At 41.3% G+C, this 144179-nt stretch overlaps 1 protein-coding gene across 6 annotated transcripts; it reads left to right on the forward strand.

Annotated features, from left to right (window-relative positions):
• The first annotated feature begins 4286 nt into the window (after nt 1–4286).
• On the forward strand, nt 4287–98750 carry LOC134529152 (uncharacterized). Of its 6 annotated transcripts, none has more exons than XM_063362931.1 (11): nt 4287–4445; nt 23739–24002; nt 25852–27482; nt 33423–33635; nt 35414–35577; nt 37480–37636; nt 41635–41755; nt 48110–48246; nt 50118–50183; nt 53876–54036; nt 79499–98750. In XM_063362931.1, the coding sequence occupies exons 3-11, from the start codon at nt 26178–26180 to the stop codon at nt 81144–81146; spliced, it is 3972 nt and encodes a 1323-aa protein (XP_063219001.1). In that variant the 5' UTR covers nt 4287–4445; nt 23739–24002; nt 25852–26177; the 3' UTR covers nt 81147–98750. The 6 variants fall into 6 exon arrangements, with proteins under 6 accessions (XP_063219001.1, XP_063218999.1, XP_063218998.1 ...); XM_063362929.1 differs by having other exon boundaries at nt 4288–4646; nt 24841–27482; XM_063362928.1 differs by having other exon boundaries at nt 4288–4445; nt 24841–27482.
• The last annotated feature ends 45429 nt before the right edge of the window (nt 98751–144179 follow it).

The raw sequence follows: 144179 nt of genomic DNA on the forward strand, positions 1-144179 counted from the left end.
GCAAACTCGTCTAATGTAATCGACTATTTATATTAACGTTCGAACATACACATGCATTAATGCATGTATCTGTCTTGAAGTAAAGGTACGTTTTACGTTGCATCTAAAGTGTGACTCACGCGCAGGTTAGAACTGAGCCGTCGACTTATATGCTTTTGCTACGTGAGTGTGACGCATTTCGGCGCAGCCAGCGAGAAGCACCGCTATCTCCCCTCTGCCCTGACATGAGTCGGGATGGAGCATGTACGTAATGCGTTGGTTGAGGAAACGGGACTACCCGGTTAGTAACAGAAGAGCCACCCTTATCGAGTGACCGTTGTACTATCGACTTGTTGGATAAGTTGAACACACTCGCTGACTGGTGTACGACTGGAATCTGAAGAGTAAGCTTTGCCTGGACCTGAATCAGAATGTGATGGCTTCGCGAGGGGAAAAAAAAGAGCGCCTGTTACTCAGTACACGTGATAAAAGTGAAATTTCTTTGGCAATTTAATCTTAGACTCGTAAGTGCTCTTTCTGTGTCTCTTTGGCGCCAGAAACGTTTCAAAACAATGTTTCACGAAAACGTTGCATTAAAATACGGCCTTGAAATTGTATCTGAAATTTTACTCTCATCTTGCCTAAGGAAGTTTCACTTCAATAAAAACAATAATATTCCACGCACGGGATTTGTTTAAACTTTTCTGAAGTGAAACTTCTTTGCTGAGTGGGTAGCCTAACAATTTCCGAGAGTTACGAATATTGCGATCGCATGAGGATAAATAGCTAGTAGAGCTGTAGCAAACCGTATGTATTCGTTACTGAGTAACGGGTGCGCCGTCTATATACGAGTAACGAAACGTTACACACGGCTGCATTTCGTTACTCGCATGTTTCGTATGTTTCACGCATGCGCGCGCATATTCGATGAGTTTACGTTACAAAGAACGATGTTTGTTTATTAAGTAAAGTATAATTTGGAAATTCGTCGTCCAAGTTTTTTTACTGTTTATTAAAGGTATTGTGTGTGTAGACAAAGTTCGAGATTGGAACAGAAACAACGTAAGAAAGTATTTTTTACAAATTAGAAATGTGTATGTTTTTGTTTTTTATCATCGCGAATTTTCACGTTTTTTTAATCTTAAAAGAGATAATATAATAAAGCCGCTCTAACGAGATTTAATTGTTTCTTGGTTAGCAAAAACTGTTAATTATCAAATATTGTTAATTGTTTATATTCTATTTATTATTATTTACGCGACGTCATACTGTACGCTTACGCAATACGACTCGATTCGTTCCTGCAACATAACATAGCATGTTATGCGGTATCAGAAGTAACGAGTAACGATACGATAGTAACGAGTACTAATTCTTATAGTAACGAATACATACGGGTACGCTTTTTTTTCGTTACTTTTACACCTCTAATAGCTAGGTATGTGGTGGGGGAATCGGGATTGGAGGGGAATAGTTAGGTACGTGGTGGGGGAACCGGGATAGGAGGGGAATAGTTAGGTACGTGGTGGGGGAACCGGGATAGGAGGGGAATAGTTAGGTACGTGGTGGGGGAACCGGGATAGGAGGGGATAGTTAGGTACATGGTGGGGGAACCGGGATAGGAGGGGAATAGTTAGGTACGTAGTGGGGGAACCGATAGAGGAGAAGGCAGGGAAAGGTAGAAATAAAGCAGCATACTTGCGCTTTTGCGCTCTTACTCTCTTGCTTTCTTGCACTCTTACTCTCTTGCGCTCTTGCTCTCTTGCGCTCTTTCGCTCTTACTCTCTTACTCTCATGCTCTCTTGCGCTCTTGCGCACTTAATGTGTGCGGTTGTTTCTTTTGGGTGGACGTCGCGCTATCCCCACTCCGGAGTCGTTGGCGCGGTTGGTGATCGCTGGAGCGTCAGGCGCAGGCGGGTCCCTACTATCCCTGCAGCATGGCGGGGCTTAACATGAGCCGCACGCCGCCACGTGGAGCCAGCTCAAGGCATGGGGACCCGACAAGTTCTCTGCACCGTCTGCAACCTCTTCTCCATCCTTTTCGCGTCAGAAACGTTTCACAACGATGGTTCACGAAAACGTTGCATTAAAATTCGGCATGAAAAATTCCTTTTACTTCGCTCCAAATAAGTTTCACTTCAGAAAACTTCCGTTCGGTTTACGATGCAAAAACCAAGGCCTCCGCAACACAAAGAAACGTGCTAAGTATGTGGGAGATGTTTGTTTGTCTCGTTATAGAATTAATTAGTCGTATTGTGTATACCAAGTTGTTTCTGAACACGTACATCTACATACAGAGTTGGAAGGGTAGTATTAGACGAAAAATGGCTTCCAATTTTCTCCATCAAATAAATTTGGAAAAATAACCTCATGTATGTCATGTCACGCTATCAAAATTTATTTTTGGTTTGAGCCATCACAAACATTTCAGTTTTAATAATTTTGAAATCAAATAATACAGTACAGTGCTGGATGGAATTCTTGAATTTTTTATGCTAATTGTGCATTAAAATTTTTTTTAAACAAGTATAAATTAAATTTACAAGAATATTCGTCACATAATAAAATTAATATTCAGTGATTTTTTTAAAGTAATAGAAACATAACTATGTACCTTTTACATATAAATTATTTCGCACTTAACATTCATATTAACATTATTTTAGTTATTTCCCTTTTTTAAACCTCATAACATTATAACCTTGGCCATTTTAAAGATTCGCTGTGATGGAAACAGATGTCATTTTCTTTTTTACTACGCGCGATTTTGTTTGACTGATTGCATATAAAATCTAAAATATTTTAAAACCTGTTCGTTATGCAAAATATTTGAATAAAACTCAAGTCATCCAACTTTTCAAACAAATATGACTACGCTAATGACGTTTACAGTGACGCCATAACCCTCCCACTTTATTTGACACAACTTACTGGAATGTGTTGGAAGCGAAATTTTGACACTGTGACAGGGACTTTAGCAAACGACCGTGATTTTCTTACATTATTTGCGTGTTGCGTCATTGCGTTCTTTGCATAGTTTATAAATTCGACCTATTAATTTAACATTATATAGTTTGCTACTAAGTCAGATCATTGTAAAATTATTCATGTTAAATGTGAATGACACTGTGATGTCGGTATGAGAGGAATCGTTAGTTTACAATAAGTGAAGCGTAGGCCCTTCTATTGCTCAATTCAAATCAATAAGGCACTTCTGAGCGGAGTTTACCGATATTTATCGAATTTTGCCGGAAATAAGTAATATTACAGATAGTTTTTAAAATTATTATTATGACTAATATTGAAATTTAAATTGACGTCACCTCTTGCTACAAAATGGACACAAACTGCATATTTTAATGCAAAATCATCGGCTACTTCATATTTTTATGGCTGCTTTGAAGGCCAACATAACTCCAGTAGAATAAATAAAAGTGAATCGTAAATTTATCGTGTTACCAACAAGACCAAAACAAATTCCAGAATTCATTGAGAATTTATAGAATAAAAAAAAAAAACTGAAACAAGAGGGATTTACGATTTTCGAACCTATTAATTTAAATTTACTTTTACTTAAAAGCACAATTGCTTTGGTATTGTTGTATTGTAAAACATTTAATCTAATGAATTCGAAAATATTTAAGTTCTTTAGACACCAAAATTATAAAACAATTGATAGCAAATTTTCTTAGCAGTAATTTCACATCCACGCATACAATTCGTACATACATAGCATAATATATCAAGTTTTGAACTATTACGCATAAGTGAAAGGATTCAGCTAATCATTACAGTAGATCGAACATAATTTTCAGGCTACCCCATATAATATAAAATAACATAATAAGTAAATATTGAAATACAATAAGTTAAGGAGATATTATGATGTAAGTGCGTCCTCCATTTTGATTACAAACGAAAGGATAGTAACCATGCAACGATTTAGCGCGTTTGCACGTTCGTGCCTTTGTGTAAATAACGGAACACGAATTTAAAAGTTTTAATTTATATATATTTAATTGCTCTAGTTTAACTGTCGATGGTTGACAGCCAAATTACATTTTAAATACTACCTCGAATCAGATGCGTTAAGGTAAAATAAAATAAATATACTTTGAAAACATAATATTTTGCCAAAAAGTTTTCTTTGCCAAGAATATAAGACAGCATTGATGAAAATTAATTTATTATGATAGTAAAATTTAAAAATAAAATTGTTTTTAACTATAAAGTAGATGAAACGTTAATTTCATCGAGCTTGTGATGCGTTTTGGTGGTAAACTGAGTAGTTCTTTCACTGTTATATCGATAAAGTGTTACCGCAGTAGAAGCAACTAAGTCTCAAATCTAGCTACATTTATCTTACAGAAAAATGGCTGCGAGATGGAAAGCTTTGTCAATGGAAGTGTACATGTGTGTGTTAGTTTACTTCATTTTGTGAAAGTGTTTACATACATTTATTTCCAGTGAGTAAAGTATATTACTCAGGCGATGTGTAACGTGTGAATATTTTAATTAAAAAATTTTCAGGTCAAGTTAACAATATTTTTTTTTGTTATTACGACTTTTTTCTCCTTTTTCGTTAAACCGTTGTTTTGAATGGAAGACCTAGGGCCTATAAATGTCGACAGCAAGGGCAATGATAAATATTATTGTACAAGCTACGTGTAAGTAAGGGTATTTGAAGGTTGTAGACCGGTAGTTGAATATTAGCAATAATTGTCGTGGTAAGTTAATGATCAGTTTTATACCTTACGAGCGAGGATTCTAACATTTTCTACAACACGGATATTAGTTGCAGTTGGTCACCTAATGGCTGCCAAGCCCAGGCGTTGAACCCAGTCCCGTGTATACTTTTAAAAAAAGTATTAATATATGAGAAACATGTTAATTAAGTGTTGTAATATTCCAGTGGAAGCGAATCACCGAAAATAATTTTTATAGCGTGGATGTAATTTTGTTCGCAACGGCCGTTGTGTTTTGAGTTCACCGATTTAAATACAAGGCGCAAGTTAGGCAATTTTTTATATTTTCCAATACATTCTAGAAGATGGTTTTTTCGTGCTTAATTACTGTTTTTTTTGCGCTAATGTGAATTTTTGCGCGGAGCGTTCCGAATGTTGTAATATTTGAGACCTTTGCACCCGATAATTTAGAAACATTTGCATGGTTTTGTTTTACCTTTAAATACATTTATAAATTCATGAATTATTATTTAAGAGAAACTTAAGCGATGTGAGACACGAGTGCAAGAAACAGTAAAGTCTGCAGTTGTATATTCATTATTGGAAATTTAATAACAGAGAATGAAGTTGATTGTTATGGGGCCAGATATGCAGGTGGGTAGGTATGATGTGAGTGCTTTGCATAATGATGGCCAGGGAATGTTAGGTGCTCCTTTGGTTAGTTGTATTTTTTTTGTTATCATTGAAACTTGAAACTATAACCAACATTGCACTTTGTTAGAATATTTGTTACTGCATATTATTAATTATAATTACTCCACTTCTCAATAATTTTGGTATTGATTTACCTATTTTTAAGCATTATTATACATATTAAAATAAAATTTTAATAACACTTATATGACACATTTAAATCATTTTTAATATTGTTGACCTTGGAGGCTTTATCAACTACATGAAATGCAGGCGATTGATATTGTATTGTTGAACCCTAAACATTGTTAACAATTGTCAAAGAAAAAGGAACTTAATATTGTTACTGCTGTTTACATAGTTTATACAAATTATACAGTAGGTGATAAAATCTTAAATAAAAAGTAGTTAAAGTTTATCCAAATTTTTATTTTTTGAAGAAATGAGGTGTACATGGGAAAAAGGGGACTGTCACATGTACCGCTTTCTGAGATTAATTTGAAGGTTTGGATGTTAAATAATGTTAGTAACAAATGTGGCTTGCATGGTGCTAAGCCTAATGTTTCGGCATCCTACTTATATAACAATGAAAATGTTTAAGCAATTTATCTGAAGTAATTAAATACAAATTTATTTAGCTGCACATATGTCATGAAATTAATGGGGAGTATTATTGGGCTTGTAATCTCAGAAATAGCTTTATTATACACTCAAAAATCACCAAGCTTCTTCTGGATATGTTCTGTCAATGTTTCTAATTGCAGTTAGGTAGACTATCAAGAATCAATCTTCATTCTGGTTCATAAAATACTCTAGGACTTGCAAATCAGCAATCTTTTTCATTAATATTGGGTACATTTGGGACAGTACAACAATTTATATACTAAATACTATAGGCATACTGTTTTCAGCTCAACACCTTTAGTACTTTTAATACTTGATACTTTGAGTAAAAACATACATTAAATGTTTTGAAATTCTCCCTACAATTTTTAGTTTCCCTGGGAAAAATTCAAGTATACTTAATTAAACATAAATTTAGTTAGGGCCAGCAGAATATTTACACAAATATGATGTGTATATTAAAAATAACACCGGAACAAAAATATTAAACTTATTCTTAGTTACACAAAGTTAATAAATTTTTAGGTAAATATGTAGTGTACGGATTAGCGCCAAAAAAATTGTACAAATCTGAAATAACTTTCATTATATGCCCTTTTACGTCCTCTTTTCATAACCGCCTGCGGAGATAAGAAATTCCAATTACTTTTGGAAATATCGCCGTTCTTATTTTGCAATACAAGACCTATGCAATCATTCGACCGTCGCAATTTTATGTTTTGCCGTGTGCGCGTGAATGCCTAAATAACAGAAATTTTCCATTAGGTAAGGTTAGTTACATTATAAATACTTCAAATTAAATGGAAATTAAAAATAATATCAATTTATTTAACTTGTATAGTTTTAAGTATTTATAATGTAACTGACCTGAACTAACAAAACGGGACAAAGGTAGATTAGGTCAGGTCAGCTACATTATAAATACTTTGAAACTGAACGGACATTAAAAATAATAAAATTAATTTTAATGGTTGTTTAGTTTTAAAGTATTTATAATGTAGCTGACCTGAACTAACAAAACGGGACAAAGGTAGATTAGGTCAGATCAGCTACATTATAAATACTTTGAAACTGAACGGACATTAAAAATAATAAAATTAATTTTAATGGTTGTTTAGTTTTAAAGTATTTATAATGTAGCTGACCTAACCTAACAAACCGGAACAAAGGATTAACAGTAGGAACGAACGTAATTTTTTAAAGCATAAAAATTTGAAATGTTAAAAACTCACCTAAGTTGGAGGCGGCCTATTGGTTCATTTGGATATTGGCCTATCACGAAATATCACGTGACAACATTATCCAAAAAAAAAAATTGATACTTGTAAACAAAAAACAATGTTGAACTCCGTGTGAATGTGCAGGTACAGTGATTAAAATTTAAAATTTCGATATCTCCAAAAGTAATTGGAATTTCTTATCTCTGCAGGCTGTAATGAAAAGAGGACGTAAAAGAGCATATAATAAAAGTTATTTCAGATTTTTATAAAAAAATTTAAAATTAAATTAAAATTTAAAATTTCGATATCTCCAAAAGTAATTATAATTTCTTATCTCCGCAGGCTGTAATGAAAAGAGGACGTAAAAGAGCATATAATGAAAGTTATTTCAGATTATTTTTTGGTGCTAATCCGTACACTACATATTTACCAATTTTTATTTTGGGGAATACGAGCATTCAAAATCTTTTGCGCACAAGTCTACTTTTTTGTCAACAAGAAGCCCAGTTTTATTCACCACTGTACAGGCACAACAGTAGCTAGTGGAATACTCGGATTCTTCTTTGCTAACTGGTGTAGGCTAGGAAACACACGTTGATTTTTGTAATATAACCTAAGTATCGGAGGTTTAGATAAATAATATTTAACAGTATTGATTTCATGCAGTCTCTATGGGTATTGAGGGATCAAAGTATTTAAAGTTGTACTAATATTCTGTGTTAACTTGAAACAAATTTGGATGTTGAGAAGAAAAAATCTTATTGCTTTAAATGAAAGAGGAATTTAATACGACTCTCCCGCTTACCTTTGCAAGAACTTACTCATTTATTGTCATGGGTGGAAGATTCAGAAATAGTGAAGAAGAACGGAAAGAGGAAGGGAAGTATTCTTGATGAGGACGGGGAGGGAGTGGTATAGGATTGAGGGAAAAATACTGGATGTGAGAGGAAAGGACTTGAGGAAGAGGCTTCAGGAATTGGGTGAGTAGGAGGGGGGGGTAGGGTTACTTGCCACTGGGTGTAACAATCAATCAATCAATCAAGCAAGCTTTACAACAGGTTTCTCCTAGTGATAACTATAAATGTCTCTCTTATATGAATCGTGGGTTCTCCATGGAGATGACTAATTCCCTAACAGATTGGCCCTGGCTTGTGGCTGTGGAACCAACCGCCATCATGAATTGTGATGTCACGATGGCCATCTTTGAGGACCTTGACCTTTGACTTTGACCATGACCTTCAAAATTTACCATAATTTGCCCAAAATATGCCAAAATTTACAGTTTTTGGAAAAATATTCTGCAACAAAAGCTACAAAAAAAAAGAAAACTGATTTTTTTTTCTATTTTGAAGCAAATATTCCAGTTCTATTCCTCAAAAATTCAGAATTCAAAAAACCTTTAAAGAATTTTGCCATACAAAGAACCAAAAAAATCCCAAATAGGTTTAAATTTTCCAACGACAAGCCACCCCTAAGCTTCTGGCGGTGATCTGGGATCCGCCATCTTGAAAATCTGTAATATTTATGCTAGAAAATTGAGAAAATTTTTTAAATTTATAAAAAAAATTTAATTAAAATTTAAATAAAAATTATTAAAAAACACAGTTGCACATATCATTATGGTTGCCATCTTGAATTCTAGAAACATTGCACTTTTAATTATGCCCGCCATCTTGGATGTGTATGACATCATCATTGCTCTTTTCATTATGACTGCCATCTTGGATCCTATGTCAATGTAATTTTGGTTATGGCCGCCATCTTAAAATTCCATAATTTTTGATAAAAAATCGTGACAAATTTAAATAAAAAACACTCCGCCATCTTGGATTATGTCAAGAGCACCATCTTGAAAAACCATAACTTTTATTAGAGTTTAATGGGAAAAGATTTAAAATTTATAAAACAATTAAATAAATAAAACTTTAATAAAATTGTAATGGTACATGCACTTATGTCCTATGTTCGAACCCAGCAAGGGCAAAAATAAAAAAGACGACATATCCTTCCTCCACGGAAGCCGCCAGCAGACTGATCTCCCACCACTTATGCCAAGGAGGCCTCAGTCTTATTTTCTTCTGCTAGAGTGCACTGCTGCCATTTTAGTTTATTTTTTACCTGATAGAGTGCAGTAATCATTTATTATTACTGTAGCACCTGCCATCTTAAAATATGGGTGCCATCTTGGAAATTCGTAAATATTTAGCTAGAAATTCGAGAAAAATTCCAAAATTCATTAAATAAATTTGTAATCATATTAATGATTTATTCCATTGATATCCATCCTTGGTTCGATACACGGTCAAAGCAAAAAAAATATTTTAGACAAAAATACTTATTTAGTAAATTGTGTTCAAAATCCCAAAAGCAGCTTTGTTTCCTAACCAACCAGCCTTCTATAAGCCGATATGTCCGCCATCTTGGAAATTTGTATTTATTGACCTAGAAATTTGGAAAAAATACAAAATTCATAAAAAAATAGCTTATTATTTTACTGATTTAATCGATGGATTTCTGTCCTTTGATCCTTGAATAATGCAAAAAAAATTAAATTTTATTAAATATCACATGAATGTAACATAAAAGTGACAGGTTCGAAGGAAAAAAAAACTTTTACAAATACAATTTATTACATAGATCCTATACTACTACAGGAACAATTGTTAAAGTTAGCATTTCAATAAACATTTAGTTCTGCATTGGCTTGATTTGACTAATTCTTAGCTCCAATCGATTTACTGAAGACAGAGACCAGCCAGATCCTTTGCCTACATAGTCTTTTTCTTCCCGACAGAGTTTCTCGATACTGTGTTTAACAGACTGCTTCACATCGTCGGAATTGTAAATGGGAGTATTCACTGTCTTGAATGCACACTTCTTCACTTTGTCCTCGAACAGATATGGTTTTCCATATACACAGTCCAACCAAAAGTTATATTTTAAAGGTCCTTATGTAGATACTTCTGCCTGATATCGTCAAGAAAAGTACAAATGTATTTTGGCTCATTAAATGTATTTAGATAATAATACTCTTTCAACATTTCATGAAAGGCAGATTTCGCCAAGTGGAATCTGTTATTTACCTGTAATGCACCGAACACAGTCATGTCCAGCCCTCATCACATTTGGTTGCTGAACATCTGTTTTTGTGCTTGTACACATACGAATCTCTAATCTAAAGCAAGGAGTCGAAATGTCTACAGGTAGTTCATCAGTAGGTACACGGACTTCACCTTTATATTTTATTGTATGCCGTCGCAAACTGTCAATACGTGTAAACCAAACATGGCACTTATCGCAGCGAAACTTCGTACGAGAAGGATTCTTTACACTTTTGCTCCTTTCATGTCTTCATGCATCATGGGAAAAGGCAAACGCCATATCACAGTAGCTGCAAGGATGTCTAGTTGATGAAGACGAACCTTTCAGACCAGAACGAGATGATGATGTTGCAGTTGTACCGATTCCCGGTGTACTCTTTAAGTAAATCAATCAATCACAGTTGTAGCAAAATCTTTACTTTCTGCTGCGCAGCAGCATGTCTTGCAGTGTCTTTTCAACTTATCATGCCTTGCGAATTGCTTGCGACATCATTACAGCTAAAATTTTAGGAGGCACATTCTCTCTTCTCGTGTGGTCGAGCATTACTGTTGTTTGAGAAAATCTTGTCACAGTAACAACATTGATGCTCGATAGTTGTTGATGATTCACCAGCCCTTGAAGACTCCATCGAGGGCGAAACGTCGTTCATCGTGGTTTCCACTGTAACTAGCACTGTAGTCATTAAGCACTCTTCTGCTGGTGGTACCATGCCAGTTACGTCACCTCTAGTTTTGCTGTCGACGTTGCCAACGGGATCTTCACCACCATCGTTGACGCTGATGCCAGGGTTACTGTAGACGATGGTACAACTTCCATCAAATTCGACGTTAAAGACTGTAAAAATGCCATCGAGTTTATAAGAACAGGAAATTCTGCGACTTATGCACCAAATGAGACAAACTAGGTGATCCTTACACCACCGCAGCCAGTTACAAACTGAAATTCCTGCCGTCTGGGGACTCGTTTATATACATGTAACCGCCGAAATATATGCCAGTTAAAACATAATTAATTTACATTATTACACCAGTCAAAACATTAAAAAAAGCATATTTGAAACCAAATTTGACAAAAGAAATGGGCACGCAATACATGCACTGGACACATGTAATGACCATGAATGACATGATCACACAATGTACATGCAATGAACATACTATGACCATGCAATGGCCACTCAATGTACACGCAGCGACCATGCAATGACCTTGCAATATACACACCAAACACGCAATGTATACACCAAACTAGTAATGAACACGCAATGTATACACAGAACACATAATGAACACGTAATTTACACACCAAACACATAATGTACACACAATATACACACCGAACACGCAAGGTGTACACTGGACACACATTTAACGAAAAGGACGCACATTTGGACAAAAATTCGACAAAAAGGAAGCACATTTAATGAAAAGGATGCGTTCTCAGCAGTTAGATACGTTATTAAGGCTTGACTATGCATATTTAACAAAGAGGATGTACATTTTCACAATCATTTAACTTAGTAGATACAACTGTTAATTTTACAATAGGATATAATACCTCCAACGCTCATTGGCTTAAATGGTCATTGGCTCCAATGGTCATTGGCTCCAACGGTCATTGGCTCCAACGGTCATTGGCTCCGACGTTCATTGGCTCCGACGTTCATTGGCTCCGACGGTCATGGGCTCCGACGGTCATGGGCTCCAACGGTCATCGGCTCCAACTGTCATCAGCACCAACTGTCATCGGCACCAAAAGGTCTTGTGCTCCAAAAAGGTCTTGTGCTCCAAAAAAGGTCTTGTGCTCCAAAAAGGTCTTGTGCTCCAAAAAGGTCTTGTGCTTCAAAAAGTCTTTGTCTCAAGCTGTCTTAGGCCTAGCTGCTATTTGGCTACAAGACTAGGAGGCTATGAAGCTACAAGACTACAAGGCTTTAAGTGGCTATGAGGCTACAAGGCTACTAAGCTACAAGTCTACGACACTACGAGGCTACAAATCTACGAGGTTTTAATTCTATTTGCCTACAAGTCTATGAGGCTACAAGACTACTAGGCTAAAAATTTACGAGGCTTCAATTCTACGAGGCTACGAGACTACCTGACTCTTTGACTCCATTCAGCTGTGAGAGATTATTTATCTCCTGCAATGGAACTTGTAAGTAGAACAGATTCTTGCCAACAGATGATGCCATGTTTTGTGTTGAAGTAAAAATTATGTATTTCTTTTAAGTGGGATGAGGAATGCTCACTAAAAGGAAGGCTTTGCTAGACATCAAGGAGAAGGAAGTTTGTCTTGCATGTTAGTGCTTCTCAGCTGTCTCAAGGCATATTATTTGACTGAATAATGGTTATTTTTCATTTGAATTCCACCTGATAAAAAGAATATTTTTAGTGATAATTTGGTAGCAGGAATTCACAAATTAAAATAAACTTGAATAAAATTGTGTGATTCATTAAGTAAAAAAAATTTTTGCAGAGATAGATTTCGCAGAAATAACCAGAAGCACTCTGAGAACATCAGCAGAAGTCTCTACATGAATAATGAGCACATGAAGAAAACCAACACTACATTGGCAGAAATCAGGAGCACACAGTGAGTGTAAATATTTACGAATTTCCAAGATGGCGCCCATATTTTAAGATGGCAGTTGCTACAGTAATAATAAATGATTACTGCACTCTATCAGGTAAAAAATAAACTAAAATGGCAGCAGTGCACTCTAGCAGAAGAAAATAAGAGTGAGGCCTCTCTAGCAGACAAAAACAAGATGGCGGGCATGACGACATACTAGCTGACAATATATTCCTTGGCATTAGTGGTGGGAGATCAGTCTGCTGGCGGCTTCCGTGGCGGAAGGATCTGTCGTCTTTTATTTTTGCCCTTGCTGGGTTCGAACCTAGGACATAAGTGCATGTATTATTACAATTTTATTAAAGTTTTATTTATTTAATTGTTTTATAAATTTTAAATCTTTTCCTATTAAACTCTAATAAAAATTATGGTTTTTCAAGATGGTGGTCTTGACATAACCAAAGATGGCGGAGTGTTTTTTATTTAAATTTTTATAATTTTATATAAATATTACAATTTTTCACGTTTTGTATAATAAATTATAGAATTTCAAATTGGCGACCATAACGAAAATTACAATGATCTAGGATCCAAGATTGCAGCCACAACTAAACGTGCAATTATGAAATCATACACATCCAAAATGGCAGGCATAATGAAAAATGCAATGTTTCTAGAATCCAATATGGTGACCTAACAATATGGGCAGTGGTGTTTTTTTTTAATTAATTATTTATTAAAACTTTGTTTAATTAATTATATCAATATATAAGGTTCACAAAAGTTATGATCTAGGTTTGTGCTGCTTGTAATCAGAAAGATTTCATTGTCAATTTTGTAATTCTCATGCATTTCACTCAAAATTCTGTACTAATGGTTTAATTTTTTATTTTTTCACTGAATTTTGATCAGCTTATGTGTAATTTTAGATTAATAATGGTTAATTTAATTGACTATATTTTGGCTCCCTACCAATGACTTATGAAGCAGATATTTTGGCTCAGTACCAGTGACTTATACTAAGTACTTACTATATTTTTGCACTCTACAAATGACTTATCTAAGGACCAGTGACCTACCTCTACTAAGTACTAAGCTCTTATTTGCTGATGAGTGCATGTTCCTTTTTTTCCTGCATTCTCACATAATCTAATGGATTAATTTTTTCCTCCTGTCCTATATTTCATAAAAAAAGCTATGTTTTTCAGCACTAATCGCCCTTTCAAATTATTGCCAAAAATGTTAACAATGAATACTGTATTAGTTCTGGAGACTATCATGCATGATATGGATTTTCAATTTTATTTTCTCTTGGAAGTCAGAGGTGTTGTTAATAAAAGAAATTAGTTTCAATTTCAGTAAGATACTTCCTCCTAAGGTAAATCATCTTGTCATCTTTATAAGTCAGCTGAAGTTTCAGGCCCCTTTGGATGAAAAAATTGAACCCTCTACTCTTCTTTGATGTCATAAACTTGTATTTCTACAACTTCCCCTAACCACCAGTTTTTATCATACACACAACATACTTAATCATGCAATTTAGATGTTCTCTTATTGTATCATGCTCAATTTCACTGACTTTGACAAGCTGGACAGTACTTGCTTGTTCAGAAAATGTCTCCTTAATTTAAATAACAGAAGTACTGATAGAATGAAGCTATGGAGTGATATGGTATGTGGCACTGAGTTTTTTTTCATGAATATTTGTTGCATTCTTGGGTTCTACTTTTGGGAGAATTCCTAGTTTCTTTACCAAATCACGTGTTTTACGAGCTAAGTAAATACTTGCTCCAAAATCTTTCTGTATATTAGTTAGTGTATGAGTAAGTTGAAGGAAGCATATTCAAAATGTTTACCTTTTCTTGGACAGTGTCTGCAGTTTTCATTCTTTCAGATTTTCTATTAATTCTTCACAAAGTACACACAAGTTGTTTCATGTATTTGTGTGGTTTTCAGTATGTGGTGAAACCTCTAGGTCAAACAATTTATTTAGTTTACAAGTGACAGTTTCTAAAATTTTTGTCACTTTTTTTAATAGCAGATGATTTTGCACCAGTAGAAAATTTCTGAACTTTTAACAGGAGAGTCACAGACATGCTTCATTTACTGAATCCACTAACTCACCAACTGGCTCGTAAACATCTTGATTGGATGACTCGCTACAATGTTTTATTTCAGACAAACATGTGCAACACAGCAAATTACCAGGAATGAGTGTCAGTTTTGGATTTTTGACATATAAATCTAAACTTATAATTCGTTAATGCCTTTATGATTGGCTTCTTGAGTGCAGAAAATGGGTTACAGCTTGAATTTCCATATAAATGTGTGAATTTTTGTAAAAACATCTTCTCATGGGTGCTGGCAGTTTCAATTTCACAGCCAGTTCTTACACGAAGCAAGTTCTTGTCACTGTTACTTAGTTCAGAAAAATTGCCTATAGAAGTATATCTGCAATAACTTAAAACATCACAAGGAACATACATCCATCTTTTGCAAAATAAATATTACAATATGAATAATGAACCACTAATGAGCGTGTAAAGATGTCGCAACAACACTATCTTCTCTGTCAGCAGTCTATAGCAAACTAAACTAGCAGAGAGGAACAAGAGCAGGACTGTGTGTGTTCAAACAGGCAGTGTCCTGATGCTAGCTAATGCAACAATCAATTTTTTGAGCTGTGTGGACACAATAAAACTATACATTACAAAAAGAGGGTTAGGTATGATTTAAGGTGATATTTGTTCAGGATGTTATCTCTCCTGTAGCAGCTCGTCAAGAGATGCCAAAGGAGAAATAGGTTATGTTTACTTGCGATCAAACTTAATCAGTTCGGTGTAATACACTTTTTTATTAGAACAAGATTTACAGATGACACAAATGTAAACGTGGCACTTTAGGTAGCCGTCAACAGCCGTCGCGAAGTATCGCTTAACAGGATACGGCTTGCAAGACTCTATAAACAGAAGGAGTATTTATAAATACTAAACAAACTATAAATACACAAACCCTCTTCCTGATTATATTCTGAAGACTGACCTATAATGAATAAACACCTATTCTTACTCAAAAAACACAACATAAACACGCAGTTTAAATGAATTTCCTAGTGGCAAAACGCCTACAATCTACGAAGTGCGTCTTAACAACTCCGTTAAAAAGAACACGTACAACAGCCTTTGTTATTTGGAGTTACATCTCTATCTCCTACATACTCTAGGTTCTTAGTCTCGTCCGGTGTTGGTTGTTCTCGCTGCCACTATACCTATGTTACCTTCGTTGACAACGTTTCTCTACGGGCGCACCTTGCGCGCCGACTCGCTCACTTCTCACTCGCTGAGCGAGTGACCCAAAAACGAAAGTCTGCCCTCAGCCCTCCCGACCTCCAGGGGGTGTTTGCCTTCACCTGAGGACTCTAAATTTGAAGAGCAGCTTTCCACAATTTACTCACCGAGCGAGTCCCTACTCACTCACGACAAGTACTGTTAGCGAGTTTGTACGTCTCTTCCTTACCGTCGCCAGCGGCTAAGTTCCAAACCACAAAAATACGTTGAAGTTCGACTTACAGTGGTAGATATTTTCTTAGTTTTACCTCGACCTCGGGCGTCACGATAGTCTCGGGAGGTGTGGTTGAAGCACCCGCGAAGACGTCCGCGAGACGTCCCTGGTGTAGAGTTGTTGGATCTCGGCTCTTCCTCGTAGTTGGTCTTGTTTCACAACGGTCCCGGAATCTTCTAAGTCCCGGCTCGTCCTCGGGCGTCGTGGTGTTGTCATGTGACGTAGCAGATGGTGGCAGCGTGACGTGTTGGTATCTTCGGAGAGGTGGTATAAGCTTTCGCCTCTGGCCGTTCGCCAGGCACCTGCTGCTTGATTCTTATTAGGCGACCCCTATTTATACTGGGCGAAATGAAAATTACATCATTAGTATCTAATCGCGGGCCTCGGCGGATGACCGCATCAGCGCCAATAGCCGTTTGCTTAGCTGTTACTAAGCACGTGGCCACCAGCGATTCTCTTGTAGCTATAGAAGTTGTGAAGACCTGAGTGTTATACAACCCTCTTGACTTGAATGTTTCGCAGATGTCCTGCAGTTTAGGGGCAAAATCGTTAGGTAGGAGTACCTACCATAACAAGGACATTAAAAACCTTTTTAATTTCACTTTCTAAAGATCTATGGTGGAGGTTTGTATAATCAATAGGTAAAAGTTGCAACTTCTTGAAAAGATCCTGAAATCAAGTTTTTCTTCACAACTCTGAATTATATTGTCTTCATTTTTATAACAAAATTAGCATGATCTCAGATGATAAATTAGTTAACTGTAGCTCGAACTGATCCTGACCAATGTTTGTTGAATTCATTGTTACTAGACGGATCACATGCAACCAATTTCTCGGCTGGAGCGGCAGCTTGTGTGTTCAGAGTAGCATAGCCAGCTGAAAATGGTGCAGTGACGTCATACATTATTCTTATAACCACGTGTATCCTGGAAATCATTGAAGATAGGAGCCTCACATAAACATTGTTGCATTGAAAATTTTTTTATTTTATGCTTATAGCCATTATCTAAAATTTATTTGTATTGTTGTTCCCTTTTACACATTGAACGACATTAACATAGACATTTTTTAATCATCATTTAGACTAGTCTTATATATACAGCAAAATGGTGTGTAAATAAACAGATTATTTCCTCATGTCTTGCAAATTCTACATGCTGGTATGTGCTCATTTATGCTCTTTCACATATGCAGCCTAACATGCACAAGGTTCATCCATACTGACCGAAAAGTATTCACACAATGGTACTTGTGGAGGAAGTTTTTCAAAGAGATTTATTAGTGTAGCTATATTCACCAGTTATTTTTTAACCTGCCAGAAACCAGGCAAATTGTTTTCTTTCAAGAATATTGTGTCTGAACGTTACCTAACTATAAATCTTACCAAACTCTTATGGTTTTTTTAGCTTAACTATATGTTATAGCTATATGTTCCTGTTTTCCTTATAATATTTTGTGTGAATGTTATCCAAACAGTAATATAATACCAAGATGTTTTGATTAAAATATTTCTTGTGCTGCAGTAACAGTTTGTTCTATTAGGCATTGCAGATGTAGTTGTTGACTTCAAAAATGTAGTTACTAGCTATTAATTGATAATGTGTCAAAGTGTTCTCTAATAAACCGAAAATGTCAACCAAGAAAAAATTGTGTGAAAGTTCTTAGGATTATTTACATAAAGTTTAGAAACTATTAGTTTGGATAAAGCAAAAAAAGTATGGTTATGTTTGAATCTACTTGGGTGACACACCTGTTGTCAATAAATTTTGATAATGTATTCTAATTGTTTTATAATTTTTTAATTTTTTGTAACATTAGTAGAAATATTTTTTATTAATTTTCTGTTACATTGTTGATTGATTCATTATATTGCAATTACATTTAATTAGGATTACCAAAAGTTTGCAAATATAACTTTTGAAGTTGAAGCTTTGATAGATTCTGAAATAATTTGGCCAAAGCAACTTCTCACAATGGCTTGCAAACTAGGTAATTCTATTAGTCATGTTTTGTGTAAAGAATTTGTTGCAGATTTTTTCTTTTACTTCATAGCTGTGATTATTTAGGTTCATGATGTGATTAAGTAGCCATATAAATATCATGTGTGGTTTGAGATCAACCTACAAACATAAATCTAAATGTAGGCACTGATTCTTCGTTATCTTAATGGCCTAAAGAATACTTAAGGCTTCTAAAGAATACTATTTTTGCTAAACTTTACTTGTTCACAAGTGTAACGTGCAACTAAATGAAAATATATTTTGACAGCCAACAAGTTTTAGTTAGTTACTGTGTTACTTTTTTTTTGTTTAGTTATTTATCATCAGGATGCAAAATGAATGTACCGGGAAATAGTTTAATACTTGCTAATTTGTATACTTCCAACTTCTTAATGATCACACGTGATTCTTTGTTTGGAGATACACTTATGTAGGTGAAACCTAATTGATGGATCAAGTAAGACATTTTTTTTTCCAGAAGCTAAATTTAAAACTGGCAATGGCGGAGTTAGAAACTTGTAAGTCAGAGGGAACTTGGGAGTCCAGCAACTAATTTTTTTTCCAGATATGCCATTTTAGTCAGTGTAAGTTTGCAAGTAGAAAATGTGAGAAGAGTCCCTTCAGCCCTTCTGTCACTGATAACTAACTTTAGTTAAAATTGTATTTAATTTTTCAATATTACTCAGTAAGTAGGTTTAAGGGGCACAGTCTGATAAGTACGGAGGATTGGATTGGAACGTCACTGCATCTAGTGAACCTTTGTGTAACAAGTCGCCCAATTGGTACAAATGGTTCATGGTATTGCCGATGAGCTGTGCTGAAGTCGCGCACCCTCATGAGGTCTCGCTGACAGATATACTCTCCCTAGAAATCTGAGAACTAGGCGACGGCATCCACATCAACTAGCTTTGGCGGTGGTTTCTATTACATAACTAGCTAAAGAGACGATTAGCTCCACTTGTTACTGGCAGCAGCGCGCACAGATATTTTTGTTTCCAAGGCAGGTTGCAGAGCTGCCTAGGGGCTTGCTATATGGCCCACTTACCTAACACACTATGCAAGTGGTGTATTTGAATAGAAAGTACACAATAGAGCACTGTTAAACTGGTTTAAAACTGTTTAACATTTTTAAGCATTTTATTTATTTATTTCTTGTCTATTTTCACCTCAGATTTCAGATTAGCGGTATTTAACCTTTTTTGAACTCACGGGCCAATTGTTTCTCAGCTTAAGTGTTGCGTGCCTCACCATATCATACACATGCCATAGCATTACAATGACTGTACTTAACGTCTGCCAACCAATATATTTGAAAGTTTGCTTCAAGAGTGTGTGTAAATCTAAAGTATGTAATTCAGGCCATGGCTTTGAGTGGTCCTCGAGCTACTTAGGGGCACGTGTAAAACTAAATGTGTGACTGTCAGGACCAATGTAAAAAAAAAAAAATTAAAAACAAAAAAATAGGTTTTTAAAAACAAAACAACCTTTTTTTGTTTAAACCAGTTTTTTTTATTACATTAGTTATTTTGCTTTTCAGCATGTTCAAATGAAAGCCATACAACATCCTGCTTTCTGCCACTCGTGTTGACCCAGAAAAGTTATAACATCAAAGAACTGAAGTTCAGCAAATCTGCACATCTGACTGGGACTTAACCACAGAGAGGGTATTTTTCCCCAGGAAGAATATTCTCCATAGAATGGAAGTTTCCCACAAAATAGGGGCTTACAGTACAGTCAGGGATTTCCCACAGAATAGGAATTTTTTTATAATAAATTTATTTATTTCTTTTTTGTACTCTTGTCTTCAATTCAATAATTAATTTAATTTTTCATTAGTATTTAGCTGGGTATAATTTACAATTTATTCAGATAATTTAAAAGAGAATGTCTTGATAAGTTTATAATTTTTTGTGCTTGGAAATCACGAGAAAGATAAATGAGCTAACAACTTTTGTTGTTATTAGAGTGAAATCAGACCTTTCATTGAAAAAATTAAGATACATTATTTAAAAAACAATTTTTTTATGAACACTTGGTTTAAACCCCGTTTTAAACCAAGTGTTTATATAAAAACCAGTCAACCTTGGTCAGGACCACAGACAGAGAGAGAGAGATTGGTGAAAAAGGGGGAGGGGGCTTACACACACCAACTCTCATGCTTACACACACCATCTCTCACTCTTACATTCAACAACTCTCACTCTTACATTCAATACACACTCTCAAACTTACACCAACTCTCACTCTTACATACTTACGCACACAGTTAATGAATTTATTGGGTAGTAGGAAATCCTAAAACAAGCAGTTTAATTTCTGTTGAGGGACCTATGTCTGGAATCGCAACCCTGAAAAGTTACAGGTATGAACAGTAGCTTGCAAAATTGAATTTCCCGTGCATGAAGCACAACATCAGTAGCTGAGAGGACACGCAATCATAACGCTGTAACGTTCAAATGCTCAGAGGGAAGCTGGCAACAAGCATGGTGTAGACTTTTAGAGTTAGCTGGACACTAGCAACCAGCAATCTGGTGGACAGCACAGTAGATGGATGGTTGGTTATGATACAATTACACATTTGGCCTTGGTGATTAGCGCAGTTGGACAGTTTAGTGAGTACGGTGCTGTGATTACAAAATTTATGAACAAAGCATGATAGACTTGCAGGACATGCCAAATTGCATCAGCGGAGGTGTGTGTGAAGGTGCAGTGCCGGCACAGGGCACTTGAGACGGTACATGCGGGTAGGCAGGGAAAATGTGAAGCTCTGCTAACTCAACATAGGATAAGGGATTGAGGGGCGAATGGCCGTTCATTGCTGAAAGCGGCGGTCGAGCCACCCGCAGAAAGTTATTCAGAGCTGGAAGGACCACACCAAATAAATAACAGTTTTATATTATGAACCCCTAAAAGCATAACCCAGATCTCTTTAAAATGTAGCCTACTGTACTAGCTAAAAAAAAACTTTTATATTGTGCCAAGAAAATTACTAATTTGCGGCACAGATGGAGAGATATAGTGCTACAGTTTTGGCAGCCACAGCTAATCAGCGCATACATGCCACTTGATCTGGCTAGGAGACAAGCTTATCACTGTACTTTTCCCATTCCTTTCTAGTCTGCTCACTCTGTTATACAGAATGTCCCAGAACTCAAACGTTGATTACGGTTCTGAATTTAAAAACATAAATTAATAGTATTATAGTTTTTTTAGTTTTTAGACATTTTTTCAATAGTTTTAATATCACCACCCTTTACCAAATTATTAGATAATGTGACTACACATTTTTGTGGTACATACGTTAGGGTGTGATAGAACACAACTAGACAAGCACAAGTCCAAGTCACCGTACAATATGTGAATGGAACTCAACCTGTGAATGGCTAGAGGATGCTTTCCAGCAAACTATATAAATGCTCTGTTCACAGCAACCATCATTTGTGCTGTGGATCCCCAACGAGATAGATGAGTATGCTAATCGAGAGAAGGCTGACATATATATATATATCTTGTCCGGGCTTGGGGATGGCAATGTGAGGGAAGCACTGAGATTGTACTGAGAATTTTTTCCAAAATGACATGTATGAAGCCTGTGCTTCTGGGTTGCCACAATTTTGATAAGTTGTTGTGATATGAGATTTGTTTGATTAGAAGTTGTTGAGTAAAACATTTCCTTATATTCATCATTTGCCTGTCATTCTGTCTCTTTCTGTCTTGTTTCTCATAATTTCATAACCCAAAACATATTTATATTGCCGTCTAGTGCTTCTCTGGTTGAGTTCCGAGCACATATTGTAAGGTAAATTGTTCTTATCTAGTTGTGTTTTATTATCCTCTAACGTATGTACTAGGAATTCTTAACATTGTACATACAGTAGACTCCCAATTATTCGGGTTTGAGTTTTCCGGTTTGCAGGTAACTGTGCCATATTTCACTTTCATAAACCATAAAAACAAAAATAGTTTTTGACTTTTTATATTCGTGCGCGCACAATGGCAACGGCACTTGTGTAACATTAAATACAATTCAAGGAATTAGTAATGAAACAAATAAATAATGTGATGACTGAATGAAAATATTGTGCTCTTTCCTCAATAGCTATTCGCTTCCTACGTTGCATAGTTCAGCAAACATTATTCCGCCATCCTGCTTGACAGCAGCAGCTCTGTAGAGAAAAGCCAGGTGCTTTCAGGGCTAGTTTACCTTGCGCCATTAGTATACCCTTGTGGCAAATCATGGCAGATATGCATTTAGTAGTAAAAAACTGTGTCGGAAATTACGTTAACAGGTTAAATAATCTTTCAAATATTATAAAAATTTTTTATGTTCTTTAATTCTGATTAGAACTGAAATATATTGCCTATATTAAAAAATAATATTTTGTAACTCATGAAATGTTGGTAGCTGGTAGCACATACATAGGAGAAAAAAAAATGTAATGCTCAAGACTTATTATTTAACAATGCGGTATGTGAATTTTAAAATTTAATTTTAGGTTTTTTAATTTCTAAATGTTATTCAACATTTATTGAAATTTACTTCAAATTTATATATATATATATATATATATATATATATATATATATATATATATATATATATATATATATATATATATATATATATATATATATATATATATATATATATACTAGCAAATATTGTAATATGACAATGGGAAACTAGCCAAATAGCATTGGTGAAGAGCGAGACACTTCACTGCATTGTTTTCTAGCTATTTTACACTGCATACTGCTAGATGCCACTACTTTACCTAGTTTTATGCACTTAAAAATGTAGGTACATTCCATGCCATCAGGTTCGCTGCAATCACTTGTCTCATGTATTTCTTACCAGTTTCCAATATTGTTCGTATTATGATATTTTATATTAGTAATGTAAATTAATTTTAATGAGAGTAGTGTCTTGATTAAAATGGTAGTCAGCATGCTTACTTAGCTGTTTCGAAAACAAATTATTTTGATTAAAATACTTTTGGAAAAAACGTTTGACTAGTGTTGTTTTGATTAGCTCTCTGTTTTACTGGATCAAATTAGGGCTACACTTTGAGGGGCGGGTGTTACAGTGTCTGTCTAGATAATCGGGATAAAAAATTATAATTAATTTTTTTTATTTGACCATGCTTTAATCGTGATTTACGGATATCCGTGGACCTCTTGCCAGTTATTACCCCGGATTATCCGGAGTCTACTGTATGTGCATTAAATATATGTATTAGTTTATAACATATGTGTTAAACAACTCTGTACAAATTTTAATATCTCTATTCTTTTTTTCATTGCAGTTTTGGAAACCACCAACCCAAGATGATCAGTTGAAACGAAAAGTCATTTACCTCATTTGGAGAGGAAATGTTCACAATGGAGAAATCAAAATGGCAACAAATATATTTCGATTTACATAGCAATTTCTCAGGGGCAAAAACCAATAAATATTTTTTCACTACTGTAAGAAAATATTTATTTTATACAACATGTAGACATTTTGGTCTACCATAGGAATGTATTAAACTATTTTTTCCCTGCAAGTTAGAACAACTGTAGTACAAGTAAGTAACGGGTTATGCCTTACATTTTTCATACTGTATCAAATTTATGTTGAAATAGGAACAGGAATACTTTATATTTATCTACAAATATATTTGTAAATACATAAATTTTCGTATATTCACAATTGCAGCACAACATATATTAATTTTTTCAAAATAGTATACTGTACAAAGACATTGTCATGTTTTAACAATAGTTTAGCTAGCTGGTTTTGTTGTGATCTATGTAACATACCAAAGAAATAAACCCCATTATATATATGAAACAAAAAGCATTAATCATGTGACTTGTTGAAGACATGCACTTTGAAAATTGATTCTAGCATGTAAAGGAAGAATTGAGTTGCATTACAAGAATAAATCAATCGTCCACTGATAGTTCGTCCAATCAAGTAAGGAAACAATATAGTTATTAAAGTCCATCTTTGATTAAGAATGAATCAGAATGAGGGAAACAACCCAAATCTGGAGAAAGCAAGTTTCCCCCTGTACCATTTGAAGAAAAGCAAAATGGTGCGTGTAGCTGGCAGACAGCCAGAACATGCCCAGGTAGCAAGTGAAGGGGCGGATCAGTTAGAGCTTGTGGGGAGTAGCAGTGAGTTAGTTAGTGATAGAGAGAGGGAGAGTAGTGCAAGGGATGTTGTTTCTGGCTTAGCATCAGCACCGTCAAGTGGAGATGCACTCATCAACCCTCTGCTCTCTATGGGCTTCCATTTGCCACAGTTGGCACGTATGATGAAACAGCAACAGCAGCAGAACCAATCCCTATCCTCCTCCAACCCATCATCTGTGATCAATACGGTCCTGTTTCCTCAATCGCTCTCCTCTGTTGCTTCAGACAAGTGGCCGACGGGGCGACCACCGGCTACCACTTCACAAGATGGTGTTCAAAAAGGAACGATAATGAGTGCATCTGGGGTGTATCGGTCTGCATCTGCAGTCATGGTTTCCGGGAAGGATGGCCAGGGGCCTACTTCATCGGCGGTTGGGAAAACCTTTGGTTGTCACTTGTGCAAAGACTGGTTTTTTTCTCGAGAGAAGTTCATCATGCATTTGGTGATGAACCACAAGATGCTGCAGTGTCGCTTTTGCTCGGATTTGTTTGAGACGTCTGACATGCGTGAAACTCACGAGGCCATGAATCATCTTCCTTTGGAATGTGATGCCTGCAAGTGTGTGTGTCCATCGCGGGAAGAGCTTGCAGAACATTATGAAGACAGGCATAACATGTGTACATGCCAGTTTTGTGGTGTTGTGTTGAATCCAAAGTCATATTACAATACTCACGCTCGTAAAAAACATTTTGTTACTTGTGATGATGCATTAAAAAATAATAAAGTACGGATTGTTAAAAAGTGGAGTAACGAGACTTCAGTATGGACATTTGTTTGCTATCTTTGTGATAAAGAAAGGAAGAAGGTGGAAACATTTGGGCATTTTTTTTCATACCACCGTTGTTCTTTGATTTGTCTCTTAGATTTGTTGGCCACAGAAAATATGGTGTTTTCCGTGCAAGGGACTCCAGCTTCATCATCGTTAAATTTACAGTCTTTACAGCTGGAGTCCCCTGTAGAAGACACTGCCAACACTAATGCCTCACATAACTCTGTGTCATCTACTAGTGGAAATGATTCTCACCCAGAGAGTTCATTATGCTCTATTTGTACAGTTCCCTTCTCAGCTCAAGTGCCAAAATCTGCTCATGACTTCTTTTGCCAAGGGTATATACTATGTAAATTTTGTAATGAAACATTTTCCAGTAAAGCAGTAAGAAGCAGTCACATTTCCAGCAATCATGCAAATTTTTCTTGCGTAGTTGGCTGTCCTGAAGAAATTGTTTTCCCAACAGAGGCTGACCTTGAAGAGCATTATCAGGATCAGCACGAAATCAAAGAATGCCCTTATTGCCAAGCTCTTGTATCAACAAGTGAGAACAAATTCCAAGATCACCTAAGGTCGGTACATGTTCTCACTGACAATAGTGTTTCATCTAATGGCTTTGTAAGCAATACTGATCATTTAAACTTTTTATTTAAAGTAGTCAGGAAAGGTAACTGTCTGGCAGTAGTGTGTTGCCTCTGCTACTCAGACTTGACTTCATTGGCAAAAAATATTATTAATTTGTTCAAACATTTTCACTATCACAAAATTATTGTTCAGTCAGCTGTGCATCTAATGGAAATTGACGCTCTAATGTATGTGAAGAATACCTCTGTCGATGATCAGGAAATTAATTTTGTGGGGGTAGATGAGCATGCAACAGCATGGGGAGAGTTGGTTAAATGTCTGGGGAGTCCTGAGCAAAGTACTAGTGCAAAAAATTCAAGGCCAGCAAATGAACCAGAAAGGGATGATGATAATAATGAAGAACAAAACAAGGTACCCTGTAGTTCTCAGCTTAAAGGAAAAGGCAAAAAAGGTAGTAAGTCATCAAAAGACTCTGAATTAGAGGAATCAAAACCAGACACATTAGATAGTAATCAAGGTCAGACAGACTCTCTTAGTGATGCAAGCTCAGATGACGATTCTCTGACTGGATCTGATGCAGAAAATGAGCAAGGGGAGTTCAGTGACTGTGGTATAGTTACAGACCTGGCAAACGAACCTATCGAGGCAGAAATTGACCCCTCAGAGGTGGAATGTGTGATAAATGAGACAAGTGATGAGGAGATGGGTGGTGATGATGAAACACAAGAGGGGAGTGGGTTCCTCTCAGAGCTGCAAGTAAAACAGGAAGGACTTGATGCTGTGTTAGACAGTTTGGTTAATGAAGCAAATTCTCAGTCTATGTCTCAGCCCTTGGAATTGGCATTGGAAGAACACATGAAGCAGATCTTCGACAACAGCAAAACAGATACTAGTGGTCCTCGTACACTCAATGGTGAAAGTTGGACAGGTCCCAGTGCTAACCTTCCTGGTGGAGAAGTTAAACAAGAACCCCAAGACGTGTTGGAAGATGCTCTAGTGCTATCTGGAAATGAAATTACAACATTAAACAAAAATGGGAAAATTCAGAGGAAGAAATTCACCTGTGATATTTGTTTGCGAAATTTTATGTTGGAAACAGACTTGTCTCAACATCTTGGCAGTGTTCATAACTTTTCCATCATGCCGTTTGCGGACAAAAACAAGTTCAAATGCATAGAAAGTTGCGGAAAAGTGTTCATTTCCAAAACGTCTTTGGATGTTCACAAAATGGAAGCGCACAATAATGCCAAAGTCTGTACTCTATCATTCCAATGCCCGTTTTGCAGCATTCGCTCACAAACCAAAGTGTCTATCAGGCAGCATGTGTTCAGTTGCCATGGCAGCATACTCGTGCAGAGTCCACCGTGCAAACCTCTGGCGTACCGCTGCCGCTGCTGCAGCGAGGAGTTTTGGAAAGTGGAGGACCGCAACAAGCACCAGTTGGCTGAGCATTCCGACACCATTGATAGTTTCTTCAAGTGCTACATTTGTTTCCAGTCCTTTACCAGCAAGGTAAGTGTTTTCTTTCACACTTATTTATAATTTACTAGCTCGCCATAAATGGCATGCAGGCTTGGTTATTTTCTAGATAATCACGGCTGACACTGTTTTCCATTAATTAAGTCAACCTACTCATAATCTGGCAAAAATGGCTGTCACATTAGATCAGGGTCTCCACTGCTAGTACTTTCATACTAGATCTGGTACGTTTTAGAGAGTTTTAGTATGTTCACCCACAGACCTAATACTTGTTTTTTAAATTAAAAATGCTGTAGGACTCCAAATGTTTCCTCTTTTAACAACATTACCAAAGTTGTTCTATGCCTCCTTTTTTCAACAGCAGCAACTGAAAAAAACATTTTCAGCTGTGTTATTAAACGAAAGTAAATTGAGAAACAGTTGATAAACTCTTTTGGTTAAATTGACTATTTTTTAACAAAAAAATGAATTATCAACTACAGATTTTACTGCTTCAGAAGATAACATTAATGCAGCAAGCTGGGATAAAAAAATTGATACTTTTTTATATTAAAGTATACATTTTATAATAATAATAATACAAAGTTTAAAGTGTGGTTATTTTAATTGTTATGAAAGTATTATTTTAAATACTAAACAATAAATCAGTAAACATGTCAAGTGTAATAATTACAATTCTGACATTTGTTGTCTTAGAGACTGCAAGTGGAGGCCTAAAATCATAGATGTTTACAGCCCCTAAATAGAGTTTTGACTTTTTGATTTTAATATTTGTGAGCTCATTGGGTTTAAATATTGATTTTGTTTATAAGAGCATATCAATTTCAAAAAATTGTCTAAATAGTATAGAACAATAGAAAATCTATTACTTTTTCTTCAGATCTAGTAACTTTTTCTGCCAAAGTTGGTGGAGACCCTGAATTTTATTGGTTTGGTTCGTTGTGTAGGCAGATATTAGCACAATTTGTTTTAAAATGCATTGGTGAAGTAACCACTTCTTTAAATAAAAAGTTTTGCATATTGATTACCTATGTTTTACATCCAGTGTGATGAGTACAAACACATACTTGGAAAACATTAAGTATTGTAGGCCCAGTAAACATAATATGAGAGAAAATTAGTAATAATGTATTTAAATATTTGGTTGGTAGTAAATTCATTCATTATTATTTACACAAGTCAAATTTCATGTACATTTTTTTCACAAACATGGTTTTCATTAACATATGTAGTTTTTTTTTGCAATAAATTTTGATCTTGCAGCAGATGGACACTGGACTCATATAATGGAGGGCCTTGGTTTGAATTGCATACCAGCATTTCTGATTTCAGTTTTCCACATTTTCCGGAAATAACTTCAGGAAAATGCTGGGATGTTTTCCAGATAGATGCTGTGGCCGATGTCTTTTTACTATCAAGCCCAATTTATGTTTTGTTTAATGGGCACATTCAGCAGGCAAAGTGTTGCAGTAGCGCTTAGTGTATTGTGTCATTCAGCCCCCCTGATGAATCAGAAAATACTTGCTGTCTCTCTTCTGCGAGCAGACAACTCACTTTAACCAAGTTGGTTTAGATACAAGCAAAGATTATTTGGCTTAGATACAAGCAAAGAGAATGTTGCTGATAAATTAACAAAATTACTTAAGAGATGAGAAATTTTACAGTAAACTGAGGAATTGTTAGGTTTGTTCAATTATTATGTCTTTGAACCTAATTTTTGCAGTATTAATGAGGATAGGTGTTTATCCAGTCAGTTGCTGTGTGTTATCTACACAAAAAAAAAGTATGTTTTTTGTTGCCAAATGTTTCGTGTCATATCGACACAAGTTTCCTTTTCTTAACCATGTTTTTATAGAAATTATTCACCAGATGGGTGCTGCTCACAAATGAGTTTGTTTGTGCAGTGATGCTACTTTGTAAATTGCAGAAGAAATCTAACAAGAGAAACTAAAGTTTTTTAACTAAAGATAGCACTAAAAATAAACTTCCGCAACTGCATTATGCCTTGATTTACAGACACAGAACAAAGCCATATCAGTGTCTCTCTCTATTAGGCCTCTGCAATCTTGCATTTTACTTTATTCTGATACACTTGAAAAAATATTTCAATAGAACAAACAGCATATATCGTTTTGAGAAGAATAAAAAAATTGTTAGAATGTAAAAGAAATCTTAGGAATAATGTGTAAAAGATAAAATGCTGTTTGCTGGTGGTTTTGTTCTTTGATCCATAAAACCTTGCCTACATATTGTCTTATCAATGTATGGTATGTAAGCCTGTAAGGGTATGAAAAATAGTTATTCGCTACAGTTTAAGTATTAAGTCTACCTTACTATTTTTTACAAGTTAAAAATACAACTAACAAATTGATGGCTTTATATTAAAATAAAACAAAAAATAAAATTACAATAGTATCAGAAATATTTTAAGTTTAGTATACAAATGCTAATTTGTTTTTTATAAACATCTTCAGTATGTAAGTATTTATAGACCTAGATTCTCAGAAATTAGAAGCATTTTATAACACACCTTTAAGAACTGCAAAAAAAATTAATACAGTAAACATTGTTAGGTTAATTTGTTTTAATGCGATTACCATCCGTCACTATTTTAGGGAGCTACTTTTAGTAATGCATTGAAGTACAGTAAGTCCTCTATTTACGTCGTACCGATTTACGTCGTTTCGGATTAACGTCGCTAATGTTTGAGTACTCATGTTTCAATTTAAGTTGTCGCCGATTCACAATAACGTCGTTTACAATGACCGTAAGTCTTTATTTTAACCAAAACACCGTATATAATTCGTTTATAATTCTTTGTTTCCTTCGGTAGTTAATTTATGCTATGTAGCGTAAGCTACACGTTCACCGCCTTATCTTATCATACATCATGAGGGACGCTTCCTGCTCTCCGCTGCTCTCCGCGCGGTGATGCAATACTACCAGCCCGCCCGCTCGGCCACCCACGTATCTCGCACGTAGGAGTGTTATGTACTTCCCGCAATGACACAGCATTTTCTCCTACCCCTTTTCGTCCAACTCCTTGGCACTTCAGTAGAGGTGTAAAAGTAACTAAAAAAAGTGTACCCGTATGTATTCGTTACTATAACAATTAGTACTCGTTACTTTCGTATCGTTACTCGTTACTTCTGATACAGCATAACATGCTATGTTATGTAACAGCAACGAATCGAGTCGTATTTCGTACGCGTACAGTATGACGTCGCGTAAATAATAATAAATCGAATATAAACAATTAAAAGTATTTGATAATTAACAGCTTTTGTTAACCAAGAAACAATAAAATCTCATTAGAGCAGCATTATTATAATATCTCTTTTAAGATAAGAACAAAAAACGTGAAAATACGCGATAATAAAAAACAAAAACATACATATTTATAATTTGTAAAAAATACTTTCTTACGTTGTTTCTATTCCAATCTCAAACTTTGTCTACACACACAATACCTTTAATAAACAGTAAAAAACTTGGACGACGAATTTCCAAATTATACTTTTCTTAATAAACAAACATCGTTCTTTGTAACGAATAAGCGCGCGCATGCGTAAAACATACGAAAAATGCGAGTAACGAAATGCATTCGTGTGTAACGTTTCGTTACTCGTTACTAGATGCCGCACCCGTTACTCAGTAACGAATACATACGGTTTGCTACAACTCTACACTTCAGTCGCTATTATATCGAGTTGGCCGGAGTTTTAAACGTGCCGTTGTTAACTTTATCGTGATCAAATGCGTTTGTAGTAGGCCTACAGTATCAGCTCACTGCAATTTATGATTTTTTCTTCATAAGATGTCTTCCAAACGACTATATATCTGTTTTTATATTTCAATCAATAAAGGTAATTAAGCAGCTGGTTAAATAACCATTCTATAAAGCTGAGAAGTACTAGTTGGACTTGTTTCCCACGCTGTCGGTTGTCATTTGCTGATAAAATTGCCCGACCGGTGGCATGAAACATGGCTCATTTTGCGTCGTTTCTATTTACGTCGCGGTTTTCAGGAACGTAACCCCGACGTAAACCGAGGACTTACTGTATTGTAAATTGTTTTCTTGCAATTATTGCAGTTGTGTGCTTATGTCCTGTTTTTTGTAAATCCATATTTTTTGTATGGTTAGGTCTGTTCTTTTTAGTCTTGTCATATATCTCCATTAAATTTTGATAGTTCCATATGAAAGACGTGCCTAATGATGAATCTTTCCATCAGATGGTTATTTAATGAAAAGCATGTTTTATGTGTGTCTGGTTTCCAAACAGTCTGTGTGGATCTGATGTGTTCATGTTACTTTAACTATAAATTCTTGTTTTTATATTTTTTTCAAAATGTTTGAGAAAGTAGTACTCTTTGCTGACAAGGAAAAATAAGACGATCTTGGCTAGCAAAGTAATATTCTATCCAGAATGTGGGAATTCCATGTTGTAGTAATGGTTTAGCCATTAGTCAGTGCCAAAAAATTACATTTCACATAAGGCCAATGTCTGTTTCTCTAGATGTTTTATTATTTTTTTTAGGTGGCCACAGCCATAAGGCCATATGGGTAAGATTCCAAGCAGGGTTAGTGTCACTTGGTTTTCTTAGGGTAATCCCATTTTCCCCCTCCCATTTATTATTCTGTTATCTGTGTTCAATTCTCATCTTATCACCTTTCATCTCTAATTACCGCTGTGTATAAGAGACCACGATGGATTCATTCACACTTAATTGTCTCGTGGCCCCAATGTTGATGAGATGGTAAACCCTCACTTATAGGTTCTTATTTTGTCAACAAAACATTTTATGCATAGTAAGATCTGTAATATAAGAGTGTTGTAAAGATAGTTTATTCTTTAAAACATTATAGGTTTTTTTAATATAGTTTAATTTCTGTGGTTCTTATTAGTTAAACAATACTGTTCTATATTTAGTTTCCGATTTATTGTGGCTTGTACACATCATACACAATACAACAACCCCTGTCCATCTTGACTTGACAGTGGTACCAACAGAGGCTATGCACATTTACCGTTCCAGGCAATTATCCCTACTACCATACATAACAAATACAATTAGAAGTAAAAAGATACTGTGAAAATTAAAAGTTAATGTAATATGTATTTTTACTCAGATGTAATATTTAAAGTAATAATTGAAGTACGTTGGAAGAGGCACAAGGTAATCATTCCGGCTTTTTGCAGTGCCATGGAAGTACAAAATTAATGTTAATTGTCATTGTAAAGTGGTCCTGTGGCAAGAAACAAAATGTTTCCTCTTGAAGGCTAGGCGGTCATTGTGCAGTGCTAGAGGTGTAGCCAAGTAACTCCATTGTTAGGATGTCCTGTGGTGAGGAACAACTGTTTCTTCTTCCAAAGCTGGGTTTTGGAGGACCAGAATTGAGACTGCCTTGGCGTGTTAAGTAGTTGCAATAATTTCAGCTACTCTAGTGGTGATTTTATCCATTTTATAATGTTATATTAAGTCTGTATTTAGCATAGTATTTAGTTTTAATACTGTTCATGTCTTCATTGCTACATTCGTGGAAAAGTAGGATTTTTAACAGTCAAAGAAAACTGGATAATGTCAGGGAATTTCACTGATAGGTCAAGGAATTTTCTCTACTATTATTACTGAAAGTGTTTTTATATTTTTTAATGAAAATCTGTTTGCTTTAAGTGACACTGAAACAGTGTCACTTAAATAAATTTTAATTCGATTTTAATATGAAATATATTGCTGTTTGCATAATTAGAAGTTAACATATATGAATCTTTATATTGTTATAAAATTTTATAATAATGGCAAATCTTTTCTAGTCAGCAATTATTTAATTCTTATGTGTTTTCTAAGCTACTTTGACACTTAGAAGTGTTTGCTATGCTTAAAAGTGTTTAAATTTCTACTTTAGCAATTACTGATAAATTCTCTTATCTACTGTGTGGAAAACTATATTTTTTGTGATTTGTTTATCAGGTATGCTTGAACAGACACATGCGTTCATCTCACGAAGGTCAGCTTGTTTACCCATATGTGTCGTATAAGTGCAAATTGTGCCTTGTTATGTACCCTGCGATTCCTCGTCTAAGAAAGCATTTTCAGGACTCGCATCCTGCAGCACTTATTTACTTATGTAGACATTGCAATCTCACGCTGAAGACCAAGAAAACACTTAAAACGCACATTAAGGTGAGTTCTAAATTCTAAATATTATTAATTGCAATAATTTTTTAAGTTTTTGAAACTTTACATTTAAACTTATTTTGTCTGAATGTAGCTGAGATTTATTCAGCTGTGTTGTTGATGGTAAAATGATAACTATAAAGGCATTAGATATTTTTAACTAATATGACTTGTTTGGTCTTTTTGGTGTAAAATTAGTACAGTATAGCCATATAATATTTGAGAAAAAATTATAGTAATTATATGTGTTCCCTGTATCACACTGTAAGAGTGCTCCACATGCTACCAGTTCCAACAAGAGTGACACAAAACAATTACTGTACCAAAACAAAACCTTTAGTATTTTATGTATAAAATGCATATGTACAAAACCTATCTCTCAAAACCCTTTACAAAAATTCTCCCTGGCATAAATGTTGGAAAATTTAGAGATCAGTGTGTGTAAGAATCAATTGTGAATTTTTGTCATGGTCAGGATATTAGTGCTGCAAAAAAATAGTTATAAGATCTCATTATCACACAAGTTTGCTTTTATGTACATATATGATGGCTTAAAAAGTGAAGACAGTTAAGTCGTCATAAGTTGGTCCAGGGCTGTGAAGAAATCTAGATACTAGACATAGGTGTAGCTAATTTAGTTTTTAAAAAAAAAGAATGTTTTGATAGTGTTTTCTGGAGTTTGGCCTAAATAGTTTTGATTATAAAATGTGACTACCCATATAACTTTAAATTTCTTTGTCCCCGCTTAGTTTTTTGTAATCGTGTGCCATTTTTCGGCCAGTGAAGTGTCGCAATGTTGACACAGGTCGTTATGAGCTTTGCAGCAGGGGGTGTTCACAGAATGGGAGAAATCAAACTCTTAAAAAACAAAAACATTATATTTACTATACATAATGTGCACTTTAACAAGACATTTTCATGCAATATCTAGATAATAACTTAGAGATTAGGTTGAAAATTCCCATATGATGAGAACCACATATGAAACTTCAAAATTAATTCTAGAATACCATATATAGGCCAGTAATTTTAAAGAATGGTTAGGTAATGAAAGTATTTTCAATTAAAAAGCTTTTAATGTCATAAGTTTAAGTATGGTTTTATGGTTCTCTCCAGGTTGAAAATGTATTCACTGTTGACATGACTCGGGGTGATGATGTAGCTAGGCAGTCTTTGGCATCCATGCTTACACTGTTATTTAAAGCAAGTGGAAAGTTCTTGAGTGGCTTACATCCAACATCAGGTTTAAAAGATATTGTTTCATTGCACAGTTGATAAAAAAAAATAAAAAAAGCTAAGGAATGCACATTTGCATTTGCACAAACATACATACATGTAATGTAACAATTCTAGTGCTTGGGAACACTATTGTTTTAATACAGTTACAATAATATCATTATTGCAAGTTGTCAGTTATTAAAAAAGTGACAGGCCAGACTCTTATCCCTTCTGGTCTTCACAATATGTGATGATTGATTACATGGGTGTCTATGCAGTTTGTTTTGTAACTTGTTGATATGTAATTATTTACATGATTGTAATATAAATTATGTAAATGCAAACTTTAACAACTAACCTCATAAAATGCTTTAGAAAATTTTAAACTCCATTAGGTTTGTATTTTTTCTCAGGTGATTTTTTTATATTTTGATTAAATTTCTTTGGAGAATGATACAAAATATTTTATTCAGAAATAATTTGTTTTATGTATCATGAATATTTAATCTACTTGTGTTATTTTTTATTTTTCATTTCCTTCTTGTGTGTAATGTTTTGTGATTTAGAATGTCCACTCGGAGTCTCGTCGTCGGGAATGTAGCCTTTGTGGAAAAGTTCTCTGGAGCAAACGAGCATATGCTATTCACTTCAGAATGAAGCATAGTGCTGTATCAAAAGTGGGTTTTCGCTGTCGTCTATGCCAGAGCAAGTTTGATTCCAAAGATGAAAGGTAAGAAGTAAATGAGGATAAAATAACAATGCACTTTGTAATTCTTTTTATTAGTAAATTTACATAACATTTTCTTTCCTGGATATTGTTACTGCAATGCAGTTTTTATTCATTTGTTTATTTATTGTTAAGTAAATCTGCTGCCTCAAAAGCAATTATGTATTTTAAAATTTGTCAAAAACTAAATTAGAATACAATGACATTTAATCTTAAAGTACAGGAATTTTAGTTGGTTTATTTTGACAGTGTCAAAATATTGTAGTTAAAATAATTAAATTGCTTTTTTAATACCAAAGCTTGCAAATTATTACTACTGATAATCAATTTAATTTATTTTAATTTTTTTTGAATAGCTATTTAAAAACTGGCAAATGAGTTCATTATGTTGTAAATATATTTTACAATAAACACCCACAATTAGAAATAAAAATTAAATATATGTGTGTGTGAATGTAGTTATGGTTATTTTTTTTACACACAATTGGTTTATAATTGGGTATTGCACATTTTATTTTGGTGAATGGATTAGCTAGCACAAACTGACCTCTGGGCTACAATGGCTGAAGCTATGTTTTTTGGTTCCTCTTGGAGGTTGAAGTAAGGCAATCACCCACTTAATATGACTGGGAAGAATAGTAGTAGTAGTAGCACACAACACAAGAAATCATTCGGAATTATTGCAAAATCTTCTGCTAGTATTACTGAATTGCAACGTCAATTCATACAGTACAAATTAGTATTCACTTAAGACATAGTTTGTAATTTATAGAAATACCTTATTAACATTATACTTTCTTTAATGGGCATCAACAGAATCAAGTAATCCTAAATTGCATAATATTTATATTACATTTTTTTCAGTAAATAAAACTTTTTATGCATGGTGATCTGTTACTGCTAGTCTCGTTACAAAGGCTACTCTGTATTAAATTTCGTCATTTCACTTTTTCTTGTTATGTGAAAATGTAGACACAGGATATTTCATCACATGGTAAAGCATAGTGGCTTCAGACAATAGGTTCTCAAAGACATTAGCTGTATGGGAAACGATTTGGGTACCAATATGGTGCTCGCTCATAAATATGAGTCATGCCGGGATGTTGCAGATGAGTTTTCATTATTCACTGATGGATTTGAAGGGGTGGCTTTTGGGTTGAGGCACTTCACAAAATTACATTGGAAACACAGGTTCCTAAAGTGATAAAAATAAAGAATGTAAAATTAAGACAATGGTTTCATCTTTTTTTATTAAACATAGAATTACCAGCTTGGCATGCAATTTACTGTTTTACACATTTTGTGTGATGCCTGACCTTCAGTACTTAACTTTGATTTTCCAAATTTGGCTGTAAACTGCTCTGGTTTTAGCCCGTTTCTCTCTCTTTTCGAAAGAAAAGAAGACTTTGGGATTTGTTACTGGCTATGGTATTAGTTAATATCCTTGTGTTTTAGAATTTAGTTTTTGCCATGGTTTAATACCAATTAAAGTTTAATTACAGATATGGCTGCATTACTTAGTAATAAACAATTGCAGCAAAAATTATGCTACATAATCAGCAAGCTAGGTGAGTACTGTGTATTTCTAATTTTTTTTTAAATTTTTTTATGTTAGAATATTTTTTCAGTAAATAATAAAAGTATTTGTTCATCTTGGGTTGATTTTTTTTATTGGTTTATAATTTTTGTGCCAAAAAGTATCACTTTGTTAAAGTAGCGACTGCATTTTTCTGTCTTTTATTGTCTTTTGATTGTTGTCTAAAAATTTAGCAAGACAAGATTTTACTTTGATTTAGTTCACGAGATACATGTAATGATAGTTAGGAAAATAATATAAAAAAGTTTAAGGTACCTTGGTTGAGTGTGTTGAAGTGAATGTGTGTTGTGAGTGAGCTTGTTTTGCAGGAAGTTACACTACCAGTTGGATCATGAAGGAGAAAGTCCATACCGCTGCTCTCAGTGTGGTAAAGGGTTTGCTTCCAAATCCGGGATGTACGGCCATAGACAGCTCCACACTGGTTCAGGAGAGAGCACTTGTGGCTACTGTGGCAAGGCCTTTAAAGTAAGATTAAGTAACATTTTTAACTTGTTGAAATTAATTTAGTGTCACAATTGTTAAAAACATTTATATTTTGAACTTTACAAATAACGGACACAACTGGTGATCCAAAAACTGTTCTTTATAGAGAAATAACAGCTCTTAATGAGTTTGTCAGAAAATTTATGAAAATCTCCCTATCCCCACACACATCTTTTTGTTCCAGAATTCTACTACATGTACATTATTAGAACAAAACTCAATAAACTTTACCTACTTTGAATCAATTTCGTTACATTTCATTCTTATTGATGACACTTTGTTTTACCTCAAAGAGCAAGTGGTGGTAGTTTCTCATCACAATATGAAATTTACATATTTTTAAAGATACCTTTACATTGTTGTTTCTTTTATTCTTTCCACTCAGCCACAACATTTTGATCTAAAATCCTGACTTGTCTAACCAGCTGACCATTCTACATTAACTTAACAGTTAAGGCATTGAGGCTTGCTTCTTATACTATTTAATAGTGTTTTAATGGAAACCAAGTTCATAGTAGCATTGTTATACAAACTCTACAAAAAAATTCATATGCATGTGTGTCTACAGTTAAGTTAGTCAATTGATTTTCTGAAACAACTTTATCGAATTTGATTCTTTTCAGTATAACTACTGAGTTTTCCCCCATCACTTTTAAGTGGCAAGTTTTTATCTCGTGAACTTAACATTTCACATCTGGGAAATGACCACTTCTTACACAAACTAATCACTGGCAATTGTCTGCCAATCTGTTAAATGAAAATTGGATGTGCCATTGAAACAAAATATTAATACCACACATATAATAAACACACACTTGTCACGTGCCAGGAAGGGTATGAGGGGTTAAATTGGCATGCGTGTTCGAGAAGAGATGTATTGTACAACCCCGTAATTCGCTGCTTCCTGCCAGGGATGTACAGGCTCTCCAGAACATATGCAACTCACGGTTTTAGCGATCATTCGTGTTTCATGAAGTTTTTCATATGGTTTCGGGCAAATGAGATGTCACAATCAAGCTACAAGAATTGATCCGTACCATCTTTATTATTTCCTTCAGCAAGAAATTAACACTCTAAAAATAACAAAAAAATTACAAATCAAATAAATTTAATGGAAAGGCTCCTTTATTGACAATTATCTATTTTCATTATAACAGATTGAACAACAAAAATAATGGTAAACCATTGGATTATTTAACTTAAGCCCCATTAAAAAAAGCAATGCCATTAATAAATGATGGATGGATAATACACCAATTCCTCACTTAGCACAACTAATGCATTCCTAAAATTGTTCGTGTTATCCAAAATTGCGTATTCTAAAGCATTGGTCTTCATAAATAGCAAGGCTAATTTACTTAATGTATTCCAAAATGTGTAGGAAAATCTTCTTTCTGTAATATAAATGTTTAGAATAACACTCAATGATAAATTTGTCACACCATTCATCTTTGTAAGCCTACCATCGAATACTTTGTTTGACAAATATGACACCGCCTAACGGGAGATAGTTATCGTCAGTTGACTGGTTTTCTTGCCCACCCGGTCATGAACTTCAATTCACGTCACGTACCTTTCCATGAACTTTCCAAACCATCCTTTACTGGCAGTGAAACCGATATTACTGTCCAGATATTTACAAATTAATTTTCCAAAAACTAAAGTGCTTATTTGTGTATCACCGCTTAGTTCACATAAATTCTGTCGGGCCCGTGATTTTTTTTTTTTCATTACACCATTCATTTAACAAACCTTTTCCATGTAAACATCTGTTCATTTCTGTTCCAGTATCTAATGTCAAATATATTCCCGCTAGTACATCCAACAGCATCAGACTTACATAAACGTTTGATAGAGTCCTTATTTCGTACAATTGTGCGCACAGTTGACTTGCTTAAAACTAAAATGTGACCAACATAAGTGTGGCCTTCATGGCATTCTGCACACTGTAATACTTCTATTTTGTCTCAAATACTTGAACATGATGCATTATGCTCTCACTTGGAAGCCATGATTCCACTATGATTCCAACTGCAAGTGCTTGCTCATGCACAGTTACTGGCAGACAAATGAGCAAATGTTGCTTGTGTTTGTGCATGCTGGCTAGACTGAAGTTCATCATTGCCCGATCTGTGGCCAGGTGACAATGGTATGGCACGGCGGCATAAGTGCAGACGTAAAAACATTTGGTCCTTTATACTCCATAGCCGCAACCTAACGTGCCATAGGTTATGTTTGTACAACAGCCGATAGCGTAGTCAGACCTGCACGCGCATCTCTTCCCCCCTTGTTTGGCTAACGGTATCCTACGGCACATCTGTTGTTTACAGAGTTAAAACAAACTTCATGGCATCATGCCCGACCTTTTTTTGCCTGTGGCGATATCATGCTAACTGAAATTTACAGGCTGCAATTCAAGACTGGGGCAGTAAAATTAATATCACGCTAAATTAATTTGCGCAATCTGAAAACCTGCTAAGTGAGAATATTTCACAAAAATCTCTAAATAGCAACAGACCTGGACACCCCTATAAAAAAATCAGCAAAAAAAAATTGTTAGAAAAATTATAACTCTCCAACAGGCATATACATCAAAAATTCAAAAACCACTAGGACAATATATACCACATATGCAAAAACATGGTGCATGTGCAGTATGATATATTCAAAACTCACTAGGGGATAATAAAAATGGCCTTGATTGATAGCCCAATTACCAAAATGCCAATAACTTTAATATTTAAACCCTTTCAGAATCATAACTCAGAACATTACAAGAAGCATAGAAAAATATTGTTAACATAGTAAATGATTATTCTGTTTTTTTTTTTTTTTCCACCTAGCCTATTTATGAATTATCTAATTGATATCTTCACCCTGAAATAGCCGAAGTTCTTTTCATTTTTATTTTCAAGGAAATAGTGCAGTTAAAAAAATGTGGTATCATGACAACCATGACAATAATTTCCAAAAGTCAAAAAGATGTCCACCAATCTTGTACACAGACACGTACGTTTTAGTTTTAAAGCAGTGCATGCGCGGATTGTTAATATGGACGGTTAAATGTGATGAACGGGCCTTCTTTTCTTACACTCCCACTTATGAATGTGGCAATTCAGTAGTGACATAGCCCACACCTCCAATTACTTTAATCTTCAAAAGTGAGAATGCATACCTGTCAATTACGTGAGCGGCTACTCGCAGGTAAAGTTACCTTCATAGTAAAGGATGGCCTGGTAACCAGATGTGCTGCAGACCTGCAGCTCAGCACACGACCCTAGCACATCGAACCACAGGCTAAGTCAGCATGTTAGGCAGCAGAGGGTAGGCAAGCAGGAAATAGGACATCACGCAGTCTCAACTTTATCCATGCAGCATCTATTCTCTCCTTTAGTAAGTGCACTCTGATGCATGTTGTCTTATCTCTCATAACTATTGACTGTCAGATGTTGTGTTGTGTACACCTTTATTGAGGAAAAATCAGATGGTTAAGTTAGTTTCATTAGGCAGTTTATTATTTTTGGCTGGCATTAAAGTTTCCACAACCCATACAGGCAGCATGTGTCGCTCTCTTGTAAACGACCACATGTGGTAGAAAGAACACAGTCAGTTCCCAAATTCTCATGCCTATGTTGAGAGAAGACCCTTCTTTCCATGGAATTTTATGGTGGGGCAGTCACATTGCCCCCTCACTCCACCTCACTCCACCTCACCCCATCCCACCCCACTTCATATCATCCCAGTTCCTATTGCCTCTGCGAGATGAGTGATTAGCTGCTTGCGTAATATACGTCCATGATCCAGTTGCCTATGACTGCATTGGTGTGCCAATTAAGCATTTACTTAATTATTCATTTATTTAAGTAGCCTGTTATGTATCTAGCATTTGTTTACATCCACTGTTTGTTTCATAAAACTGTGTGAAATACTTAATTTAGTTATGACCACCCTGATTAAGAATTTGTTTTTTTTTTTTCTAGCGCAAGGACAGTTACAATGAACACCTCTTGATCCACAATGGACCACGCCACAAGTGTCCTCATTGCCCTAAGGAGTTTGTGCAGCGATCTAATCTCGTACGACATATCCGAATCCATACAGGTGAGCGAATATTAAGCATATTTTAGTTCTAGGTAGCAGCCATTTTGAAGTTTATTTTCAGTGGCTTGTTGTAAAAAAACCAGTTTTATTGTCAAAATAGAAAATAATTTTGTTGTTCACGTGTGTCATAAACATTTTTTTACCATGGACGTACATCTAATTCTCACAGCAAGAAAGCATAAACCAAGAAATGTTTAATTTGTTTCTGTGTGTTTGTTGAAACAGTGTACTTTCATATGTGGTAATTAGGTTACGTCTTCGTAATAATAGTTGTATGAATCATAAATTATTTATTCACGGCAATAGGAAATATCGTGATGATTTTTCTTCTATCAAAGTACTGTGTTTTCTATACGTGCAAATTGAGGCTGACCTAAGCTCTTGTGTTGTTCTTGTGAATTGGCCTGTTTTCAGGTAAATATTTTTACAAAAGGCTAGTTTGGATAGTTTGGATACCCCCAAAGTTTTAAAATAAGGCAGGCTTTATCACTCAGTTATCACAGGTTTGGATGGTTCAAGTGGACTTCTTGGCTGTGTGCAGCTGGCAATGAGAACTGTTGTATGGAAGTCGGCATTTTGTTTTGCACGTGATAAGAGTAAAAGAGGAAGAGAGCAAGTGTTGTGCTGACTGCATGACAATGTGTTGGACGGGATGCCAAGGTGGTTGTGAATATGTGTGTAGATATTTGTAGTAGGTTAGTGGAGTGGCTTGGCTTTGGGGGCTGCTTAGGGCTCGTGGCGATTAGACTTTGAATGGAGGCTGAAGTGAGGGAAAAGCACTTGTCACAGTCGTTGACCTGCGAGAGAGCAGAGGACTGAATGAGAATTAGGCACATTTGATGTCACCAGATAAGTCATCAACTTAGAGTTAACTTAATAGGTGCCAAACTGATAACCAATCTTTATTTAGAAGTTTAATTAAAAATATGAGTTGTTAGTAAAAATTTGAGTTTAGAGGAACACTAACATTGTTCTATTAGTAACAGTGATTAAAGTTTATTCAAGGTTTTTTACAAGTTTAAAGATGTACTGTATTTATTTGAAAAAGTAGGTAGAGATGAAACACTAACCTTTTATTTGGTTGTTTTGAAACTTAATGGGGCAGACACTATTTCTGTTTTAACGATACAAGTTGTTTATTGACGTTGTGGAAGTTAAAGTCAAACATAAATAAATTATAAATTGTAATGTTAAATGTAAAATCCTGTATTAAATACTTTTCTTGCAATACAAAATTGGTTATGTAAATTTTGTGTAAAGTACTTAAGTTAAAGTTCCCCCACACATTCAGGGAACTGAAAAAATCTGGGAGTCACCTCTAGCTTTGCCAAGTGAGTTCAATCCCCCTTTGAAGTATTTTGATTTGTTAGCATCTGGTATCTGCCTAACCATTTTGACTTGTGCATCAGGAAACAATGGACTGGTGGAGGCATTTTAGTAAAGGTTTTGGCTCATGGTGGAAATTTAAGACACTGGTCACCAGTGCGGACTGGTTTTTACTTTTGATCAAATTTTAAAGAGCATATTTTTGACGTGACAACGTCTAATAAATCGATGAACGCCGGCTGCACGCACGAAAAAGTGTCCCGTTACGCTGTGTCCCGTTATGCTGTCAGCGAGTGCAGTAATAATAGGTTATGTTACAATTGACTAAAAAATTATGGTGATTCATATAATTGATAGATATTTGATTACAGTTTATTTATATGAAAACTTGTTAGTAATTATATTTAAACTTTATAGCTAAATGCCAGTTTTTAATATTAATTACAAGTCATCTACACGTGAACTGTTTTGTCGACTGTTTATAAAGTGAAGTGAAAAGTTAATGTGGTTTTCATTGCTTATTACAAAAACAATTTCGGCAATAAAGGTTAATTATTCTTGCATTTTAAAAATCTGATTACTAGTATAATTTGAAGTATTTATTCTTTTATTATTAAAATAAAAATGATTCAATTTTATTCATAAAAGTATGCAATCATTTCATCAATGTTTTGTTATGACGTCACGTTAAACTATCGTCCGTAAACCGACTTTACAGACAACCAATTTTTTACTTTTTCATTTTAATGTAATTACTTTTTTATTAAAGATTTCTTATAAGTTATGTAATATTTCTGTTATAATTTATTAGTTTAGTTTTTACTTGAAGTTTAAGTTGGACAGTTTCAGTAAAGTTTGTTAACTGTATGTTTTTGAAGTATGTGTGTGGTAGGTTTAGGTCTAAAGACAAAGGATTAAGGGGGTGTGTTGAAATGCAGTTGGCAACTCTGATTATGTAATCCTTCATGCGGTAGTGTTTTTTCAGTACAATATATTCCCACATTTTGCTGTAAATGCTGGTGTAGCTCTAAGATGTATTTACATCTGCTATAAAGTAAATTTAAATGACATACTTAACACTTACAAATTGACTTAAAGGTTTAAAGTAAAACTAAATAGCATGCTCAGTATGCATGGTGTTGACATCTGCCAGTTATTTTTTGCATCACTCTTTATTCTTGTCACAAGAGTAATGTTAAATATATGAATATTTATGTAAAAAAATATTTATGTAAATAAACGTACTTAAACTATATCAGTAAGTATTTCATTTATGGATTAACTGTGCATGATAACATGTTTACCGTGATGTGAGGAAAAAAAGCTTCATGAATATAAAATGGCTACCGCCCACAGCTGTTTTGTTCACTGATGTGAAGTGTCATTAACATTTTGACCATAAATGACCGAAATCAATGCTATGTTACAAAGTATATAAACAAAATAAGTTGGTAAATTGCTGAAGAAGTACACAACACATACTAACCTTTCAAATAAAACTTTTATTGCAATACCCCCCTCACTCAAAAAACAAATAAAATTTTTTTCGGTGACAACATACTTTCTTCCTGCAGCAAGATTTGAGGTTTCCTCAGAAATTTGTACAATTTTCAATTTTTTAGCAACCATAGATGCAACTACAAACACACTTCCAAACCACATGCAAGATGTCTGTCGTCCATTAAGCGATAGCAAGTTGGAGCTCGATGGAACTTATATGCAGCGTTGCTTTAAGGGATTGTCAAGTTTTGAATAAGCCACGCACCATCCTTTTTCAACACACATTTTACAAAAAATTATTTGCTGTTTATTCGGGTAGAAACTGTATTATTTAACTTATTAAAAATCTAAAAAAAATTATATAAAATAAAATTTTGAACAGTAAACGAAGTTTTCAATCATTTGAAGTTTGTTGGTCTTAGAGATCCCTTCATAAAATGCAATCTTGATTCTACTTTATTTTATGTCTATTTATGTAGTATTTATTTATTTATTTATTTATTATTATATCTTTTAGGTTTTTAGACACTACAGTAAATTATGTATTCAACATGCACAACTAAATTAATTAAGCACATTTATTTGTAAATTTTATATTTCATTTCTCTATGTCAGCTAGTTGTGGTGGTAATGTTTTTTTTTGTGGATTTGTAGTAATAATTTTTTTTTCAGTAGTTTTCCAATATTTCAATATAGTAGCTAGTTTTTTTTCTCTTGCGAACATGGGAAAAAAATACTTTCATATTAATTCTGAGTATAATTAAATCATCATTGCATCTAACTTCAGAATACAGGCTATTCATAAAAGAATGTCCCAACTTAAATGGTATATTATAACAGTTTAATTTAGACTATTTACAACAAATCATACATAAAATTAAAGGTAAACAAATGTAATTTTTTTTAAAATGTTCAATATGTGCACCTTTAGTTGTATGGCACACAGTCCAATTCTTCACACTGTTGCCCCCCGTGAGGGGAAACAAGGGATTGAGCTAGAGCGAACACAAAAAACTGTGTTGTGAGAGTTGCACATTTTATTATCAGCAAATAAATACTGAACAATTTCAAACATTTTAAACTCTAGCACTCATATGGTCTTATAAACATGGTCATTCTTTCTTGAATTGTTCAAGCTTTCATACAGCATGGGGCTGTCAACAAACAAATTTCAAAGATTGAACGAGTCATAGACAAACCTTAACATAGCACAAACAAGGCGATTGAAAAACATTCTTTTCATACGTGAACTAAAAAGGGATAATTAATATTTAAATAATTAATGTCTGCTAACTTCACAATGCATAAGCATCAACACTGAACTCACTTGAATATTAAAAAGAGCAAGGCAGAGCGGGATGAATTTATCGGCGAAAAAAAATATTAATATAACGTGCTTGCAAACAGATATTTAAAGCAACAAATTATTTACAATATTAAGATTGCCTCAAATATTTATGTGTGCAATATGTCTTGAGTGTGAACATGGTTTCATATGCCAACATCATCAACCCCCAACCAATTCCAAACAAACCCCTCGTGTCTGTGGGTCAAAGCCAGCCGAACACACTGCAGACCGTTCTGTCCCAGGCTCACTCCGCTAGTCGCCTCTTCATAACAGCACGCCTGCTGACTAGCGCTCTCCTGCCCCAACAGCACTTGAGCCGGACTTCATTGGTGCGCTCTAAAACAGGAACACCAAGATTCCGCGATGACAGCACTCTGCGATATAGACAGGTCTATCCCTGTCAGACTCATTCCGGTTCGTTTGAACAAGTGTTCTGTCATAGACCCATCACATTCGTACACAAATACCAGCGAAACACAATAGCTGCTCGAAAGTCTGAAATCAATTGTAGGGAAAAATGTCACAGTTGGTTGTACATATACACTGCCATAGCAAGCCTGCCTCAAACCAACCACCACTGATTGTTTCTCGTCATGCACAAACACACATAAGCCCGCGGCATTGCCCTCATATTTTCTGCTCGCTACTTCCTACTCATCCAGTGAGTAAAATTAGACACGTCGACGGCGAGCATTTTACTACCTCTGGTAGTATTGGCCACCTCTCACAGGGCCCAAAACTGCAGAGCGACTTTTCACCAACAAACTTGGCCAATGAGACCCCAACTCGCAGCGCGAGTTGACACTTCAAGTCGCTGATGATTACCTTCTTAACTCTGTCGCTGTCCACAGCAAAACACTCCGGGATCCCTCTTCAACGACTGGGTGAAGTCAGATTCCATAGTTAAAGTTCCTCTTACCAGTCACAGAAACTAAGTCCAATTCTGGCGATCGGTGCGCTGTCGGGCATAGTGATGTTCTTCAGGTGGTCTGGCAGGGCGGCAGCAGGATGACGTTCTTGGAGGCATGCCTCTCGTACTCCTTCACTCCCTCTCTCTGCTTGCTGTGCCCAGGTCGGGTCTATACATACCTCTCTGCTGCGCTGCTTCCCCTTTGTTCCGGAACGAACCAGAAGGTGCGAGTTTCTCCTACTTCAGCGGGGAAGAAAGTAGAGGCGGTAAAGTCACATGACCAGTCACTTGGTCACCCCCACCACTCCAATGCCTCGGCCAAGATAGGCAAAACATGATGAGAAAGAATCCTTGCTGGGTGGACAGGCCACCCGTAACAAGCAGATGTTCGACGGGAGTAAAACCATCCAGGGGTAAACGAAGTCCAGTCCAAGAAAAAAACTTACCTTGTGAACCACGAATAGCAACCACAACAACACATTTTGGTTAACACGTCCGGAGTAATCTTCAATTCTGTGTCTCAACTCTGGCAAATCATTAGGTGGCAGCAGAATGTAGACACAATCGTTTATAAAGCTTCTAAAGGAAAAAAAAAATGCATCATCTGTCTTTAAAGCATTTAGCAACTTTATCCGGTATAGACATGTTTAAAAAAGTTCTTAAATCCTTCCACATGATCGTCTTTGGCAAATGAAGTTCAAGATTTGCTTTCCGAACAGATTTCTTAGGACCGTGTAGGTAAGTGCTCTGACACGGTCAACATCCTGTACAGACACTTTTGGTCGTCCCGTGCTTTTCCCTTTACAAACGAGTCCATTCCTTTCGAATGTCCTATACTATCGGCGCAGGTTTTTGCCACATGGGGATCGCAATCAAACTTTAAACAAAATGGCAGTTGAACTGAAATCACAGATTTTCTTAGCAAATTGCAGAACACAAAACACATCATGTTCAGCAGTCGCCATTTTGTGTAGGTGATGTTGCAAGCGAGAAAACAACAAAGTAGTACTCGTGGTTGCGCTTATCAGAAACTGTTTAGTTACTCTTTGTGACCTTGAACCAACACACTATACTAGTAAAATTTATTACTGGGACATTCTCTTGTGGACATACTGTGCTGTGTGTGACCATTAGCTCGATACTTTGACATGTAAGTATATAAATTTGTAACCTTTAAGTATAATTGATGACATTTGTTCTCTTACCCACTCCAAATGATTTTCATAAATTGTATTTTTATTGATGATATTTTGTTAATTTTTCTGTGCAGGAGAAAAGCCTTACAAGTGCCTTTACTGTGACAAGTGTTTCTCCGACAAGGGAGCATGCAACTCTCATATACGTGTGCACACAGGGGAGGAGAATTGTGCCTGTCCTTTTTGTGGACAAAAATTCTCAAAGAAGCAGGTCAGTTATTACTAAAAAGCTATATCATGTCTAGTTGTATGAAAGATTAGCATGTTGTGGTTGGTGGGAAAGTAAATGTAACTGTGGTGTGCCTATTTGTTCTGCAAAAATAAAAATGGATAAATGGGAGTATCTGATTGAATTCTGTACTCATAATCAATTTGTGGCAACTGTAATGTTTGGTTTTACAAATATAATTACATAAGATAATGTTTAAGCATTGAACACTTTGATATTTATAATATAATTTAACTTAATAAGAAAAAAACATTGTATGATTTCAGTTGTTAGTGGTGAGATTTTTTGCTTATCCTGCTATTGATGATGCTCAAAATAATATGCATTTTAACATGTTCATAAGAAATTTTTCATCAGGAAAAAGGGTAGGATTTCATTGTGGTACGTAATATTTTTCTTTAATAACAAACAAAAAACTATAACTTAAGGGGGTGATGTATGGTATTGATATTGACACCAACTGAAATTATATGGTTCTTTTATTATTATAAGTTGTATTTTATCATTATTATTAGTATTATGTGTGGTTATTAATTCTTAAGCATTTTCGTATGTTATTATGTTTGCGAAAAGAAACATTGTAACAGAGTATATAAATCTGCAGTAGTTTCATAAGCATTATCTTGAAGATTATAAAATCAGAATTGCAAATCGAACCTTCAAAATTCATCACAATGAATGATTTTATTTGCAACACCTTTTATTTTTTTCTCATTTCTTATTATTTCTAATGTTATTTAGCTGTTTCATTAAGTTTCATCTTTTGAGACCTGATTTCATTTTTAATGTTTCTTTTTTTACTACAGACAATAATCAGAGATAAGAGAGAGACAGATGGAGCTACTAGTGTATGTGATGTCAGTATTTCAATTCACAGTTTAAAATCACCTTGTGTGAACACACATCCTTTAAAAATTATTATTTATCTAATTTACTACAGAGGTGTGAAAATTAATATACTCAAAAGCAAAAAAAATTATATTTTCAAGTTTACACAATTTGTAGAATCATTCAGCCATATAATATTGACAAATTAATCCAATGCACATAAAATACTAATGTACTATTTAATTAGTGAAAAATTGTTCTTAGACTATAAAATTTTTCTTTTGAAAAAATAATCATTTTGAGTTTAATAATTTTCACACATGTGTATAATGTAATGTTGTTAACAAGTTTATTTACTTTATTTTAATAAATATTCCATAAAAATCTATATTGGTGTGAAACAGCAAACTCGCGGATGATCTTGGAAGCTGAGAAGCATGTGGAAATGTGGAATTAGCTTTGCTATTTGTTAGACAGTACAGCTGTAGCTGAGGGAATAAACTGAAGGAAAACATAGGCCATTTGCACTACTTTCAAGAACTGTCAAAATTGAGACTATATATATGAAATGTAGTATGTTAAGATTGAATATAATGTTTACAGTTTCAAAAAAAATTCCATGGGTATATAGTAATAAGTTGGCCATTTTATGATGCATTAGTTGAATTTATTCTTCATGAAAATTATTTTTGCTATCCCGACTTAATTTCTGGCAACATGGTCCTGCTATATTAACTATGCAGATGAATAGTAGGGAGATATTTTTATATATACTGCGTCACATTTTCATGTGAGAAATTACTCATAATTTTTGTAAGTCCGTCCATTATCTTTTTTTGTAGTGCACTATGAAGTAGTTTAATATTAGTAACATGTTGTAGTTGCAATTCCTGTTGCAGTTCTGAAATTAAAAAAAAAAAATAGATATTGTATGTTTGGTTTATTATATTTTGTTTATCTTTGTTTAGCTTATTTTTTCTTACTGTATTTTAAGTTATAACCATTTTTGTTACTTTATTTTGCAGAAGCTGAAATATCATGTCAGAAAACATACTGGAGAAGGTTTGATAAACTGTGAGATATGTAGTAAGGTAATGTAACATGTTTATTTTATTTAAGTGAAAATGTGATTATGTTTTTAACTACAGAAGTCAAATTTATTTTCCAATTCCTTTGATCATTGAAGATACTGAAAAATGATAATGCATTTTTGTAAATCCTTGTTTTCTCTTATATGTTAAAAACCAATTACCAAGGATTATAGTACTTATTTATCCAAATTTAGAAATCCAATAAATTTAATTGTTAGTAATGTGCCTTTATTAAGTAAACTTATATCACTTTTATTATTTTTCATGAAATTTAACTTTATTTAATTTGTAATTTTTTTACTAGGAATCTTAATTGTTGGGTATTTTACTATTCTTATTTAAAGTCTTTCTTGCATTCTTCACAGGGGCACCCTTGCTAGACATCAGTAGCTTTTTCTTGTTTTGTCAGTGCGCTGCATTCGCACTCTCTGCCATTCTTCTGGCCCGGCATCACGCCACCATCCCACAAAAATATTGCCAATGCAGTTTGCACTCTGCCCACGTCAATCCTTCCCCTCGCTCCACTTGTCTAAGTCCTTTTTCACAATTCTGCAGCGTCTGTGCTGAGGCACAAGTATTGCTCCGCTTAAGTTTTCAATTTTTTCTTTCTACCGACTGTTTCCTCCCCCTCCACATCTCACCTTAAAACTGCAGATTTTTAACCGCACTACGTTTTGGACTACTTTCGCTCTTCAGTGGAAGGACTTGTCCGTTGTCAACGTCATCTGGCTCCCGCCAAGACGCAGAGAAAACTGTTTCTTACTCCGCCGCGGCCAGTCGACGTCTCTGCTCATCGGTGTTTCGTGTTTTTGGTGATTCATGGAATAATTTGCTTTGATACAATATAGTCACTTAGCTTCGGGAATCTTTCCAAAAAGACTTCATCCTTCAACTTAAATAGTTTTACTGGTTGGCTAGTTTATTTTCGTAGCCTTGTGTGTGTATGGATGTGTGCTGTGCTCCGACCAACATAGCCACTTTGTGTGTTCCTGTGCTGCATCTCCATCTGCTTCCTATGTCTTGAGGACATAATTAATAATTTGTAAGTGGAATCCTTAATTTTTTTTTAAAATTCGACCCCTTTAAAGTTCACAACCGTTACAAATTTTGTGTGTCTGTTTTATGTTGTGTGTAACCACAGTATTTCTTTTGTGATGCAATGGGTTCACGAGTATGAGTTCATGAATACCAGTTGGTGAAGTGTCATCTGTAATTTCCCTTGTACATCTCCGGCTTGTGTTCTAAATTCATTAACTTCTATCAAGCTCCGGGATAAGCTGCCACATCGTGTTCCTAGGTGCCATGATGATCTGCAGTGAAGGGAATATAATCTATTCTTTTGTGTTATAATAACTACAAGCACTGAAAAAATTATGGTTGGACTTGAATATTTTGAAGCAACTATATAAACTGTTAAAAGCTAATTAGATTAAAATTCATATTCACCTGTAAGGGACCCCATTGATTGATTTCATTTACACTATATATTTTCTGTAGCAATTTTAACTTCTTTGTAAATGTGTCTTGAATCTTAAAAAGTTGTACCAGTATAAGAAAAAAAAATTAACTTTATATAATTTCTTAAACCTTACAATATAATTTTAATCTTTCAACTAGTAGTTTCAAAAGGAAACTTATTAATTTTAAGCTAGGTTTGTAAATGCCATCTCAAACTCTGATTTTATGGTAATTGTAAGTGTTTTTCCAGTACACATCCAAGTTTTGTTTTAAATAATAAGTTAGTTAATTATAATAAAGAGGGATGTTACAGTAAGAAAGTTTTATTTTGAAAAATAATTTACTAACTTGCACTGTAAGTAACCAGACCCACAAGAATTACCCTGAAACCAAAATTAGATGAAAAGGAAATAATCCAATAAGGGTATTGTAAAATTAAATATTCAACTGAATTTGTGCTAATTGTGATTTTAGACTAAAATTCTTATCTAAATTTAACAATTTACCCATGATATCATTACAGAATTGGTCATTGTTTGGTATATATAAACTTTAAAATACATTGTGTTTGAGATGGTTTGGCCAATTTTAAGTGGGGTTTAGGCACATTGAAACAAGAATTTGTCAAGGAACGTGTCCGCAAATAGGCCCTGCATAGTTTAATGCAAAAATAAGAACAGTGTAATTTTGACTTTTGCTCATGGGCTGGTGAAGTTGATTGGCTTGGCTGTGTGGGCTCTTCACATGGACTTTTGACTAGGGGAGGGGGAAAGTACTAGTGTGGCACTGCTTAGTACAAATGGATTTTTGCATGAGTGAGAGTGCCTTTAAAGGCTCAAACTGCTACAGATTTTCATCAGGAATTTTTAGGTTTGTTTTGATTTTGAAAATTTGACTCTTCTTTATTGATGTTCAAAATGATGTCAACTGGTCTCGATGCAGGCTCAACACTGATGGGCAATGTTTTTGTCGTACCCTCTTAATCCTTCCCAAGGTTGACTTAAAAAAGGCCTTTTTAAGTAGTACCAGTAGTAAATGTTCTAGGCAGTAAGTCTGGTGACCAGACAACCTCGGCCCAGTTATTTCCAGGGAAATTGTTGTGAAGATATTTGTAATGCCATTGTTCAGTCTGCCGCTGGCACTGTCGTACAAAGACCACATTCTGTCATGGGATGTCTTCCAGTAATTCTAACAAGATTGTCACAAGAAGTGGGAAAGAAACCACTGACTTTATTCCACACATAAGGAAAAATCAGCAGAGCATGACAACTGCACTTTCTGAAGGTGATATGAGCTTAGATTTTCTTGTGAGTCACTGTGTCACACACTCCAACTGCTTATGCCCGTGTTGTATGCAATGGCGCGGGCGCTAGTTGTTAGCTCCTTAGCAACTTGATCTAGGACTTCCTTTTATAAACTAGTACTGGCACAGTCCTTCTGCCACTGCAGGGTTTTCTAACGCCTCTAACATCTCATATCATGTAGCCGCTGGTGCACGAACGTTAGAATTGTCCATGTGTGGCACGCCTGTTTGGAAACTGGTCTTGACAAACATGGACAGTAGCACAAACTTTACCTTTAGCCTCACCATACATCAAATGCATGTCAGCTAGTCTGTGCATGTAAGTTGTTCACTTTTGGTACTTAGGGCTCCCCGAAACCTAAGGACAGCACTGTTCGTCTGTAACATAAGCACAGAACTACCGCTCTCCTTGCTCTACAACGTGGCTGTAATGACTGTTCACTCATCCAAGGGGTAGGGGCGGTCTGCACCAGAAATTCAAATTTGTGCTCTTCTTTTGCGCCTGTAACTTTGCAAATACATGTTCTTCAAAAAATTTCTTGCCTCTGTGCCCCACAACAAATTTCAGTTTGGCCAAAACAGTTCCCAACAAGCCAGTTTATTTTTAGTATTTTATATTGAATGTTATAAAACCAACATTGTGAAGAGCATGCATGTATGTATGCATTTTTGTATGCATGCATGTATGCATGTGTGCATGTGAGTGGGTATGCATGAGTGTGTGTGTATGTATGTTTAGTGGGTATGCATGTGTGGGTAGGCATTTATGGATGCATGTGTGTGTACACACACATACATTTTAGTCTTTATTAATTTTTAGAGGTTTTTAAATGTTATTTTTAGTTAATATTTTGCTCATAGACTTTGAGTTTTAAGAACCAGCAAAAAGAAATTATAAATGCAATCATTGATTTGAATTTTTTCCTTACAGTCTTTCACCAACAGCTTTGCTTTGAAGGAACATCGTGTCATTCACAATCGTCAAACTCAGATCTTATGCAGGCGCTGTGGAAAAGGTTTTAATAGTGAAAAGTACCTTCAGCGTCACGTTGCCATAGTGCATGAGCCTACCCAGATCTTCAACTGCCCTTTGTAAGTGCCATTGAACTCCACATTGTTTTTCCAGAGATAAGATACTATCATTTTAATTTTACTCTCAGTGCTGTGAATATTTTACCATTAGGTTTGTATGTGCAGTGGGGAGCTGCAAGATGTATGATTTACAGTGAAGATTAATTTTCTGGTAATTTTCATCACCATTCAGTGTAAAATCACTAGAAATTTATAGTAGTTTTACGCACTAATTAAAATAATCTTGTGAAAATAGTTTACAGTTCACTCCCTCTTAACTGGCCACTTTTTAACTGGTTATCACCACAGTAAATGGGCAGGTAACTGAACTAAATAGGCTAGTGGTTAGAGCCACAACGCAACAAGCCAGTGAGTCATCATCTCAAACTCATGCAATGGTTAAAGCAAAGGCTGGTTAAAAGGTGTTGGTTAAGAGGGAATCATTATATTTAAGTTAAAAATTGAAGAAAAATAGAACGTGTTTTGGCTCAGTTTATTTGTGATTGTGAAACAGCACCGAAAGGCCAAGAAAAGGTGCTAAATGTTTTTCTGCAACGTGTTCATAGTTTCTGTGAATATTATTGTTACGTACTTGGGTGTGACAAAGGGTGTTTGTTTTGGTTGAGTGGAAGAGCACAATCTAATTTCTTTGTTTACACCACTACTGTTATAAATTAATCTACCACCAACACATTTATCTACCACCAACACATTTATCTACTATCACACCATATGATACTATAATCTATTTGGTTTCAATATCACAACCTGTAACTTGCTACATTGCACTTTTTTTTGGTCACTAACATTGAAGTATCGTGAAGGGGAAGGGGAAATCCACCTCACTTTACCTCAATGACGTTAACAATAAGAAACATAAAAAAAAAAAAACTATGGCCCTTGTAAAGGGACAGGCAGAGTGCCAGACGTGTTGTGTAACCCCTAAAGAAATAAGCGTAAATATCAGATATACAAAAATACACAATTTTATTATTCTTTAAATCAAGCCCCATATGAATATAGAGGGGCAACAAATAACAAGAATTACGAAAGAAAGAATTACGTAAACAGGTACTGATGAGCAATACAAATAGCCAATATACAAATGTTATGTGCTAACGTTATTTAAATCATGGTAATAGCAGGTAGAATGCTGTCTGTCCGGACGTAAGAGGTGCGGCGGAGAAAAACGACAAACGCCCCGACGGAAAATGGGTCGAAAGCAAGAAACAAATTCAAAGAAATGCACAAGGTGAAACACACTGGCAATGCAAACCAGGAATTACGAAACAAATTCGATGTCCAGCAAACATTACTTTATGAGGCCAAAAAGGAGGCAAGCCAAACATGACGCAGAAGGCAAATTACATAATTATCAAGAAAAAAAAAATGTAAGACACTGACCAGAGAACACCTCGTAGCCATGCGTAACACGGCGCGACGCCGAAGCACCCCTCACGGCGATCGCTCCCGGAACAGAACAGAACGAGCAAAATAATTACACCCCTATATATAAAAAATCCAGATGGCGCTAGTGTCGCATTCAGTAGGCCTGGAAGGAGGCGCCTACGTCACGCGGACGTCACAAGGGAGTGCGGGAGGGGGCTTTAAGGGGAACAAGGGAAGGGGAGGAGCCGGCGGGCCTCTGAATGCCGAAGCGCACGTTGCAAATTCCCGCCCCCTGGCGAAGCCTTCCGCAGGACGATGAAGCAGATGAATGCGACGATACGAGGAGCGACGAGTAAAGTATCTTGTATGTGGTTTCTTTGAAGTAGAGTGAAAACTCAGCGACGCCAGTAGGCAGCTGGAGTACAGATGGCTCGCACGCACCAAGTCCAGTCCGCAGACGGGGGAAGCTTCGAACAGGACTGCAGCGCCCGGAGCACCCCAGCAGCGCGGAACGGCGATAAGCAGGAAGAAGTATCTAAAGCACAATCCATGAAGAAGCCGCCACACGACACACAGCGCAAGCGCCCGCCCCCAAAACACGACAAGGGCTGGTGGCAGGCGAACTAGAAGAGGGGGCGGCGGTAACGGAGAATAAGAGCAGGTAGGTATCACAGCTTCCGATCCAGCCCGAAACTGCAAGTCTCACAGGGCACCACCGCCGGGCGCAGCAGTGCACGGAGGGGAGGCGGCTCGCAGCGGCGCTCGAAGAGGGGCGCCAGCATGCTGCCACATCACAAACACTCCGACGAAGCGCGCCACAGCAGGAATCACTGCTCGACGAATCTCTGGGCCAGGCAGGGGCTGCGTAAACAGTACACGGAAGTCTCTAACACTACGAGAGGGCCCACCTCGTAGGAGACAACCAGCAGGAGCGGCGGGCACACCGACGAGAAGTGATGGCGCAGTCACTGTCGAGGCTTATGTCCATAACACGTAGGAAGCAGGAGCCGCCCGAAGAGCGTGACACAGGCAGTGAAGAGTGGACGTCTCCTCTCTTCGCTGGGTGATGACTGAAGAAAGGCGGCGAAGACGGCTCGCCAGCAGCAGGATAATGGAGTGGCGGAGAGGAAATTACAAAGAAAAACATACAACACACTGCGCCACCCACAAATACTAAAAATATAGCTTCCCAATCACACAACTTACTTTCCAGTGCACTGGAAAGATTCACATAATTTAGTAGGAAAAAAAATATACAATAAAACATAAAATACATTGTAAAAAAAAATAGCACCCCACTCAGCCAACAACCCTTTTATAGAGCTGGGCTGCCATACTAGTTGCGTACTGTAAACACTTATTCAAAGATTATTAGGACATAAATAATAAATCATAATATGGCTATAACTGTTAAAATACAAGTCTTAAACTATCCCTAGAAAATAATTCTAAACTTCTATGGGAAGATTTTGACAATAAGGCTAGGCCAGAGCAAACAGCTCCAGATGATTATTCATAAATGACATGCAGGTAAAATCAATAAAAATACAACGGGAGAGAAAACCTGCTAATACTTACTAAAAAAACAACTTACACGTTAAGACACATAAACTTTCAGCTGGCTTACATGGCACTTTTTATACCTGGATTTTTTCTTACAATCCTGGAGAAGTACAGTATTACTGCCCAAAAAACGCACAATAGTGAACGGGCCCTCATATGGGGGAAGCAACTTAACATTGATCTGTGCCGCTAAAGAAGGGAGAACATATGAACGCACCAGTACAATATCGCCAACCTTAAAACCATGGGGCTGCCTAGTTTTGTTGTACTGCGTCTCGACAATGTGGCGGGCCTTCTGGAGATTACAAGGAACAAGATCAAGAATTTTCTCGAGGTCAGCCTCAGTTAGGGCGGAGCTTAGAGACGGCAGTCCCCAGAGATTCAGGAGAGGGTGAGTGAGCTCGCGGCCCAGAAAAGGAATGGAAGGAGGAAAACCGGTGGCGGAGTGCACAGCAGAGTTAAGACCCATGTTAATGTAGTCCAGATCGGAATCCCAAAGTGTCTGATCTGAACGATAAAAGGAAGTGAGAACCCCCTTGAGCACCTTGTTGACACGCTCTGATTGGTTGCCCTGAGGGAAATATGCCGAACTATAGATAGGTTTAATTGCCCATTCAAAGCACATATCCTTGTAGATGTTAGACTGGAAGTATCTGGCATTATCAGACACGAGCATGGCAGGGGCTCCAAAGAGCTTCCACACTTGTTCCCGAAGGGCTTTGACAATCGAAACTGCTTTCATGTTTTTTAGAGGTAGAAGTATGACAAATTTAGTGAAAATATCGACCAAGACAAGCAAGCATATATTACCCTTACGCGAGCGCGTCAATGGTCCAAAGATATCTAGATGGACAACATGCCAGGGTGCCACTGGTGGGTCTGCACAGTACAGGCCCACCCTAGTGTTTTGGGGTGGCTTCGAAATCTGGCAATCATGACAGGATCTGACAAAGGCACGAACGTCGTTGCGAAGATCCGGCCAGTATAAATGCGCAGAAATGCGGCGGAAGGTTTTATCCATACCAAGATGGCCTCCGATCAGGGACGAATGGTAGTATTTAAGTACCATAGGCCTTAATATTAATGGCACAACTGCCTTACGAGCTCGACCCGAGCTGCCAGTAAAATAAATCAGACCCTGTTCCTCCACAAATGGGACCACTTTCTTGTCTCGCAAGTCCTTACGGATTTTCTGACAAACGACGTCGTCAAGCTGACACTCACGAACATTAAGGTAGGACTCCGGGAAAACCTTGCACACACATAGGAGTTCATCGGGACTAGGTGACTCGTTCTCTTCAACCAAAAACTCCTCGGGACAAAACATTCGCGAAAGCGTGTCGGCCACTACATTGTCGGCTCCTCGAACATGATGGATATCAAAGTTAAAACGAGAAAGACGAAGTATCCAACGTCCCAGCTTGCCCAGTTGTTGAGGATGGTTACAGAGCCAGCTCAAAGCCTGATTATCTGTAAAAAGATCGAATTCCCTACAGTCGAGATAACATTCGAACTTTTCCAAGCCGAACAGGCAGGCAAGAGCCTCCTTCTCGTAAGTACCTAACTTTCGTTCAGACTCCAGTAACGAGCGGCTGGCGAAGGCTATTGGCCGGAGTTTGCCCTCTTCCAGGTGGCCGAGAACAGCTCCTAGAGCAATGGACGAGGCATCAACAAACAGGGCAAAACGCTTGCTGAAATCAGGCAGGACCAGAACGGGAGGAGAGCCCAATTGAGACTTCAGGGTAGTGAACGCCTTTTCCTGTTCCGGGCCCCAAACAAAGGGAACGTCCTTTTTACGAAGGGCATTTAAGGGGGCACAAAGGGCAGCAAAATTCTTGATGAAGCGGGAATAATACCCAAGCATGCCCAAAAAACGTTGCACGCCCTTGATATTCTTAGGTCTGGGGAAGGCGACAATGGGGGCAACCTTATCCGGGTCCATGAGCAAGGAGCCCTCGGAAATAACATAGCCCAGAAACTTCACGAACTTTCGGCCAAGGGAAATTTTCTTAGGATTGACCGTAAGTTTGGCAGCACGAAGGCGAAGGAAGACCTCCCTTAGGTGGTCAAGGTGCTCCTCAAAAGAATTGCTATATACAATAATGTCGTCGATGTAGTTGAAAACAAAACGAAATTTGAAATCACTTAACACGTGATCAAGCACGCGGCTCAAGGCCTGGCTGCCAAAACTGACGCCCATAGGAATTCTGTTAAACTGGTAATGACCGAAAGGGGTTGAAAAGGCAGTATATTTACGGCAACTTGGGTCCAACAGACATTGGTGGAAACTATGATTAAGGTCGATAACAGAAAATATACGAGCCTTGCCCAAGTGCTGTAGAGCACTCTCCATTGTAGGTAATGGCCATCTGTCATCAATAATCTTCTGATTCAATTCCTGGAAATTGTGAACTAATCGCCATTCCGTACTGTCCTTCTTGGGTACCAAGAAGGTTGGGGTACTGAAATCGGATGTAGATGGGGTAATAACATCGGCAGCCAACAATTTTTGAATAATTTCTCTCATGAACTGAAGTTTCGGGGGTGACACTTTTATATATCTGCTACGAACGGGTACCTCATCCCTCACATAGAATCGATAAGGCAGTACATCACACCTGCCAATCTTGCGGGTTATCACATCTGGAAACTCGCTTACTAAGTCAGCGATAGCCTGGTCGGATTCGTGACTCGTCAGTTCCTTACAGGACATGACAATGGGCACGCGTTTTTCGTGCCGCAGCTGAATTTTTATAGATGGCTCAAAACCAAAAGACAACTCGTGTCAATGCAAATCCAACACGCAACGCGTGTTACTAAGGAAATCGAGACCCAAAACAAAATTAGACGCAAGTCCAGAAACCACAATAAACTTCCAACTCCAAGAAAATCTGTGAACCTTAAAGTGTAAAATCACCGAGCGACGGGCGCGCACGATGTCGCCATTGGCCACGGAAATGATTACATCAGGCTCATTGACAACGAAACGCTTCAAATGACGATGCTGGCTAAGCAAACTGTCAAAACATGCCTCACTGATGCACGAACAAGTGGCTACTGTATCGATGAGAGCGGGGTAAAAATTACCCAGTACAAGTAAGGGAAGAAAATGTAAAAACGCTTGAGGAAAGGATTTGCGCATAACACGACGACTACGACCCTTCCTGCGTGTCGTCAATGCCGGTTTCCCGGACATTGGACTCGGTAATGGCCCGCCTGACCGCAGCGGAAACACCGCCTATCGCCAGCATTAACTCGAGAACTAGTGCACTCGGCCGTAACGTGTCCGAAAACACAACAATTAGCACATCGGCCACGGCCGCGAGTATCAATCCTAGCGGGGAGCGCGGCTGCGTTATTCACGGCCAAGTTCAAGGTCGCGGCAAGGGGCGGCTCGCTTACACGAGCAAGCGCCGCGCCGCTCGACACACCGCGGGGGCTAGCAAGCGCGCCAGGCGGCTCACTTACACAAGCATGGATACCGCCGGTCGGGCGGCCACGAGGACGGGCCGGCCCGCCGGGAGACTCGTTCACATGAGCGCGCACCCCGGCGCGCGTGGCGACATGCGGGAGCAACTCTTCGAACGAATGACGTAACACGTCACTCACTGGGGCGCGTCTCTCGAAAACAGGCGCGGCGTCGCCGTAACATGCACTTCCGTCAGGTGGTCGCGCATAAGTAGCAGGCCGACAGTCAGTCATGCCGACATGCCTGGGGGGAAAATATTCTCTACTGAAAGGTGACGACTTAGAGTCAGCGCCGCGCGTAGACACGGGAAATTCAGAGCGGTACTTGCTTGCCGCAGCGATACGGCTTTCTACCTCACCGCCCCACTCACGTAAGGCATTCAGGGTAGATGGAGGTGTCAACATAGCGCAGTTCTGAAGCACCACCGGCACAAGATTACCTAGGATCAACTGCACAAATTCCCCTTCAGGAATTCCCAAACTCAAAGCATCGGCATAATCACTAACAGAATTTACAAACTGAGTGACAGATTCATCGGGCTTTTGAAAGCGAAAAACCAGCTCTCGTTTACACACGTCGAGAACACGGGGCGGACAAACAGTGTGAACCAACTGTTTTTTAAACGCCGCGAAATCGTCTCCATGTGAAATAGCCTGCGTAAGAAGTTGCACATTAGTGCCAGTGCACTTACTCAGTAGGGCTTTCATGAAAGCCTCAGCAGGAACCAAATTCAATTTAAACAATCGCTCCACGGCGATCACAAAATCCAAAGCGGCACGCGGCTCACTTCCGCCCAACACGGGGAGCGGCTTTAAGGCTACAAAGAAGAGCTTCTGATTAAAGGAAGCGCCCGTGGGCGGACTCACGTCAGGAGGGGACTGCTGTGTCCGGGGCTCAGGAATGGCTGCACACGAGTCACGCACGAACTGAGCGAGGCGCGCGCGAAGCACCGCCACGGTGTCCGTCGCCGAAGCCTCTAATTGATTTTCTTCGCAATGTTGGATGAGTTCCTCCTTGTGCAGCTTATATAACCAGGCAACCCCCAGCGAAGACATGGCTCTGAAACAGTAAACACAACAGCAAAAACACTCCGCAAGCAGAGTTGCGCAGAATTTGAAGTATCGTGAAGAGGAAGGGGAAATCCACCTCACTTTACCTCAATGACGTTAACAATAAGAAACATAAAAAAAAAAAAAAACTATGGCCCTTGTAAAGGGACAGGCAGAGTGCCAGACGTGTTGTGTAACCCCTAAAGAAATAAGCGTAAATATCAGATATACAAAAATACACAATTTTATTATTCTTTAAATCAAGCCCCATATGAATATAGAGGGGCAACAAATAACAAGAATTACGAAAGAAAGAATTACGTAAACAGGTACTGATGAGCAATACAAATAGCCAATATACAAATGTTATGTGCTAACGTTATTTAAATCATGGTAATAGCAGGTAGAATGCTGTCTGTCCGGACGTGAGAGGTGCGGCGGAGAAAAACGACAAACGCCCCGACGGAAAATGGGTCGAAAGCAAGAAACAAATTCAAAGAAATGCACAAGGTGAAACACACTGGCAATGCAAACCAGGAATTACGAAACAAATTCGGTGTCCAGCAAACATTACTTTATGAGGCCAAAAAGTAGGCAAGCCAAACATGACGCAGAAGGCAAATTACATAATTATCAAGAAAAAAAAAATGTAAGACACCGACCAGAGAACACCTCGTAGTCATGCGTAACACGGCGCGACGCCGAAGCACCCCTCACGGCGATCGCTCCCGGAACAGAACAGAACGAGCAAAATAATTACACCCCTATATATAAAAAATCCAGATGGCGCTAGTGTCGCATTCAGTAGGCCTGGAAGGAGGCGCCTACGTCACGCGGACGTCACAAGGGAGTGCGGGAGGGGGCTTTAAGGGGAACAAGGGAAGGGGAGGAGCCGGCGGGCCTCTGAATGCCGAAGCGCACGTTGCAACATCATATTTTGCTTGACTTCTGAGCAAGATAGCATAGTAGTAAAACATTAGATTAGCATTCTGGAGGAGCTGGGTTTGAATCCTGGTCTGGTCATGCTGAATTCAATTAGTCATGTAACACCTTATTTCCAAAAATATTAACTCTCTGAAAACTTAAAAAAAAACTTCACTTTTACATAATTTCAAGTTGAATCCCTGTTTACATTTTTTAAGTATAAATGCTGAGTTCTGAAATTTTATTTGAGGTGAAAATATTTTTTCCCTCAGTTTTAAGTGTTAAAAAATTTTTTAAATGCCGTTGGAGATGAGTTGTGTTGGGTTGGAAATGACTGATGTAAGGTGCATACCTGCCAACTTGTACGATTTTCCCGGAAAATGTACGAAAAATAGCTTCGTTGTACGATTTTAGGGACAAGTGTTATTTTGTACGAATTTTCCACAACTTTGAATAAGTTCTGCGTAACAGAACGATTTATCTCGAGTATTGTAATCGATATATCGATGTGAACCTTAGGAAACGATATATTTACATTAGAGTATGTGTCGATACTGTTGTATCGTTTGTTTTATCCCGTTTGTTGATGCTGATGGTTTTCTGTTTTCATTAGTTGCAGTTGAGATGGCAGTGTTTTAGCGGAGTTAATTCATGCGTGATGTAATTTGATTTAAAGACTTTTTTAATGTAGCAGTATACCATTTGTGCAGTAATTTGGTATTGTTACGTTTAGTTTCTTTATTCATTATGGTTTCGGCCTTTGAGGCACAAGTTTTTTGTTAGGTAAGACGTTAATCTGTTTCTCAGGTTATTGTTTGATTTAAATTCGGTAAAAATGAGTACTACGAAAAAACAGAAAGTGTATAATCAAGTATTTAGAGAACAGTACAGTGTTGAATTCTCATTTATTAAGAAGTCTGTAAAGGGTGACATATTTGCTTACTGTACAGTTTGTCATTCCGACATAAATATTGCACATGGTGGGAAAACGGACATAACGGTTCATTGTCGAAGCGCCAAACATGCCGCAAATGTAAAATGACAGGTAGAAAGCCAGAAAATATCAACTTTTTTTGTCAAAACGGGAAATGCCGACTTAGACGTGATAAAAGCAGAGTGCCTGTTTACGGCCTTTTTGGTAGAGCATAATATACCTTTGACTGCTGCAGATCATGCAGGTGCATTGCTGCGGAAAATGTTTCCAAACTCAGAGATAGCCAAAAAGTACGGGTGTGCCAGAACTAAAACTGCAGCTATTGTAAGTGAAATGGCTTCTGATAAAACAGAAGACCTGGTCCATTGTTTACAAAATGGACCATTTGCTGTTGCTACTGATGGTAGTAACGACTCAAATACGAAACTTTACCCGATTGTTGTCACATTCTATGATGAAAAGCAGCAGAAAATTGTTAACACAGTTTTGTCCATTTCTGCATTGGAGGGTGATTCCACCGGACGTAATATAGGGAACTTAGTGCTTTCACAGTTTTAACTCAAGAAAGTACCTGTTAAGAATTGTATAGCATTGTGTTGTGATAATGCAGCTGTAAAGGTAGGTCGCAAGAACGGCGTTGCAGCTGTATTAAAAGAAAAGCAAAATGATCTCATAGTTGTAGGATGCATTTGCCATCTAATTAATCTGGCTGCCGAAAAAGCTGTAGGGGGTTTACCCATAAAAATAGATGAAATACTTGTGGATATATTCTATTACTTAGAAAAAAGTGCGAAGAGAATAGACAGATTCCACAAATTCCAAGAGCTTCATAATAAGGAAGCAAAAAATATTTTGAAACACGTTAGTACAAGGTGGCTCTCTCTTGGGCGTAGTTTGTGTAGGCTAGTTGAACAATGGGACCCATTGGTTAGTTTCTTCAGTGAAGAAGTTGCAAGTCAGAAATCGTCATCATCTGGTAGCCTTAGCTCGTACAGAATTCCTAAGATGAGCCCCTCACAGAAAAAACAACCCATTCCAAACCCTGTTGGAGTAGGCCTAAATGCCAAAAATTATAATGAACGCAAAAGGAAATCAGATTCCATTAGTGTCCCTAGTTCCAGTAGTAAGACAGTTGCTTTAGCAAGCTCTCGTGACAAACCTTGTTTGAAGAATCTAACTCCTGTCATTAATCGAGAAGAAAAGTTGTTTATGTTCCTGACATCTAAACTCAGCAAGGCTTTTTGTCTATTTCTTCTTAGTGTAATACCATCATTTGATAAGGTAAATACAACCCTCCAGTCGGCATCTCCACATATCCATGTCCTTAGGCAACTGTTGTTTGATTTTTTGAGAGACCTGTTATCAAACTTTGTCAAGCCGAAAGTAATTAAAGGCAGCTCCTTACTTGAACTCGACTACCACTCCATTGAGAATCAGAAAGAAGACGCTGATTTAGTTGTAGGGAATCAGGCTGTAAACATTGTGAAAACACTGGAAGACAAAGAAAAAATAGTTTTCTATTCTTCTGTTCGTAAGTACTTTGTCTTAGCTTGCGATTACATTGTCAACAAGTTTCCTTTAAAAGATGAGGTATTGAAACATGCAGAAGTTGCTAGACTCAGTAACATTGAGAATGCCAGCTTTTCTTCTGTCCATTATTTTGTGGAATTATTTCCTATTATGCTTGCTATAAAGGAAGGGGAAACACAAGATGCTGCTATAGACGAAATACAAAAGCAGTTCACAACTCTTCAGGTCAACGACATTTCAGATATTTGTGCAACAGAAGTAAGTGAAGATATAAAATGGTCTCAGTTAGCCAGTATTCGAGGAGTAGATGGAGTGGCAAAGTATAATCGGATAGCTAGAGTAATGTTATCAATCTTATCCATCCCACACAGTAACGCAGAGTGTGAGCGTACTTTCAGCTTAATTAAGAAGAATCGAACACAGTTCAGGTCATCAATGTCAAATGAAACTCTGGAAGCAATTTCTATCCTCAAGTCAAGACAAACTGGTGTATGTTATGAACAGAATTATAGTGCAGAATTTTTGAAGAAAGCGAAGAAGGCGACAGCCTCCTTTTTGAAATCGCAATGCTCAACCTCAAATTAAGTTAAAAGACAATGAAACAACTGTTTATATACTTTTCTGTTAATTTACATCATATTTATGTGATAAATGGTTGGTTTAGGCTATTTAGCATTGCTTCTAGAATTATTTTTAATCACAGTAATTTTTGTGGCATGGAGTAAAAATTGCCGCGTGTCCTTTACGCGAAAAATTAACATTTTGAAATGTCTTCCTAATTTTCATCTTGGAAAGTTGGCAGGTATGAAGGTGCAGTTATTAGGCATTATATAATGGTTAGAAATATTGATAACAAGTAAAAATATTTTATTTGAAGCATTATTTGGTTTGAATACTTTAAACATAATGTTATAACACTACTGACAATCTTGGAGATGTGTGTTTTCCAGATGAACCACCGTTTAACATATCATTTCCTTGTGCCTGTACATTATAGATGTGGGGTTTGTGGTGTTTTTTGCAGAGTGGATTTGGCTTGTCCTGAATAGTAAATTGACATGGCAAACTCATTTTATAAAAAAAAAAGAGGATATAGGTGTTTATCAACTGACATGATTCAGTTAGGTCCCATGCTTTCCCAGAAATCCTGAGGTATTTCTTTATTATAGGCCAAGGCAATTCTTTACATGATATCCCTGGTTTATGTTGTGTGTTTCTTTCTCCATTGATGTTACTATCAATAAATTCCTACATCTCTCACAGTTAGGTGCATGTTACACAGTTTATAAGAGTCAAATTTAATGGTTTTATATTTCGAGAGATTAAAAAAATTGGAGTTATTCTTTTTTACTTTTATGAAAGATGTACATGTATAAAGACATAAAATTACTGGAATTGTTTTATAGTTAGCTTTTTATACATCAACATAAACCATCTTAGTAACTATGTAATCAAAATGTTACTGGTAATAAAAAAAATTATATTTTGTGGAGTTTAAGGTTTCAGATATATTATGGAACTCAGATAGATTCTAATTTATATTTTACTTTTATCACTATCTAATAAGAAAATTACACATTGAAAGTAGAATTTTTTTTACATTTCCTTATGTATTTCTCTGTTGGCCTATTTCAGCTTAGCAACTTCTGTATGGTATCAAATGAGGTCTCTGGAGCATGGTGGTTAAGTCAACAATTTTTCAGATTTGAGTTTTCCGTACCAAATAATAATTTGAATGTTTCTCTCAAAGCTGCAAAATTTTTGATGTAACACTGCTATTTTCCGGAGACTCTCAAATATTGATTGCTTTTATTTACTTCACTATTGGATATGTTTTAACAAGTAATAGTACTAATATCTAAAAAAAAAAATGAAGCAGATATAAATTAATGGGAGCACTGCCAAATGTGATTTGAAGTTTGTGTTCTGTGCATCTGCTCTTCTCAACCCCTCCTGCTTTGCTTCCGGTCTTTTCCATCACCAGCCATGATAAGTAGGTTAGTGGCAAGCTGTGGCTGGTTGGGTCGTATTTTTGAGTGCCAGGAATTCTAACAACTGAGCTGTATCACTGCCAGAACCATGCTATTAGATGTAGATAGCATGTTTACTAATTATGTTTTTAATTAGTTACTGGCAACCTGCCATTGCTTTTTTTTCCCAGACATAACAGCATAGTACACATAAATTAAAATTTTAATATTATTTTAATTTTTACAGTATTTTTGAAACAACTTTGAATAAGAAAAAAGTAGATTCATTTTATTGGTTCTCAGTTTTGAAAAATTTATAAATGAGTAGAATATGTTACCTTGCAAAAAAAATTTGTTATTCAGGTACAGTAGAATCCGGATATAACGACCTTCAAGGGACCGGCGAAACTATGTCGTACTAACCGGATGACGTACAAAACGGTTTAGGTAAATAAAACATTTTGTAGGATATATAATCACATATACTTTATTTTAATGGTTCTTACACATTCCAATTATAAACATAGGTACATAATGTACTGTAATACAAAGAGATAAATTACATACACACGCACTACATGAAAAACTCTGTTACTAACGTAGAAAGTCTGTTATTTGAATTTGTTTTTGACAAGCTTTTGTTCGGTAGTAAGAACTTTGAACAGCATTGTGAATTAGTGACATCATTGTTTTCATTAGATCATTATCGAAGTTAGTCTGAACAAACACATTGAGCGTTTCCGCAGCCTTCAGAACATCAGACACACTCACGGTAGGGTGATTCTCTGCTGGTTCGTCATCATCACCATCACTATCTTTGCCATTCGCGTCGTTGGCGATGATATTTTCCACAATGTTTTCATCAGACGGTTCTTCACAAGTGGCGACAGCATCGTCGACACACGCGTATTGTTCAAAGTCCTCGTTTGTTATGGGTAACTGATGCTTATCAATAGCCCTCGCCCAAGTGCTCAGCGGTACGTCGTCTCCTTCGTTAAAATCATCTGCGTTCGAAGTTATGCTACATTCTACATTGCTTTGGATAAAACCAGCGTGTTTGTAACGGTTAAAAATTGTCCCTTGCTTGAGTTGGGGCCAGGCATCTTGAATCATTAGAATAGCATCAAGAACAGTGATCTTTGGGTCCTCAACACTACTGCTTCCGCGGCCGTCTAGTAACTGGATCATTTTCAGGACAAGGTTTTTACGAAAATGTGATTTCAAAGCTCGAATAATCCCTTGATCCATGGGTTGCAACACTGATGTCGTGTTTGGAGGCAGAAACACCAGGGTTATGTTTTTCAAGTTTTCAATATGGGGATGTGCAGGACAGTTGTCAACTAACAGCAGGATTTTCTTGTTCTTTTTTGTAAGTTCACGATCCCATGCGCATACCCATTTGTTAAAAATGTCAGCAGTCATCCAGGCTCTTCGGTTGCTCTCATAATCCACTGGCAAATGCTGTACATTTTTAAAACATCTGGGACGTTGAGATTTTCCGATTACTAGAAGTTTTTTTTAACAGTGCCACTCATGTTGGCTGCCACCATTACAGTAATTCTCTCCTTTGATAATTTTCCTCCTGTACATTTATCACCTTAAAATTTCAAAGTCTTGTCGGGTTAATTTATAAAACAGCCCGGTCTTATCCGCATTAAACATTTCATCATCTCTAAATTGCGCACGTAGAGTAGGCCAAACCTTTTCTAACCAATTGACTACATCACCTTGTTGAACTGATAAAGACTCACCAGCAATCTTACCACTGACGATGTTGTGTCTTACTTTGAAATGGTTTATCCAACTCATGGAGCATGTGAAATTTTGCATGTCTAACTGTCTAGCAAAAAAGTTTGCTTTCTCTTGTAGCAGAGGTCCATTCACGGGTATTCCCCGGTGGCGCTGAAGCTTGAACCACTGTAACAATGCTTTATCCACCGGCTCATGAGTAGAAGTCCTTACACGTTTGCATTTTAAAACATTAGCACTAAACAGCGGCTCAATCTTATCTTTATTCTTCTTTATTGTTGATATTGTAGAATGAGATACGCCAAACTCCTTTGCGAGGGTTGCATTTGATTCACCGGCTTATAATCGGTGTAATATTGCACTTTTTTCTTCAATTGTAAAACACTTTCGCTTCATAGAACTCATTTTGTCAAGCTTTAAGAACTTGTCATAACAAGTGACAAACACTAACTATGATTCACGCGTCAATAAAGGGGGGGGGGGGGGGGGGTGAAGTTGGGGCGCCGAGGTATTGGTAGGTTGTGTAAACAAAACATTGTGCGTCGTTTTAACCGGACGTAATATCATAATATTCATAATTAATGGTCGCTATAAGCAGTTGGTCACTTAAAACGGAGTCACACTAAACGGTTTATTTTCTCAGTACCTAACTATGAAACCTAACTTGAGTAAACATTATTGTCGTTAAAAGCGGTTAGTCGTTACAAGCAAAGTCGTATATGAATTCTACTGTATATATAATTCATGTTTTGGCCTGGATTTCTGTTTAGTGTTGTATTGTATCGACATGAATTTTGGTGTTATTTATTTTTATCGCTATTCACCGTTTAATCTTGCCTCTACGTACAAGCAGATAATATTGTTTTCTATGGTGAGACTTACCTGCATTATATGACTGTGATGCATGTGAGAGTCATTACTTAATGTGCAGCAGTATATACAGGATGCAGTGAGTAAAGACATACAATAATTAAATGGGGACTGTGGGATGACCTACCAGACATTTGAGATTTATTATGTGTGGTCTCCAAAGCTGATGCAAGAAGATGCTGGCCCAAGCATGTCTAACATTACTGTTCCATTTTATTTACAGTCAGTCATCACAATTATACCACTAATAGTCACAGCCTGCCTTTAACATTTTTCTTTACCTGGAAATCTTGGCACTGTGGGCAATGAACTTGTGTTATCCAAAATGTTACAGTATCTGAAATGGTCTTGGTCCTGACTATTTAGAATTCCGATGTTCCTTGTAATCGTGCTGTTGTATGAATACATTTTTAACATAACATTTTATTACTACACAAAAACACTTGCATGTTCATAAAAACACTTACCTTGTCCATATTGCTTTCCACTTAAATACAGTTTGATCGTAAGTACAGCAATTCTCTGGCACCCAAATTCATTTTATTTTAATTTTTTAACATAAATTTAGGTTAAAAATGGCTTCTGATTTTCTCTCCTTTGTTCTTTCATACGCTAGATCAATGCGAACCATGTTCTTGGCAATCTTTAACTTGAGGTTGCATCTCATTACTGTGTGGCCAACTCCCCTTATACCGGGGTAGCTGCACACGCCCGCACTCGCCACGCCAGTCCCGTGTACGCGTCACCACTGTCATACTGATACTGAGAGTGTAAAGAAATTAAGTTTAACAGACGCGCATCGACTGGTCTAACATTTGGCAAGTGTGCAAAAAAAAAATATTACCATACTAAATTTACCGACAGTCCTGGAAACTCTATCGTGATAGGTATAATAATGAATTACCAAGTATAAGATGCTCAAACTTAAATACTGTAAAAAGGTAAAGGGACTTAAAAGGTAAATTCTAGGTATCATTTAAATTGGTATAATTACTTTCTCGACATGTAACAACATGGGTTTACAGACACTCTTGTACTATAATTAATTCTAATCCAAAGTCCCAAAAAAGTCTATTACGGAGGAGGGGGGTAGGAACCGAAATAATGACGTTCTTCAGCCTAGATAATCCAACCACTAAATCCTGTCGCCGCACTCTGTTTTAAAAACACATCTTCTGTAAGTCATACCAGCCAGGGAAAAAAGTACAAAAATCCAGTTCTCACACTTACTTGTTACTGAAGCATACCTCTGAAGCCGGTGACTGCCGGGGTCGGGTGTAAACCCCACTCACTTTTTGCGCCTCTTGCATCGCACTGCTTCTGTGGCCCGTGCACTAGGCCCACACTATCGCGCTCTCGTATACCACCACTTATTTCGCTTCGCCAAACGTGTCATGGCATTACCGTCATATTGCCGTTAATTCTTGTTCACGTAACGTAACACAACTTGCCCTTCTACTCAGCACGAGCAGTTCCGCGGCCGGCGGTCTCAAACACACTCCCCTCGCATCAGCTGGCAGCCGCCTCCCCTTGTCACGTCAGCTGACGTCACCCCCATCCTCTACTACCACCCCTCACTCCGCTAGATCGTTCTGGTTACTTCTTGTAGGTCCCACTACAGAGTAAGAGTACTTAACGTAAAATAAACCAAGTATACTATTAAAAAGTTACAATAAATAAATATTAAAATACACCATTAAATAATATAAGGACATAAATAGTGTTATAAAAAATTAAATCATCTAAGAATTAACTTTACGCAAAATTAAAATAATAATAATATCCAAGACGACTGAGGCCGCCACAAGTGGCCTCAACCACCCCGACAAAAAAAAAATAACTTCCTTGAGCCCTTTAACTATCAGGTCCGCTACACGTAAAGCCACTCAAAGAAACACGTACAAGAGAAGAAAGAAACGCGAAAAGACTAAGAAAGTAAACTAGAAAAAACTCGTAAACAGTAAGTAGACTCGAAAGCACAAAGAAAGGGCAAGGGCACGACCTACAGCCAAAGTCTCAAAAAAGTTTTACATCACCCAAAAAACTAAATTGAAATTTAAAAGAGAAAAATACTAAATAAATTGATTATTATAAAATAAGAACTTACAGTTTATAAAATCTGGAATTACATTAAATGCTTTAAAGCTACGGTCCTAAAGGGTGCTAACTTCCAAAAAATCCGTTCGGAAAACAAACCCTTTTAAACAAGTGCTGTAGCAATCCAAAATATCTTATCAAAAATATACGTATAAAATGGCTAATGCAAATATAAATGCAAAAGGCAAAACGTATCCTAAACATTACATACTAAAAATCTAAAATTCTAAAACACCAAAAAAGGATAACAATAAGTTTATGCCACATAGTTCCTTAACTTATTAAACCAAACATTACAATGTACATCTTTTAGCAATTGAAGACACACCCAAACTCAATTAACTGCTTTTAGATGACTAACGTGTGCCTACTTTACTCTTAAGGACTCACCTACTTTCTGTAACAAGACCGTCACTGGCCCCAAAAATTTGATTATCCGATAAGGCCCACCAAAGGCAAATTCCAATTTGGCAGTACGGAATTTACTTTTATCACTCAAATGATGTTCACGACACCACACCTCCTACGACACCACACCTCCTCCCCCACCGCGAAAGGATTTGGAGTCCGACCTTGATTATACTGTGAGCAAATTTTCTTTCTAGCCTTTTCTAAATTCATCGCTACATCTGTCCATACCTCTTCCAAACGTCTAGGGCTATGAATACTCAAAGTTTCCGGGTGTATTCCCCATACATTTAACAGAGGATGGCTCAAATCTCTCCCTAAAAACACCTCCGTGGGAGTATGCTGGGTGGAGTCGTGCTTATTCAAATTAAAGGCCATGTTCAAAAATTGCAGATTTTCATCCCATCTCCGATGCTCCTTTTGACTAAAAATAGTCAAAGCAATCTTAATATTTTTGTTTACCCTTTCCACCTGATTCGGATTGGGGTAATAAGGGCTCGTAGTGAAGTGTTTGATACCCCAACTAAAGCACATTTGCTCAAAAACCTGGCTCGTAAAATAGGTAGCATTATCAGTGACGAAACTTTCAGGCGCACCAAACAAACCCCATACTCTCTCAATTAAAGCACTGACTACACGGCCGCTAGAAGTACCACCCAAAGGTAAAAAAAAAAAAAAACTTACTAAACCCATCAACCAAGTTCATCAAGTATACATTCCCTTTTAACGACCTGGGTAAAGGCCCAAAGATATCCAGAAAGACACGTTCCCACGGACGTTCAACCCTTTCCACCGCATATTCCCCAATTTTAGTGGTACGTGGCTGTTTTGCGGCCTGACAGATCCGACAACCTCTGACATACTTCTCCACATCTTCCTTCATATCGGGCCAATATAAGGACTCAGAAATCTTCACTAAGGTTTTCTGTATTCCCCCATGTCCTCCTACCACAGAATCATGATAATACCGTAGAACTAAATTTACTACTGATTGGGGCACCTTTCACATAATACAACAATCCCTTAAAAAAAAAACAAAATTCTAATACCGTGATTCTAATATTCCTTTCTTAATTTTCTTTACTTCCCCATCCTCTTGCCACTTGCGTAAGTCTACAAAACTTTCTGGAAATTGCCCCCAATACATTGCAACATTCATCATCTACTACCCCTCCTTCCTCATCCTCATCCCCTTTCTGAATAGGCTCATTCGATTCCTCCTCTTGCAGTCCTTCGGCCTCATACATACGAGATAAGGCATCGGCGACAGGATTCTCGTTTCCTTTAATGTGCTTAATCTTAAACCTGAATCTTGTTAACCGCATTACCCATCGACCTATTTTTCCTAGTTGGCGAGAATGGGTAAACAACCATGTGATAGCTTGATTGTCGGTACACAGATCAAATTCGTCATGCTCAATAATATTTTCAAAACGCTCCAGGGCGTAAATGCATGCCAATGCCTCTTTCTCGTATACACTATATTTCTGCTCATGTTTATTGAGCGTGCGGCTTATATACATCACAGGTTGTAATCCTTTCTCCCCTTCTTGTAAAAGCACCCTCCCTAAGGCAAGGCTCGAAGCGTCTACCTGTACTACAAATCTTTTGCTAAAATCGGGCAATGTCAAAACCGGAGGATTAGAGATAGCTCTTTTTAACTCTCTGAAGGCGTGATCCTGCTCTTTACCCCATTCAAATACAACTCCTTTCTTTTTTAGGTGATTTAGAGGACTGCTTAATTCAGCAAAATGGGAGATGAAACGACTAAAAAACCCAATCATTCCAAGAAACCTCATCACCCCCTTTATATTTTTAGGTGGGGGAAATTTCACAATTGGGGCTATTTTTTGGGGGTCCATCTCCATCTTTCCATCTCCTGCGATAAAACCTAGAAAGTGTATTTTCCTTTGCGCCCAACAAATTTTTTCGGGGTTCAAGGTGAAACCTGCTTCACTTAGTTTACCAAGTACGACACGCAAATGTTCCAGGTGTTCATCAAGGGAATTTGAATATATGCATATATCATCTAAAAAACTCATGGCAAACTTGTATTGTACATTCTGAAGTAGTTTCCCCAATATTCTAGATAAGCATTGCGCACCAAAATTCACCCCAAAAGGGACCCTCTTCCACTCATAGTGCCCCCATGGGGTTACGAAACCTGTGTACTTTTGGCTAGCGGGTTGCAGCAAACATTGATGAAAGGCGGCATTCAAATCTAGAACGGTAAAATATTTGGCTTGGCTTAAATATTGAAAAATAACCTCAATTTTAGGCATGGGGAAAGGATCTACCCGGATCTTTTGGTTCAACATTCTATAGTCAAGAACTAAACAATATTCACCAGGTGTTTTCTTTTTCACTAAAAAGGCGGGAGAAGCATAGGCGGAGTTAGATTCGGTTATGATATCTTGTTTAAGCAAGTCCTTAATTATAGCCCTAAAGGCTTGCATTTTAGGTGGGGTGCATTGGTAAGGGGCACACTATACTGGGACTTCATCGGTGACTTTAATTTCATAAGGCTCCATAACACACTTTCCTACTTTCTTGGTAATAACGTCCTGAAACTCATTAATAATTCCCTGAATTTTCTCAATTTCTTTTTCACTAAGCCTTTCTCTCGCCCCTTCAATTCCACCACAAATCACCTTTCTTTTCCCCAAGGGTTTCACTAAACCTACTTTAAACCGGGGCTCAAAACCAAAACACAACTGTTGTTTCTTACAATCGATTACAGTTCGGGTGTCGCTTAAAAAATCCAAACCTAAAATCATCTTACAAATAAGGTCGGGGATTACATAAAATTCACGATCCCACGAAAATTTCTGAATCTTAATATGTAATTTAACCCTCCTATTACTTTCTCGGACTTTCCCATCAGCTAGCTGAATGGTTATCCCCTCTTCAATAAGGTCACTTACCTTTTTAACTAATTTGTTTTGTTTACAATGCTGATAAAACTCCCAACTTATGAAACTCTTACTCGCTCCCGTATCGACTAAGGCCTTTATCGACTCTGGGCCCACTTTAACAGAGGCATAGAAATTGTTAGATTCCCGCATGACCATTACTCTATGCTTATCTTTAAATCTAAAAAGATTATCCTGCCGTTTTAGCCTACACTTCCGCGACCTATGGCCGCTTTTCCCACAATAGCCACATAATTCACATTTCCGCCGTTGTTTACTACATTCTTTACGAAAATGTCCAAATTCTCCACAATAATAACAAATAACCTCTTTATTTTTATTATTACTGTTATTCTTAATATCCCCGTCCCCCATAGATCCCTTTGAACGCCGCCAACAAAACTGTACCAAATGCTCTTTTTTCATACAAAAGACATTCCTTTTTACTGCTCTCCCCATCTCTGTAATGATTATTGCCTTTAATCACTTCAACCACATTTTTAATCCCCCCCATACAAACCATAGGATCAGGAACCGACTTGGAGTAAGGATCATCACCTGTCACTATCGCATACTCCTCCTGTACAAATTTTATATCATCGACTTCTACAGCCCATTCATGTAATTCTTCTAAATTCCGTGGCCTCTTAATAAAAGAACATTCTCTCCTTATATCCGGACGCATGTTTTCAATAATCATATCAATGATTTCCACTTCAGAAAATTCTACCCCAAACAATTTTATATGTTGTAACACATCCAACATAAACACAGCCACCTTCTCGTCGGGTTTCTGAAAACGTCCAACTCGTTTGTGTATTAATCCCAACTTGACCCGCTTAGGACATAAATTCCGCCATAATAACTCTTTAACCTTTTCCCAACATAACTTATCTTTTACGCCACGAGTAATAATATGACGCGCTAACCCATAGCTTTTACCAATTACGCTCCTCAACAACTTCGAATCACTATCAAAAATATAACTTTCTTGCACCCGATCCACTTCCCAGCAAAACCTAATTAATTCATCAATCGTATTTTCTTTCAACACCGGAAACTTATCTAAGTCTTTACCAAAAGAATCACACACAATCCGACCAGCCAAATCCTCCGCGGGGGGTTCTACCGCACATCCCGATACCAACATATATCGCTCCTTTTTTAAATTATACTCCGCCCTTAGCAATTCTAAAAAAGGTACATCATCATCAGATGTTACATTAAAACGCTTCCCGTAAACATACTACCAAATCTTCGCGTTCCAAACTTGAATTCAAAGGTTTATTTGAGGTAGCCATTATGCTTGAAAACGTAATTCTCGCTATCACTGCAAAAACCAATAACAAGACTGCCGTAGCAGAGTGGCACACCTGTGGCCAACTCCCCTTATACCGGGGTAGCTGCACACGCCCGCACTCGCCACGCCAGTCCCGTGTATGCGTCACCACTGAGATACTGATACTGAGAGTGTAAAGAAATTAAGTTTAACAGACACGCATCGACTGGTCTAACATTTGGCAAGTGCGCAAAAAAAAATATTACCATACTAAATTTACCGACAGTCCTGGAAACTCTATCGTGATAGGTATAATAATGAATTACCAAATATAAGATGCTCAAACTTAAATACTGTAAAAAGGTAAAGGGACTTAAAAGGTAAATTCTAGGTATCATTTAAATTGGTATAATTACTTTCTCGACATGTAATGACATGGGTTTACAGACACTCTTGTACTATAATTAAGTCTAATCCAAAGTCCCAAAAAAGTCTATTACGGAGGAGGGGGGGAGGAACCGAAATAATGACGTTCTTCAGCCTAGATAATCCAACCACTAAATCCCGTCGCCGCACTCTGTTTTCAAAACACATCTTCTGTAAGTCATACCAGCCGGGGTAAAGTACAAAAATCCAGTTCTCACACTTACTTGTTACTGAAGCATACCTCTGAAGCCGGTGACTGCCGGGGTCGGGTGTAAACCCCACTCACTTTTTGCGCCTCTTGCATCGCACTGCTTCTGTGGCCCGTGCACTAGGCCCACACTATCGCGCTCTCGTATACCACCACTTATTTCGCTTCGCCAAACGTGTCATGGCATTACCGTCATATTGCCGTTAATTCTTGTTCACGTAACGTAACACAACTTGCCCATTACTGGGAAGCGATTTCTACTCAGCACGAGCAGTTCCGCGGCCGGCGGTCTCAAACACACTCCCCTCGCAACAGCTGGCAGCCGCCTCCCCTTGTCACGTCAGCTGACGTCACCCCCATCCTCTACTACCACCCCTCACTCCGCTAGATCGTTCTGGTTACTTCTTGTAGGTCCCACTACAGAGTAAGAGTACTTAACGTAAAATAAACCAAGTATACTATTAAAAAGTTACAATAAATAAATATTAAAATACACCATTAAATAATATAAGGACATAAATAGTGTTATAAAAAATTAAATCATCTAAGAATAAACTTTACGCAAAATAAAAATAATAATAATATCCAATACGACTGAGGCCGCCACAAGTGGCAATTGCAGAAGAAGTACAAAAACCATTTTTTTTTTTGCTTTAGCTAAAAGGCTATGCTAAAAATAACTGCTAAATGAAATATCTGACATTTTAGGGCTTGCTTTTGATTATTTTCTAAGCTATGTATTTAGTAACACTCTGAATTATGTATCTATCAGACAACTTAATTAAAACTGTAGCAACTTAAATTTTTAATGGGTATGTCAATGCAAACTTGGGTACCTGGCCCATCAGTGTACATACTTGATTTATGATTTGTGTGACTGATAGATGTGTGAAGTTTTAGTTTGCCTAGCTTCCTTAATCCAAAACATTTTTCACTTACAATTATTTGGTTACAATCTGCAGACACACAGTTGCATTATGATCATCACCCACTGTATCTGTTCAGGTCAGGTTTGGTCTGGTCTGGTTAGCTCCAACAGATATGATAGGAACCATGTAAGTGAATGCTGCACTGCACACTGCATCCACTCAAGATGTGAATTAATAGTCAAATTATGGTAAATTCACCATCCTAATGGCCTTAATAGGAAGAAAATAGTTTATATTTTTAATATAACTAATTTTTTAACAATTAGGTTCATAGTTACGTAGTAATTAGAAGTGCAAATGGAAGAACTGTTCAAATTTAAAACATTACCAAGTGAACATCAAGACAAAATATCAAGCAGACAACCGTATGCCCCAAACAATATTTGAGCATGCATAGGATAAAACTAACGTTCACTCATTAAAAAAAATTGTTTGGGCCTTATTTATGGAAATCCATTATTTTGACCACAAAGTCTAGTATTATTTATATACATGCATAGCTGCCAACCATTACGGATTTTCCGTAATTATTACGGATTTAACACCGAATTATGGAATTACGGAACATCGCTGGTGTATTACGGAAACGAGGCTTTGTGCTGCACGGAGACGGAAAAAATGTAGTTTCTGCTGTGGTGTTTTGTGAACGCAGTTCGAATACATCGCGTGGTTGCACAAATAACGGAACTAGTATGTGTGCGCATGTACTGTTGAAATAAGTAGATTAATTCTCGTGTTTTGAATTAGTAATGGGATGGTATTACGTCCGTTGTACGACACAACTAGTACATATTCTCCGACTTTTCGTTTTTTGGCTACTTACATCACGATAATTTTTGTACGGTACTTTGGCTAACCTGTGTTGTTTTAATTTTTTTGAAAGCCATTTTTTTCATCATAGTGTTTTTGTCTTTCTACAGACGTGAATTTTTTTAATGTTTTTCGATAGTGTTTTGTTCTTCAGTGCCGGTTGTAGAAATGAAGCGTGTGACAGAAAAAAAGTGTTTCTGGGGGAAAAAAATAACGCAATTCTTCAGAACTTTCGACCTAAACTATTCAAAAGAATGGCCATGCTTGTCGTCTTCAAATGTTTTGGAACACCACGCGTTTTGTAATGTATGCACGTGTGACTTTTCGATTGCACATGGTGGAAGGGATGACTGTAAACGGCATATTGAATCAAAGAAACATGCGGAACATTTTATAGCCATGACGAGCAATAATTCTATATCGTGGTTTTTCGCTACATCTGAAGAAACGAAAGTAACGAACACAGAGTTATTGTTTACAAGTTCTTTTGTTTGTCTTCTGTTGTTTGTTTACAAGGCAGTTCTAATCCAACCAGGATAAAAGAAGCAAATAAAAAGAACGTTGTTCACAAGTTTAACTTTGAATACTTTCAATTGAAGCTTCAAAATTTCCAGTAAAATTATTGACATTTCTTACATATTCAGATGATTGTATTGTTCAAATAGTTTTTTTTTTGATTCATTAATTTACATTGTATTCATATATACCTATAGGCCTATATTTTTCCTTTCTTTGCATATTATTTTCCTTGTTTTATCTTGTGTGTGTCATAATTCCCCAGGAAAAATTTATCGTGCATTATTTACGCGTACTGTTTTCTTCATATAATTGTCATTACTGATGGGTGTGATTTGAGGTTGGCAGCTCTGTACATGCTGTACTTATAGAAATAATTTTTAATATTCTTATTTAGTATTGTTACTTGTGATGTGATTGTATTGTGAGAAAAACTTTTATTTTTTTGCAGGTGTCCAAAAGCATTTTCACAGCCTGGGCGAGTGAAGGCTCACATCATGACCCATGCAGGTGTAAAGCACATGAAATGCCTGCTTTGCGACAAAGAATATTCGGTGCGCAAATCTTTACGTCGCCATCTTTTAGAAAAACACGATGTTGCACCCGATCACCCACATTATAAACGTTGCTTTTATGCCATGTCACCTGAGGAGGCTGGCCTCTGCATTCCCAACGATATGGTAGCCAGTACAGTCGCTGCCGGTGGTGGTGCCGTCAGCCTTCTGTTGGCTCAGGCTAGCCTAAGTGAGCCCCGAGGTAAGAGAGGTATGAAGAAGTCTTCGTACGGCAGGAGGAAGTGTGACGACCACATGAAAGTTGTCAGCAGAAGGGGTGGGCGGGGCGGGAGGGGTAGCCGGGGTAGGCCACCTGGTAGTCGTGGGAGCAGAGGGGGAAGAGGTGGACGGCGGAAGAGGGGTCAGGCATATTACGCGAGGCTGCCAGAACCTGTGGGATCACGAGATCCACACGATCCTTCAGCTTCAGGTAGTAGCACTAGTCGCGTCCTTCGTAAGAAACCCCAGTTAAAGGATTTATTCAAAGAACTGAGTGACTCGGAAGAAGATGATAGTGAAGATGACAAATCTTGCAGTAGCTATGAGTATATGCAAACAAATTTTAAAAACGCAATAGTTGACACTGATTTCAGTGTAGATATGCAAGAAGTGGAAGAAAACAAGGAAGGAACTCCGACACTTCTTGACCTGGTAGGTGTTGAACCAGTGAAGAAGAAACGGCGTGTGGAAGCAATTGTAGAACTGCTTCAAAAATGTAGCTCTGGTCCTCTGGGAGAAACACTGCCAGGATTAAAGAGGAGAGAAATAAGGTCAAATGAAAATGAAAATAATGATGAAATGGATTCTGAAAATATTAATAATGATTTGCAAGATGAGTCAAAAATTCAGTCTTCTGGAATAAAAGAAATTAGCAGTAAGACAACAAATGCAGATAAAGAAGCTATTAAAAATACAATATTTGTAAAAAATAAATCTAAAGAAAACAAGCTGGTGAATGATGTAATTGCTGAAAATGAGTTGCTGAGTGATGATTTGGAAGATGAACCGGAGGAACCTACAGAATCTACAAGCATTTTGGCACAAAAATCTAAAAACAGAAATAATGCAAATGAAGAAAGTCTAGTGAAAAAATGTGTATTTGAAGTAACAAGAAGTAGTGAGGAAGAGAGGAAAAGAAAACTGGAAAGGCGAGCAAGGGGAGAAGATGTAGAAACAAAGAGAAAAGAAACTGTAGATGTGAATGATTCCGGTGAACATCAGGAAGAGGATGATAACACACCGGTGCTAGCTCGAATTAGTGCTCTGATTAGGCCTAGTAATAGAACAAAATCGGGGGAAATTAGCTGTTTGACATATAGGTATCAGAAGCCATCATATAGAGAAGAGGATGAAGTTGATGATGAAGATGATGATGACGATGATGATGACGATGACGATGATGACGACGATGACGACGACGATGATGATGACGACGACGATGAGGATGATGACGATGACGATACTTATGGAGACAATAGAGAAGCAGTAGGAGAGGATGGCACTGATAAGTCTTCAGATGAAAGTGATAGTGAATCTGGTGTTTAGAAATCTGGATCATGTTGGTTAGATTATTTCTATAATATTCCGTATAGTAACCAAGTGATACATTGACTAATGCCAGAGTGAGAAGGTTAGTTAAACCTGATTCAAGTCTAGTCATGTGGCCACTATCCCACTGCCATAAATCTGTTGTACTCCAAAGTGTTCACAAACATCTTGCATCATTTTATAACTGACTTCAAGCAAGCTTTTATTCAGTGCTTTTTTTTTACTTCGCATTGACAACTATAAAGTCACTGAATATGAGTGCAGCAAGGGAGGTTGGTGGGTCCTGTCTAATCTGTTAGCCTGTCGCCTAATTTTTTTTAGCCAGTAAAGACAGTTGCAGTTGAACTTCAGTTTGCCACTCTGGGGTGGGATTGGAAATAATTATTTTTAGAACTATGAATTTGCAACAAGATGGGCTGATATCATTTTATGGAATTTATAACTGAAGATATTTACTAGCAATTAAAAAAAAAACTTCAGTAAAGTAATCGTTAGCTAGAAATTTTACTGTCAATTTCTTTTCTAACTATGGTGAGTGGTTTTGTTCTTATTAAATAGTTACTGTGTGTAGCTGTATTGTTGCACTCAGTATGCATATAGGTAACCTGAGTTGTATGGGTGGTATTTCCATGCAGGAAAACATTCCCAGTAATTTTATTGTTGAATTATTTTGCAGTTGTTGTAACATATATACCATATTCAAGTTAAAAGTCTGACTTTAAAGGTACCATTACATTATAACAGCTTAGGTTTATGTTGAGAACACAAGAATAGGTGGGAACATATTTTAAGGGACTATTTCATGATAAATAACCATCTACATTATTGATCAGTATTCATATTTTATCTGACTTTTAACACATTAAAATATAACTTTTGAGATGTAATAGATCAGATGAATTACATTTTCTAATTGTCTTTCTTACCATTACTTGAGAAGTGTGTCTTGTCAAATGTTGTTGTAAATAGACTTTGCATTATTGGCCCAGATTGTGCTCAGGTTATTTTTGTTACCACTTTCAGTTTAAAATAGCGTTAATTATTGTAGGGAATGGATATGAAATGTGTGTAATTGTGACACTACAATATAGAATACTTTATTTAAAAGTGCGGCGACTAACGTAATTTATTGACTATGTGTACGTCATAAAGTTTAGTTGAATACCAAAGTTTTTCTTGATATTTAATGAATTAGTTGCTTTTCAATCGAAAACCTAGATTTCCTTGCCAGGCATGGAAAAAATGATGCTGTAATTTACTGTGGAACTGCCTTAGTTGGCTATCTGTATATTTGATCCTGTTTTACTTTAAAGGCTTTCAGTTTCTAACAGATAGATACATATGTAATTTATATATATTTACTCTTATAGTAAATTTTATATTTATAAATAAAATTTACTGGTGGAGTAAAAAGTATTCAGCTTAGCAATTGAATAAGACTTTTAAAATTCATCTTCCTTCACAAAATTTACCAGTTAATTGGCAATGTACATATTACCAGTTAATTGGCAATGTACATATTTCAAGTTATGAGACATTTAAAGAGATGACGATAAAATTGTTCCTGTTAGTTTATAACTTTCATGGAAAGTCCAACTTAGTTACAAAATCATCTAAGTAGTGTGTATGATTTTTTCTGACAGTACCTGGTAAAAGTCAAGTTGATTCTCCAGTGCTGTTGTTTACTTTGTACCTTAACTTCAGTAAAGTACCTAAATTTCAGTAAAGTAATTGAGAATCTTAATTTACACTACTATTGTTAGTTTAGGTGTGTGTGTGTGTGTGTAATTTTTTATTACACACATTAATACATTACCTGAAAATATTACCTAATTGGCAAGCATCATCCATATTTCCCTTAGACCTACTATGTAAAACAAATTTGCCTGATTTTTATGTATTGAAATATTGTTTTGCCAGATGGATTACTGGAAGCCTATTAAAGTGTTCAGTTTAAGTGTTGTGTATTTTTATCTGTAAATCATGTTTCAAAATCCATAACAGCTAGGATTTTCATAAAAATTTCTCTGTAATTACTATACTGTACCTATAAGAATACTTTGACAAAGCATGCATATGTATACAAACACTCATGTGTGCATACACACTTGCTGTACTGTCCTAATAATAAGTTGTATCACATTTGTAGTATATAATATTTTTACCTCATCTCAAATGCAACTGGCAAGGAATTACTTTATTTAGCTGTGGTTATCTCTATTAGAATCTGCTTTTCTGACATTTTAGCTAACTGTTTGTGTATGGATTTTGTCACTTTGTCATTTGAAAAAACTTATATATCTGTTTCCACACACAAAATTGTTTGGGGTATTTTACTCAGTATTGTTATTATTTAATCACCACTGTGTTAATGTATTACTAATGAAACCAAGGCTATGTAATTGACAAGCCTGTGTTTGCTTATGTGAAGACAGAATTAATTGGGGCTGCATTTGAAGCTTGGCTAGTGCTCTGTGGGCAGTGGACAACTGTATGGCTGTGAGAGTTCACACTTCTTTATTAAACATTGTGCTTTACCATAAAAAAATTTAAAAAAATTCCATAAATAGAGAGATGGTGCATCATTTGATGAAAACCTGCATGAAATATATAGCAGATAATATCTGGTGCAGAAAGTAACAACATAGGTAACATGCCATTGCTAAACAGTGAAACTTTCATACAAATCACAATAAAATAAAACTTACGATCATGCTCAGTCTCATGCTGAGTCGATTATTTTCTTTTCTTGTGATTATTATTAATTAATGGAATTTTTTTAAAATAATATTATAATAATTCTTGTGCATTTATCATTGGTTAACAAATTTTGTCACTAAATATTTACGTTAGTTCCGAGCTGTAAAAGGTCACACAATTGATCATAATTACGAACATTTGCATGACTGACCACTGTTATTAGATGATATTTAGTAAATATCTGGTGACAAAATTTGTGACCACCAAAAAGTGCAAGAGATTATTGTGATGAATAACAGAAAAAGCCCTTAAATAATAGTAATGATAATAAAATGAAATAATCAGCATGGCGTTTGAGAGCAAGCCGTAAAATGCAATAACACGACGTGGAGATTATGTAGAGCCTTAAAATAAGCCTCCCATGTGCATAAAGTAGGGTTTGATTTGTAATTATAATAAAAATTACTGATATCTAAATTTCTTGATTGGTGAAAACAACTGCACAAGTCAAAATAAAGCATGACAAATGCTGTCACAAAAAACAGCTCTTGAGGTCATATTGACTGGAAGAAGTTCAAATCAGATTCATTCTTAAATGCATCCCACCAAATTCTTAAAATCCATTAAATAAATTCAGATCAGCTGATTAAGATACCTGTTTGAAAAAATTAATGGCATTAGCAGTAGTAGTTGATTAGCCATCCATCAAGATACAAGTCAAATCTATTTAAGTCAGCTCTTGATTCTACAACTCTTAATAGTTCCCAGGAACTATTTTTAAAGGGTCACTATTAGATTTTGGACCAATTTTGACCTTTCCCTGACCATTTTATTCGAAAACCACATACGTGTGAAGTTATGTTCAACACAATCTAGCATGAATATGAGACATGGTTTTTTTTTAAAATAAGAATTAATTTTTGTCAAATATCTTGCAAACAAAGTTGTAGCCTGAAGGGGATATTATCCTAAATTAGTTTGTTTTAATATTTTGTGTTTTTACACATGATTTTTAAATAAATTCACAATATATATGAATATTTGATGGTTTGTAAAATGTTTTTTGTACTGAACAACTTCTTATTTAATAGTTTCTACTAATTTTAAGGCAAATTTTTATGTCAATCCTATTATGTACAAAAATCATGAAATGTATACATTTCTTGATTAATCATTAGCTCATAGCTGCCATAAAACTTTTTTTTATTCATAAATCAATAAAAATTAGGTTTTGTCAACATCGTATAAACCTTAGTTTTTCAGGGTTTTTGGAAAAACCTAATTTATTGTATTATGAATGATATAGGCCTACTAAAAATAAAGAGTTTTATGATGAAGGCTATAAACTAACGGTTAATTCAAAACTGTATACCAAATGATTTCATGCTTTCTGTACATGCTAGGACTGATTAAAAACTTTCCTTATATCAGGTTTGCCTGATATAAAAACTTGATGGTAAAAACTATTAATAAGGAATTGTTTAGTAGAAAAAAATCATTTACAAACAATTAAATATGGACATATTCTGAATTTATGAAAAACCACGTGTAAAAATGCAAAATAATAAAAGCAAAATAGTTTAGGATGCCAACCCCTTAACACTGTACTCTGTGTACATATTAATGAACTCACGCGAAGGTCATTTTCATCGGCTTGTGGAAAACTAAGGGGATTTATTACTAAGCATTAGCATATTATTTCAGGTCTATTTCCCAGTCCTTGCAGCTTTAAATATCTGTGAGGTAGAAGAGGGGAAAGGTGTGAGACGCAATGCGGAAAGTGAAAGAAAGGCCGTGATAGGAAGGTGGGCTTTTGTTGGTACAGATATAAGAACCCTAACGACTTCAGATTACATTGTGCATATTTGACGTCAAGTTCTCTCACACGTCGTACATGTGGCAGTCACCATCACTGCAACTGCCACTGCCCAGGCATGAATGTGCCTCTCTGCGGAGACAGGTACCTTTTATTAGGACATGGCAGAGTGAAAGTTAAAACAGCAGTAAGCAGTCACGGACTTAGGGGTTGTACCATTTGATACCTGTTGTAACTCACAAATGTTTAAAGTAAACATGTTACACATGGAAAAATCTTAGAATATTTACCTACAAACATTTGAAACAGAATGACGATGCTCCGTAAATGCATAAACTGACTCACTATCACACGACATTCATGTGTCCACGTGCAGTTTTCTCAATACTAATACTGCTGGAATAAAGTTCAGACAGACAGCTGCACCTGTTAGCTAGTTGAATATAAATATATTGTTACGATTTACCGTGGGTTCGTAAAGGATAGTCCAATTAATGGTTTTTTACACTACACAGTTTTATTGATGGCCACTACTTATGTCACTTACAATTAATCTTATAAAATGGCAAATAATCAATTGCACTTAAAAATGTTGCTTCCCCAGTCACTCGTTTTCACACACCGCACACCTCGCTGGGCCGCACTTTGGGAGCAACTCTCGCCGCAGCATCCCTGTGGGTCTCCGCCGCCGACGCACTTGCCTTCGCCGAGGAGCCGCTCAACACCTCGCTCGGAACTTCGCTGGGGACTCCGCTGCGTCCGCGACACTATCGCCCAAAACTGAACTCTTCACCCTGGAACCTTCGTCCAGGGACTTTGCCACTCTGCCGCACACGCAACACTATCGCCCCGGAAACTCAGCCGGGGGAGAACTCCCGACTGAACTCTGACTTTCAACTCCACTGCTCTCTCTAGGCCGGCGTCCCGGGCACATGTATATAGGCCCAGACACCTTCCAGAACTCCCGAGCGCGGCTGGGGCCAGTCGCGTTATTCCGCGTCGTCCTGGCGGCAGAAATCTCTCGAAACACGTGTCGGCGGCTCGCGTAACTCCGCAGCTGTAAGGTGTCGGTTACGTGTCAAAGGCAGGGCACCGCGCGGGGAGTGGAGGGAAGGAGGGGGGAAAGCGACAATCCTTGTAATCTTTGCATGTTGCGGCAGCTGCCAGCCAGCTCTGCGTCTGCACGTGTCGCGGCCTTGCTCACATTCGTAACATTGCCCCCTCCTTAAACCTGTTTGTCCCAAACAGGTAACACTGCGCTGCTGTGAGCCATGCAGCGAAGCCACCCTACACAGCGGGCAGGTGTACTGAATATGGCCCACTTCCTGACACATGTAACATCGCAGCCATCCTCTGACTTCTCGGGTCCATAGGCCAGCTTTGCGGTGACTATGGGTCTTGCTCTTCCGCCCTTGCTTCTGTGGCGCTTCCCTTTCCATTAGGCAACCCCGCTGAACACGTTCCCATGCTGGGCACCTCCCTGGAGAATGCCCTTGTCGGCACGCAGAAACAGAACACCGTAGGCGACTTCCCGTTCCTTTAACCAGTGAGTTACCACCCTCCTTAATCCCACTGTCACATCAATGTCCTTCCTCCTTCGGCTTCTTCACACGATTCGGGCAGTCACGTTGGACGTGCCCTCTTTCTCGACACGCGTAACATCGTGGGCGACCTCTTCTCCATCGGACCGGTAGACTCTTCTTCTGTTTGATCGTTGTTTCACAGCGTTGTACTTCTCCCTTGGGCTTCCTACCACGATTCGGACACTCGCGCCGGTTGTGTCCTAGTTCTTTGCAGACGAAGCACCGCTGTTTTCCCCTTGTTTTCTGAAACTGTGATCCATTCAACAGCTTCCTCAGTGTTCCAAGTATAATCTCTTCGTTAGTATCTGAGCAGCTATTCACATGGTGGTAAGGTTCTAACATGGCCTGTCTCGCTCTGATACTCATGCTTCTTGAGACAAAGCAGGCACCTTCGATTTCCAGGGCGTGAACAAGAGCATCGCGAATGTTTTTGTGGCGGGCCAAATGAAGAGTTTTCTGAACCTCCACATCTCTAAGCCCGTTTATAAAAGCACTGGTGGCTAGCAGTTGATGGAACTGTTGGTGCTTCTGGGTAGGCGAGGTGCACGAGTCGCTCGATGTCGGCTTCGAACTCTTGGAGGGTTTCCGAATATCTCTGTTGACGTGTCTTCAGGGCTGTTCTGTACACCTCGCCCATGTGTCGGTCGCCATACCTCAACTCAAGGGCGGCTACTAATACCCCATATTCTTTCTGGTCTGGAACTGGTATGGTCTGCAGCAGCTCTAGTGGAGATTCTCGCAGGGCCAAGACGAGTGGCGTAGCCTTTTCTTCATCATCCCAGCCATTCATTTCAGCAGCTGCCTCGAACTGTCGCCTGTAGACAGTCCACGACGATTGCCCATCAAAGGTGGGTGGCTTTAATTTTGGGTGACTGGTTGCGCCTTCCACCTTCACATCTCCAGAATAACTGCTCCTATTCGTACCCGATGCAGCTTCTTTGATAATCTGACGGCACTCTTCAGTTAGAGCTGCTACTTGCTGTTCAGTGGTCTGCTTGATCTGAACTAGCTGTTGTGCCATCATTTCTTCATGTTCGGCTAGCTGTTGCTATTGTTCTGCAAGATGCTGCTCGAAACACTGCACTTTGCCTTCCAAATGGATGCTAGTTTCATCAATCTTCTTCTTCATTTCTTCTTGTGCAGCAACTATTTCATTTTGCATCTCTTCTTGGTTTTTCTTGATGTCTTCGATCTCGGTCTTTATAACATTCTTCATCTCTCGGCAGTTATCAATTTTATTCTTCATTTCTTCCTGGCCACTCACTCTTCATCTCGTCCAGCCTATTTTCCATTTTCTCCTGGCTACTCTTCATTTCTTCCCTGTTACTCTTCATTTCATTCTTTATTTCTTCCCTGTTACTCTTCATTTCATTCTTTATTTCTTCCCTGTTACTCTTCATTTCATTCTTTATTTCTTCCCTGTTACTCTTCATTTCATTCTTTATTTCTTCCCTGTTACTCTTCATTTCATTCTTTATTTATTCCCTATTACTCTTCATTTCATTCTTTATTTCTTCCCTGTTACTCTTCATTTCATTCTTTATTTCTTCCCTGTTACTCTTCATTTCATTCTTCATTTCTTCCTGGCCGTTATCAATTTTATTCTTCATTTCTTCTCTTATTTCAGACAGGAACGACATTAAATTCTTTTGCTCGTCGGCAGCCATCTTTCTTGTCCACATTTACTACAAGCCTAACACTAAACTCTTAGGATGACAAAGTAATTTCCTCAACGAGCTAACCAAAACCCCTACTAAACACTAACACTAATTTCCAAACTACTACACTAAAAACTAACTACAGTTCCTAACACTTGTTGCAATCTCAAAAATCTAATTAAATTTTAATGCACTATAAACTAATGCTAAATTCTTTAAATTAGGGCTATCCCACTTATGACACCAAAATATTACGATTTACCGCGGGTTGGTAAAGGATAGTCCAATTAATAGATTTTATTACACTACACAGTTTTATTGATGGCCACTACTTATGTCACTTACAATTAATCTTATAAAATGGCAAATAATCAATTGCACTTAAAAATGTTGCTTCCCCAGTCACTCGTTTTCACACACCGCACACCTCGCTGGGCCGCACTTTGGGAGCAACTCTCGCCGCAGCATCCCTGTGGGTCTCCGCCGCCGACGCACTTGCCTTCGCCGAGGAGCCGCTCAACGCCTCGCTCGGAACTTCGCTGGGGACTCCGCTGCGTCCGCGACACTATCGCCCGGAACCGAACTCTTCGCCCTGGAACCTTCGTCCAGGGACTTTGCCACTCTGCCGCACACGCAACACTATCGCCCCGGAAACTCAGCCGGGGGAGAACTCCCGACTGAACTCTGACTCTCAACTCCACTGCTCTCTCTAGGCAGGCGTCCCGGGCACATGTATATAGGCCCAGACACCTTCCAGGACTCCCGAGCGCGGCCGGGGCCAGTCGCGTCATTCCGCGTCGTCCTGGCGGCAGAAATCTCTCGAAACACGTGTCGGCGGCTCGCGTAACTCCGCAGCTGTAAGGTGTCAGTTATTTATGTTATGCACAATCATGTAGAAAAATCTGATATGTTTGATAAATATGCAAGAAAGATATCCCTTGTATTACATATAATTTAACTGGAGCCATTTTACGAGAATACAAACATAAGGAGCAAGTAAATTATTTAAGATTATCATTTCCATTATTTGTTATCCCTAGTTAACTTTTATTTGCATACGGGTACTCTTTTCTTGGGCAAATAATTAACATTCACAGAGGTCAGTCAACAGAATTACTTTTAAAAAAAATTACTCTCTATGTGCTAAGTCAGATTGTTTGTCAATTTTCAGCCCATTTTTTTTTTTTTTTTTTTTTTTTTTGGGTTTTCAGAAAATGGAGTTTAACATAAACTTATCCCACTTCCTGTGAATTTTTTTATGTATGTATAGGATGCACATTTTACATCACTGTAGTTTTTCACAGGCCACTCCTTTGCAAATTTTATGACTGCCTTTCCAGATGGTAATTTTGTAGGTTTCTTGTGTTTCTTTGAGTAAAACCTTTCATTTAGTGGTGATTTGTGTAACTAAGATGCTGAAATTTTTTTAAATTTTAAGCTTATGTGTTTCATACTTTTACACAACCACTGCTCACAGTGTTTCCATTGAATATGTTTGTAAAATTATCTCTGGTATATTAATACATTTATTTTGCAGTGGAAACAGGTGTGGACTTAAGAACCAGCATTATCAAATTTTGTATATATAATTTGACTATTCATAAAAGTAGGGGTTTATTTGTTTTAATTTAATAATTTACTGCAGTGAATATTGTTCAGATAGTAGTAGTTCGATATACGTTCAGTGAATTTATGATTAGATGTATTTGGAGGGGTATAGTTGAATAAAAAAATTAAAATAGAAGGTAGATGACCATTTGCAAAACATTAAATAGAAATGTTTGCTACCAAAAGTACATTTATACTACCTTTATGTTTTTTGTTATGTTTGAAACATTTATTTTTAAATAATATTGAAAATTATTACATTTTATGTATCAGCTACATTAAAAAGTAAAGAGGAAAAATGATAAAATAGTCAAATAAAAGTTTCCAATTAACAGTTATATACATTGAATTTTTAAAACACATAGAATATGGTCTTAATATACAGTTAGTTTTGACTGTATGCATGAAAGAATATGAATCACCAGAGTAATGAAAAAAATCAAATAACTTTTCGCATGACAATTGGCTGAAGTTTATATGCAAACAGTTGGCTATTTGGAAAAAATATGGAAATGGAGAAATAGATCATATTAAATGAATTTTCAGGAAAATTAGTGTTCCCGATTAAGTGGTCTCTAGTAGCATGGTCATACCATACAATTGATAAATTTTTATACCGTATTTGTGTGTAAATTAAGATATATATATATGTATTTGTAAAATGAATTCATTTTGGTTTAGGTTTGTATGTACAATATATGAATTTTTACTGTTGTATATCGTTTATGTTATTTCACAATTATTTTTGTTACAATTTGTTTTAGTGGTTATTTTGTGTTGTGTCATTGTTCTTGTCTGGTATACATTTTAATGATTATTGTTTTGATTTTTGTAGTATAAAATTAATTTCTTTGAATGAATTAACATTAACTTTATTTGTTGAATTTGTTCATGTAGCTGATCAATTTTTGTAGCGAAACTTGATTTATGAACTTTTGAGTAGTAGTGTTGCACTGCATTTCTATTTTTTGAGAACAAGCTTTTGTTTTCAAGATTTTTTGCTTCCTCTTAACAAAATGTTCTCTTATTGCTATAAAGTAACAATTCACTCACACACATACTTGTATTGGCATTATACTCAGAAGGAAAATTAGTTAAATGTTTTGTGCAGTTGCATCTGAATATTAGAATAAGTAAATGGTGTACATGGAGCTAAGGCATGAATGATTTTTGTAAGTTACATTATGTGGTCATTTACTATATTTCGTCGGGGAATTACATCAAAGTCCTTTGTAGTTTTTATTATGAACTGAAAAAAAAATTTTTAGTAGTGACGGTACATTTTTCAGTTTTGTGATCCTGTTATATGTAATCATTTTGTAGTGAAGAAAATGAAATAATCCTATTATTTTTATTATTATGAAATATTAAGTGATTAGATTACAAAACAAAGTTCACTTAGTGGTATTATTTGATTTTAGGGTTTATATAATCATCTGGTTGGATAAGTACATTATAAGATATGATATATTATATGATATGATGGAAACAACAGTTTTAATTTTTTTCTTTTTCAAGAGAAAAAAAAATTTGGGTAGTGCTAGTTTACTTATTTGTTTGTCTGGTTTCCTGTGTAAACAAGTTAGTAATGAAGACACTGCCTAAAATTCATAATAGAAAACCATGAAATTGTAGATAACTTGAAGGTACAGATATACTGTGGAAAACATGGTCTTGGTTAAATTGCATTTTTCCTTAAAACTTAGCATGTTCATAAATTATGGTTTTACTTTAAGCATCATCATGTGAATGCAATAACTAGTTAACTTAATTGTTTTAGTATTGTGAGTTACCTAGTTCTTATGTTCATGTTATGTTATGGGTAGACAAAAAAGTTTGAGTTTCATAAACCTAAGATTCCTTTAATTTTTGCACATATAAGTATAAAACAAACCACAAAGTTTAATCTCTTGGAGCAAGTGCAAACATTCCATCTTCTTTATCAAGCCTGTGTTTTAAAGAGTATTTACAGCGTTACAAACATTTGCTCCATACATAGTAGTGACAAATAATTTTCATTTGTGGTATGATTGACTTGTGTGCTCTTTTAAATTTTACTCTTTAAACAAAATATACTTAAAGAAAATTCATTACCGTAAACTGCATGAAAATGTTGTTTGCAAGCAGCACAATTTAAATGAGTGTTTCGACTGAGTGATTGAAAAAAATAGCTAACAGCTGGCCCATTAAGTTTGATTTTAGTCAGTTGTTGATAATATATAACCAGGCTTTTCAGTTGAGATGGCTGGTTTTTAATTGTGTTGGTTTTCTTTGTGTTCATTTTCTGTGAATGAGAGTTGCCGTGTAGTCCCTTTAGCTGAATGTGCATTTTGCCAAAAAAGGTGCTTCTCGCTAACCTCAAACATTTAAATGGCAGTGTTGCTGGCAGATTATTTCTTTTAAGCTTCGTTTCAATCTGGTATTTTTAGGAACTGCATTTCGAAGGAAAAGGTTTATATTTTTATAATTACTTGTTATATTTAAAATTTTTGGTTCACAAGTAACTAAATTAAGTATACATTTTTAAATTGTACAACAAATACACTTCTGTAGGTTCATAATAAATGCTGCTCATAATAGACTAATGAATCTGATTTAGTTTTATGGTAAAGTAATTTTTTTTAAATATGTTACAGTGCAACACTGCCTTAGTGTAAGTCAGGCATAAGTTAGCGCTGTGTTATGGTTGTGAATTTGTATCAGTAGTTTTTTCCTCCTTTTCAGTGATTCAGTGTTTTAAATATAGTATTTTTTTATTGATGTAATTACGTACTTTGCAGACCTCGAGCAAAATATTTTTTGGCCATTAATGCAAAATGGAGCTAAACTTTATCAATACAAATGTTGGCTGCCATTTCTATTCAGTAATGAAATAAAGTGTTGGTTGGTTGTTTGATTGATTGGTTACTTCTGCCAATGAAATGTTCCGTACAATTCCATTGTATATGATGTAGTGTAGAATTGTTTTTTTTTACAATTATAATTTTTGTTAATTTTTTTTAAACACAGATGCAACTGTTTTTAAAGCTGGTAGTTTATTGTCATGCTATTATTATGAAAATTTCTCACTTGCAGTTTTCAGGGTAATAGATGACAGGTAACATATGCAGAAGATTAAAAGACTGAATACAAATAAGCATTGTCAGTTGTTCGTAACCAATATAAAACATACATGTGTAAGATTTATCTAGCTGGAAATATATATATATATATTTTTAGTGAATGTTATATCTAATTATGTTTGCTGCAGGTACAAATAATCAGTATTTTCAATAGGAAAATAATTATTGTTATTGGAAGATGACTGGTGAAGGGCTCTTTATATTCATTGGCTACCATGCATCATTAAAACATGCACAGAGAAGCAAAGTGGTAGTTTACACTAATTTTCAGCAAAGAGATGCCTAATTGAATCTCCATTGTTAAGGCCTCTACAGTTGTGTGTTAAGTTGTTGTACTATGTATTGCAGTGGTCTGTGTGTATGTATATATTCATCTACATAGCTGTAGTGTTGTAACAATACGAATATAAAAGGAAATGAGTTGTGAGTAAAAGTGTACTCTGAGAAATTTTTATTAATTTTTTATATTTTTTTTCCAAATGTTTGCATATTCTTTTTTTTTCTTGTTACAAATAGCTACTGAAATTCAGCAAATGCATACTTTTTTTTTATTAAATTGTATGTGTTAACATGAGACAAGTTCACTAAGATGCTGTTTTAAGTCAAAAGAGTTTGATCAATAAATACCAGCTTTAAAACTGTACAACTCATAAAATGGATTTTGTTTGTAAATGTTCTAATTGTGCATACCAATTCTGTTTAACAAGTTTTACATGCTTTTATGTGTAACAATGTTTTACCTGTCATTATAAACCAAATAGAAAACATTGTGATTTTCTACCTTGCAGATAGAGCTTGACTGATATTCAATAATGCTACTGGGTATATTTTGTACACTTTGTTACCTGCACATCATCCAGTTCTCATATTCATCTGTAACTTACAGTTGAATAAAGGTTTACATTACAGATTCTAGTTTAGCACAAAACTTGGTTTGTTTAACCGCTTGTTGTTAATTTCATTTAAGCTAATTTTCACCGTACCTATGGCCTAAATACTATTGTTATTTGTTATCATGACAGTCTTGCTTGGCCCTCCTCACTACCTACACTTCGCTGATATAATAGTATACATTTTAGTTTAGCAAAAATATGTTTCAGTTGTTTTAGATTTCAAAAGTTAAGCATGTAAGGAAAATGCTATTAGGAATTTTATGTAGTTTGTACTGAAAAAAGTCTTAATGAATTACAAATTGTAAATGACTCAGTGCTTTAATATTGCAGTCGGTCAACATATTTCTAGCTAAAAACTAATGAAATTGATTTAATGTTATTAAGTAAGTTTTAATTTTTTTTAACTTTGCTATGTTAAATGAAAATGATTGTAACTAACAAATGAATATTGTTCAAGGAGTGCATCCGTAGAACATGGGTGACACTTACAATAGGACTGAGCTTTTGTGTTGGAACATATTTGTGTCTCTCTTCTCTGAACATGAAATGAGGTCTTAAAATGAAGCACCAAGAAAATGTGTGGCTAAGTAAGGTGGGTAAACAGAACAGCCAATGGCAATGGTCTCCTTTCCCACAATGTGCAAATGAAAATGGTTCAACAAGAGGGCTGCTTGGGGTTGCTAATACTTGATGCTCACGCATACCTGCTGTGTTTTACCCAGCATTTGGAAGGAAACATTTCAAAGGTATGTTTTTTTGGGGAAATTTATAGAAAATGAAACATTTTGTACCTAAGTGTAAAAGTATAATAAAACCACAAATTAAATTTTCAGTAGGGACATGATTCCCATGCTTATGGTGTTATAGTGAATTGACCATTGACAAAATAATATACATATATAAATACTTTCGAGATACAAGTTACAGCGAATAAACACCAGTAAATACTGATGGTGACAATTTGCTACTAACTTGCAAAATAGCACATTTACATGATATTATAAATAATGACAACAGTGTTTGTAAGCAAAACATTCAGATATTTACATCAGGGTTGAAGGGTGGTTTTCAGTCTGGGAAACAAAATTTTAAGTATCAAAATTTGTATAACGGTAAATGCTTTTAAAATTTTAAGATGCTTAACATTAATGTTTTTTTAACCATATCTTTATTTATAATCGAAAATGCAATACACAGGGATGTGCAAGAGTAATTTTTAAAAATATATGTATAAAAATATATACAGTGTATGGATTACACAGTGCCACAATGGAGAAATCTTGTATTAACTTATCAAATACTTAGTCCACATCCCTTCTTATTAATGCACATCAAAAAATAAAACATTGCTCAAAAACAAATTTATTTTTTTGTTTTTGGCTTGTAAGTAATTTTAAATCTCAACCTTTTGATATATTATATGTTACGACCAAAGATGGTCTTCTGCTTAAATATCTTACCACTGAAAGAATTAGGTAAATAGCAAGTTTTCCAAAACAATGCCACAGTTACACGCCTGGCCCTATTTATTTATTATTTTATTTATGTGCAACTTTGTTTGGCGTAGCTAATGCGTGTCTTAGTTTAGAATCTAGATGGATCTTTCTTACTCCATCCTGCTCCCATGCACTTCTCCGTTTCGTCCCTTCTTCCATGATCTCTCCCGACTTAACACTCCGCTGCTTGGATGGCTGGAGGAAGCAAAGCCAGCCCTCGGTTCTCTTGCGCTGCCTTTACATACCAAGGGACGAGTTTATATTATTCATTACGTTTAAACAAACCTTTTTACCTATTGAGGATCAAAAAATATGTTTGCTGAAATTAGTCGTTAAAAAGTCACCATTCTTAACGCATTAATTCATAATGTGCTCACGTTATTGTTGCAGTGAGGGAAGCAGAGCTAAGGTTTTATTCCCGCAGCCCAGCTGCATTCGGGCTTAGGGCACCAGCAGAAAACGTGGAGATAGCAGAGCTCCGAGTGGCTGCGTAAGAAGCAGAAAACAGACATAGAATGCGACATTAAGAGTAGTGAGGTGGAGAATGCTGTCCCAAATATATATTTTTTTAATGTCAAAAGTAGGGTAACTGACGTATCCTTTGGTTTCATGGAATATTCTCCCCTGATTTACATTGACATCATGAAGCAAATCAAGTTAGTAGATAAACATGTATAAATAAATACTGATAAGTTTTGTCTCACCTGATGAAATTTGGTATATATATTTTTAATTTTTTAAAGATGTTTATTTTTGTTGGGCGTAAGATTTTATACTTAACATTAAAACATGCTCCATAAAAAATAACCGAAGTAAATGTCATTGTTCCTGCATCTTCAAAGTGTTTGTCTTTAGAGAAGATATCCAAGGAATAATACATGCCAGAATAAAGCTTTGTATTTATGGTTCTGATAGGATTTTGCAACTATTAGAAATGGGCTGCATATGTTGATTGGCTGGAGCACTTGCTTCCCAGGAAGGTTGAGTGGATTCGATTCCTTATGAGGTCAAACCTGAATTCTTTGCAAATGGCATGTGTGGTGGACATGGAGTGGTCTGGTGGATTTTCCCAGGGTTCTCCCATTTTCATCAACAATGCATTCTGTCAATGCTCCATTATCATACCACCTCTCATCTGTCTTTTATAATTCCAAGGTCAGTGAGAAAGTAAGCCATAATTAATTTATTCAGTCTTATATAAGATCTATTAACCATAGAAGATAAAAAATAAAAGTAACTGTAAAAAATTAATTTTATCAAAGGGATTGTGTGTAAGTTGGTGATTAGTATTTAGTCTCTATTTTAATAACTTTGTTAGAGGCTAGAAATGAATAGGCAAGAGTGCATAATTTTATACATTATTTTATAATTCTCATCAGTTAATGCCTTAAAAATGAAGGTGCTATTTATTGAGAAAGAAGCTTGTAAGAAAAAGCATGAATTATAACTATTGTAGACACACAACTTGTTGTTTATATTTTATTTAATGTTTTTATGGACTATTTAGGCACGGTTATTTTAATTTTATTATATAAAGACTATGTATTTCATCAGAAGATTATGTTGATTATGGATTAGATTTTGTTGTGATATATAAAATGGATTTGGAATGTTTAAGCACAGTGTTTTTAATAATATTAATATGTTATTCTCAATCTTACGTTATTTTTCATTGTGCTAGATAGCAGTGATAGTCTTATGTTCACATAATGTACATTTTACGATTACGCCTAATTTGAACGTGAATATGCCTTTTTTAGGGGGAAGTCCTGTGTATCTTGTTTCCTTCCTCCCTTCTATCAAAATTCACACATGTGAATTTTATCACATGTTGGATTGGGCTGTCTATGCATGGCATGGCTGCTTGTTTTGCATTGCTATGCAATTAATTTTTAACACTTCCGTTGAACACATTTTGTTTTTTTAATTGTTTTGTCTAAATCAGTTTTGTAGTATGGAATTTTAATTTTAAATGATTCTGTATTTTTAATATTTTAATTTATTACTTAAAAAATTTTTAATAGCCATTTTATTCTCTAGAAGTGAAGTATAGCTAATGGGAAACGGCCAAGAGCAGTGCATGCTAAAATTTTGTGTCATAACCACATTTATATGAATGACTCCGAACAAACCAAGTTTTGGGTATAAACCATACATACAGGATATATTTTCGTTGACAGTTGAAACGTAATAGCAATTTCAAATGGTTCTACCTCAATCCATACAATATACCAATAGTTTTTACATAATGTGTTTTATTAATGTTGTTATATGCTTAATTAAATCAATTGTAATGTAATGAATTACATAATTGCTACCACGAAATGGTGAGCTTAATTTTATACACAACAGGTAACAGACGTAACTACTAAATGTGTATAAGTACAAAGTATTTAGCAAATAAAAATGTAGTTAAAATAACGACTTTCTAAACAAATAACTGCATTTTGTATGTTATGTGTATGTTTAAATGTTTGACTATGTAAGTATCTTTCTTAACTTTATACATATACTACTGTATACACTGCATGCATACAGATATATTTCGCTAAATGGAGGCAACATGAAATAAAGACAATTCGAAGTGCCAGTATGTAAAGAAATTAAAATTTGTCGTTGGTGTACCATTTTTTAAGTGTATGGTTTGGATTTGTTTATGAAATTAACTACTCAAAAATATCTTTTTAAATAAAACATAAATGTAGAAAATAAACATTTTGGTGAACATGTTTGTACTATTTGATCTTATTTTAAAATTTTATTGTAGTCTTAAAATTTTTTAATCCTACCTTATAGGTGTTTCCTTTGCCTTTCCTTTAACTTCATAAAAAGAGATTGAAAATCTTTTTTTTATTTAAATGTACCTCTTAATTTTGCAAGTGCCAGAACATATTTTCAAGCAAATTATGTAAATAATTATAAGTGTTTTTTCTACAGAATAAGTCCAGTTATTAAAAATTTACGGGTAAGTAGAAATAGTATGTAATCCATAATTTTCCTGAATGTTTTAGCGTGTAAGAAGAGTCATAACATTTTATTTGAATTATTTTTGACATCTTAACATTTTTCACCTTACTAAGCAAATTTATTTAAGAAAAGAAGTAAATATTAGTTTTGGAAGCTGGTGGTAGTAAGTAGTTTATGTACATACCTTGAGTTTTAAAGGTACACAAATGACAAATTGGATTACAGACCCATTTTTGGCAGGATATTGGGAAGGTAAGAAGTGAAAACATTTTAAAATTGTTTTAGTATTAATGTACCTGCTGAGTGCATGGTAGATGCAGTAAAGCTTTTGAATTGCATTGGGCGAAGCTATATACGTAATTGTTGCAGATTTAAGCATTAAAAATTTATATTTTGGGATCTAGAGTTTATAAAAATTTATTTTTTATGCAAAGAAACTTAAAAATTACATGATAACAAAATTAAGAATTCACCATGTTTTAAAACTTCAAAAAAATTTGTGTTCCTGATTAATTTCAGACTTGTGCAAGTCGGGTGTGGCGATCATAATAAAATAAATAAATGCAGCTGTTTGCAATCTGTGGCTGAAATGATTTTTACCATTATTTCAACAGAAATCATCATAGTGAAATTAGGTGTAGATATATAATATACATATATTTTTAGTGAGCTGCATTTAAGGCATTTGAGGTACATATAAAAAATATTTTTTCTCTGGACATTCTTTGAATGAAGTATTCAGTACTTACCAACAACATTGCTGTGTGTATGCAAGTGCAAAACCAGTGAATGAGGGCGCGGTTACACGGGACCCTGAACTACTTCAGGTGAACATGTTTAAGTAAACACGTTTACAAACGCGAAAGTGTGCGGTTACACGGTAGTTGCTGAAACGTGTGTTTAGCTCTAAAACCGATTGTCTACTGTCAACGAATGACTGTGTTGTTGATCTCTATTTTTTAATTGCATCCAGAAAACGCGGGATTTTCTCACTTGTTTATACAGCATTATCAGCAGAAATGAAATGTGTTTACATATTACTCAATATTTTTTTACAAATCGGGAATTCAAACATGCACAGTAAAATTTTTAAACTTATTTTTTATTATTTTTTGAGCGAGAGTACCTATCTCAGTTTTAAGAAAATTAAGGTCAGGATAAATTAAAAAATATGTATAATTATCTGTTGGTTTTTTTGTTGCATTCGATAAAATATTACTCGAACTTGTGCCAGAAACACTTTCCATCTAGAATTTCTGCAAAAGACTGTTTATATTCTAACCAGCCAATCAGAGGCTAATGTAGAAGATATGTCGATCTGAACTACTTTGCCAACCTGTTTAAGTTAAATGAGAAATGGCCTCGAACGAAACATGTTCAGACTGTGTGTAACCGCACTCAACAGCTGAAAATGTTCACCTGAAGTAGTTCAGACTCCCGTGTAACCGCGCCCTGATAAATGTATTTGAATCGAAACCTACTGAATCACAAATAAGCCAACATAATCATTTCGCCCATTCATACATGACCTTAAGAGTAAAATATTTTCAGTTTTGTTGTATTTTTGTTAAATACAAGAGTTACATGTTTAGGACCAATGTTACTGTCATTAATTTAATAGAAATGAAGCAATGTTTTGATTGTCAAATAAAAACTATTATGGTATTACTGTGGGAAATAATTTTAGTTCTGTGTATGCAGACATGTTTTTTTGTTGCACACAGCACTCATATATTGGCAGCCTATGCAATAGGTGTAATGTGAGGGTTGTGATTATTATAACATGGCCCCGAACTCACGTGTTCTAGGAACAGTCTTGGTTGATTATTTTACTGGATTTGGCCACTACCGTAAATTAATTACTCTGGCAGAGTTTGTGGCGTGGTTAGGCCCTACACCATAAATAGGCCCAGGGATGTGTGGGGAAAAAGTTAAAAGAACCAGAATTACTGCTTAGAGTGGCAAAGTTGAAGATCCCCCATGGAACAGAGCATCTGCCCTGGACCGTGGCCTGTTTGGAATACCGGTAGGTCCTGGTGCGGGGTTGGGAGTAGTGAAACCCTTGACGTCCCTCGGCTTTTGGTCCCTGATTCCCCGTTTGCGTAATTGCCCTGTATTGCCCGTGCTGCTCTCGTCGGTGAGGTGTGGGTCCAGGCCAACGTGTCCGGGACCGGGAAATGCGGGACCTGGAGGGAGTTTAGGTAAAGAGGAAGAATGGTAGGCAGTTACAAGGATAACTCGGTGTTGACTGTTCCACGAGCCCCTTTTATTGTCGCTTAGAGAGCCTGCGGCAGCCTGGCGGATCAGTCTCTGAATGAGCGCCCTCCCCGCTACGACCTGGACCCCCGGAAGAAAGTCTCGTCCGTTAACACGTCCCGACACAAACTGGGAAGTTGTTCCCGTAACAATGGCTCCGATTAAGATTGCTCCGTAACGATGCGCAGCGCGTATGCTGTCCTTCACGTAAGAGTCTCGTACTGACGGCGAGGTTCTGTGGTCCGTAACTGCGCGTACACGGCCTATGACGTTCGTATGGTGACGTCCCGGAAAACTTGTAAAACTCAAGACGGTGAGCGATACAACGGATGCAGCTCGGCTGCAGTGACAACCCGTGATGTTACACTGTCGTCGGACTACGAGCTGAGAAGACGCGCCTCACGAGCAGCGCGGAGCGGCGTACACGTCTGCTCTCGATCGCGCCCAGAACACCACTGCCCTTCCCCGCCCACCAGCAGGCCGTGGAGGAGGGGAGGGGCCCGCCTCGCGACGCGCCAGACTGCGACTACATTACTAGCACGGCAAAAGCACTTGAGAAAAATCACAGAATTATTTACACAACTTAGCGGATAATTAATTAAAAAGCGAATTTACACATGAATTAATTAGTTACGATTACAAAATATACACAATTGTTAAGGCTCGTGGCCATTTAAAAAAAATACATAAAAGCACAATTATTTATAACACTAAAAGAAGCCCATTGGCATGCTAGGGCGCACGCGGGTGCGTCCCTGACCGTAGCACTTCACAGATGGTGCACTGGGGGGACAAAACTCCCTCAGGCCTACGTCGGTGGACAGGTACGATGACTGTCGTCATATGCCCCCCCCCCCCCCCCCCGAGGCCGTCCTGGACCCCGACGTCGACCTAGACCGGCAGCTGCGTCCGCATCTGGCCACGTGTCTGGTCGTCGGAGTTCGTTACGTAAATCTTTATGGGTTGGGCGAACTGGGGCAGGAGCTGCATCACGCTGCAGTGTAGCTACCCGGTGGCCGTCAGTCGTACGTCTCGGGGCTTGTACTGACCCCCCCACTCGTAGTCCCGGAGGTAGTGAGGGGCCATCGTCTCACGTGTGGACCGGCGCAACGCCGGTCCTCTCCCCGCGTAAGTGGTCGTCATCGGCTCCCCGGAAGGCAAGTCCAGGACCACCTGCTGGGCCCTTTCGACATCGCCCTCCCCACTGAGGAGCCGGACGGTTACCCCATCTGTCACGTCCTTGTACCCGTCCGTCCTCGTCACCCGCCGCTCCCAGGGGTGGACGCATCTTCATCCACGTCTCTGGGCAGGCTCTGGCAACGTCACTACTGGTTCACTCAGGTCGACCGGGTCGCCCTGTGCAGTGTCGTCATGTGTCACGTCCTCGATGAGCGGTCTGTCATTAGCGTTGGTGTTGTCGTCATCGGGCGGAAGCACCCGGTCCACAAAGCGCTCCAGCTCTGCCATGCTCGCGCCACGCGGGCCCCTTCCGCCCCTCCTGTCAGGCGTCCTTGCCCCGCCCCCTCTCGCCAGCCGAGAGCCGCCGTTTCCTCCCTGATTTCCCCTCGTAGGGGGCGGAGTCGGTATTGTCGTGCAGGCCCGTTCGTGCGTCGTGCCCCGTGTGTCATCGTCTCCATCAACGTCCCCGCTTACCTGGTCACCCGCCGTGACCTGGGGTGAGCGTGTCCCCGTCGACGTCCCTGGTCCAGCTCCGGTGGCATCACCACGGGGTCACCGAGGTCGACCAGTATTCCTACGGCGATGTTGTCATTGGCCCTGTCCTTGGCCACTGGCCCGCTGCCGTCGTAGCCGTCCTCGTGCGTCCTGTCCCGTGTGTCATCGTCCTCGTCAACGTCCCCGCTTACCACCCGCCGTGACCTGGGGTGGGCGTGTCCGCGTCGACGTCCCTGGTCCAGCTCCGGTGGCGTCACCATTGGGTCACAGGTCGACAAGTATTCCTACGGCGATGTTTTCATTGGCCCTGTCCTTGGCCACTGGCCCGCTGCCTTCGTGGCTGTCCTCGTGCGTCCCGTCCCGTGTCATCGTCCTCGTCAACGTCCCCGCTTACCACCCGCCGTGACCCGGGGTGGGCGTGTCCCCGTCGACGTCCCTGCCCAGCTCCGGTGACGTCCCCACGGGGTCACCGAGGTCGACCAGTATTCCTATGGTGACATCATCATTGGCTCCGTCCTCGACCACTGGTCCGCTGTCGTCGTGGTCGTCCTCGTCGTGAGGCTCGTCTACCAATCGGATGTCGTCTCTGTGTACTTTAGTCGTCCGTCCGTCGGCGCGATGTACGAGGTACGTGGTGGTCCCCAGTTTGTCAACTACCTCCTGCGGGCCTGACCACTTACGGGCCAGACTGGCGCAGAAGCCCCTCTCGCCAGACGACAGGTGGTGACACCTGACAAAAACCTGCTGGCCAGGCTCCAATTGTCCTGGGGGCTGGTGCGTCTGCGGCGTGCGTCGGGCCAGGTAGTCAGCCTGGCGACGTCGGGCGTCTTCGCGCAGATCGTCCGTGGTCATGTCGTGTGAGTCGGGGGGTGTGCGTGCTTCCCCGGGCAGGGCGAGGTTTCGGCCCTGCACCAGTTCAGCGGGGGAATGGCCCTTAACAGCGTTCGTCCGACGGCGCAGGCAAAACAGCAGCGTCGGCAGGTGCAGGTCCCACTTGGCGTGGTCCTCGTCCAACCGGATGCGCAGCTGAGTCTTAATGTACTGATTCTGCCTTTCGGTCGGATTCGCGCGCAGATGGTAGGTGGGCGTCGTGTGATGCTCCACCCCCCATCCCGCGCAGGACATTCACCAGATTCTCCCCGGGAACTGCACCCCGTTGTCCGTCAGCAGGACCGCGGGGTACCCGTATCGCGGGAAGAACTCGCGCTCGAGCAGGGCAATCATGGTGCCGGCCTTCACGTTTGGCACTGCGAACGCCTCCGCCCAGCGGGTGAAGACGTCCGTGACCACAACAATGAAACGCCGGCCACGGGACGTGCGAGGATACGACCCCATGATATCCACCGCCACAGTGTGGAAGGGATCCCGGGGCTGTCGCGGGACCTGTTGCTCCTTGCCGTCGGGTCGCCTGGACTTCCGCTCCTGGCAACGCAGGCAGGCCCGCACGTAGCGTCTCACTTCTGCCGCGTCGCCAGGCCAGTGGAACGTCCGTCTGACCTCACGCAGCGTCTGCTCCGTACCCGGGTGTCCCACCAGGGGGTGGTCATGCAGGTAGCCCATGACCCAGCGCCTAGCCTCGGGTGGCACGTGGGTCTGTCACCTGCTCGTCCTGTGAGCCCCCTGGTCTGGAGCACCCCGTTCAGACTTCGGCAGCCCGGTATTACCCCTTCCCCGCACTCCGTCAGTCGAGTCTGGGTGTCGGCGTCCCGGAGCTGCGCAGCGTGGACCCACGTGAGCAGTTCAGTCATCGTCTCTGGTCGCATTTCAGGTGCAGGGGCAGTGGAGCTGGACAGCGCGTACAACGCACACGGTCGCAGCACCGAGCCCTCCACCCCGCGTTCGCGCTCAGGGAGGAGCACTTCCTCCCAGCCCTGGTCGTCGCGGAACTCATTCTCAGGATCCAGATTCCGGGACAACTCGTCGGCCAGCTGATTTTCACGTCCAGGAATATGTTCGACCGTGAACGAGAATTTCTGGATCAGCATGGCCCACCGAGTGAACTTAGACTTCCGGCCCTGAGCGGAGTCTAGCCAGCGGAGGCATTGGCTGTCGGTTCTCAGCGTGAATGAACGCCCCTCGACGTGGTGACGGTACCTCTGCAGGGCCCAGACCACCGCAAGACACTCCTGCTCATTCACGAGATACCTCCGCTCAGCCTGCCCAAACTTGGCGGTGGCGTACTCGATCACGCGCCTCATGCCCTGGTCATCCATCTGGTACAGTACCGCACCCATCCCCTCCTGACTCGCATCCGTCTGGATGAAGATGGGGCGACTGGGCACCAGGCGCGAGAGCGTGTGACAGTTCCTGAACCGGTGCTTCACCTGTCTCAAGGCCTCGTCCGCGGCGGGGGTCCACCGGAACTTAGTCTTTGGCGACAGCAGGTCCGTCATAGGGGCCGTGACCATGGCGAAGTCGGGGACAAAGGACCGCAGCCAGTTGAGCAGCCCCAGCAGCTTCTGGAGCTGCTTCCTGGTCTTCGGTGCCCCCTTTCCCTCGATCAGCTCCAACTGCTCGGGCCGGGGACGGCACCCCTCCGCCGTCACAATGTGCCCCAGGAACTCGATCTCAGTGGCCCCAATGTGACATTTCTTTGGGGCACACGTCAGTCCGTGTCTGGCCATACGTTCTAGCACCAGTGCCAGATGGTGCGCGTGCTCCTCCCACATCCTGGACCAGATGATAACATCGTCCAGATAGGCACTGGCGAATTCGCCAATGTACCCATCCAGAACACGTACCATCAGGGCCTGGAACGTTGCAGGGGCGTCCATGAGACCAAACGGCATGGCACAGAACTGGTATCGCCGGCCGTCTGGTGCTGTGAATGCCATCTTAGGGCGGTCCTCCGGGCATACCGGCACCTGCCAGTAGCTCGATTTAAAGTCAAGTGTCGTGAAGATAGTCGCGTCCCCCAGTCCGGCTAGAGCGTCCGTGATGTTGATCTGCGGGGGCGGGGCTGGAATGGTCAGTTTGTTTACCACCTTGAAGTTCACGCAAAAGAGTAAACTACCGTCCTTTTTGGTGGCCAGCACCACCCGCGAGTTGTACGGGGAGGTGCTGGCCTCAACTACCCCGTCACGTAACATCTCGTCAATCTGAGTCTGTATGGCCTCCCGCTCTCGGATACCAAATCCGTACACCTTCTCAAAGGGAGGGCAGTGCGGTACCATCGGTATCCGGTGTTCGGTCACGTTCGTCCGTCGTAGCCGGTCCGTGGCCGCAAATACCTGTGATTGGGAGGCGAGGACACAGTTTATGGCGTCGACGTGCTCCTCGGGGACACCGTGCTGAAGATCCTCCAGGCGGATGATGACTAGGGGGACTGGGGGGAACCTGGTGCACACCGTACACCTTCCAGCGCCCCCGGGTGCCGAAGTGCATCCGCCCAGCTCGTACTTCCACGGTTGCGTCGACCTCGTACAGCCACGGGACTCCCAGGATCAGCCCCTCGCGGAGCTCGGGGACCACCCAGGCCTCGATGTGGCTAACGTGACCAACGATACTCAATTTTACCTGAGTGACGCCCCCTGCTGCGACGACGGCGTCCCTGGTGGCCAGCTGCACCAGCTCCCTCCGCGGGGTCACCGCCTCCGCCCTCACCAGGTGGGCCGTGATGTAGGATCGGCTGGTGGCGGTGTCCACCAGAACCAGCATTTCCCGTCCGTTAGCGTGGACGGGAACTCGCAGCAGCTCCTGCTCCTCGGGGCCGACCTGCCCCAGCTGTGCAGCCGTCTGTTCCCCACCACCCTCGGCCACCTGGCCGTCCGGGCTTGGGGAACTCGCGGCAAGGTCCTCCGGTCGTCCTGGAGTTGACGCGTTGATGTTACAGTGGTCCACCTTGTCGACGGCAGGTCGACGAGGCGGCTGGTCCAGCCCCGGAATAGCCTCCGTCGGGGCCGCTGCGGTCGTGGTGGTACTCAGTTGTCCCTGAGGTTGTCCTGGCACGGGAACAGCTGACGGGTAGCATTTCTGTTGCCCCTCGCTTCCCGGCGACGGACATGATGCTGGTGTTGTAGGCGCAGGCGGTGGTTGACTAGTCCTGCTGGTTCCACGAGCCCCTTTTATTGTCGCTTAGAGAGCCTGCCGCAGCCTGGCGGATCGGTCGCGGAATAAGCGCTCTCCCCGCTACGACCCGGACCCCCGGAAGAAAGTCTCGTCCGTTAACATGTCCCGACACAAACTGGGAAGTTGTTCCCGTACAATGGCTCCGATTAAGATTGCTCCGTAACGATGCGCAGCGCGTATGCTGTCCGTCACGTAAGAGTCTCGTACTGACGGTGATGTTCGGTGGTCCGTAACTGCGTATACACGGCCTATGACGTTCGTATGGTGACGTCCCGGAAAACTTGTAAAACTCAAGACGGTGAGCGATACAATGGATGCAGCTCGGCTGCAGTGACAACCCATGATGTTACACTGTCGTCGGACTACGAGCTGAGAAGACGCGCCTCACGAGCAGCGCGGAGCGGCGTACACGTCTGCTCTCGATCGCGCCCAGAACACCACTGCCCTTCCCCGCCCGCCAGCGGGCCGAGGCCCGCGGGCCGTTGAGGAGGGGAGGGAAAACCGGCTGGCATGGGAGAGGCCCGCCCCGCCTCGCGCCAGACTGCGACTACATTACTAGCACGGCAAAAGCATTTCAGAAAAATCACAGAATTATTTACACAACTTAGTGGTTAATTAATTAAAAAGCGAATTTACACATGAATTAATTAGTTACGATTACAAAATATACACAATTGTTAAGGCTCGTGGCCATTAAAAAAAAAAAATACATAAAAGCAGAATTATTTATAACACTAAAAGAAGCCCACTGGCATGCTAGGGCGCACGCGAGTGCGTCCCTGACCGTAGCACTTCACAGATGGTGCACTGGGGGGACAAAACTCCCTCAGGCCCACGTCGGTGGACAGGTACGGCCTCTGCACCTGGGAGGGTACGACGACTGTCGTCACCCTTATGTGAAAAGCTCCAAAAAAAGAGTAATATTACTTGATTAAATGCTTAAACATGTTACACTTAACTTAAAACCATCTATAGTTAGCATATGGTTAATGACCCAAAATTGTTATTAATTATAAAGCAAATAGTTTTAAATAAGATAAAGTTGGACAGTGTCCAAGTGCAATGTAGTACTGCAAGACCAATGAACGCCATCACCAGTAGGTTGATTGTCACCTACACAACAATCTGGTTCATTTTTATTAAAATATGTTAATTCTGTACTTTACCTATTAACATTTTTTTACATTGACATTCAGTTATTAATTAATAAGGAATTTTTAATGTGTAGTGCTTCAGCTCAAACACTGCAGTTACCCATGTATTTGCCCGGGGAGAGACTTCTAGTAACCAGAGACCATTCAAGGTCAACTCAGTTCGCCATCAACTGCCAACAGGGCAGAGATGCATTTTGCACTGCAGCGCCCTTGATCCTTTTGTTTTATCAATCTCCACAGCAATAGTAAGTTGTCTTTAGTTTTCAGGCTCCGTAACTCAGGGCCGCAACTAGAGTCTCTGGCACCCGGGGCATGAATGGATTCATGCGCCCCCCCCCTCTTTTTTTGCACATACCACACCAATAAAGCGGGGGATCCGGGGGCCCTCCCACGGAAAAATGGTGCTATTTAAGCATTTTCGATACCTACATGAAACAGTTTCTGTGCTACTGTAACTTCCATGCATGAACCCACTATGTCCATAAAGTAGTCAGTATAATCACTAGACTTGTTCATTAAATTCTCGTTATAAATGTTTTCTAAAGATTCAAATTCAACTTGCGAGACCTTTTTGCAGCAAATATTTTGATATCATCATAGCAAATAGAGGATGCTCTCTTGTGTTCTATGGAAATAATGCTCAAATTCGACAGTCTGTCTTGCCTCATACTATTTCTTAAATAATTTTTTACAATTTTCAATTTGCTGAAACTTCTTTCGCCTGAAGAAACTGTTACAGGAAGAGTAAGAAATATCTTAAGGGCTGTGGTCAGGTTTGGATATCCTTCTTCAAGTCTGTGTTCGTGAATGAGCTTCAAGAGGGTCGCTGCAGATGCTGTTTTCATAGTGTCATCAACTTCCAAGGCGTGATGTTTAAAACTTTCCATTTCTTGAACTATTTCTTCTCCATTGATGTCATCTTTGTATGTTTCAGACAACCGTTTGGCTGCAGTCTTCAAATCTTTAACTTCCATTTTGTAGATGTTATTCCCATTTAAAAAGCTAAACTTGTCATTAATTGCTTGAAGAGCCTGAAATCGGGATTTTAAAGCATTCACTATTCCATCAATGATCGCTACAAAACTATTCTAAACAGATCGTGCTCTGATAAGTTGGAAATTTCATCTTCGCAGCATTCGTCAAACATTTACTTCTTTTTTCTTTTCCTTTTTTCTTTAAAATCAGCCGGTACATTGTTTGTTCTCAGCAATCTTCTTGGCTTCCACAATAGCATCGGTTGGTGCATTGTCCCTACTAGATTCTAGATAACTTAAAAGACCATGAATGTTTCTGACTGAATCATCTACAGTTATAAAATCTCTTTGAAGAACCTGGTCCACACGATCAATTTTCTTTAGAATTTTGTACCAGAAACAGGTTACGACAATGAACTCAAACTTACTGATATTTCCTAACAAAAAGGAAGCCTCAGTCTTTGTCTCAGGAGACGTAACAGGGCAAACAGACAGTTCTTCCAAAGCTTTGTTAATCTTGTCCAAATGTTTATATACAACCTCTACAGCTTCCATTCTTGCTGACCACCTAGTTTTACTGAGAGGTTTTAGCGAAAGTGGTACATGTTTTTCTAGAACTTCCCATCTTGATGTTGAGGCTGAAAAAAATATATACAGGCAATTAATTGTCCCAAAGAATGTTTGAGCTTCAGGCGATGCTTCAGCGGCATGTGCTCCAACTAAATTCAGAGAGTGAGCTGCACATGGCACAAAATATGCTAATTTATGTTCCTTTAGTATTCTTGATTGTACCCCTTTATAGATGCCAGCCATATTGGCCCCATTGTCGTACGACTGCCCTCTACAATTTCTTAAGTCCAAGTCATCTGTTTCCAACTTTTTTAAAATCTCTTCAGTGAGACCAAAACCGGTTTTGTCACTGATAATGAAAAAGTCAATGAAGCTTTCCAGAATTTCTGGTCCACTCTCTGTCATTTTTACATAGCGAATTATTTCTGTCATTTGATCTTTATGACTGATATCAGGGGTTGAGTCGAAGATCACGGCAAAATACTTCGCATTTCTAACATCATTCAGAATATCTTGTCTTATTTTACTTGCTATGATATCTAAGAATTCATTTTGAACTTTGCCGTCGTCCGGGGTCTCGGGCTCGAGTCCCGGTGTGGCTCCTAGTGGGAAAAGGCGGTTCTTCGTCTGTGTTGTCCGGGTGGGCGCCAGACTAGCTCGTTTCTAGTCGTGAATTTGGGGTCGTGGATGTATGTGCCCCTGCGTGGCCCACTAGGGCCGGCGGCGGTGTTGCGTGAGATGATTTTAAATAAGAGACGTGGAGTTGAGGTGGCGGTGTCGTACCTTTTATTCAGAGGAGCGAGTCGTACACAATACAACACTCTACAGAGGTCCCCGGGGGGTTTTTACTTGTTATTCCGTGGCGCCGTATTGTTTGTGTTCCGCGTTACGTGGCCTCGGATGCTGTTATGTCTCAGACGTCTCACTGGGTACGCAGGTAACGTAATTTCGTAACACAAAGGCGGGACACAAAATACACTGAATTAAGGGGGCGCGTACAGGTTACGTGGCACTCGTTACTCGGGTAACGTAAGTTAGCAATACAAAATACGGGATACAAAAATACACTGAATTAAGGGGGTGCGCACAAGTTACGTGGCACTCGTTACTCGGGTAACGTAAGTTAGCAATACAAAACACGGGGTACAAAAATACACTGGATTAAGGGGGCGCGCACAAGTTACGTGGCACTCATTACTCGGGTAACGTAAGTTAGCAGTACAAAATACGGGATACAAAATTACACTGAATTAAGGGGGCGGGCGATTGGAGACGGCCAATCCCGTATGCAAATGTCTCGGCGCGGGTGTTGTGCCCACTGTGGTGAAACACGCACCGCAATTAAGTTTGTCCAAGTTCCTTGCGGGTTTGTGGTCAGCGCCGTGCGCGTGACCTTAAATAAAGTTCTGTACATTGCGGGAGACGGCCCGTGCCGTATGCTGAAGAGCAGCCCCGCTGACCAAGTGTGGTGCGGGGTGTCCTTAAGTTGATGCGGCCGGATTAGGTCCTGGACCGAAAAAAGGGACCGGGTACTCACGGAGAGGTTAAGTAATAAAAGGGGTTTGGTTAATTAGTGACTATATTTACCGGACGTTACTTTCAATGTAGACAAAGGATGTTGCCTCTCCGTGGGACGTAGGTCCGCCCCGGTCCATGAGCTGCGCTGAACTGCCGAACTGGCATGGCGTCCGAGGGAGGCTCGGCCTCTCTCGCGCCAGGCGTGACCTCATTACGCTAGACTCCAAACGGGTGTGTCTGGAAGAGATTTTATTGTCGCTAAAATCCTCATTTAATGTTTCAGGAGGAATGGGTACGGTTCTTCTCTTGTCTACTCAGGTTTCCGCGGCTTTGTCTTTAATTGCTGTTCGGGTCGCCTGACTCGGGTGGGCCATGGCCAGGGGTGTGTTCCGTTAGCGGGAGCGTATACTGGCGGGTGCAGGTCGGGCTCTGGGGTGGTCGTCGGCCAGACGACGTCAAACGCCCCCCCCCCCCTGTGAAGCCCGACCTTGCGCCGCTTATGGTCCCGCTAACATGGGGCCACCCCTAGCTCCGGCCGCTCCATCCCGGCGTGGTTCGCGGCTCAGCAGCTGGTTGGCTCCGCGTACTGGACCTGGTGATCAAGGCCGACTGGGCCAACGTGCGCGCCGCCCCGGTTGCCGTCGTGGCAGGCGTGCCGGGGGCGGCGTCGTGGCGCCTGTGCGGGGTCAGCGGCTGATAGGGTCAGCGCACTGGACCTGGTGATCGTGGCCGACTGGGCCAACGTGCGCGCCGCCCCGGTTGCCGTCGTGGCAGGCGTGCCGGGGGCGGCGTCGCAGCGCCTGTGCGGGGTCTGCGGCTGATAGGGTCAGCGCACTGGACCTGGTGATCGTTGCCGACTGGGCCAACGTGCGCGCCGCCCCGGTTGCCGTCGTGGCAGGCGTGCCGGGGGCGGCGTCGTGGTGCCGGTGTGTGGTCAGCAGCTGGTAGGGCCAGCGCACTGGACCTGGTGATCGTGGCCGACTGGGCCAGCGTGCACGCCGCCCAGGTTGCCGTCGTGGCAGGCGTGCCGGGGGCGGCGTCGTGGTGCCGGTGTGTGGTCAGCGGCTGGTAGGGCCAGCGCACTGGACCTGGTGATCGTGGCCGACTGGGCCAGCGTGCGCGCCGCCCCGGTTGCCGTCGTGGCAGGCGTGCCGGGGGCAGCGTCGTGGCGCCTCCTAGCTCCGGCAACAGCTCCACCCGGGTGGTGCTCGCGGTGGCCGCAGTTGGTAGGGTCCGAGCACCTGTCCCGGGTCGTCCCACGCCGAACATCCGGGGGTCGACTCGTCGAGGTGGCCTTGCGGCTGACAGGTTCTGCGCCCTGTTCCCAGGTCGTAGTCGGCCAGGCGAACTGGAGGTCTGTGGGCCCGTCGGGGTCGTTCCGCGGGCTCGCTGGCGGGTTCGCTTGTCCCCAGTCGATGTCCCGGTCCGCGGAGGTCCTCCTTCGGCGGCGGTTGACAGTTCGTGGACTGGTACGGGGTCCGTTCCCGTTCGGGTATGGCGGCTGATGCTGAGGCGGCGATCTCCGAGTCGGTCTCTCCGGGTTGCGTGACGATCGGCGTTGGCCCGTCGTCGTTGCATGCATCGGATTGACCTATGCTGTGCGACAGCTCGGCGATCTCCACGGCCTCTTCGTCCTTGCCCCGTGGGTAGTATTGCGGTGGGGGGCTCTCGTACACCACGCTCCCCTCCCAAGGTACCACTGCCGTCTCCGGTGCGTCCTCGTGGACCTCTTCCGGCTCGTCTGGCACGTCGTGGGCGGGGTCGCCCCCGGTGTCCCCCGTGGCCGTGCTAAGTGCGTAATCGTCGAGGTACGTGGGCGGGCGCCGCCACCGCCGTGGTTGTGGCCTCGCCTCGTCGTCTGATGCGGCCTCTGCGGGTGATGTCACGGGCGTGTCCGCGGGTTCGTCGCGGGGCCTGTTGGACGTGGTGTTCGTGAACACCAGGGTGCGGTATGGGCGCGGTTCGGGTCGGCTCCTAGCGGGGGTCGCTTCTGGCGAGTCGTCCTCTTCCTGGACTACGTCGCTCTCCGGCGTACGGCGTCCGTTTTCGTCCGGAGTGGGGGGTCCTGCGTCTCCGTCTGGGTTCCTCTCCCCAGGTAGGGCGGTGAGCCGGATGTCGTCCCTGTGCACCTTCTTCAGGCGCCGTCCCTCCGTGCGGACTAAGTACGTCGTCCTGCCTAGTCGTCGCCGTACCGTGTATGGCCCGCCCCAGCGCGGGGCCAGTCCCGCGCAATAGTTGCGGGGTGCGGCTGAAAGTGGGTGTAGTCGCGCGAACACCTGATCGCCGACCTGCACGGCGGGTGGAGGATGATCTGTGGTTGGGGTGATCCGGTTGGCGTACCTCTCCTGTCTACGTCTTGCCTCGTCGTGCAGAGTCACCCGTCGTTGGTCACGTTCCTCCGTCGTCTCGTCGGGGTGTGGAGTGCCGTGTGTGGCCCATTCTCCCGGTAAGGGCAGGTTGTGGCCCTGTATCATTTCGGCCGGTGTGCGGCCGGTTGCGGCGTTGGTGCGGCGTCGTACACAGAAGAGGGCGTCAGCCACGTGCAGGTCCCACTGCGTGTGGTCCGCCCCCAGCCGGATCCGGAGCTGTGCCTTCAGTTCCTGGTTCCGGCGCTCTGTCGGGTTCGCTCTCGGGTGGTAGGCGGGCGTCGTGTGGTGCTCGATCTGGTGTTCGTCGCACCAGCCCTTCCAATGTCGCCCCAGGAACTGACTGGCGTTGTCCGTCAACACCGACTGGGGGTATCCCCAACGTGACAGGAATTCCCTGGTCAGCAGGCTGATGATGGTAGGTGTGCGCACGTTCCCGCATGGATACGCCTCCGTCCACCGCGTGAAGAGGTCCGTCACGACGAGGAGGAAGCGTTTGCCGCGCGGCGTGCGGGGGTAGGGGCCCATTATGTCTAAGGCTATCGTTTGGAAGGCGGTGGTGGGTTCCCTGGGTCGTTGTTGCTCCTCGCCGTCACGCCGCCTCGCTTTCCTCGCCTGACAGACCTCGCATTCGCGCACGTACGTACGTACGTCGTACGTGACGCGGGGCCAGTGGTAGTGCCGGGTGACTTCTCGTCGTGTCTGATCGGTCCCCGGGTGTCCAGCGAGGTCGTGGTCGTGGAAGAACCGAAGGACCACTTCTCGGGCTTCCGTCGGGACGTAGGTCCTCCAGTCTTCCTGGTGTCCGGGTGTGTGAGTCTGAATCAGGCTGTCTTGCACGCGCCACGCCTCATGTCCGGCGGTCGCTTGCTGGCGGCGTCTTGCCGCGTCTATTGACGTTTCCTGTGCTCGACGTACCCGGTCTTGGACGTCGGCCACGGTGTTGGGTGGGTCTTCGTCCCCGTCCGCGTCGGCCGTGATGCGCGCGCATGCCGAGTCGTGCGATGCGTGTCCGTGTGGTGTGTCCGGGGGTAGAATCTCCTCCCAGTCGTCCTCGTCCGTCAGCTCTGTTCGGTCGTCGGGTTCCCGCGACAGTAAGTCGGGGAGCTGGTTCTCCGTGCCGGGAACGTGCTCGACGTCGAAGTCGAACGACTGGAGGAATAGCGCCCATCGTATGAGTTTGCCTTTCCGCCCCTGCATCGTACGCAGCCAGGTGAGGCAGCTGTTGTCCGTCCTCAGTGTGAAGCACTTCCCCTCCAGGTGGGGCCGGTACTTCTTCATGGCCCAGACTACGGCTAGGCACTCTTGCTCGTTGCTGTGGTACCGGCTTTCGGCCGGTCCGAGCTTTGCGCTAGCGTAGTCGATGACCTCGCGGACCCCGTTCGGGTCCGTGTGGAAGAGCACCGCGCCCACACCGAGTGCGCTGGCGTCGGTCTGGAGGTAGAGGCGGCGTCCGGGGTCTACTGGTGTGAGGGTGTGACAACGAGTGAAGGCGGCTTTTATTTCTTCAAAGGCGCGTTGCGCGGGTTCGCCCCAATGGTACCGTGCCCGTGGTGACAGGAGGTCGGTCAGCGGTGCGATGGTACGGGAGAAGTCGGGAATGTACCCCCTGAGCCAGTTCACTAGGCCGATAAACCGTTGGAGTTGCTTCCTCGTCCGCGGTGGTGCCGCCTCAGCGATCTTGCGCAAGTGAACGGGTTGGGGTCGGTTGCCAGCCGCGCTTACTAGGTGGCCCAGGAATTCGACCTCCTGGGTCCCTATATGACACTTGTGGTGTGCGGCCGTGAGATGGTGTGTGGCTAAGCGTTCTAGGACCAGCGCCAGGTGTCTGGCGTGGTCCTCCCACGTCTCGGAGAAGACGATCACGTCGTCGAGGTACGCGATCGCAAACCGGCCCAGGTACCCCTCCAACACTCGGGTCATCATTCCCTGGAACGTGGCCGGTGCGCACTTTAGCCCAAAAGGCATGGCGCGAAATTGAAACTTCCGCCCGTCTGGTATCGTGAACGCGGTTTTCCCCCTGTCTTCCGCCCGTATGGGCACTTGCCAATACCCAGCCTTCAGGTCGAGCGTACTGAAGACTTTCGCGCGGCCGAGTCCGGCTACGGCGGCGTCGACGCTGATTTGAGGTGGGGGTGAGCTAATCGTGATCGCGTTTAGCGGCCGAAAGTCGACGCAGAAGTGTAGCGAACCGTCTTTCTTTGGGGCTAATACGACGCAAGCATTGTAATGACTGTTGGACGGTTCGACTACCCCGTCGCGAAGCATGTCCGCCACTTGCTCCCGGATGGCCCTCTGCTCCCGGAACCCGTACCCTCTCGGGGCCTCGTGTACTGGGTTGTCGTGGGTGGTCGGGATGTGGTGTTCGGTGATGGTGGTGCGCTTCAGTGGGTCGGCTACCGCGAAGACGTCCTGCCTTTCTGCCAACACGCGTTCCACTGCTGCTCGGTACTCGTGGGGGACGTTGTGGCGGAACTGGTCTAAGGTTACTTTCTCCCCCTGACTCTCGGGGGTAGTGCCTATGGCGTACACCGTGAGCCGCTCGCGGGTGCCAATGTAAACTCGTCTGGGTTTCATTTCGATCACCGCATCTTGTCTCGCTAACCATGGTTGGCCTAGTACTATCCCTTCGTGTAAGTCCTCTACCACTAGGGCGGTTACCGTGGTGACGTCGTCCCGAATGCGTACCTCGAGTTCGGCTTGCCCCACTGTCCTTCCCGGTTGCGTGCTGGTTGCTAACCGTAACTCGGCTTGGTGGGGCTGCAGCGCGCCGGGGGGTACCAGGTGGGGGGCCACAAACACGTGGCTCGCGCCCGTGTCTACCAGGGCCGCCGTGGGTTGTCCGTTGACTTCCACGGGGATGCGGAGTAGGCCGTCGCGGGGACGGACTAGCTGGTTTAGTTGCGGTGTGGCTATTTCCGCGGCGGGTGTGGGTTGGCTCGGTTTGCTCGGAGGCGCGGGTTTTACCGCCGTGCCCCCGGGTGGGCGTTTCCCGACGTGTTGGTGACGTGTGGTGTTTGCCGGCGTGGGCAGTCGACATGCCAGTGGCGGGTACCTGCGGGGCAGCCCAACTGGCATCGCGGTAGTGGGGGTTCCTGCTGTGTCGATGACCCATCGGGCCTACCAGGTGGTGGTGCGTCCTCGATGGCTCGTCGCGGGCGGTCGGGTGGGTAGCCCCCTGCTTCCCGGTTCTGGACGCTGGCTATTCTCTGACCCATTGGGCGTCTGGCCAGGTCCCGGTCGGTGTTCGGGGGGTCGTAGTGTCGCAGTCCCCGGATGTTCCGTTCCGTGTCTATGGCTTGTCGGACGTAGTCCTCAACTTCCTCTGCGCGGTAACACCGCATGAACGATTGCAGTTCATTGTGTAGGAGGGTGGTAATGGTTGCGAGCGCGGTGGCTGGCGCGGCGCCGGGTGCTACTCGATTGAACAGTTGCATTTTCTTGGCCAGAAACTGCTCGACGGGTTCGCCGTCGCGTTGGCGTTCGCCATAGAACTGTGTCTGCATTGGACCAGTGCGTGTTCCGTGTCAAATCGGCGGTTGAACGACATGGCAAACTCCTCCCAGGGCATGCCGAAGCGTCCCCAGGTGTTCCACCATTGGCGGGCGGTCCCCTTCAGCTGTTCGCTCGCTCGCCCCGACCACTCATCGGTCGGTATTCCGGACCGTGCCAGTCTGACCTCGCAGTGTGTTAGGAAGTCTCTGGGTACTTCGTGCCCTATTCCGCTGAACTCGGGTAGTGCTAACTTCCCTGTGTAGCACGGGTTGCGTGTATGCATCCCCGTGTTTGGTCCGGTGATTGCGCTTGGTGGTGGGATGTATTTGGGTGCCGGATTGGTCCGCGCACTCGTGAGGCCCATAGTCGGTAGTATGCCTCCCAGTGTGACGTTAGCTTGTGCCTCCGTCTTAAGCGGTGCCCATGACCATGGTAATTGGGTGTGCGGCTCGCCGAGTAACGTCTCGCTCCAGGGCTTGCCCCAGGTCTGCTCAGTGACGTTGTCCCGGGTGTTCGCGCATTGGCATGTCCTGTACCACGGCAGTGATCCCGTCAATAGGTCTATTTCCCTTGGTAATAGGCAACGCGTGCACACGAGGTCTGTAGGTGGTGCCTGCATGTTGAGTTGTATGTTGTACGTTCAAGTTCGCCGTCTGTGACGGGCTGTTTGTAGTCTGGGCGCGTGTTGTAGCGCGCGGGTTTGAGATCGGCGGCGGGCAGGTGCCTGGACAGCCGCACAAAGAGGAGGCGAAAACGGTCCGCGCGGAGTGGGGGTATCAGGATGGTTGCCCGAAGCGGAGAGCGTGAAGCGGGGTGACGAGGTGGGGGTAGGTGCCCGGACAGCCGCACAAAGAGGAGGCGAAAACGGTCCGTGCGGAGTGGGGGTGGTGACGTTGCTCCGTTGCTCGCCTCGCCGTGATGACGTGCGGGGGTGGGGGTGGTTGGAGTGTCCTTTGTCCGCTCGCCTCGTCGCGCCGGTCTGTCTGGCCTTCGACCCTTCCTGTGTCCAAAATGGCCGTTTCGTGTCTCCGCTGTCGCCTGTTGGTGAATTTATTTCGAAAATGTCCAGAAGTGAGAAAAAAAAATTTTTCACGTTATTTTCTGCCCCACGCAGCGGGCGCCAAATGCCGTCGTCCGGGGTCTCGGGCTCGAGTCCCGGTGTGGCTCCTAGTGGGAAAAGGCGGTTCTTCGTCTGTGTTGTCCGGGTGGGCGCCAGACTAGCTCGTTTCTAGTCGTGAATTTGGGGTCGTGGATGTATGTGCCCCTGCGTGGCCCACTAGGGCCGGCGGCGGTGTTGCGTGAGATGATTTTAAATAAGAGACGTGGAGTTGAGGTGGCGGTGTCGTACCTTTTATTCAGAGGAGCGAGTCGTACACAATACAACACTCTACAGAGGTCCCCGGGGGGTTTTTACTTGTTATTCCGTGGCGCCGTATTGTTTGTGTTCCGCGTTACGTGGCCTCGGATGCTGTTATGTCTCAGACGTCTCACTGGGTACGCAGGTAACGTAATTTCGTAACACAAAGGCGGGACACAAAATACACTGAATTAAGGGGGCGCGTACAGGTTACGTGGCACTCGTTACTCGGGTAACGTAAGTTAGCAATACAAAATACGGGATACAAAAATACACTGAATTAAGGGGGTGCGCACAAGTTACGTGGCACTCGTTACTCGGGTAACGTAAGTTAGCAATACAAAACACGGGGTACAAAAATACACTGGATTAAGGGGGCGCGCACAAGTTACGTGGCACTCATTACTCGGGTAACGTAAGTTAGCAGTACAAAATACGGGATACAAAATTACACTGAATTAAGGGGGCGGGCGATTGGAGACGGCCAATCCCGTATGCAAATGTCTCGGCGCGGGTGTTGTGCCCACTGTGGTGAAACACGCACTGCAATTAAGTTTGTCCAAGTTCCCTTGCGGGTTTGTGGTCAGCGCCGTGCGCGTGACCTTAAATAAAGTTCTGTACGTTGCGGGAGACGGCCCGTGCCGTATGCTGAAGAGCAGCCCCGCTGACCAAGTGTGGTGCGGGGTGTCCTTAAGTTGATGCGGCCGGATTAGGTCCTGGACCGAAAAAAGGGACCGGGTACTCACGGAGAGGTTAAGTAATAAAAGGGGTTTGGTTAATTAGTGACTATATTTACCGGACGTTACTTTCAATGTAGACAAAGGATGTTGCCTCTCCGTGGGACGTAGGTCCGCCCCGGTCCATGAGCTGCGCTGAACTGCCGAACTGGCATGACGTCCGAGGGAGGCTCGGCCTCTCTCGCGCCAGGCGTGACCTCATTACGCTAGACTCCAAACGGGTGTGTCTGGAAGAGATTTTATTGTCGCTAAAATCCTCATTTAATGTTTCAGGAGGAATGGGTACGGTTCTTCTCTTGTCTACTCAGGTTTCCGCGGCTTTGTCTTTAATTGCTGTTCGGGTCGCCTGACTCGGGTGGGCCATGGCCAGGGGTGTGTTCCGTTAGCGGGAGCGTATACTGGCGGGTGCAGGTCGGGCTCTGGGGTGGTCGTCGGCCAGACGACGTCAACTTTCCATGAGAAATAACTTAATTGCCCTTTCTTATGTCTCTCTATGTGTTCACGCAAATTTTCATTGTACTGAGATAATAGGTGAATTGTATTCAGAAATTTTCCACTCCTGGGATCACCAAAGTCAAATTGTTCTTGTGATCCCCTTAGAGGGCTTCCCTGTTATGCCAGAAACATTATAACATCTACAATACAATACAGTACTTTCATCCAATGACTTTCTTCTTTTGCTATTTGATCTTGAAGTTCTTTGTCTATTCCTCCCTTTCCTAAAGAAGACTCAAGAGTTTTCCAAGAACAAAAGCAAAGTTTGTGGCTTTGCGAGTTTTCATGATCTGGAATCCTTTCACTAAGTTTTTTCCAGTTAGTAAAACCATCTTCTTTAGCCAAATATGACGAAGTTGACTTTGACTCTTTTGAAATGTGGGAAAATAACCTGCATGGAACACAGAATAGTGCATTTTTTGTTTGGCTGTAACCTAGCCATGACCTCTTTATCTTAAGTCCGTTTGGAAGTTGTTTAACAAACCAGTCTTTTGTTAGATTTCGGCCATCTCGCACACTTTTGCTGAAATCTGGATTATGTTCATTTTCTGCTCTCATTTTTGTTATGAAACATCTCTGGGAATCAGAAATGTTGATTGGCCATGTACCAGGGTCTTGAAAATCAAAATGTAACTCGCTCTTCTGAAGTTCCTGAGTGGCCTGAGTGCCTGCTGAAGTTCCGGGAATAAACTCCTGGTCCTGTATATTGTTCGATGCTATTGTACTATTTGGTTCTGTAAAATTGTTAGCTGATGTTTCGGCCACTCCAGGAATTTCGTTAAATTTTGTCTCCTCTTCGTTCTTCTCATCAACTCCATTTCCTCTGATGCCAGAAGCAGGCTCAACTTGCTGGTCTTGGCATCGTCCCTCTTCTTGCTTATCTGGTCCTGGATCATCACTTGTTGTTAGGCTTCCTTTAATTTCACCTGAAAAAATTATACTCCTTAATATTTAGATATGGTATTGAGGCATGGTGAAGGGTGAAGTTAGAGCAGGGTACAGTAGAGCACTCCTCAACCGGAATCATTGGGGGGAGGTCTATTCCGGTTATGGGAAAAAATTCCGGGTAAGGGGAGTTGCGGTAGGGAGGCAAAGAAAAAATCCATTATATGCTGCACATATTAACTTATGTATAGCCAAAGTTGTACCGTAAATATTATCCACAATTATAAAACCATACAATAAAAATATGTATATCTACATACGTACTGTTTTCAAAACATGCCGGGTCGTAAAACTCCGGGCTGGTTGAATTACCTTCATTCTAGCAAGCTGGCAAGCGGGTGTTTCTTATCTCTGTGGGTGGGTGGGTGCGTGAGCGAAGAGGATGATGAAGAGGGTTCCGGGGAGGTAGTAGGACTACAGCTGCAGTGTTGTGTTACTTCTGTGTTGACGTGCTAGTAATTCACACTTCCTGGAGAGTGTATAGTCACTGCCACGCACAGTTTACATTTCACATACACAAGTATAACACTTCAAGCATCTCGTTTAAAAACACAGAGATAGAGAAATTCAGGTAAATGTAGACTGTTTAACCATATATTAACGGATAAATATGTACATAATACATATTTGTACACTAAACTATTGTCCACAAACTGAAAGCATCACACGTTGGAAGTAAATGTTACTCGCTATCACGTGTATAGTGGAAGTCGGTGTACATACTCTCGGGCCGGCCGGAATTTTCCGTTTACTTGACATAGTGAAACAATAAAACTACATATAGCATAAACATCTTTATAGTAATTCACGTCCGACGCGAAAACCAGCGGTGTATTTATGCAATGCGCAGGAAAGACTGGCAATAATTAGCTCTCTGACAGACGTGCGCGCGCGCGCCTACAAGACATGTACAGTCAGGCAAAAGCAAAAACGCCTCGTTCCAGTGCGGAAATGTTTTGGAGATGTTTTGTAATAATTTAATTTTTTTGGAAAATTTGTTCCGGATATCGGGAGTTTCGATTGTGGGAATTACGGTTGAGGGGTGCTCTACTGTATATAATAAAAGACGCATAGCTAGAGATCTCGAATTATAACAGGTCCCCACGTAATTTTCACCATTAATAAGTTAAATAGTATTGAAGAGAGTTACTGCAACTTTTATAACCTAACAAAGCTTTTTTAATTTTTTATCCTATAGTGACATAAAAATTTACTGTGTTTAGTAACCAACAGCAATTGTTTAAATATATATAAGTTATTCGTAAGTTGACACCATCTACACACTACACATGTTTAAAATAAAACCATAACTGACAAAGACTTGCAAGTGTACTGTAGCAATGATTGACTACTGTTTTATATACATTCTGCAGACTACTGTTTTTATATACATTCTGTATTCTGCTGAAAATAAGAAATTCATAATTTATATTTGTTAATTTAAATTCCCTAAATGTGCAATTGATGAATTAAACCAACTCAGGGCCGGCGCGTCCATATAGGCGAACTAGGCAACCGTCTAGGGCGCCAAGTAGCTGGGGGCGGCGCAGCACGACACATAACAGCTGATATAATATGTTTTACGATTATTGAAACTAGATGAAAATGGATTTTTGTAACAGTTTGGAATGTTTATATTGATATAAGTAATTATTTAAAGTCCACGGTGACCTGTTTATGATTTGTAATAGTAATAAGTAAAAAAGTAAAAAAAAAAAAACACAAGCCTACTTACATTTGTTTGTTGACAAAATCTTAGGCTTACGTGATGTATTTTGAGGCAAGGAAAATTTTTTTTTGGGGTGTCCGACAGGGAGGGGGGCGGCATTAAGGTTTTTCGCCTAGGGCGCCAATTTACCTTGCACTGGCCCTGAACCAACTTATATGTTTATTACAAAAACGTTTTGATTGGATCGCATTGTTGAACAGCAGTATTTTCAATGTTTTGCCAGTTAACACCAGGAAAATTCTGACATGGATCCTTAAACAAAGGCTTTGATTCCTACCAGTCACTCTCTCTTGTGTTAAGCTGTGGCGAAATCGTCTCTAATGTTTGAAAAGGCTGTCATTTGTCTGATAAAATCACAGGCGTGCACTCGGGTAAGGCTGGGTGGGCCCTTGTTAGAGTAGCGCATATAAATTAGTAAGATAAATATTTAGTTACAGCAATAGTTAAAACTCGCATAAAGAATATTTTGTAGTAATGATTTATTTTAGTTAGCAACTATTTTGAGTTCACTGTTACACACGCTATATCTAATAGAAAACTGTTCAATTAAGTGTCCTTGATATCTATAACAACACAGGATTTTTAATTTTATCATAGTGGGAAAAAAAATCTTTATTGTTTTATTACCTCTAACAAGTTTTATCTTAAAATTTTTGAAATATTTCGAGCAAGAAAACCGCTAAAATAGCTTCCCTTTGCAACTTTCAATCCCAATTTTCCCGGAGCGGCGGCCTCCGGATCCACCCCTCTTTTATGAGGAGGTGAGTGAGTTTTGGGCTACGCCACTGAATGGGCCAAACCAAAACTTAATGTCTGCTCATGTCTGTGGATGAGATGATAGAAAAGCTCAAAAGCTGCAGTGTGCAAAAATCAAAATACATAATTGACAACCGGAGTCGGGTGATGTAGCAAGATTATATCAATTATCATCACACAAGACATTAAATGTAGAAATATAAGTATAATTTTATTCAACATACCTTTGCTGCAGCCTGGCTCAGATAACCATGACGACATAAAACATGATGATAGATGTGCCGCTTTGTTTCGTTCTTTGGTTTTCTTTCTGTTTTCAGATCCCGAAGGTTTCTTTGACATTTTAATCAATTAACAATTAATTGCTCTAAACTAATTTACCACAAAAAAAACTGCTAACTCTTGATCAACACAACCAATTATAGCCACGGTCTTATAAATATAAAAACTGGAAACACTACACGCACACATCGACGCCACTCCGGACAGCTCAGCTCTGAGTGCTGTATGACTCATGCGTCACGCCACCCCGACGAGTAACTTGAGTAGGGCCTACCACCTGCGGTGCGCCACTGCTTCCTCACAGCCAGTGGTACCACCCTCTCTGACAACATTGTACTGTATTCGTTTAGAGGACGCATTAAGACTTTCAAACTTCTCCCTTTACAATTTTTTATGTTAATGATGAACTTAACATTTTTATCAGAGTATTTTAAAATAAATATGTTGAGACGTTATATTGTGAATCAGATTAGACATTCCTGGCATTCAAGTTAAAAAACTTTTTACCAGTTACCAGTTGGAATTACAATGCAAGCAATTTCGGCGCCCCCACAGCTTTGCGCCCGGGGCGTATGCCCCGCTTGCCCCCCCCCTCTAGTTGCGGCCCTGCCGTAGCTGGCCTAAACTCGCCAGCCTCTTAAAATAATTTGTTTGTGCATCATGCAGGAGTTAATTCTTCAGCCTGGTCGTGGGACTTGAGCCAGGGTTCACAAATGATCAAGTGTCGCAAGACTTCTTAGCTTCACTTGACAAGGGCCGCTGGTTTGGCGATTAGTGCAATAACTTGTCGACCCACATAATCATTAGTACTTAGCCTTCGTATTTCAGACATTTTATAGTGTTAGTTGTATATCAGGGTTTGTGGAGCACATGGTCACATCTTGTGGACATATACCATGGTGTGTTACCATTTTGTAGTGTAATGTATTGTCATGTTAGCGTGAAAACCAGTGTAGCATGTTAACCAACCATCACGCAGACAGTATCCTTCTGCTTCCAGTGCTATGTATCACCATTGCATCTAAGGTCTTTGTTTTGAGCGTATGACCACATAACTATTTTAGTCACCAAATGCACAGCTGTAATTCAGCATATGATGTAAGGGGCATCTGCTCCTGGTCCGAGATAGCCACGTACAAGAACAGAACATAAACAAGCACCCTGTTACAATAAAACTGCATTCTGCCGCCTAAAACTACCACATTGTTTATTCAGTCATGATTAGAATAGCATCCTGAGGGGCTTGACCCTGTGGTATTTTTGCCTGTGCCTCCGCCTTCCGCCTTGTAGCCACATAGTGATGTCACACCAGAGTCTCATATGAACTAGCATGCAGCTCCTTGACCCCTGCTAGTTGGTACTCAGCTCATTACCACCGCTCGAATACCACTCCAGCAAGGCATTAGCTCTTAACCATAAGTGTGATATATCGGAATAGTGTGCTGTTGGCCGGGGTCTCGGGTTCGAGTCCTGCGGCGAGTCTAAGGGGCTGGTGGTGCTTTAGGTGTATTTTTCCGGGAGGGCGCCAGGTTAGCGCGTACGTCTAACCAATGGGGTGGGTCGATCGGCCCCAGCGTGCTTCCCTAGACTCGGTGGCTGTATCTTAAGGGTGGTATTAATTGCTAGTAGACAATGGTGACACTCCCTGTTCAGCATAAGGTGGCTGGTGCCTAACTACAGATGTAATACACGCACTGGAACTGAAAACGTGTGATACATGTAAGTAGTATACAAATTTAAGTCCTGAAACAGGGTCCAGGGTACAGTGCCGAGTGCCGAGCCACATCTATGATTGTGACGTCACGGCGGCCACCTTGTACGAGCGTAATGGGACAATTAGTAACGTGACCGTGACTTTGACCTCGGCAGCCATATTGGATCCGCCATCTTGAAATCGAACACCTCACACATTATGATGAAATTTTCGTCTCTGACACCATATTGATTTTTTCTGTTCTGCTGAGGCTGCCATCTTGGATACCATCGACTTTGTTTCTGGTGTTTGTTCATAGATAGCGCCAGCGTCGCTCTTGATTTTTTTATGTTCTACTGGAGGCCGCCATCTTGGATACCGTCGAGTTTGTTTCTGCTGTTTGTTCATAGAGAGCGCCAGCTTCGCTCTGTCTCATCACATAATGTCGATGTTCCATTACCTACCATAGCTATTATGGTCCTTATCGACATATTAAATTTAAATTTTTATACAAAATACATTGGAAATGCTGTGATTCGAACCATCGCAGCTCTGATCTCTAGGTTGGAAAACATACACCTTTAACCACTCGGCCATCGAGACATTTACCAGACTGAAAATTAAATAAGGTTTATATAAAAATACAGTAACATGCATATTCGGACTTGTAAATTTTTTTTATATTTAAAGTAATAATATCATCACCTGTTCGAGACATAACCACCATCTTGTATTAAGACGTAACTGTTGCAATTATCGTTACAGCCGCCATCTTGAAAATACATAATTTTTATGTTAGAAAATCGGGAAAAATTTAAAAATCATTAAAAAAATTAATCAACCGAATTAAATAATAAAAATCCTTAAAACCACGGTTTAACTTTTCGTGATGGCAGCCATCTTGAAAATCCATAATTTTAATGCTAGAGATTCGAGAAAAATTCCAAAATTTATCAAAATTATTATTACAATACCGATTGATTAGTTCGATTCCCGTCCTTGGTTCGAAACCGCTTAGAGCAAAAAAAAAAAAAAAACAGATCCTTCCTCCACAGAAACCACCTACAGACTGATCTACCACCACCAATACCAAGGTACATATATCATCAGCTGGTATGACATTTCCGCCATCTTGTTTTCATCCGCTGTAGACCACCATCTTGTTTTCGTCCGCTAGAGTCTGCTGACACCATGTTAGTATAATTATCTGGTCACCATACCTTTGTCCTCACTGTTGATATTGAACTTTGACCTTGTACATTGACCTTGAACTTTGACCTTGAAATTTGACATTGTTTTTTAAATTTGACCTTGACCTTGAAATTTGACATTGAACTTAGACCTTTAACTTAGACCTTGAACTTTGACCTGACCTTGAACTCTGACCTTGATTTTGAACTTTGTCCTTGAACTTTGACCTTGAAATTTGACTTTGTCCTTGTCGACCATCATGGATCCAACATTTTATGTTCAGTACATGCTACCAGGAGCTACCACCTGCTGGAGTACACCATCTTGTGTGTGTACTCGTCTTATAGAGTACATTTCCATCTGGATAATTTTATTCTAACCCGCTACAGTGCAGTAATCATTTATTACCGAGGTACCCCGCCATATTGAAATTTGGGTGCTATCATGAAATCGTGTAATTATTTAGCTAGAAATTCGGGAAGAAATCCAAAATTCATAAAAAAAATCACTCATTAATTTACATATTGAATCTCTGGATTCCTGCCCTCGATTCCATACTTGTGCAGTGACAAGTGTAACTAAATAATTAATAAATTTAATATTCTGTTTTTCCATTACCTTTCGCGGAGTTTATAAATCATTCTCTCTTCAAAAATAAAACACAAGTTAATGTACGTCAATGTTCGACGAATTAAATACGTTGTTGATAAGCCTAACATGAAAGTATAGTTGTTCGATAATCTGAATAACCTCTAAACCGTTCATGTACTGACGCCGTTCCCGCTGCCTGTCCTGAAATTACGTCAATTAAAATGATAGGAAGGAAATTTTGTCTTAAGGGCGGGGTTCCTGGCCTCGTGGCTGCAGGCAGGGACGCGTCGACAAAGGGCCCCCCGGGCTGTTATGGCCTCCCAGGACGTCGTATTAGTGAAATACACACGTGACTTTGATTGTTTTATCACGGCAGCACACGTTACAGAACGTTACACAAGGTACTGGCACGCGACTGGCCGTATCGTCGTCAACCTTCACTCCGCCCACACGACCCTCGAATGGCGGCACTGATTACGTCTCACGGTGCTCCGAAGACTACTACAATGAGGGGTGCAGGCTAACCTGAGCTACGGTGATGCCGGCTCGTGGCGCGGCAAGTCTGGTGCATAGCACGTGATAGTTCGTGATACACTTACTACGTGAATCTGCTACTGTCTGTGCGGGTTTACAATTAATACTGACTTATACATGGACGTGATGATGACGACACACACTAATCTTAACACGGCAATTAACACTAAATAATTATGAGTACGTCCTGGACTCGAGGTGGATTCCCTTCATGGACTTCTAATGACCACGTGATGCGAGACTGGTTCTCGCAGTGGCATGAGCCACGTTTAAACTGGGAACGGGCGCAACGGGACCCAACGTGGTCTCTCGTTCACGTTCGTTGCACGTCCCAGGGATTGAGGTGTTCGTAAGTTCAGTTACGCGTGTGGCGCAATGCCGCCGTGCGTGGGCAAAGTTCTAACTCTCCGTGAGGAGATTTTATAGCGTGAGGCGCAGGCACCACGGCGGGCTGCTTTAAAACACAGAATTACGTATTATGCTGAAAGACCCGTAGTCGGGTCGCACACATTATCTGAGGATTGCACGACATGTTGTACGGCCAGTTAGGGCCAACCGGAGAGCTGTAGAAAGAAGATTCGGAGATAATTACCTATTGATGCTAAGCGTGGAAACTGGCGCGAAAATTGGATGCTCCCCGTGCGCGGGGCTGCCGGCCCTGGCGAGTGCTGGATGGCGACTGACGACTCTCCCTGGCAACCGGGCCAGGGAGGGGAGGAAAACCCGTGGGAAAACGACGGAGCACGGGAAGGCGATGCCGGCCAGTTTTGTGAGCGGAAATATTTGACACAATCATTAATTAATTAAATACAATTTTTATGCTTATTAAAAGTTTTAGTTTCTGTTTGTTAAATTATTTACATGTGCACTAGATACCTGATGCGCATTGCCACACCCGGCCGGGCGCTTTGGGCAATTAGCTGGCCGTGACTGACGTCACGCCGTTCGAGGCGCTGCACTGAGCCACATGCGCGGGCGTGTTCGTCGCACTAGCACCGGCTCAAGTGTTGAGGACACATAGCGGCCTGTGCTCTCAGAGGGAGCACTGATGGCGGCGTCAGTACAAAGCCATACATACATATAGACCACGCGTCTTCGGACCAAGAAACCGGGTCATAATCAATGTCAGACGTAAACCAGTAATTGCCGAACCTCACGACCTTCCTCCTCGGCAGCTAATTATATTCAATTGAACCAATTGATCATGTTTTTTACGCTTACAAGAGGACCAAGAATCCAAAAAAAAAGGCAGCACATTTGGAAGGACCATCAAAAAGGAAGCACATTTGGAAGAAACATCAACAAAAAGGCAGCACATTTGGAAGCACCGTCAACGAAAAGGCAGCACATTTGGAAGCACTGACAACGAAAAGGCAGCACATTTGGAAGCACCGTCAACAAAAAAAAAGCACATTTGGAAGCACCGTCAACAAAAAGGAAGCACCGACAACGAAAAGGCAGCACATTTGGAAGCACCGACAACGAAAAGGCAGCCCTTTTGTCATTGGCTCCAATATTCATTGGCTCCAATATTCATTGGCTCCAATATTCATTGGCTCCAATATTCATTGGCTCCAGTATTCATTGGCTTCAGTATTCATTGGCTCCAATATTCATTGGTTCCATCAGTCTATTGATTCCATCAGTCCAGTGACTCCATCAGTCATTGGCTCCAATATTCATTGGCTTCAATATTCATTGGCTCCAACTGTCTTTTGTCGCATCAACTCCAAATATATTTGGCTAGAATTCTACGAGTCTCAGAGACTATGAGGCCACAAGGCTACGAGTCTTAAAAAATCTAGCTGGTTACGAGTTATTCATGGCTATGAGACTGCATAGCTAAAAGACCGCGTGGCTACGAAACTACATGTCTTTGAAGCTACAAGAATACAAGTCTACTCTGCTCCAACTACTCCAGAAGCATTATGTTATTATATTGCATGACTACTTGTTTACGTAGCTACAAGTCTACGAGGCTACTTGGCTACATAGCTACAATTCTACGAGGTCCCAAGACATCATGACTACGCGACTACGAGCCATGAGGTTACGCGACTACGAATCTTCAAGGCTACAGAGCTACGAAGCTTCTAGAACACAAGTTTACGTTACTGCGAGGATACAGGACTTCAAGTCTGCATGAGTTCTTGACTAGGAAGATACTCGTCTACAAGGCTCCAATTATCGTATCTTTCTTCGACGGAATTTTCTCTTTTGCTCCAACTGCACCATCAGCTTTATGTTATAATATTACCAGGCTAATTGCTTAAGTAGCTTCAAGTCTACGGGGCTCCAATGCATCATGACTACGAGACTAGGAGCCATGAGGTTACGAGACTATGCGATTACAAATCTTCAAGGTTACGTGATCGCGCACTATGAAGCTTACAGAACGCATGGTTACGAGACTGCTTGACTAATTGGCCGCGTGGCTACGAAACTTCATGTCTCTAACTGACTAAAATAGCACAATTCAGTGGTGAGAGTTAATTTATCTCATGCAAAGATACTTGTTGCAAGTAGTTCCGCTTTTCAAAAACAGATGACGCCACGTGTTGCTTGCAGGTAAATAATATTTATTTCTTTTATGCTGGATGCGTGATGCTCACCTTCGATCGCAAAAGAAGGATGGATTCGCTAGTCTCCAAGAAGAAGAAAGTTCGTCCTTCCTGTTAGTGCTTCTCAGATTTCTCACGGCCCGCCATCTTGGATTATGACGTCACGGCGGCCATTTGGATGAGTATGACCTTAACCTTTGACCGAAACCACAGGAATGATCGCAAGCACACGGAAAAAACCATCAAAATATTGATAAGAATAATCAGGAACACTCGGAGAAAACAATCAGAAGTCTAGCCAGGAATAATCAGAAGCATTTGGAGAAAGCTATCAAAATATTTACCTGCAAGCAACATGTGGCGTCATCTGGTTTGAAAAGAGGATCTACTTGCAACAAGAATCTTTGCATGAGATAAATTAACTCTCACCACTGAATTGTGCTATTTTAGTCAGTTAGAGACATGAAGTTTCGTAGCCACGCGGCCAATTAGTCAAGCAGTCTCGTAACCATGTGTTCTGTAAGCTTCATAGTGCGCGATCACGTAACCTTGAAGATTTGTAATCGCATAGTCTCGTAACCTCATGGCTCCTAGTCTCGTAGTCATGATGCATTGGAGCCCCGTAGACTTGAAGCTACGTAAGCAATTAGCCTGGTAATATTATAACATAAAGCTGATGGTGCAGTTGGAGCAAAAGAGAAAATTCCGTCGAAGAAAGATACAATAATTGGAGCCTTGTAGACGAGTATCTTCGTAGTCAAGAACTCATGCAGACTTGAAGTCCTGTATCCTCGCAGTAACGTAAACTTGTGTTCTAGAAGCTTCGTAGCTCTGTAGCCTTGAAGATTCGTAGTCGCGTAACCTCATGGCTCGTAGTCGCGTAGTCATGATGTCTTGGGACCTCGTAGAATTGTAGCTATGTAGCCAAGTAGCCTCATAGACTTGTAGCTACGTAAACAAGTAGTCATGCAATATAATAACATAATGCTGCTGGAGTAGTTGTAGCCGAGTAGACTTGTATTCTTGTAGCTTCAAAGACACGTAGTTTCGTAGCCTCGCGGTCTTTTAGCTATGCAGTCTCGTAGCCATGATTAACTCGTAACCAGCTAGATTTTTTAAGACTCGTAGCCTTGTGGCCACATAGTCTCTTAGATTCGTAGAATTCTAGCCAAATATATTTGGAGTTGATGAGACAAAATACAGTTGGAGCCAATGAATATTGGAGCCAATGAATATTGGAGCCAATGAATATTGGAGTCAATGACTGATGGAGTCACTGGACTGATGGAGTCACTGGACTGATGGAATCAATAGACTGATGGAACCAATGAATATTGGAGTCAATGAATACTGGAACCAATGAATATTGGAGCCAATGAATATTGGAGCCAATGACAAATGTGCTGCCTTTTCGATGATGGTGCTGCCTTTTTGTTGTCGGTGCTTCCAAATGTGCTGCCTTTTCGTTGTCGGTGCTTCCAAATGTGCTGCCTTTTCGTTGTCGGTGCTTCCAAATGTGCTGCCTTTTCGTTGACGGTGCTTCCAAATGAGCTGCCTTTTCGTTGTCGGTGCTTCGAAATGTGTTGCCTTTTCGTTGTCGGTGCTTCCAAATGTGCTGCCTTTTCGTTGTCGGTGCTTCCAAATGTGCTTCCTTTTTGTTGACGGTGCTTCCAAATGTGCTTCCTTTTTGTTGACGGTGCTTCCAAATGTGCTGCCTTTTCGTTGGCGGTGCTTCCTTTTTGTTGAGGGTGCTTCCAAATGTGCTGCCTTTTCGTTGTCGGTGCTTTCAAATGTGCTGCCTTTTCGTTGTCGGTGCTTCCAAATGTGCTGCCTTTTCGTTGACGGTGCTTCCAAATGTGCTGCCTTTCGTTGATGGTGCTTCCAAATGTGCTTCTGTTTTTGATGGTGCTTCCAAATGTGCTGCCTTTTTTTATTCTTGGTAATCTTGTAAGCGTAATTAACATGATACGTTGGTTCAATTGAATATAATTAGCTGACAATGAGGAAGGTTGTGAGGTTTGGCAATAACTGGTCTATACGTCTGACATTGATTATGACCCGGTTTCTCGGTCCGAAGACGCTTGGTCGATATGTATGTATGGTTTTTATACATGAACGGTTTAGAGGTTATTCAGATTATCGAACAACTATACTTTCATGTTAGGCTTATCGACAACGCAGTTAATTTGTCGAACATTGACGTACATTGAATTGTGTTTTATTTTTGAAGAGAGAATGATTTATAAACTCCGCGAAAGGTTAATGGAAAAACAGAATATTAAATTTATTTAATATTTAGTTACACTTGTCACTGTTAAAGTATCAAATCGAGGGCAGGAATCCAGACATTCAATATGTAATTTAAGGAGTGATTTTTTTGATGAATTTTGGATTTCTTCCCGAATTTCTAGCTAAATAATATACGATATCAAGATGGCACCCAAATTTAAATATAGCGGGGTACCTCGGTAATAAATGATTACTGCACTGTAGCGCGTTAGAATAAAATTATCCAGATGGAAATGTATTCTATAAGACGAGTACACACACAATATGGTGTACTCCAGCAGGTGGTAATTCCTGGTAGCATGTACTGAACATAAAATGTTGGATCCATGATGGTCGACAAGGACAAAGTCAAATTTCAAGGTCAAGGTCAAATTTCAATGTCAAAGTCAAATTCCAAGGTCAATGTCAAATTTCAAGGTGAAGGTTTAAGTTGAAGGTCAAGGTCAAAGTTTAAGGTCAGGTCAAATTTCAAGGTCAAAGTTCAAGGTCAAGGTCAAATTTCAATTCAAGGTCAAAGTTTAATTTCAGGGTCAAGGTCAAATTTCAAGGTCAAGGTCAAAGTTCAAGTTCAAGGTTCAAGGACAAATTCAAGGTCTAAGTTCATGGTAAAGGTCAAATTCAAGGTCAAGGTCAAAGTTAAAGGTCAAGGTTCATGACTATATTTACCAGAGTGAAGAATCGGTGAGTTACTAAATAGAAGGTTCCCCATGGAACGAACACACGATCACATTTATCCCGGGCCGCGAGCTGATCTGGACTGCCGGAGTGGGCTGAAGCGCGGGGGGTGGTGGGTGGGGGAACAGTTTCCTAACATACTACTGACGTCCCTCGGCTTCAGGTCCCCGTTTTCCCGTTGAAATAAATGTCCTGTTATGCCCGTACTGCCCTCGTCGGAGAGGTGTGGGTCCAGGCCAACGTGGCCGGGACCGGGAAAGGCGGGACCTGGAGGGAGAGTGAAGTGATTGCGAGGAATGTTGGTAGGTTGTCGCAAGCAGAACACGGCATTAACGAATTTCACGAGCCGTCTTTTATTAACGCTTATAAAGTCCTGCCGCAGCCTGGCGGAACCGTCGCGGAACAAGTGCCCTACCACGGCGACACGGACTCCCTGATGACGGGGCGGTTCTCAAATACGTTTCGGCGCGAATCGTAAAGTTTATTAATGCTAGGCTGACCCAGTGAGAAAGGGCCCGAAGACGGAACGCTGTACATACGCGGCCCGTTACGTAATGTTCCGTGGACGGCGAAAAGTTCAGAGACTCGAAGCACCACGTTCGCGTTGTAGAAACTGCCCGCTAGACACGTCTCCCGATGACTCGTAAGTTAACAATGCTAAGCTGATTCGCGGTGGCAGCTCAGCTGCCGTGACCGACTGCGGACTGAGCGAACGTTCAATCCCGAGCGCAACGTGCGCGGCTCGCGGAGCAACGAACACGTCTGTCTCCGCTCGAGACCAGGACGCGACTGCCTCTCCCCGCTCGCCCGCGGGCCGGCGCCCGCGGGTGGCGGGGAGGGAGGGGAAAATCGGCCGGCGTGGGAGAGAGCTCCGTCCCGCGGCGCGCCAGGCTGCAATTACATACTACGGCGAAACACTTCAGAAAAAGTTATTGAATTATTTACAAAGACATACACGAGACATTAATTACACAGCGAACTTGCACAATGAATAATAAATAAAATAAGTTAATTACACACATTCAAATCCCTTAATCGTTTACAAATATATACACACTGAAATAAAAGATAAAGTCACATAGAAAAAACACTCGTTGGCATGCTAGGGCGCACGCGGGTGCGTCCCTGGCCGTCGCACACACTGGGGTTCACTGGGGGGGAAAATAGGCCCCCTCAGGCCCGCGTCGGTGGCCAGGTACGGCCTCTGTATCTGGGAGGGTACGACGACTGTCGTCATATGCCCCCCCTCTCCCGAGGCCGTCCTGGCCCCCGACGCCGACCTAGACCGGCAGCTGCGTCCGCGTCCGGCCACTTGTCTGGTCGTCGGAGCTCGTCACGTCATTCCGTCCGGGTCGGGCAAACTGGGGCAGGAGCTGCATCACGCTGCAGCGTAACCCCCCGTCGGTCGTTTGTCTTACGTCGCGGGGTTTGCGCTGACTCCCCCACTCGTAGTCCCGGAGGTAGTGGGGGGCCGTCTTCTCACGCGTGGACCGGCGCAACGCCGGTCCCCTCCCCGCGTGAGCGGTCATCCTCGGCTCCCCGGAAGGCAAGTCCAGGACCACCTGCTGGGCCCTGTCGACATCGCCCTCCCCACTGAGGAGCCGGACCGTTACCCCGTCTGTCACGTCCTTGCTCACGTCCGTCCCCGTCACCCGCCGTTCCCAGGAGTGGACGTACCTCCGTCCACGTCTCTGGGTAGGCTCCGGCAACGTCACCACTGGTTCACTCAGGTCGACCAGGTCGCCCTGAGCAGTGTTGTCATGTGTTACGTCCTCGATGAGCGGTCCATCAGTGTCGTTGGCGTAGGCGCTGACGTCATCAGGCGGGAGCACCCGGTCCACAAAGCGCTCCAGCTCTGCCATGCTTGCGCCACGCGGACCCCTTCCGCCCCTTCTGACGGGCGTCCGTTCCCCGCCCCCTCTTGCCAGTTGCCAACCACCGTTCCCCTTTTGCTGTCCCCCCGTAGGAGGCTGAGTCGGTGTCGTCGTGGGGGCCCGTCCATGTGTCGTGCCCCAGGTGTCGTCGTCCCTGTCAACGTTCCTGCCAACCCCCCGCAGTGACTTGGGGTGGGCGTGTCCTCGTCGACGTCCCTGATCCGGCTCCGGTGGCGTCACCACGGGGTCACCGAGGTCGACCAGGACTCCTACTGCGACGTTGTCATCGGTCCTGTCCCGTGTGTCACCGTCCCCGTCAGCGTTCTCGCCTGCCACTCGCCGTGACCCGGGGTAGGCGTGTCCCCGTCGACGTCCCTGATCCGGTTCCGGTGGCGTCACCACGGGGTCATCGAGGTCGACCAGGACTCCTACTGCGACGTTGTCATCGGTCCCGTCCCGTGTGTCGTCGTCCCTGTCAACGTTCCTGCCAACCCCCCGCAGTGACTTGGGGTGGGCGTGTCCTCGTCGACGTCCCTGATCCGGCTCCGGTGGCGTCACCACGGGGTCACCGAGGTCGACCAGGACTCCTACTGCGACGTTGTCATCGGTCCTGTCCCGTGTGTCACCGTCCCCGTCAGCGTTCTCGCCTGCCACTCGCCGTGACCCGGGGTAGGCGTGTCCCCGTCGACGTCCCTGATCCGGTTCCGGTGGCGTCACCACGGGGTCATCGAGGTCGACCAGGACTCCTACTGCGACGTTGTCATCGGTCCCGTCCCGTGTGTCGTCGTCCCTGTCAACGTCCCTGCCAACCCCCCGCAGTGACCTGGGGTGGGCGTGTCCCCGTCGACGTCCCAGGTCCGGCTCCGGCGGTACCACCACAGGGGCGCCGAGGTCGGCCAGTACACCTTCGGTGACGTCATCCTCGGCCTCGTCACCGTCCACTGGTCCGCTGTCGTCGTGGTCGTACTCGTCGTGCGGGTCGCCTATCAGTCGAATGTCGTCCCTGTGCACCTTAGTTGTCCGTCCGTCGGCGCGACGCACGAGGTACGAGGTGGTGCCCAGTCTGTCTACGATCTCCTGTGGCCCCGCCCACTTAGGAGCCAGACTGGCGCAAAAGCCCCGCTCGCCAGCCGACAGGTGATGACACTTAACAAACACCTGCTGGCCAGGCTCTAGTCGTGCTGGGGGCTGGTGCGTCTGCGGCGTACGTCTAGTCAGGTAGTCAGCTTGGCGACGTCGGGCGTCTTCGCGCAGATCGTCCGTGGTCATGTTGTGCAAGTCGGGGTTTGCGCGCGCTTCCCCGGGCAGGGCGAGGTTCCGGCCCTGCACCAGTTCAGCGGGGGAATGGCCCGTGACCGCGTTCGTCCGACGGCGCAGGCAAAACAGCAGCGTCGGCAGGTGCAGGTCCCACTTGGTGTGGTCCTCGTCCAACCGGATGCGCAGCTGAGTTTTAATGTCCTGATTCCGCCTTTCGGTCGGATTCGCGCGCGGATGGTAGGTGGGCGTCGTGTGATGCTCCACCCCCCAACCCGCGCAGGACACTCGCCAGCTTCTCCCCGTGAACTGCACCCCGTTGTCCGTCAGCAGGACCGCGGGGTACCCGTATCGCGGGAAGAACTCGCGCTCGAGCAGGGCAATCACGGTGCCGGCCTTCACGTTTGGTACTGCGAACGCCTCCGCCCAGCGGGTGAAGACATCCGTGACCACAACAATGAATCGCCGACCACGGGACGTGCGAGGATACGGCCCCATAATATCCACCGCCACAGTGTGGAAGGGATTCCGGGGCCGTCGTGGGACCTGCTGCTCCTTGCCGTCGGGTCGCCTGGACTTCCGCTCCTGGCAACGCAGGCAGGCCCGCACGTAGCGTCTTACTTCTGCCGCGTCGCCAGGCCAGCGGAACGTCCGTCTGACCTCACGCAGCGTCTGCTCCGCGCCCGGGTGTCCCGCCAGGGGGTGGTCATGCAGGTAGCTCAGGACCCAGCGCCTGGCCTCGGGCGGCACGTGGGTCCGCCACCCGCTCGACCTGTGAGCCCCCCTGGTCTGGAGCACCCCGTTCAGGCTCCGGCAGCCCGGTATCACCCCCTCCCCACACTCTGTCAGTCGGGTCCGGGTGTCGGGGTCCCGGAGTTGCGCCGCGTGGACCCACGCCAGCAGGTCAGTCATAGTCTCGGGTCGCGCGTCAGGTGCAGGAGCAGTGGGGCTTGTCAGCGCGTACAACGCGCACGGTCGCGGCACCGAGTCCTCTACCCCGCGCTCACGCTCAGGGAGGAGCACTTCCTCCCAGCCCTGGTCGTCGTGGAACTCATTCTCAGGGTCCGGATTCCGGGACAACTCGTCGGCCAACTGATTTTCACGTCCAGGAATGTGCTCGACCGTGAACGAGAATTCCTGGATCAGCATGGCCCACCGAGTGAACTTAGACTTCCGGCCCTGAGCGGAGTCCAACCAGCGGAGGCATTGGCTGTCGGTTCTCAGCGTGAATGAGCGGCCCTCGACGTGGTGACGGTACCTCTGTAGGGCCCAGACCACCGCAAGGCACTCTTGCTCATTCACGTGATACTTCCGCTCAGCCTGCCCAAACTTGGCGCTGGCGTACTCGATCACGCGCCTCTCGCCCCGGTCATCCATCTGGTACAACACCGCCCCCATCCCCTCCTGACTCGCATCCGTCTGGATGAAGATGGGGCGGCTGGGCACCAGGCGTGAGAGCGTGTGACAGTTCCTGAACCGGCGCTTCACCTGTCGCAAGGCCTCGTCCGCGGCGGGGGTCCACCGGAACTTAGTCTTCGGCGACAGTAGGTCCCTCATCGGGGCCGTCACCGTGGCGAAGTCGGGGACGAAGGACCGCAGCCAGTTGAGCAGCCCCAGCAGCTTCTGGAGCTGCTTCCTGGTCTTCGGTGCCCCCTTTCCCTCTATTAGCTCCAACTGCTCAGGTCGGGGGCGGCACCCCTCCGCCGTCACTATGTGTCCTAGGAACTCTATTTCCGTGGCCCCAATGTGGCATTTCTTTGGGGCGCACGTCAGTCCGTGTCTGGCCATACGTTCTAGCACCAATGCCAGATGGTGCGCGTGTTCCTCCCACGTCCTGGACCAGATGATAACGTCGTCCAGATAGGCACTGGCGAACTCACCAATGTACCCATCCAGAACACGTACCATCAGGGCCTGGAACGTGGCAGGGGCGTCCATGAGACCAAACGGCATGGCGCAGAACTGGTAACGTCGACCGTCTGGTGCCGTAAATGCCGTCTTAGGGCGGTCCTCCAGACATACCGGCACCTGCCAGTAGCCTGATTTTAAGTCTAGTGTCGTGAAAATAGTGGCGTCCCCCAGTCCTGCCAGTGCGTCTGTGATATTGATCTGCGGGGGCGGGGCGGGAATGGTCAGTTTGTTTATCGCCTTGAAGTTTACGCAAAAGCGTAGACTTCCGTCTTTCTTGGTGGCCAGCACCACCCGTGAGTTATACGGGGAGGTGCTGGGTTCCACTACCCCGTCACGTAACATCTCGTCAATTTGAGTCTGTATGGCCTCCCGTTCCCGGATGCCAAATCCGTATACCTTCTCAAAGGGAGGGCGGTGCGGTACCATCGGTATCCGGTGCTCCGTCACGTTTGTCCGTCGTAGCCGGTCCGCGGCCGCAAATACCTGTGCCTGAGAGGTGAGGACATGGTTGATGACATCGACGTACTCCTCTGGAACACCGTGCTGAAGGTCTTCTAGGCGAATGACTGACTGAGGGGGACTGGGGGGAACCTGGTGCACGCCGTACACCGTCCAGCGCCCCTGGGTGCCGAAGTGCATCCGGCCAGCTCGTACTTCCACGGTGGCGTCGACCTCGTGCAGCCATGGGACCCCCAGAATCAGCCCCTCGCGGAGCTCGGGGACCACCCAGGCCTCGACGTGGCTAACGTGACCAACGATGCTCATTGTTACCTGAGTGATGCCCCCTGCTGCAACGACGGCATCCCTGGTGGCCAGCTGCACCAGCTCCCTCCGCGGTGTCACTGCCTCCGCTCCCACCAGGTGGGCCGCGATGTAGGTTCGGCTGGCGGCGGTGTCCACCAGGGCCAGCATCTCCCGCCCGTTAGCGCGGACAGGAATTCGCAGCAGCTCCGGCTCCTCGGGGCCGACCTGCCCCAGCTGTGCAGTCGTCTGTCCCCCACCGCCCCCGGCCACCTGGCCGTCCGGGCGTGGGGAACTCGCGGCGAGGTCCGCGGCTCGCTCCGGCGCCGACGTGTTGACGTTCCGGTGGTCCACCTCGTCGACGACAGGTCGACGAGGCGGCTGGTCCGGCCCTGGTATAACCGGCCTCAGGGCCGCGGCGGTGGCGCCGGCAGTCAGCTGTCCCTGCCCGGAGATGGCCGGCGGGACGCCTGCGCTGATGCTCTGATTGTCCACCCCGTCGACGGCGTGTCGACGAGGCGGCTGGTCCGGCCCTGGTATAACCGGCCTCAGGGCCGCGGTGGTGGCGCCGGCAGTCAGCTGTCCCTGCCCGGAGATGGCCGGCGGGACGCCTGCGCTGATGCTCTGATTGTCCACCCCGTCGACGGCGTGTCGACGAGGCGGCTGGTCCGGCCCTGGTATAACCGGCCTCAGGGCCGCGGTGGTGGCGCCGGCAGTCAGCTGTCCCTGCACGGAGATGGCCGGCGGGATGCCTGCGCTGACGCTCTGGTTGTCCACCCCGTCGACGGCGTGTCGACGAGGCGGCTGGTCCGGCCCTGGTATACCCGGCCTCAGGGCCGCGGTGGTGGCGCCGGCAGTCAGCTGTCCCCGCAGTTGCCTCGGCATGGGGACAGCTGATGAGGAGTAGTCCCGTTGTCCCCTGCTTCCCGGCGGCATACAGGACGTTAGTGCGGTAGGCGCCGGTGGTGGTCGACGTGTTCTGTCAGTTACTGGGACTGCCGGTGGCTGGCGGGCCGGGGAGCGGCACCCAGTTGTCCCTCCGCCCCCGGTCCTGCGTTTCCCGCCTGCGACGTGTTGCCTTCGCGCGCCTCCTCCCACGCGGCTCTGGTGGGGCAGAGGCGATGCCAATGGTACGCGTCCGGGCAAAAACGGCATCGCGGCGGACGTTCGTCCCTCTCTCTCGTATCTGTCCGCTCGTGACGTCCTCCTCCTGTCGCAGCTGGTTCCGGGCGTTCCCTGGTGCCACCGCGGTCTGTTGTCCTGCGCGGTCCCGCGCCGCCGGCGTAGCTCACCACGGTCAAGTCACTGTCCGTGACCTCTGTGACGGTGACCCCTCGCGGCCCCGAGCGAGCACGGGGAGCTCTCGCGCCCCTGAGTGCCGTCCTCCACTGCGACATGTCACGTTCGATCACGCGGGCGAGGGCCACGAACTCCTCCGTGTCACGACCAGCAGCCGTCCTCATGAAGGGGCGAAACTCTGGCAGCAATTGTTCGACAATGGTTGGCAACGCCGCACTCACGTCCCCACTTGTCCCCAATCGGCGGAACATGCGTAACTTCTCGTAAATGAACTGCTCTGCACTCTCGTCCTCCTCCTGGTTTCGGCAATAAAATGTCCGCAAACACATTGCCCGCGCCTGATCGTTATCAAACCTAGTTTTGACTTGGCGCACAAAATGTCCCCACTCGGTATCAAAACTCCCGGCCATTGACCACCAGTTCCTTGCCTCGCCGCGGAGCTGTCCCGCCACTCGCGGCGTCCACTCCGCCCGTCGCACTTCGTACAGTTTTAGGAGGTGTTCACACTCCCGCAAAAACTCCCGCGGGTCCTCGTTGTCTCTCCCCGCAAACTCTGGCAACTCAAACTGCGTGCTCACGTACCGCACTACCGGCCCATCTGCGTCCGCGTGCCTGTCCCCCTGTTCCCGTTTACTGTCCTCAACTGTGCTGTCCGTGCTGTTTGCGCCCTCGGCCGCGCCGCCGGACCCGCAAACCTCGTTTTTTACGTCCATTTTCGCGGAGTCTCCCTCCTCACACAAGTCCGTTTCGAAACTGATTAGATCGTATCTTTCTTGTCCCGCCTGTTTCCACGCCATCCTGTCCTCCTGTGCTACTGATCCGCGGATCGTGAACACAATCTCCCCCAGTAATACAATACGATCCTCCCCAGCGCGTTATCTTCAGTCCGGGATACCGCTGCACCGCCGTCTTGTATTTCTGTCCCCCACGACGCGCTATCTCTCGCCGAAACGTCTCGTGTTCGCGCCGTTCCCGCGCTGCGTTATCTCCCGCCGGCGCGCCGGCGCGACGTCTCGAATTCGAGCCGCTCCCACGCCGCGCAGCCGCACCTGCTTCCGTTCTGTCCTGCACCTGCGCGCTTGCGTGCGCTTGCGTGCGCTTGCGTGCGCTTGCGTATGCTTACGGCCACACTAGTTGGGCGCCAAATGACGTCCCTCGGCTTCAGGTCCCCGTTTTCCCGTTGAAATAAATGTCCTGTTATGCCCGTACTGCCCTCGTCGGAGAGGTGTGGGTCCAGGCCAACGTGGCCGGGACCGGGAAAGGCGGGACCTGGAGGGAGAGTGAAGTGATTGCGAGGAATGTTGGTAGGTTGTCGCAAGCAGAACACGGCATTAACGAATTTCACGAGCCGTCTTTTATTAACGCTTATAAAGTCCTGCCGCAGCCTGGCGGAACCGTCGCGGAACAAGTGCCCTACCACGGCGACACGGACTCCCTGATGACGGGGCGGTTCTCAAATACGTTTCGGCGCGAATCGTAAAGTTTATTAATGCTAGGCTGACCCAGTGAGAAAGGGCCCGAAGACGGAACGCTGTACATACGCGGCCCGTTACGTAATGTTCCGTGGACGGCGAAAAGTTCAGAGACTCGAAGCACCACGTTCGCGTTGTAGAAACTGCCCGCTAGACACGTCTCCCGATGACTCGTAAGTTAACAATGCTAAGCTGATTCGCGGTGGCAGCTCAGCTGCCGTGACCGACTGCGGACTGAGCGAACGTTCAATCCCGAGCGCAACGTGCGCGGCTCGCGGAGCAACGAACACGTCTGTCTCCGCTCGAGACCAGGACGCGACTGCCTCTCCCCGCTCGCCCGCGGGCCGGCGCCCGCGGGTGGCGGGGAGGGAGGGGAAAATCGGCCGGCGTGGGAGAGAGCTCCGTCCCGCGGCGCGCCAGGCTGCAATTACATACTACGGCGAAACACTTCAGAAAAAGTTATTGAATTATTTACAAAGACATACACGAGACATTAATTACACAGCGAACTTGCACAATGAATAATAAATAAAATAAGTTAATTACACACATTCAAATCCCTTAATCGTTTACAAATATATACACACTGAAATAAAAGATAAAGTCACATAGAAAAAACACTCGTTGGCATGCTAGGGCGCACGCGGGTGCGTCCCTGGCCGTCGCACACACTGGGGTTCACTGGGGGGGAAAATAGGCCCCCTCAGGCCCGCGTCGGTGGCCAGGTACGGCCTCTGTATCTGGGAGGGTACGACGACTGTCGTCACTACATTTTTGCTTTTTTTACTTACAAAAATTGAAGTAATCGTCTTCGGAATATTATTTGAATAAACTGTAAAAGTAGATAATAGATAGTTGCTGTGATCAAATTTTCCTATTTGTAGTTTAGCCAGTTACTATTTAAAATAATACTAAATAAAATTGTTTATTCTTCAATAACTCACAATTTTATGTCATGCTAAACGTTTAATTTAACCTTAATTTCAGAAGACAACGTAACATTCGATTCGATTAAATAGTTTGAAAAATTATTTTATATTGTTACGAGGGCTCTTAGCGATGCTGATGGCCAGCCAGCCCGTGTGCCTGCCTGAGGTGGGGCACGTTACAGGTAGCGCATATCTCTCCATCACCGATACACGCCTAAGAGATTATTATTGGCGCCTAGCTACCCCCTTTCCCCTTCCACAACGCTTTCCCATTGCGACTGGCTCTCGAGGATACGGCACGTTCCCAGAGCCCCGTATGTGTGAAGTGGCGTAACAAGGACCCTATTGTTCTGGAATCTTCGAGTGTTAAGTAGGGGATTCTGATGACGTGACACTTAGGAGGGCTGCAAGACCTTTCCAGGTCGGGACTTGGCAATTATATAAGATGTAGGCCAGCCTTCGACTAGTTGTGTGGGATTGAGAGAGACTGGTGGCGAGACCGGCGAATCCTCGGAGCAACCTGCAAGAGGGGAGAAGAGAAGAGGATGAGCGACCCCTTGGTGAGCGAAAGTGGAAGACGAGCGACGGCCTTCGTGTGCGAAGATAAGTGCATTGTGTATTGAAGAATTTGTGTTTTTTGTGTGCGGCGGACGAGTGAGTTGGAACCAAGGTGAGCGGTAAGAGACGAGCAGTAGAGAGATCCACTGTCGAGCCGAGCTCCAGTGGGTGAGTCAATTGTGGACTTAATGAAAGAGTGATTTATTTGTGGACAGACAATTAAATTGTTATAACCTAATTAATAGCATACATATTAGTCAATAAAGAACATCATTTGAAGAATTAGTCTTACCATTTCAGACCTGTTTCCCCAATATATTGAGAGAGTTCTTAAATATTTTGCAGGTTCATTATTCGCACGTTTGCATAAAATCTGCAAAGTGGAATCTGTTTACGAAATGCATCTAAGAATAAGCTGAAGGTGGATGAGTATTTTTGTTTCCGTATTTCGTTTTTGAACTACATCTTTATAAGAATGAAAATGGCTAATAAGCTAGTATTTAGAATAAATTTTAGGAATAAAATACCCGCTACTGATTCTTGAAAGCTCACAAGGGACTTGCATTACACTTTTATCTTTATTTCTCAGCCACATTTTGTTATGGTTACCGCTCAAATCTTATAGTTGCCCTATGCACAACGAGAAGTCTGCGCGCCAGTTCAGAGCCTTGCGCTTAGAGGCGATACAGAACTAGAAGCACCAGCGAGCGTCGACTTTATCCTTACTTCTTCCTAGCAAAATACACCCTTGACTAACTCTTACATACTAATTCTTTGATTCTGTCAATAGTTCGGCAATCAAGTAAATTAAGTCGCCTGTCCGCACTGAGAAAACTGTTTGAGACAACGATTACTTTTTCTTTATTAATGGTAAAACAAATGTGTAACCGCTGCAACAAAATATTTTATTGGCTTAACCGAACTTAACGTTCAACAAAAACTGACGTCTCATACTTAACGAATGTCACAAAATGTTTGCCTAAATCAAGTCCATGGCAAATGTTTTGGCGATAGGAAAAAAAAACCTCATGTTGGACAAAATGCAAAGGACGTGACGCAAATAAAAATAAATTCTAACCAATCACGTTCGCCATACTTGCCACGTCAGCACGACAAAGTTTAAGAGCGCCACAGACTTTCTGAACAGAAATATTTTCTGTTACCTGTTTTTTCGAAAGACGGTTTGAAGGTTTTTTGTTAACACTACTATTATTAATGCATTTTTTTTTTTTTTAGGTT

This window comes from Bacillus rossius, chromosome 2 (assembly GCF_032445375.1).
Source record: "Bacillus rossius redtenbacheri isolate Brsri chromosome 2, Brsri_v3, whole genome shotgun sequence".
Classification (NCBI taxonomy): Eukaryota; Metazoa; Arthropoda; class Insecta; order Phasmatodea; family Bacillidae; genus Bacillus; species Bacillus rossius.

Bases quoted from the DNA above. Each gene is read 5' to 3' on its own strand.
- LOC134529152 (XM_063362925.1), top strand. From the start codon at position 24,438: ATGAATCAGAATGAGGGAAACAACCCAAATCTGGAGAAAGCAAGTTTC. The intron at 27,483-33,422 runs GTAAGTGTTTTC...TTTGTTTATCAG, and splicing joins TCCAGTCCTTTACCAGCAAG to GTATGCTTGAACAGACACAT. The intron at 35,578-37,479 runs GTAAGAAGTAAA...CTTGTTTTGCAG, and splicing joins TTTGATTCCAAAGATGAAAG to GAAGTTACACTACCAGTTGG.